At 39.3% G+C, this 144,179-nt stretch overlaps 5 protein-coding genes across 12 annotated transcripts; 2 read left to right on the forward strand and 3 right to left on the reverse strand.

Annotated features, from left to right (window-relative positions):
• Positions 1 to 21,761: 21,761 nt before the first annotated feature.
• On the reverse strand, positions 21,762 to 28,831 carry LOC104590203 (uncharacterized). 7 transcript variants are annotated; one of them, XM_010248769.2, is made up of 8 exons: positions 28,538 to 28,831; positions 28,247 to 28,386; positions 27,557 to 27,680; positions 27,381 to 27,467; positions 25,510 to 25,617; positions 23,998 to 24,264; positions 23,601 to 23,682; positions 21,762 to 22,729 (listed from the first exon to the last, which is right to left on the reverse strand). In XM_010248769.2, exons 1-8 carry the CDS (start codon positions 28,706 to 28,708, stop codon positions 21,930 to 21,932), a joined length of 1,779 nt encoding a protein of 592 aa, XP_010247071.1. In that variant the 5' UTR covers positions 28,709 to 28,831; the 3' UTR covers positions 21,762 to 21,929. The 7 variants fall into 7 exon arrangements, with proteins under 7 accessions (XP_010247071.1, XP_088752927.1, XP_010247072.1 ...); XM_088896801.1 differs by having other exon boundaries at positions 21,762 to 22,639; positions 27,557 to 27,665; positions 28,247 to 28,397; XM_010248770.2 differs by having other exon boundaries at positions 21,762 to 22,639; positions 28,247 to 28,397.
• Positions 28,832 to 38,589: 9,758 nt separating this feature from the next.
• LOC148803275 (uncharacterized) lies at positions 38,590 to 40,200 on the forward strand. Its single transcript, XM_088894823.1, has 3 exons — positions 38,590 to 39,149; positions 39,250 to 39,442; positions 39,975 to 40,200. Exons 1-3 carry the CDS (start codon positions 38,819 to 38,821, stop codon positions 40,198 to 40,200), a joined length of 750 nt encoding a protein of 249 aa, XP_088750949.1. The 5' UTR covers positions 38,590 to 38,818.
• A 1,742-nt stretch (positions 40,201 to 41,942) lies between these two features.
• On the forward strand, positions 41,943 to 44,424 carry LOC104590202 (uncharacterized). The gene is made up of 3 exons (XM_010248764.3): positions 41,943 to 42,100; positions 42,704 to 42,973; positions 44,184 to 44,424. The coding sequence occupies exons 1-3, from the start codon at positions 42,053 to 42,055 to the stop codon at positions 44,283 to 44,285; spliced, it is 420 nt and encodes a 139-aa protein (XP_010247066.2). The 5' UTR covers positions 41,943 to 42,052; the 3' UTR covers positions 44,286 to 44,424.
• A 6,632-nt stretch (positions 44,425 to 51,056) lies between these two features.
• Positions 51,057 to 52,966, reverse strand: LOC104590201 (Pentatricopeptide repeat (PPR) superfamily protein). The gene has a single exon (XM_010248763.3). The coding sequence runs from the start codon at positions 52,949 to 52,951 to the stop codon at positions 51,287 to 51,289; it is 1,665 nt and encodes a 554-aa protein (XP_010247065.2). The 5' UTR covers positions 52,952 to 52,966; the 3' UTR covers positions 51,057 to 51,286.
• Positions 52,967 to 56,580: 3,614 nt separating this feature from the next.
• Positions 56,581 to 115,667, reverse strand: LOC104590200 (reverse transcriptase-like protein). Of its 2 annotated transcripts, XM_010248762.3 has the most exons (13): positions 115,416 to 115,667; positions 115,176 to 115,278; positions 114,890 to 114,953; positions 114,699 to 114,800; positions 114,557 to 114,621; positions 110,841 to 110,939; positions 88,088 to 88,167; positions 87,784 to 88,000; positions 72,971 to 73,026; positions 71,162 to 71,290; positions 61,702 to 61,885; positions 60,678 to 60,765; positions 56,779 to 56,907 (listed from the first exon to the last, which is right to left on the reverse strand). In XM_010248762.3, the coding sequence occupies exons 1-12, from the start codon at positions 115,478 to 115,480 to the stop codon at positions 60,727 to 60,729; spliced, it is 1,203 nt and encodes a 400-aa protein (XP_010247064.1). In that variant the 5' UTR covers positions 115,481 to 115,667; the 3' UTR covers positions 56,779 to 56,907; positions 60,678 to 60,726. The 2 variants fall into 2 exon arrangements, with proteins under 2 accessions (XP_010247063.1, XP_010247064.1); XM_010248761.3 differs by lacking the exon at positions 60,678 to 60,765 and having other exon boundaries at positions 56,581 to 56,907.
• Between the last annotated feature and the right edge of the window lie 28,512 nt (positions 115,668 to 144,179).

Here is a 144,179-nt window from a genome sequence, read left to right on the forward strand (position 1 = left end):
CAAGGACACCTCCCCATACAATGGGAACGAGGCATATGCGGTCGATAGAAGACCCAAGAATAACATAGGAGCTGGACAAGGGCCATATCAGCGAGATAATGCCCAAGGGAAGAGAGACACACCACCACCTCCCCCCTTCCCCTGCACGAGGGAGGAAGTAATCATGATAATGAACAAGTTAGTCAAGGACAAGCATAGTGGGAGATGGTGCATTTACCACCAGGCACCACACCACAACCTAATGAACTGCTTCACTTGGAGAAGGTTGTTCATGCAGAAGGTAAAGTTGGATCAGTTCGTGAAGAAAGACCTAGCTCGTGTGGAAACCGACCCCCACCCAACCCATACCTAGGGAGGCAGCATCAACGTGGTTGGGGCATTCGGCTAGTACCAATCTGGCGCCCTGATAGAGAAACTAGAGAAGAGCGAAGAACTACAACAGTTCTTCACCAAGCATGGGGCCAACACAAAGACACAGAAGCTGACCATCAAAGCATTGGAAAAGGTATTCCAATACCCATTACAGCCTTATAGTTGTGACCTTAGCAGCATGGAGTTCATAGTGGACGGCATGTTAGCCGCTGACCCCCATCACAATAAACCCCTATACATCATGGCGAAAATATGAGGTTTCGATATGTGAAGATCGATGGTCGACCTAGAAAGTTCTGTCAATCTCATTTTTATCCACATGCTAGAATTAATGAATGTTTGGAAAGAGGATATCAAGGGATTGCCATTAGATGTAATAGACTTCAATGGAAACCCATCCATCACCGAAAGATCCATCGAGCTGCAAGTAGCGATTGGCCCATTCAGCATCGTGCAAGAATTCCAGGTAATCTCGGGAAGGACTTCTTATCACTCTCTTGGGGTGTCCATTGATACATGACTTGGCCCTTGTCCCTTGTCCCCTCGACATACCATCAGTGCATGAAAGCTAGATACTATGGGAGATCGATAAGGATCCCAACCACTAGGGCCCCATTCAACAAGTCTTAAAAACGCTTACAAGATGCCATCTACTTCACCTAGTTGGCAAATGATGGTAAGATGAGGATAGCCAAAGTCGAAGGAACAAAGCTGCCTCATCCACCAGAAAGCAAGCCTGCAGGAACCTCGAAACGTAAGAAGAGAAGCAGATGCGTCTGAATGACCGGGAGTGGTGGGAAGGATTATTACACCATCATCGAGAATGACGAAGGTGACAAACAATTGACAACCAAGAAGGTGATACTCAAGCTATGACATTACGATATACTTTATTTCGTGTAGCCTAATCGCAATATATGATAATAGCAAAGATCTTGTTTTTTTCAAAAGAAATGATAGCCTACACCTAATGTATGACTAGTTCTTCTCGATACCAAATACATGCTTATCTAGTCATTTCAGTTTTCTGGTAAGAATCATGAGTAATGTTTCAGCCAATACTATTTCACAACATTGTAAAATGACATCGCAGCAGTCTTACCATCACACAAAACCCCCACCGTTGGGCATGACACAAAGGTAAAATATTTAACTACAACCCTTTAAACACAAACAAATAATTAGAAGAACACTCAATAACACGAGCAACTTTAGGAGCCAAAAGAAGATACCTTGGAATACTGCGATGAACTTAGAGCGCCTCCGAGGTGCATGACAGATTCCAACGACATGGTTGGGGAACCATTAGAGGAGATCAACTTAGCAACTGACGGACCAAACAAAAGACCCTTATACATATCCGCAAAGCAAGTAGCCAAGAACAGAGAAAACCTCATTACACTCCTAAGAGGTAAGGAGGTATCCTTATCGCAAAAAACCTTAGAACCTGCATCTAGTCTAACCTACATTCTTTCGTAGAATTTCAAGATGTATTCACCTAGTCATATGACCAAATACCAGGTTAGATCTAGAGCTTGTCTGCCACTCCTTGTGTATAGATCCAAAATTCCGGCCAATGAAGCAGCCGTAGAGGATTTTTAAGCCGGAGATAACCCTAAAGATCAAAGAGGAAATAGAGTAGCTTTTGAAAGTGGGTTTTATCAAACCTATAGCACATCCTCACTGGCTAGCCAATGTAGTCCCGTGAAGAAGAAGAACAAATAACTGAGGTTAGTACCTTCCCACCTATCTCCTTGGCAATATTACAACACCCAAACACTAATTCCACCTTATCGCAGATGTTGCATCGACTTTAGGGATCTAAACAAGGCCTACCCAAAAGACAAGTTCCCTCTACCAAACATGAAGGTGTTGATAGACTCAACTGTTGGACATGAACTCTTCTCCTTTCTAGATGCTTAAAGCGGATACAATCAGATCTTCATGGATCCCGTAGACGCACCCCACATGGTCTTCAGTACACCCATAGGGAATTTTCACTAAAAGATAATGCCCTTTGGACTAAAAAACGCAGGAGCCACATACCAAAGAGTGATGACTAGTGTCTTCCATGATATGATCCACAAGGAAATCGAGTGCTATGTAGATGACATAGTAGTCAAAGCGAGGAAAAAGGAGGATCACTCCAAGGTTTTGAGGAAAGTGTTCACGAGATGCAAAGAGTTCAAACTAAGATTGAGCCCACTAAAATGTGCATTAGGGGTACAGTCAGGAAAGTTTCTAGGCTACCAAGTAGATCACATAGGGATACACCCAAACGAAAGCAAAGTTAAAGCCATCCTAGACCTCCCACCACTAGTAAATGAATCCCAACTAAAAACGTTCATAAGGAAAGTCTCATACTTAAGAAGGTTCATCCCTAGCCTCACGCACGTAGCTCTAACACTGATGAAACTAGTCAAAAAATCAGTTGAATTCAAATGGACCCAAGAGCATCAAGAAACCTTTGAGCAGTAAAAGACAACACTAGCTAGGGCACCGGTGATGTCACCGCCTAAAGACAATCGAGAATTCAGAATATACATCACAACAGGCACAGAAGCCATAGGATGCCTATTAGCACAAGAGGATGATAGCAAAGTGGAACTCCTTATTTATTATGCCAGTAGAACCCTCAAACCAGTGAAGAAGAATCGTTCCCACATGGAGCAACAGTGCCTAGCACTGGTCTTTGCTGCACAAAATTTTAGACACTACATCCTAGGGTAAAAGGTGTGGCTTATCGCACGGAATGACCCAATCAAGTTCTTCATGGAAAAACCTCCCATTTTCAGCAGACTTGTCAAATGGATGATGCAAATCAATAAGTATGCGATAGAGTACACATAGCCTAGAGCCATCAAGTGTCAGGCAATGGTAGATCTATTGGCCACATTTCCATCGAACACAAATTCTTTTATATCAGATGAGGTTCCTGGAGAGGCACAAATGGTCGCCCAAGCCAATGGAAGAGAGCGGGTCCTAACCTTTGAAGGAAGTAGCACAAGCACCTCGGCCAACGTTGGAGTAACCCTAACCTCGCCTAATGGACAAACCTCTGCCTACTCCTTCAAACTTCAGTTCCCCTGCTCTCACAACATAGTAGAATATGAAGCACTGGTCCTTGGTCTAATCAAAGCAATATAAGCTAACACAAAGAAGATAAAGGTAATTGGTGATGCTAAACTAGTGATCGAACAGCTAGATGGAAGCACGACAGTGAAAGAACTAACTATTCTACCATATAGGACCCTGATCCAGAAGCCAATCCACAACCTGGACGTAGACTACAAACATTATAATAGAGCTAAAAACAGGTTTGCTGACGCATTAGCTACCTTAGGGTCTAAGATGCAAGCTAGCATAAAGCCAATAGAGATCACTATCCAATCAGTCGACAAACAATCGATTTTTACCCTAAGAGATTGGGTGGAAGAGGAGCACAAAATAGCAAAGGATGATTGGAGATACGAAATAATATAGAAGCTAAAGAGCCAAGACGGAGTACTGTACAGGAAATCACACATAGGAAAACCTTTGCGATACTTGGCTAGTGATGAGATCGATGGAGTGATGGAAGCATCCCATAGTTCCAAACTCGCAGCTCATCAAGGGCAACTGGCATTACACAATCACATCCTACACTTAGGGTTCTACTGGCTGACCATGATAGAAGATACGCAGTGGCACGTGCATAGATGTCACAAGTGCCAAATCCACAGAGAAAGGACCCATAAGCTTGCCAACAGCTTTCACCTAGCCATCACACCCTGGCCATTCCACTCTTGGGGGTAGACCTAATAGGCAAGATACACCCACCCTCTAGAGGGTACTGTTTCATCATCATAGCCACAGATTATTTCACTAAATGGGTAGAAGCCATTCCCCCGCGATAAATCTGTGCAGTCAATATAGAAAACTTTCCGAGACAAAACATAGTCTACAGATACGGAGCAAGACTTTACTAGGAACATCCACAACAAGAAGTCTGTGACCTCTTAGGGCAGTATGATGCAAGACTAGGAACATCCACAACATATTACCCCTAGGGAAATGGCCAGGCAGAGGCCACAAACAAGACTTTACTAAGGATGTTAAGCAAAACAGTGGTCGATAATCAAAAGGATAGGGCAGATAAGTTGTTAGAAACCCTTTGGGCTTATCGCACATCTATCAAAAAGAATGCACAGGCAACACCCTACTCCTTATTCTACGGCCAAGAAGCAGTGCTCCCAACAGAGATAAAGGTTGTATCCGCTAGGATAGCTTTTGCGATGGGTAAGAAGATTAAGCCAGAGGACTTAGATTCACTACTTGCGGATAGACTTGAGGTAATCGACAAAGTTAGAGATGCAGCCTCGCAAAAGCGGAGCAAGTACAAATAAGCCCTAGCCAATAACTTCAATAAACACCTGAAGCCTAGGAATTTCAAAGAGGGGGATAAAGTACTGAAGATGGCTCTTAACATGCGGCAAGGCAAGTCTACGGGAAAGTTTGCACCAACATAGGAGAGGCTGTACTTAATAAAAGAAGCCCATAGTTCGAGCTACTATGTATTAAAAATTGTGGACATGGGCGAAGAGGATGAAACCATAAATGGTTATTGGTTGAAACCTTACATTGATTAACTCTGTGTTTCTGTAATCACACAAATACATGTACATGTTTTATGAATAAATCTATGATGTTTTACAAGACTCTTCATTGGTCACTCTTTTGCTCTACGATAAAGTCTATTTCCCTCTATAAAGAATACTGATTGCGATGAAGTTGTTTTCCTTTTCCACCCTTCAATTAGGATTACACACGTTGTACACTGTGAAAGTAGTAAAATGAATGGTACACTACAATTTGCTCCAATATGTGCCACATACTTGCTTGCATACATATCTTGTTTATAATTCTACAATCTGTCCTACTATGCTCTTAAAGCCTCGGCAACCCCGGACACTCTATTCCGCATGCTCCATGCGAAGGCCTCGGCAACCCCAGGCGCAGATCAAAGCCTCGGAAACCCCGGACACTCTATACCACATTCTCCATGCGAAGACCCTGGCAACCCCAGGTGCAAATCAAAGCCCCAGCAACCCCGAGCACTTTATGTCGCATGCTCCATGTGAAGGCCCAAGCAACACCAGGCATAGCTCAAAGCCCTAGCAACCTCGGGCACTCTATGCCACATGCTCCATGTGAAGGCCCTGGAAACCCTAGGCACTCTATTAAGCCCTGGCAACCCCAGGCACAAATAAAGCCCTAACAACCCCAAGCACAGGTAAAGCCCTGACACCTCAGGTGTAGACAAAGTCCTATAAAACCAGGTAAATCCCAAACACAATGCGCTCTATCCAAGTCCACACTACTGGAGGCTCGACCAGAAAACAGGCTCACGCTGTTCATCTCCCTTAATGATTTGCAACAAAGCGACAATACACTTGCACTTGATCATGATAAAACCCAACAGGAACTCGTTAACTAACACTTATTGATACATCCCTCTTGTGCAATAAGTACCTGCACAAAAGCAACATGCCGTGATTAAATTTTCTATATGTTCACATTACAACCATCACTCAACTACCTCAGTGCACTATGATAAACCCTACCATACCAGTACTGCGATGACAAGACACGCACGCTTCAATTGATAATTAGGAACACCCAGAATCTAAAAACTTTTTTTTCACACATTATATGACAAAGCTAAGAATGCACATCATTGAACTTTTCACTATCTACCAAAAATTATTATACAATATAATCACAGGAGAACCTCGGAATAGTCCATTACATTCTAACACAACCAATGGTCACTTAGCCCACTCTTCCTGTATTGTAGATATGGTGTCCAACACCTGGCTAGTTTCTTCAAATTTCTTCACATTTTTCAACTCCACCTTATAATCCTCAAGGATTTTCTCATGTTGCACACATTCCTCCATCAGACCCTTGAGCTTATCGGCAACTCTGGTGACGCTTGCCTCAACTACCTTATGGCACCCATGGATATCCTTCATAGAACGGAACACATTGACCAAACATCCAGAAGGCATGTTCTAGTACCATGACACGCTTCTCGATCTGTTCTATGAAGAAACCCATTGACAAAAAAGCTCGACAGGCCTCCAGCTAGCAAGTGAAGTCAGTCCAAGATAAATCCTCTATTGGGTGGGCCATCACATGACTCATTAGCGTGGCAATGGTGTTCAACGCACGCCCTACAACCTCTGGATGCAGCCTTCCTTCCGACAACCACTCAAGATGAATCGTGGTTGATGCGAACTGGGCAATTGCGCTACAAATGCTGTACTTCACACCTTTCCCTGAACTAGAACCGGATCTATCACTGGGAAGTGCAACAACAGGATGTCGTAATTATTACAGTATTCCAAAAGCTCCCGTCATATCTGGACCAACTACTCCTCGTATGTCAACTCCTTGAGAGGAAAAGTAATGTCAAGTTCCATGTCCCCAATGCCCGAGTGGTCCCAAGTCAGTAGACACCTCAGGTGCCATAGAATTGTTGACCTCAAGCCGCGGAGAAGCATCCCCAGAGGCTCCACCCATTGCAACAGGGAATTGAGACTCAACAAAAGTCTCACCCCCGATGTGTTGCCGTCTCTGACCCCACAGTCGGCTGACTGGCTTGGTGCACCCCTTGGACAACATCATCAGGGACGACATTGCTACCTCCAACATCCTCAGTTACTGTAGAACCAAAACTAGGGGCTGCATCACCCTCAATTCCTTAGCCAGATGCCTGAAGAAAGGCGTGTTTGGCACCTTGGAGGATACTCGGAGAAGGGCTCCTGTGATACAGTCACACATCAACAATCAGTTACAATGGCTCTGGCCACGGGTTAAATAGTAAACAAACAACAAAGAACAAAACATGCAACTAACACACTTCTTCCCCCGGTTCGGTGACCCCCGTGACATCCTCGTTGGACTGTGCCTCATCGCAATCCACCCGCTTCAAAACAAAATACTGTTAATTGTCAGCCACCATGGTAAGTAATAAGCATAACATTCCCAAGTAGACACAAGCGCTAAGTACTCACCAAACCTGCCCCGATAGGGGAGTCGACTGGGACCTCCATCATCTACTCCGGAAGAACTACCGAAACCTCCATGTCTACATGAGCCCACCATTCTCCGTAGACTGCAAAAACAGAAAGGAAAACAGCATTAGCACAGTTTTTTAACACAACCTAGAAAGGAAAAGTAGAGTGCAAGTTAAGAGAAACTTAATCATCACCCCCAAGACCTCGCTTGGGGCGAGGGGAAGCCTTCCTCTTCATTCGCCCGCTGGAGAAACGGACGATGGCACCCCTAGAGGAAGGCACCGTAACTGGCAACTCCACTGACCCCACGACCCAAGCAGTCCTGCCCACGGCAGCTGAGGCCAGGGACCCCTGGCCACCCTCACGAGCTTGTGATGAGGCCACAACCGAGGGCTCTAGTGCCTTGCTAGACAAAAAAGAGTGAGGCACCCTCGTAGACCTAGCCTTCTTCACTAGAAGGGGACGGCTACACTCCCCCTCATTGGAAGCCAGCTGTTTCCCAGCCTACTTGGCTGGTGACCTCCTCGGCGAATTGGGGCGAACAATAACTCCACCTCCCCTCCGGCTAGCAACATGACCTTCAGGAGGAGCTAGGCGTGACGAAGATGGGGGCTCATCCACAGTAGCTCCTGGAACCCCTTGAACAATGCGTAGAGATATGACAAGTGGAGAGATCTGGATACCTGCACCCTCCCATATGTAGCCACTAGAAACCGAGCGCACCCAGAGAAAGTACGGTTGTGACATAGGACCCAGGACACATCCTCAGTGCCAGACCTCCCATATGGAGATCTGGATGACCCATGCCATCATACCTAAACTGTCGGAGCACCCGATCTGGATGGTACACAAAGAGTTGTGCCTCACCCGAGCGATCAATATAGCCGATAACACGAGTCCACAAGATCAACCGCACCATACTCACAGCAACACTACCCATATCAAGAGCGCATTAGTTATCCTCCCCCCCCCCCCCCCCTCTGGAATAGGCACACAATACAAAATGGCATAGTGGCGCACTGCCTGGGCATATGGCCTCCACACAAAGTTGTCCAAAGAGGCCAACTTCATGCTAATTCACTCATTTTGAAACTCCAGTGCCTCTTAGCCTAAAGCCAGTGCTTTCCCCTACAGACCTTGAACACCTTCTCCTTCGACTCGTCACCATTAAGAGTAGCAATGTGCACACGAAGAGGATGCAAACTTCGTGGCATCACATTGAGCTCAAACACTCGCAAATGAACATCCAAAGGAAGGGTGCAAAAATATAGCTCACACGCCTCTTGTAGCTGGGGTCATTGAGTTGTTGCACGATGTCATCCAGCTGCTCGTATAAATACCCAAGAAACATGGATGCCAACGGAAGCTGATGCCCACTGGCAGCAAGGATAGCTAAAGGAATCAGGACGGTCCGGAGACCAAAGTCTGGTATCCCTAGGAACAGAAAATGGGAGGCCGCATAGAGGACATAGGTAGCAAGGTGGCATTTCGAGCCCCCACCTACCACCATGACGTCCCTCCTACCTCGACACTCGAACTAGTATGCCATCCAATGATCCAACAACATTTTCTTTGGGAAGTGGATTGGCCACCAATGCTTTCTAAGGAGGAACTTCTCCAAGAAGCTCCTCGCATAACTCCCTTAGTTCTGCAGGGACACATTCAATATGTTGCAAATGTTGTGCAAACATAGCACCCCCAACTGGCAATGCTAACAATGCTGCCACATCCTCAACTGTGATGGTATGTTCTCCAAATGGACCCATGAAGGTGTGGGTACGAGAACACCAATGACTCTGAAGCTGCCCAACATACTTGACACCTTCTCAACCCAGGAGACCTGTGTAGCAATCCACAAATCTAAGAAGCCTGGCATCTTGAAGCATGCGGCAATACATAGGGTTCTCAAGAATGTATTACGTCCAGGTAGTATAGCTAATGGGAGATTTTTGAACTATCGGTTCGGGGGCTCCTAACACTTATAGGACATAGACACATCCACAGTGTCGCAAAGACACATTAATTATGTGCCAGAAATGACATCAAAAGAGCCATCCTCACCCCAAGACACAAGCATAGAAGCCCAGAAACCCCTCCCACCATCAACGGCCAAGGCCGCCTCCCTCTCTACCAATAATGACGCAATATCCCTCATGAAGTCAGCGAAAAAGGAGTCTAATTTTCCCTAACAAGTAGCCATGAGGAAGATGAAATAGATACAAAACAGAGAATGGAAGGGGGTTCGAACAACAACTAAGGCACAAGACACCCCATAGAGGCAGAACACAGAAATGGACAATGAAACACGAGAAAATGAAAGACACCAGAACTGATTTTACGAATAAACCAAGGGTCACAACACACACGATGCAAACAACAGATGGATTTCCCTTCGAAAAGAAACCTAAGGTGCACAGAACTCAACAAGAGCAACGGAACTAGAACCCTGGGAAAACACAAATAGAATGTGAAAGGAAAACCATCTCGGTTCCCTTTCTCTGGTTATAGTGGCTTTCCCACACCCGCTTGCGCAGAAGACCAAACGGCGCCGGAGAAGACAAAAGGATGTCTGTACGACACCCAAAATGATGATTAGCAAGAAAGCAACCGTATAAATTTACCAAAACACCCTTAGAGAGGCGGGGCCAAAAGGGCGCATTAATTCAAAAGAAGAGCCACGTCAATAACTGCTACTGCATGCACATCGGATATCGAAATAACCCCACACATGCGACTGACCCACATTTATTATGGAATGAAAAATCAAGACAACAAACCACCTGCTATCAACTGGAAACATACATTGAAAAATCGATCCAACGAGTGCGAAGAGGGGGCTTTACCCCTACAAAGCCCAACAATAATGCCAGCTCCTCCCTTCCCTGCTAGAATAGCAGTTTGGGAAGGAAGGACAGCAAAAATAACATACCAATCAAAGAGGATGGTACTCATGAATGAAGCACGTCAACCTCCATGTTCCGCACCAATCACCCTTACACCCACATCTAGGTAGGGGCAACAATGCAAACAAATCTTCCCATTGAGAGAAACATCGCTCAATGTGCAATAGGTTCACCACGATAATGGTATCACATGGTTATGGCCGAATTCAAAAGCTTCAGCGCCATTTGCAATCAGGTCTTACGAACAAAACACAACGCAAGAACAATAAATTAATACAAGACACAGTAGCAAAAATAAACTTTAGCATCTCAGTAAATATCAGTTAAAATAATTATAGAATTACAGGTACATTTCTCACAAAGAGGCCCACTCCTCCCTCATTAATACTACATTTTCAAGCAGAGGCCTTCCAGCCTCGAAAGCCTTCAGCTCTCCCACCTGTTAGACAGTTTTGTATGCACTTAGCTTCAATTAGAATGATGTACTTTATGAGTTTATTGTAAATGAATAAAAGTGCATATTTGATTCATATTCCCTTGGTATGTTTCTGTGTAATACCCTTAAACTAGACACTTAATGAGACTCGTGTTAGTTTAGAATGTTCATAGCCAGTGGATCGGTCTGGGGAGACCTATCCTGACAAGGTTGACACTATGGTGCCACCAAGTCGGTTGGGGTGGCCCGTCTCAGCTGCCAGGGTGAGACCCTAGGCACATATAGTGTAGGATTAATTGAATCTTTGAACTGGACTAGATTTCCAGTATTGCCCTGGACCTTGGAGATTGATGGGCAAAACTGGAAAGTTACACCCGACCCCTAGACTCGATTATGATACTACACTAGGTGTCGGATTGGGCTGTCTTTGATGTACCACTCAGTGAGATCCTTAGCGGGGGTCAAAACCTGGGTATGTTGGGACAGTCTGAGAATTCATCTGAGTGGGTGATCATAGTGAAAGGATCAGCCCCTTTGTCGGACAAAGGTAATGATTGGGGATGCACTCTCACTGATGGAAACCAAGACTGCCGGCAGCTGATTTCAACCGTTGAGATTTGTTTTGCAAAATTTTATATGAGATATAAAAGTATATATATATATATATATATATATATATATATATATATATATATATTATGGTTTCTAAAATGTTTGCTAGAAGGTTTTAATTCTCGGGATCCATATAAGTAGAGAGTGCAACACTGTTCCTTGCAGCCGAGGGAGAGGTCCTCTCTTGTCGGGCAGTGTATGATCATTATGGGCTGAGAGGTTAAGTGTAAGACCATTGAAGATAATACCTGATGGGCTAATCTTGCATTTGCCTACAGTCCCTGGGTGTTACAAGGTGGCTTGGCCCAGGGACCACTTAGGGTAAGTGTTAGGCCCATAGAGCCCATTTGATGGGTTTCAGGGGGTGCGCTGTCCATAATAGTGTATTCGGTCAGGCCTTATAACAAAGGCTGGGTTGAACCCATGTGGCTAATGTGTAGATCAATGCTTGAGTCCCATGCCATACAAGGAAGCCCAATTGGGCAGTAGTTAGGAAGGTTAAGTGAGCACATAAGCTTAATGGGCCTAAAACCCATTTTGAACTGGGCTATTTTATTAGTTAATAATGGGGCAAATTCTGAGATGGATTAGCAGATAGGATAGGGTCTTGACCCTATCCACTCATAGAGTCTAGATCTGAATGTGATTCAGATCTAGAAACTTCCTAATGAGATTAGGAGAAAGCTAATCTAATCTGCAGATAAGATAAGGGTTTATCCCTATCACCTAAAAGGGGTCTTATCCAAATATGATTTGGATAAGCAGCTCCTAATTGGATTAGGAGCTGATCTTTTAGGTTAACAAAAGAAGGAGGGGGCGGCAGCCTTTAAGAGACACACAATCAGATTTTCTTCAGTGCTGAAATCACAAGAAGAGAGAATTCTGCACCCTGCGAATTCTTTCTTGCTGCCTCCCTGTTCTTGCCGCCTTGTTTTGCCAGTTCGATCTCCACTAGTGGGAGAAGTCAAGATTTGATCTTGACATCAGTTCTTGGAGGAAGAATTGATAAGAAGCTGTGCTCACGTGCCATCCTGGTGTTTCTTGCAAATGACAAAGTTCTTGGAGAAGAACATTGCTGATTCTGCTCCATCCTGCACTGCGCCATCTTCAGTGGGAGCAGATTTTGGATCCTTCCTTGGGCGTGAACACCTCCATTGGGAGATACTGTTTCTCCGTATCAGGTATAATCCTCTCCTACTCTTTTTGGTTCAGATCTGGTTCAGTTTATGGTTCAAGAATGATCATTGAAAATGTGATTTTCTAAATAGGGAATGCGGTTCCCAGTTGAAGGGAGAGAAATTTTTTGAAATTCACCCCCTTATTCCGCAATCTTTGGGCGTCCATGGGATGGATCTCTCATCCCTTCACCACCTCCGCTTCGTATTCCGCCACCAATTCATGCTATGACTGCACTTTGCCATAAAGGCCTCTAATTTCTCAGTAGCTTTAGAGAGCTTTGCTTTGGCCACCTTGATACGATAGCGCATGTCCCTTAGAGACCCGCCTATAAACCAATGGTGATTCTCTAAGACCGGCTTTGCATAATACATGCGCCAGCAAGAGAACACGTTCTTCAATACGCCCGACATGAAAACCGATAGCCAAAAAATAGTCATAGGTCTTCAACCATTGCGCAAAGACGAACCATGATAACAAATCAAAAGGGAGATTCATAATATCGCACATCATCGTCGCAAGCATATTCAACATAGAACCGACGATGATGGAAGGCAGTTCAAAGGGAGGCAACCAACCACCTCAAATAATAGCTACAAATTTAGCCATAGATTTTGTCACCGTAAACCTGTCGTGCGAACAAATGCCCTAGATGAGAATGTAGTCCATAGCCACATACCCTAAAAGGGCTACATTGTTCTCATCACAATATTTCACGAGCAACCCACGAACCAATGCGAGTTCCGAATTATTTGTTAATCTTTTAAGTGATGACTTTGCCGGAGACAATGTCGTAGAACCAATGGCATCGTTGATGTCCATCATTTACGGGACATTAGGAACCCTAGCCTCTCTTTGTGCATCATGTTGATCAAGGGCCATCACCGAACATAAAGTACGGGAAAAATATGATAAGCGCAATAAGAAGTCAAGAGCAAATAAGCAGGACGTAAACCAATGAGACACACCGCACCTTTGAAAGCGTAGCTCACTTCACATACCGATAACTACAACCCGATAGCAAGGAAGCTGAACAGGCACATTCAGACGGATCATCATGAAAAGTAGTCGAAAACAACTTATAGGACCACTCTCCAAAAAATGGGACACAACGACGCATTCATTTGGATATAATGACGCACGCACCACCGTCATTTAAACACTAAATACCCAAACGATGCATGTGGCATTCATCACACTAGGATAAACAAAATAATGATAATAGCCATAGCATGGTCATCACCCAATGCTTGTTCAAATTCCCATTAATAATGATCATGAAAAGCAGTCGAAAACAACTTATAGGACCACTCTCCAAAAAATGGGACACAACGACGCATTCATTTGGATATAATGACGCACACACCACCGTCATTTAAACACTAAATACCCAAACGATGCATGTGGCATTCATCACACTAGGATAAACAAAATAATGATCATAGCCATAGCATGGTCATCACCCAATGCTTGTTCAAATTCCCATTAATAATGATCATAGCCATAGCATGGTCATCACACTAGGATAAACAAAATAATGATCATGAAAAGCAGTCGAAAACAACTTATAGGACCACTCTCCAAAAAATGGAACACAACGACGCATTCATTTGGATATAATGACGCACACACCACCGTCATTTAAACACTAAATACCCAAACGATGCATGTGGCATTCATCACACTAGGATAAACAAAATAATGATCATAGCCATAGCATGGTCATCACCCAATGCTTGTTCAAATTCCCATTAATAACAAATGATAACAACAACCAAGTCATCCGTCATCATTCAATACCATGCAGCAAAAACAAATACCTACTGCTAAAAAAAAGCAACACCCATAACTATAATTCGTATTGTCTTTTGCTAATTTCCTTCTGTTAACAGCCAGGGGGGCTGGAACAAATAAATAGTGTATGACACTAACTACTGCCAAAAAGCAAATCACCAAAAGACAGGGGGGCTAACCCATAGATTATAATGAACTATCAAACGCGAATGGTGTGTCCAGAAGTGTGTCATTAACCATTTCGGAACACTAATTTCAATATTTATAAATTTTTTGATTCTCAAAATAACTACAAAACAAAGTTAGTGGTGAGAAAGGGATCGTATCCATAGGGAAGCGAGGGAAAAATTATTACGTACTTCAATCCAGACAAAATAACAAGATTTAAGATTGTAGAAACACAAAATTTAATTAACTAGACTATAATCCATTAAAATAAAATTCTAACAATGTTGAAAGTAAAAATTGCAAATAAATAAATAAATAACAAAAATAAAAAAATCTACAACTCGGTCAATGGTAACAATCTCCAGATCTATCCTTTGACCCTCAAACTCTTCGAGTTGGGCCTTCCGTTTGACCTGACTTAATTTCAGATCTGCAAAAAGGAAGATAAAAATTAAATTCGATAAAAATAAATTGCAAAAATAAAATAAAAATTGGAAATTAAAGAATAGAAAATAAAAACACGTGTAAAAAGTAAATCTAAAACTATGGGAAACTAGTTGGGATCTAGATCCAGAAGTGGCAGTAGTGGCTAGGCGAAGTGCAAGCAGGAACCCCTCCTCTTGCTTGGGCGTTCTCCTCTTCCTCTACCCTTAAACTTCTCAAGAATAGCCTTCCGTCTTACCTGGGGGCAGAATCCAACCTAAAAGATTGCCAGAATAAAAATAACATAAAAGAAAATAAAGAAAACGAAAGGGATGGTTGATCAAATCCAATGGCGGTAGTTGCAGATTGGCTGGACTGCTTGCAGGAACTCCTCCTGATAAGATCTGGGCATCATTTCTTTCTACAACCCCTAAACTCCTCAAGAAACCTTAGCCTTGTGAACTGGGTGAATTGACAACCCCTTCTCCAGGGCCCCTGGAGTCCTTTTTATAGAGAAGGGTGGACAAAACTAAGATTAGAGAGAAAGAGAGTGGCGGTAGCTGGGTTTTTGTAGAAATATGGGCACCCTAGGATTGAGAATGGAGGTTAGGATTATTCTAAGGTGATCCTAAGGATGAAAAGAAAAGAAGAGGGCGCCCAATATTATATAGGGCTGAGATTTGGGCGCCCGGAATGGAGGGAGAAGATTTGGGTGCCTAGAACTGGAGAAATGTGATTGGTTGGTGTGATGTGGCGCCCTAAGGTGATTGGTTGAGATTTAAGGAGTGAGGTGTAAGGATAGGATGCTGTTTAGGGAGATATGTAAAGGCATGAGGGGCTGCTAAGGCTTGGATGGTTGAGATTAGAGGTTAGGAGAGAGTGGAGGGTGGAGATCTAATAGCCTAGGGCGACTAGGGTTTGCTAGAAGTGAAAAGAATGAGTGGGGAGGCACCCTAGGGTTTTCTAAGGAGAGAGGAGTATGCTAATACAGTAGGAGGGGCACCTATTTGGGCTTGGCGGATAGGAGGTGCCCCCATGTGCCCAGTTTTTCACAGAAACACCCCCTCTCTCAGCTAGAATTCACACCAGCTTTCCAAAAACTATATTTTAACCTTGAAACTTTCCCAATTTTTCCAAGGATTTGCATAGGGACCCTCAGATGTCACAATATTGAATTTAACTGGGAAAATGGCACATTTAGCTATTCTAAGGCCTAAACTACCCCTGAAATGATGCCCTCAAGGCATCAAAATACAGAGTTATCAGCAAACACAAGGTACGTGGGATTTACACAAAGCTATAAAGCAGGAAAAACTCTAGACCCAATGCACACATGCGAACTTATTACAAAACCCGAAGACGAAAGGACAATGTGCTTATCGATAAGCTCCCACTTACCAATAAGTAGGGGAGCTAATGTAGGTATGTAACGCTCACTCAGACCCTCAGAGAATATCAAATATCAATATTAACACCACAAAGTACATCCGAAAAGCTCACAACCAACCCCTATGTTGTGATGAACTCGCAACACACCAGCATCCCTACGATGAACTCGAAAGACGTGTCGCAGTAATGGATCAATTTATTTTTCTACACTTTTTACTTTCAGCACTATTCAAATTTTATTTTAATGAATTTCAATTTAATTAGTTAAATTCTGTGTTTCTGCAACTCTCAATTGTGTTATCTTTTCCGGATTTAAGTTTGTAACGATTTTTCACTCGTTTCCTTGTGGATATGACCCGTTCTCACCATTTACTGTGTTTGTAATTGTTACGAGAAATGGAGAAATTTATAAATATTAAAACTGATGTTCTAAAATGATTAATGACACGCTTTCGGAAACACCATCGTGCTTGAGCGTAACATAAGCACCCAAATGTACGCATGTGATCATAAGTAGGGAGGCTTACCAAATAAAACTTCATATATATGGTGTTTTGCCTTGAAGAGGGATAGCAAGCAAATGATTGATAATGTAGGCTACAATGAAAACACACTCTCCCCAAATTAACTTTGGTAATACAGCATGAAATCGTAATGCCCGAGCAGCCTCCAAAAGGTGTTAGTGCTTTCTTTTAGTGACCCCGTTTTGCTGAGGGGAATCAAACACAGGTTGGTTCTCTGTAATATCATTTTGGTTATAAAAGTTAAGCATAGGACTCAAGAAAAAATAGATAAAATTGAGTGCGAATCATATTACAAAAACAAAAGGCTACAAGAAACAAATATGTTTCAAATTTGTGCTTCATGAGAAATACCCATGTTCTATGATATCGACTATGGTCAAGAAGAAACGTGTGCCTGAAACAGAGGCAACACAATAAAGCCCCCATATATCATAGTGTATCAAATCAAATGGTGCTTGAGCTCGAGACATGCTTATTGGGAAAGGGGTGTGAGTATGCTTTGCTTGTTTACATCCATGGCTAGTGAATTGAAAACCCATGATATAACCATGGAGTTGCATTTTATCCATGCTCTATCTTCAGCTGAAGAAGCATTTGGGTGAACCAACATAGCATCCACCAGGCAGAACCTGTTGTTTGCTCTTAATACATTGCCACGTTGGGTAGTTTTCTCCGATGAGGAGGCATGATACGAGGTAGAGTTATAGCAGTTGTTTCAACTTCAAGAAAACATGGGAATGGATTGTGCCAAGAATGAAGATATTGCAGCTTCAACAGCGTCGGAGACGGTGGACGACAATGTTGTAGTTTCACCGGGTGTCGGAGACAGAGAACATTTGACAAAGAGCACTCAATGAAGAGACACGGAGACACCCTGATCTGGTCAGGCTCTGATATCATGAAAATTGTGGTTCAGAATAAAGAAGCTTCAATGACACGTTGGTACAAATTGACCCACTTGGCCTAACTAAGATGACACGTCACTGGAGTTAATACAACAATCCTTATTCATAATAACCCCAAACAGCCAAACTGCCTATCTAGAACTTCCCAAGGAAGGATGGAAGTATTCCTTGGATGAGGAGAAGCCATCCATCTTCCAACTTCTGTAGCTGCACCTTTAAGAAGTTTTGGAGTGTAGAATGACAACCTCCTGCCAGAGTTGAACTTTCCACATCTTTCCCCGAAGCAAGCTCCCACTAGCAAATGACCGGCGGTTGGACTCATCCTGTCGATCCAGCCGTGAAGCAATATGGTCCAATTAAGTGCTCCATCATCTCTGCGGTCGAAGTTACCCCGAACTATAGTGGAACACCGTTCGAGGGTGACGGTTCGAAGCTGACCTTAGAAAAAAAAACAAATCCATTTTTCCATTATCATGGCTCTAACAACCTGTATGGGTGATTGATTCATTACAACGGAATATTCGAAATGGGCTGACGTGGCCAAGTCCTCGTTTCTAGACCTGACAATTGGGTTGGGTGGGTCAATAAACTTCGGGTTGATTTTGGGTCAGGTTGCATTTTGGGTTGGGTTATCAAATGTTAGACCCTAATTCTAAATGTTCGGGTTAGGGTTGACCCATGGGTCAGATCAATTCGGGTCATTCTAAAAAATAAATAAAAACTACATGAAAAATGTCAAAACTAAAGGATTTAATCTTAAAATTTCAAATATAAAATAAAAAAACTTGAACATTTAGCAATTTAAAGAATAAACGATAAAGAGTAAAGACTAAATAAATAAAAAGTGGAAACTTCTAACAATGCATAAACAGTTTCAATTAGACTTGACAATCGGGTTAGCGGGTTGACCTATCAACCAACCCAACCCAACCCAGTTTTTTTTCAGGCTGGGTTGGGTCGGGTTAGTGGGTTGAATCAACTTTTTGCCAGATCTACTTATATCGTATTATTCCAAACACCTACTATCACTAGCTAATATGATGATAAGCTTTTCACATTCAAAAAGATATCAAATCAGCCCCCCACAAGATTGCATCCCACAGCACATCCCCACTCTGTATTGGAAACATCTCCTGATGATAATACCAGAAATGATGATATCTCCAGATAATATCATCATCTGGAGATGTTTCCGATACACGGCAGGGATGTACTGTGGGACATTATGGGGTGCAGTCTTGAAAACAAAAAATAAGATTCCTGATTGCATCAGAGAATCTAATTAGTTAGTGTCCAATAGCACTTAACTCTTATCACTCTAAATGTCTGCCCTACCAAATTTTACCATTTCAGAGTGTGTTCGGATCAGCTAGCTACAAACCAGCCAAGCCAAGGGAGATGTTTTCAATGTGTGGCTACTGTGGCTGTTGGGAGCATGGTTTTCAAAATTGGACCGAACCGGATAGTGGGACCGGAAAAACTGTTGATTTTGATCAGCAAACTGGTGAATCGGCTAACCATTCGAACTGTTCAAACCATTCGATCCGTTCGAATGGTTTTAATTGTTTTTAAATTTTTTAATTTTTTGTCAAAATGGACCGACCATTCGGGTCAAACGTCAAACCTTTTGAACCGGTGACTGGACCCCTAACCGGTTCGGCCACTGGTTCGGTGTTAAAAACCATGGTTAGTAGCATTTTATTGGAAGCAGATTCCTACCTTTTCAGAGCATTTGTTGCCAATAAGGTTGTAGGCTTTGATCAAATTGTACCTACAACAATCATTTAGTCAAATTTAAACATTTAACTTCATTTTTTGTTTTCTTACCACTATACTTGTATTTCGCATGGACACGTATTTTGGGCGATTTGTTTGAAGTATGAATAAGATTAGTAGCAGTAAATTTAGATATAGTAAATATAAATAAAACTATTATTCAAAATATAAAAAAGGTTCAATAACATAATAAAAATAAGAAAATTATTTAAAAGTCTTTTATCATTTCTGACCATTTTCTTAATATTTTATTTTCTTTCATGAAATTTCTATTTATGTATATTTATTACTATACTAATTAATATTCTATTATTAATTATTTTAATAAATAAATCGTTATTATATATTTATTATTTTAATCATAATAATTATAATAAAATTAATTACTAAGCTATATTATCATAATTGTTTATTAATTAAATAAATCAACATTGTTTTTAATAAATATTTATTATAAATAAATAAATTATTTAATAATATCACCTACAAGATATTACTCTATTATGCCTTATCTTTTGCCTAAGGTTCAAAGTATCGATACTGGCCGGTAGGCCATATCGGCCAGTATTGGTCCCTTTTTTCGATTTAGTTCAGAAGAGTCGGTTTAAGTCGCAGATGCCCTCTAAACCAGGCCCTGCCCCGATAAACTCCTATTGGGACGTGCCAGGAAGGGCCCAATATAATACATATTGGCCGATAGATTTTTTTAAACCTTACTTTTGCCCATAGATTTTCTTATGTTAAGCTTTTTTTTTGTCAGCACTTCTGTTAGACTTTTAGATCCTATATAGCATTAGATACTACACATTTGAGCTCATTGCTCACCACCCATGCTCAAGAACATGTAAAGAAAAAAAAAAATAAGAGTGATCGGAGAAAATAAGAATATATGTCAAAGTTTTTTTTTTATCAGTAATGCAAGATAGAACTATGTTTATAACAAGACATAGAGAATAGATTTCTTTCGTAGCCATTGGAGTAAACTCAGTAGGAGGGAAAGAAGCGAAGGATAAATAGAAATTCTAATTTTCTAGGCAGCGTTTTAATCTAAAGCCAGGGCAATTAGGTCGAGAAAAATTGAAAAAATTCCCCCGTTAACTATTTTGACCATGGTCTCAAACCCATTGTTGATCTGGATGGTCGAACTGTTTGACTTGGGAATCAATTATCTATCCTGTTCCGTTTACCACTTGGTTCGAATTTTCTCAAAAGACCATTGAATCGATCAATGAACAATCAGCCCCTGAATTAGTCAATACAAGGTTCAAAATATTGATACAGTCCGATATGCGGGTTGGGATGTATCGAACTGTATTAAGGTTCATTTCTATTTTTTTAATATTATTTTTAATTTGGTTTAGAGAGATCAGTTTAAGGCCTGTCTACCTCCTGAACCAAGTCAGACCCCAGAAAACCCATTGTAAGGATATATCAAAAGACCACACACTGATATGATATGTATTGGCCGATATGGCCTCAGATGTATCGAAATTTTGATCCTTGAGTCAACACAACTGACTCAAATGGTTTAACCACTTAACAATTCAACTTGGACAAGGGTTCATGGTTTAATAACAAAAAATGTTTAAAACTTTTTAACAATTAAACCAACACACATGAGAGAGAGAGATGAGATTTGAGAGGGCTGTTACGTTGTTGGTGTCACTGCCCTTTGTCAGCATTATGTGTGTATGTATCTTATTCTAAACTTTGAATATCTAGGTAAGATGTAAAACCATGGTTTTTAAAAATGAACCGGTTAGGGGTCCGGTTATCAGTTTGAACGGTTGAACCATTTGACCCGAACAGCCGGCCCGTTTTGGCAAAAAAATAAAAAAATTAAAGATTTGAAAAACGGTCAAAACCATTCGAACGGTTAACTGGCCAGTTCAATGGTTTGCTGACCAAAATCAATGGTTTTGGAGGAAAACAGAACCGATCAAGTGACCGGTTCCCAGTTTTTCTGGTCTAACCGTTTGGTCCAGTACGATTTTGAAAACCATGTGTAAAACGCATGCTATTTATTTTACCGATCTATCATTTGAACCGTTGACCTACAAACCGGTGGGTGGCCAAAGGTCAGTTTGACCATTATTTTCTAAACGTACTGAATTTGTTAAGCATCATCCTTTAAGAACATCCTTTTTTATTTTTCTAATTTTTGTTTGAGCGAGTTGAACACTTAATCATATATATATACTCATGATCCAGTCACTCTCTAAATTGAAAACCACTATCAGGTCCAGAATCTCTATTGGACCAAGCTGAGGCATGCATGATGGAGTCCATCACTATTAGCTTAATATTCCAATTACAATAAGTAGAGTCTGTCACTATTTAACTGATAGCTGATAGCTCAATGATATAAACAAGTAGGAATTAATATCTGATTAAAGATGTCGTATTGCACCATTTATGTAATTGTCCATTGCAGCCAACTCCTCCTCCTTTGCCTGAATTGCCGCCTTAGCCTTATCACGCCTCATTTGGAGCACTGCGGCCACACGCTCTGCTTTCTCCACCTCCTTCTCTAGCACACTCAATCCTATCCTACCAATTTCTACACGCCTGGCCAAGCCCATGTAGTACTCCCAAGTCGAAGCCGTTTCATTCAGGCATTTTCTCAGCCACCTCACATCAAATTCCACCTTCTCTGCATCACAGAGCGTTGCGTTCCAAGCTAACAACTTCTGTTTATCAATCACTTTGGTTTTCTGCATGTCTTTCACCAGGGCACAGACATGGGCCATTGTGTATGATCTCAAGGGACCAGAACGCAACCTTCCTGGTGCCCCAATGTCTCCATGCTTTTCCAGGATCGCTTTGAGTGTGTCCTCAAGTGAAATGGAAATGTTATAACCCAGGATTTCTGTCTCTTCCTCACCTTGTGGCACTGGAATAGCTCGACTCTCCATGTCAGTTTTGAACTTCTCCAGTATGTTGTTATCTTCTGAGCCACAACGCATCTCTTCTGATGATGATGAAGCCAATTTCTCTGATGAGCTTGAGAACTCTCCTCCTTGTGAGTTCATTGAAGCTGTAAAGCCCACACCATCTTTATCAGCAGATTGAGGGGAGGAAGATCCAGACCTAGATTCCTCTTCAGAGAGTGAAGACAGCACATCTGTTAGCTCGGGAGATGGAGTGACGACCTCAGCAGCATTAGGAGAGGGTGGAGGTGCTTCTTCATCTAGACAAGTTACACATAACAAGGAGCTAGTGGTACATCCATACATTAAAATTCAAGAAACTAAGGTCACGTTTGGTTCGCAGGAATAAGGGTCTGGAATGGAATTGAAACTGGCCATTCTCGATTCTAACTGTATGATTGGATGGAATCGGAATCCCATTATTTCCATTCATGGTGAAATGGCATTCTCTCTCCCTTGAGAATGAAATCTCATTCCAGCTGAATCTGATTCTTATTCTAATTCCTATTTGAACCAAACAGACTATGAAAATAGACTATTCTGATTCCAATTCCAATTATGAAGCAACCGACCCTGAATTAATTGGGAACATCAGGATACATATAAGGAAGAGCTAGCCAGAAACCCGTAGTGGGTCATCAATGGGTCAACTCATTGACAATCATGGCAATAAAAATTTTAGAAAAATAAAAATGACATAAAAGACCGGTAACCTGGTAAGTGGGTCAAATGGATTAATGGTTTTACCATCCAGGTTGAGGCCTGCGAGATCATTCACCAAGTCAACAATTAAAATGGGTTAGAGGGTTAATCAAACAGGAATTGTGATTGGGTGACCAGGTCACTTCTGGTAGTGTTTCAGTGTTTCAGTCCTTAATTAGAACCAACTCCAAGAATGTTATATTCACAAATTAATAAATATATAGGAAAATCTATGATATGGGTATGGGAAGATCAGTCAAAACCCATCCATGAATTTTGATAAATATAACCTAATTGACTACCACATTTATGATTCCAGATTCAGAAAATTTTCAGATATCATATCTTTTCCATATCATAGTCGAACCCAAAAGATAAATAACAAGAAGATGTGATTCATGATAAGGATTCAAGTAAAAGAATAGGTACCATAGCTCAATAAATTGTCCCATATCAATTTCAAAGTCTCTTCAAGCATCTTGTTCACAAGTCCACTGTCTACTGCTTGGTCCTGAAATTTTTGAGAACGATATGTCAAAAAATTGGAGATGTTATTATATATCGGAAGATGATTTTGACAATATTCTAAAAATCATATTTTGCAAATTGGGTCATTTACGTTATGTTTGGTTTGAAGGAAAAGGTAGAGAAAGTAATGGAAAGTTCGAAATGTAGGAAAAAGAAGAGAAAGATAGGAAAAGTTATACAAAATTTGTAAAGATTTCCTTATCTTTCCCTAGTTTTTCCTTCAAACCAAACACAAGACAGAGAAAATAATTCTTTTGATCGTAGCAGTAATAGCTCTGTGAATTATAACAAAGCTCACCTGCAACAACTCAACTACTCTGGTCATTTCAATACTTATATCCCTTGAATCTTCCTTTGTTTGGCTCTTGCAATTAAACTTATATCCATCTTTTACTTTGAGTTTTATCAATGGATTGTTAAAAGATGTAGACTTGGTGTGCCAAGCTTCAATAATTTTGTATTGACGTCCAAACGATTGAAGATGGCATTGTGATATTCTCCCTTGAGCCTCTAGATCCTGAACTGCATATTTTATCAGATGCGTGAGCTCATGCTTCTCACTTTCCTGTATACACATACACTGGTTAGTATATAGAAATCTCAATCTCTTTCTCTCTCTCTTTCACACACACAGTTCAATAAATCAAATTTGATTCATTAGAACTAAGATTGGAATTGAATCTCATCTTTCAGATTTAATTATATTGGATTTGAATCAATTTTATATTTTAACCAAAAAATTGTTCAAAAAATACTATATATTTATTAATAAAATGAATTTAAGTATGATTTTAATGTTGTATATGATGAACAAATTAAATGACATGAAAATAACTTTATGAAATTAACTTGAGCCTATGACTCTTTAGTGAAACTATGACATAGAAACCAATTTTACTAATAGATGCAATATGGATTTTGATATATAAGCACATATATTTAAACTGAATATAATCAAATCAAATCTGATAGGGGTAATATCCATGTTGGAGACAAATATGACAAGATCGAATTCAAATTCATATTGGGATAAATGGAAACGACCTGCTGCCCTAACACACACAGCATGTGTGCATGGGTGAGTTGGGAGTTAGAAGATAAAAAGGAAAAGAGATTTTGTTTTAGGTATAAGAAAGGCAGAATCTGATAAACTAGCTAATTGTTGTCATGTTGTGTTTGGGTTTAGCAATAACTAAATTATCATAAAATAAGAAAACGAGCGGTATGAAATTTTTAAGGTATTTTTACAAAAGCATAGTGATGAGGGATAATTTGGCTCGTCCAATGATATAATGACATGTGGAGCAATGACTAGATGACATCTCAACATTCTTTGACACTTTAATTAGCAGTCCAAGTCACCTTGGACACCTCAGGTCACTTAGTTAAGACCGGGGCCCGAGCAGCTCGCCACACTCACCGACCTGCCGAGGTGCCACATAGCTACCTTCTAGAAGTGAGCCAGCTGTCTCTGATCTCCTCCTGATCACACCGCACGTCAATGGATCTTATCTCTATCCCGCCCGAATTGAACGAACCTGGATAAGCCTTATCAGCTTACACAGAGTCCATCTTCGGGTGCGGAACAGACTCCAGATTAGACGGGCCAGTGATCTCAGACACACTTCGTGAGGTCCACGACAGCTCGTCTATATAAAGATATCACATTCGGTCTCACAAGATACATGCAATTTAGCTCTCATTTACTAGCATTCTCAAGCTATTAACTTTGTACGATCTCCTACACTAACTTAAATATCAGAGTGCCCATTAAAATTACATCATATTTATGTTGTAGAAGGAAACTCACATTCAATACTGTCAATAATTTCCGTGTAGATAGCATCAATCTCAAGTCTAACTTCTTCCCATGACATGCTATATCATGTACAAGGTGGCGTGTTGGGTTTACTTCAATCTGCAAATAAAATAAGCTTAAATTATTTTATAAACTTGTTACGCCATGGGAAATCGCTGGACGCCCATGATGTTGTTTCAACAGAAGACATTATATTAACACTAAATTCAGTTATCAATGCTCTGGCACCAATCCAATACATTGAATTTAATTTAATTTATGAATTATTAATTATAAGAAAATACATAAAAAGTGATCAAACAACCTAGAAAATAGAAAAACCAGGGATGCGAAAATTGAAAAACGTACTATAGTGTGAATAGAAATAAAATATTAACAACTTAAGAATTTGTAATAACGAAAATAATTAAATGATTTCTAAAATTCTGAGGATCGATTTAATCATTATATAGCCATGTAGATGGATCTCAAGGTGTATTATTAAAAAATAAAATGATTCTCTAGGTAGAACTCAGATTGGCACCCCACACCAACCCTACAACACATGGGGAGATGTTCCCATGGTAGAATACCAACTGCATCCCTGGTCGTGGTCAATTTGCTATTTAAATTTTATTGTATTTTACACTTATTTTTTGATTTTTTAATCACTAAATTAGTATAATTTATTGTTATTTAATTAATATATATTGTTATCTACTTCGCCTTTTCCAATTAATCGACACCGACATCATTGTTATTTTCATTTACTGTAATTATTAATTTAATTTTTTTTTTTACATTATCTATTCATCAAATATTAATAATTTACCAAAAATTTATTTACAAGTACTTAATTTAAGTAATTTTTTACCAAAAAATATTGATCATTAATTGTGGTAAACCATTTTGAGTAAATTTCATAATTTTTTAATATAAAATTAATTAAAATGTCATAAATTATCACTAAATTATTGTTGTTTAATTTTTAAAAGTAATTTAAATATATTTTTTTGGGCGTTTTGGAAAGTTATAAATTTAATAGAAATTAATAATTCTCAAAATTTATCAAATAAAAATTGTGACATTATTGGAAAATTATTAATTCAACAGAAATTCTTAATTTACTTTTTGTGTAATTTATTTATTTAAAAAGTATTAGTTTAGTGAAAATTAAACCAATAACTAAGTATATCAAATTGTTTACAAAAAAACTAATAACTTGTGATGATAATTTTGCAAAGTTAATCTTTGTTAGGCCTGTCAATGATACCTGGGAATTCGTTTATCTTAGATTCGAATGTTACAATCCAGATCCGATCAATAATCGTATCAGATTCAGATTTAGCCCCATCCAATCTGAATATATTATAATATTTATTAATTTTAATATATAAAATATTATATATATATATATAATAAAATTAGTATTTTATATTTATATTAATTTATTATATATAAAAGCTGAAAAATAAATAATTTTTTTATTTTTCTAGTATTTTAGAAAATTCAAAGCGGAGTCAGATTAAACCCGACTCCGGTCCAAGTCCATTGGGATTCGAATTCAAATTCTATCAAAGTTGAATGTAGGTTTTTAGTAATTGGATCAGATGTGGATTTTGCTGCATCCGATCCGAGTCTGATCCGATTACAACCCTAATCTTGGTGACATTGGCAACTTTGGTAATTAATCGTGATATATTATTTTTGCTAAATTTTCTAATTAATTTTAAACTATTGTTATTTAATTAATTATTGAAGAATATCAGAAATTATCAATAATTATTGTTATTTAATATTTTAAAATTAACAAAACTTACTATAATTTACTGTTATTTTCTATCACATAACAAAAAATAGAACACAAAGAAGCATAAACTTGCCTTCTGTCCTGGTTCCCATTCTCCGTCAACTTCGTTCAAACTACATGTACACGACAAAGTTACATTCGGCTGAGATTTGTCATTAACCTACAAGTTTGATCACAACAGCAAAACAAACTAAATCAACAAGAATATAGAATTTACAGTACAGAGGTTGTAATAAGCCATGAAAATACCTTAAAATGGTAATACTCGTATTCTTTATCAACATCAACTACTCCAATCTTCTGGACCACATTACTTGCAATGGCGTTCATAAATGAACTTGGAACATTGGCGTTAAACCTGCACACTTGATATCTAAATTTTTGTTTCTTGAGTCTAAATTAGTTGGGAATTTCCTGCATTATACAAATTTTCATTCCCTGATTAAGCATATATGATATTTGTTTTAATTTGTTCGACATTCTATACTCATGAGAGTTTGTCAAAGTTTCAGTGCCAACTGTGGGAGCGAGCCAGCTAGTACAAGACAAATTCACGCCAGTACTAGCAGAGGAGACCGAATCAGCCCCCCACAATGTCCCACTGCACATCTTCGCCGTGTATTGGGAATATTTCCCGATGATGACATATATTATTATTGAGACGTTGTGGGGGGCTGATTTGAATTATTTGTATATACCTTGAATGAAAAAGTAGGGAAAGACAAAGAAACTTATACAAAATGGCCGTTTACAAAATGACATTCTCCCATTTGAGGAAATGGCTATTCCTATCCTGCTGATTTTCATTTCTGTCTGAACCAAACAAAATATAGGAATGATTAAGATTCCAGAGCATTGTTATTCCGATTCGGGCTACCAAGCAAACGGACGGACCCTAAATACAGAAAATACAAGCAAAGGAACAGTAGACTATATTACCTATAATCAGTTTTGTAACCAAATCTGGCCATAAATAGAGGAGTTGCTACTTGTCCAGATTCTTCTTCATTGCGGATGTTTTGGAAACATGTAAGTAGGTCTGGCAGTATCTTCCTTGCTATAGACACCCATGGGCTTGTCTGAGAGCTCCCTGTGGCCTCATCGATTAATTATTTTCTATCAAACCATAATATCGATTTCCAGAATTGAATTGATCGATCTATTACTAGCTAGCTAGTCGATAACCATCTGCTCAAGAAATTCATCGAAAACTGGTTTCAGCCAACATACCTGAATCAGAAGGTTGATCATCCTCTGCCAAACCAATTGACCATCTTCTATGTTCTGCGCCTTCTGCGTACGTAATGATTCCCTCTCCCCGAGACCATCTATCTTTCTTCCTATCTGGACTACAGCCAGAGGAACTCGGACCCCTGTTTCCCTGAGAAAACAGTTCATCATCTTCCGTATATCTCTTGTGTGGAGGGACGTATGCCATGAAAGACAACTGCAACGTAACGTGACTCAATAAGATTTCAATGCCTTGTGCTGAAAAATGATGGTGGAGGAGTCTTACAAGCGAAGGAAGAATTAAAACAATAATATCATGTACATGTAGTCCATGGCTTTGGAAAAAATATCTTTATTCAGACATTCAGACCCCACCACAAAACCCAAATTAGTAAAGTAGTTGAAGACCCAAATGGGTTTCATGGTATTACGCCGGGTTAAGAAAAGCCCGACCCAGATGTTTAGGAAACGGGTAGGTTGGTTGGTTCAGTCAGTTTGGCACTTGTCACTTCATCAAGTCAATAATTGCCAAACCATCAAAGGAGAACACTAAGTAGGGGTTTACATGCAAGACCACTCGCAATAGGACACGTATAAGTGAAAGTCGGATCCAACACCCATTTAATTTTACTCGATATCCATATAATACCAGAGTTGGATCACTTAAAAGGTTTTTGATTCTTAAATGGGTTGGATATAGATGAGGTGACTAGGATCTCCCTATATATAAAATGAAAATTGCTTGGGATCCGATCCGATCCGAGTCCAGTCAAAAACCTGGATTAACTGGATCCACTCTCATCTAATCCCACATCTCATTTCCCACATGTTAGCAGTACTAGCACCAGTCGCCCATGAACTGTATTGGAGAAAGGAAAAGTAGATTCTGCCCAACTTTATTAATAATTGAAAAAGAAACTAGAGAAATTATAAAGCTAAAGTCAAATAAAAGGAAAAAGCAACGGCATTAAACCATATATGAGAAAGTAACCTGAAGGAGCTCATGCGTGTAAGGACTCTAAGCAACATAGCACAAGATCTCTCTCCATTTGGTTTTTAAAATTAGGGGTCGCCACGAGGTGAGTTTTTATGAGTTATTCGAGCTCGATTCATGAAAAGCTAGGCTAAATCGAGCTTTGAGTCGAATTCGAACCCGATTTATGAAAATCTCGGCTCAAATTAAGCTCAATTTAAACCGAGCTTTGAGTCGAATTTGAACCCGATTCATGAAAATCTCGGCTCAAATTAAGCTCGATTTAAACCAAGTTTTGAGTCGAATTCGAATCCGATTCATGAAAAGCTCAACTCAAAGATCGATTTAAACTAAGTTTTGAGTCAAATTCGAGTCTGATTCATGAAAAGCTCGGCTCAAAGCTCGATTTAAACCGATCTTTGAGTCGAATTCGAGCCCGATATATAGGCTCGTTTGCTAATCGAATCGAGCTTGAGCCTAGCGAAGCTCGGCTCATGAGGCTTGCAAGCCTAGTATTAAATAAATAATTATTTTTTATGTATAATAGTAAAAAATTTTATTATACATACATACATATAATAAATAATTTTATTATATATATAATAATATTTTTATTTTTTATGTATAATAGTAAATAATTTTTATCATTCTTATTTTATTGTATGTAAAATAAAAACAATTTTTTAATTATTTTGTGTATATATAATATTAAATAATTTTTATAATTCTTAATTTTTTGTCTAAAAAAAATTTATACATATTTTTTTATTTTTCAAAAAAAAAATTTATACATATAATTTTTATTTTTCAAAAAAAAAACTTGGTTTATAGTCAAGCTTGAGCCAAGCTCGAACTTGCAAGCTATGAACCGCGCTGACTTGAATTGAGCTTGAGCTCGAGCCTGATACTATTCCTGCAAGCTGAGCTCAAATAGCCAAGTATTCGGCTCGGCTCGAATCCACTCCTACTCAAAATGCATAAAAAATTAAAATCAACAACCACATGCTTGGTATGAGAATGATAGATCAGATTGGCAGTTAGATAAGTAGCACCAATGTTATCACTATGAAGTATATTGGTGGAGAGGAAAGTGAAACCCGAAGATCTCGAAACAAGGACTATAACCAAATAAGCTCGGCAGCACCATCTACTAGTGATCTGAACCCAAACTCGGTACTAGAGTGCATAATGGTATCTTGCTTACATGAGGCCCAAGAAAAGATGTTTGGACCAAGTTCTGTGTTATTTCCATTTTTCAAAAGAGTTGTGAATTGATCACTCTTTACTTGATGCCATACTTCACTCTTCATGGAAGATGTAAAACATGTGAGCTACGATAGAGTGGGGCAGAGGGTGCCTGGTGGGAAGAAAAGAGCATGGTCGTTGAGTGTCATCTTGCGATCGTGTAATCATGGAATGAGTATGTTGAGATGGGGTGCGAGAAGTTTGTATGATCTCTGAAATGAATTTGGAACATGGAGAAAGGCGATTTTAAGAGGATGTAGCAGAATGTTCACTAGAAGAGGCTGAGTTAGTTGGAGAAGATGCAACATCCATTGAACTAGTAATTGGTAACTGATCATGAGATTAAAAACTAGGACCATCTTCTGGTCAACTAGAGTGTGAAGTGAGGTGTAGCCTCAGCAAGTCGTGGAGGAGAGCCAAAATTACGAAAGAACATGCACGGTGATGGCATGGTAGTAATAGTAGGAGGTAGGGGTGACTATGGGTCGGTTCGGTTTGGTTTTATGGTAGAACCTAGAACCTACCCTGTAGGGGTCGATTCTAAGTTTTTGGAACCAGAATCTATCCTGTGAAGACCGTTTCCATGGTCGGTTATGGCCTTGACGGTTCTGGGGTCGGTTTCAGGGTCTACCTGTGGAACCTGATCTTTGTTTTGTTTACTCTCCCTCGTAAAAAAAAAATGAAACATGTCCTTTAAAAAGTTGATTTTCAATAATGATAATATAAAATTTAAAACTATATTATGTTTATTGATTAAATTGAATAACTTAATATGTAGATTACTGTAATATATTAACATATGGTTCAAAATTTATCATATTATAATTTAAATTTTATAAATATTACCTTTTACATTATTTATTATACACATTCAAAGATTAAAATGAAAACAAATGATTAAAATACTTGAGTACTCCACCAGTGATGAAAGTTTTGATAGCCTTTATGTTGTTGTCCATTACAAAGTTTCAATATTTCAAGAAAAAGGAGTTGGGTAGCCCATCCAACCTAAGAGCCTTGGATGGGGCCTTTTGGAATAAGGCCTGCTCAATTTCCTCAATAGAGACTAGTTGTTCAAGAATGGTTCTCTGTGCTATTCAACTGGCCCTATGGGGGATTTTGGCGTACACCAAAATACCGAAAAAGAAAAAAAAAAACTCTAATTGTATATTGTTAGTATAAATTCTAGTATGCATGTGGCTCACAATTAATAGTTTGCTATAATCAATCTAGATTTATTGTAAAATAGATTTTTTTTTCTTTTGTTCTAGATTATAGTTAGAAGGAACGAAAATGTGTAGTAGTAATTAACCCAAAACAATTCTTTTCATGTATCATGAAGTTCACTTGCAAGCAAGGTTCAAAATTTAGACATAATATGGTATGACAGGCCAAATAACAAATGCTTTAGGTTTTGAACAGTTTTAGGGGTAGGTAGGCCTAAAATGGATCCTTTGAAGCAATATTTGAAAGGATAAAAAGGAAAATCTAAAATAAAGTTGTTAGCTAGGTATCAAAACACTCAATATGCCTATTAGAATGTACCGAGTGTACTAGATACTTTGAAGGTATTATAACACTCAATATACCTAAAATGTATTCTCTAAAGAAATTTTGAAAAAAAAAACTAAAGAAAAGGTGTTAGCTAGGTGTGAGCTCCAGGAAACTCATGACTAGCTCAAAAATATGGAGTCGCCACCCATTTTTTTTTTTATGAATGGGAGCCTTATAGAGCTTGAGAATGCTTCTAAGGTCTCTCATTTGTTTCTCCTCTCTCCCTAGTCCCCCTAGAGCTTGACTTGGGTCTCTATTTATATATAAAAGAAGGGGAAAAACTCTGAATCTCACCCAATCAGAGAACCTGGGCTTCAAGACAACTTTTTTAAGAAAATGGACAAAGATTTTCAAAGAGAATAGATGTTCAGTCAAGTTTTCCCTTTTGGTCATAGATTTTTCTTGATTTTCATGGGTTTTGTGCACCCAATGGGAGCTTGGGGCATGCTTGTAATTGCAGTCTCGTTTTGTGCATCTAAAAGGTTTGACATTAGCCTCCACCCTCTTGAGGTCTCAGGTTGGGACAATTGGTGTAGCATTTAATCTGGCATGTAGAAATAAAATCATTATAGTTTAACATTCAAATGAATAAATTAGGCGATGGAATTTGACGTACAAGGTTTTTTGGGTCTTTGAACAAGATGGCAAGGTTTGATTGGTCAAATAGGGTTAATATGGAGATTTATGGCTGACAAGTTTGAATTAATGAGATTTGCTGAAATAAAATCTTTATTTTATTTAATGAAGGGTTAAATGAGGGAATTTTGGGATGAAATTTGATGAGTAGGCACTTTTGAAAGTCTTGAATATGATGGGAGTGATGGATCTTTAGTTATAGGTGTGGGTTGAAGAATTTGATTCAGGTCTAGATTTTAGCCTATGGTTTATCAATCAACGAGAAGACTTAAAATGGAATCTCACTTTTTAACGATCAAATGGAGGAGTTTGGTCATGAAATTTGATGCTCTGTATTTTTAAACATAATAGGATGGACTGATTGGTCAAATAGGGTCAGGATGATAGAGATATATGGCTAACAAGTTCAGATTAACGAAATTTGCTAAAATAAAATCTTTGCTTAATGATGGGTCAAACGAGGGGATTTTGGGATGAAATTTGGTGGGTAAGCATTTTTAAATGCCTCGAATCTAATGGAAAGAATGAATTTGTGATCAAAGATGTAGATTGTAGGATTTGGTTCAAATCAAGGTTTAGGCTTATGGATCACCAATCAATGAAAATGTCCAAAATGGAATCTTGTTTTTAGGAGGACATGGAGGAATTTAAGGTTAAATTTAATGGGTTGCTTATTTTGAGGATTTTGGACTTGGGATATGACTTTTTGTGTAGTTTAATTATAAATGTCAAATCATAATTTTATTGAATGGTTAAACATGAGAGTTTTGAGTTGAGATTTAACGTATGGAAACAAATTAAAGTAAGGAGGAAAGTGGATGGTTCTGATCTATGAAAGAAATGGTTGATCTTGGTTTTATTGCTCTAGTCATTCAAAACCATTGAAATGGAATCTTGGTATTTTCAAGGTTGATCGTTGTATATTTGAGTTGGGATTTGGGGGTTGAACGTATCTTAATGTCTTGGGTCAATGAATGTGTTGGATTTGGATTTGGTGGAGTCAAGGTTTGAATGTTGCGTAAATCGGGACCATTAGAGATGAGGTTGGCATGATGACGTGCATCTAAAATTTAGTTTCCTAAGTCTAGTAATCATGTTTAATCAAATATTCGATGTTGATTTCAATGTTCTCATTTGTCGTGTGGATTACATCAGAATAGGGAATTTTGGGTTTAGGCAAATCTTAGGTTAGTTTGACTTTGTTTTTCAGTTTTGGGGTCTAAAATGAGGGTACAAAGAGGTAGGGAGAAGGGGGACCGATCAAAAATTGGGTATTGACACCAGGTATTGAAATACCCAATATGCATGTTTGTGTGTATCGGGTGTATCAGATACTTGGGACCTTGCTGAGAAGGACAACAACAACACGGTGCTAATGAAAAGGATCCTTTAATGACACTGTGTGGTAGGGTTGTCAATAGGTCAAGAAGACATGATAGAATAATTATGGCCGACCTAATTATATAGGTTCTACATTTGCATTATATGTCTCGATTATAGCTATCAATTTTAATCATCTTATTAGATTTGCTCCTCAAAGAGAGTGCCTCACGCAAACCTCACAACGCATCGTAGTCGTGCATTAATAACATCTCTTCTAATTGATGTCATCCTTCATGGGAAGATGTTCCCAATGCACAATGTGATGCATTGTGAGGTTGGTGTGAGGCACACTTCGTGAGGAGCAAATTCAAATTCAATCAGGTTATTTAGTTTCCATTAGTAATTGGGTTGATTTTGGGTCTAGGCCTACCATGACCTAGAATCAAGTTATGCACATTTATTTATTGGGTTGGGACTAGGTCTACCTTGACCAGACCATACCCAACTTAGCCTGGATTTCCTAAATTAAGATTTTGTATTCTAAGTTGTTCTGAGAATTCATAAAAAATGCATGGACTAATGCATGAATATGGATTTAGGCTCATACAATATGTCCACACACTGTCCTCACAACACTTGCAGCCTTGCATGAGGACCAATTGTATGAGTAAGAAAGCTGGACTTCAAAAAAGTAAAAGATAAGGGTATTCATGGATAGGTTCGGTTCGATTTAGGGTATTTGGCCAACCGAACTAACCTGGTCAAGTTGGGGAGTTAGTCACCTAAAACTGATCGACCAATGATGAAAACTAACCAATTTGGGTTGTATCAGTTTGGGTTAGTTTTTGGTTTGGCCAGTCAGTTAAAAAATTTTAAATTTAAAAATTAAATGCAGAAGTTAGATTTAAATTAAATAATTGTAATAGTATTATTAAAAATTAAATTTAAAAAATTAAAAATTACAATATAAAATATTTTAAACTTTGAAATATGGGAATTTTCTCACTTTTCCATACTAAAAATATAAAATATTAATACATATCCATGGTTAGGTCAATTTGGTTTTGGTCAGTTTACAAATGGTCAAATCGAAACTGACCCGACCTCTAAGGTTAGCATAAAAACTAAACTAAAACCAACTAAGATAATTAGAAAATTGACCAACTCGAGTTGGATTGGGTCGGGTTGGCCGATTTCATTGGTTTGATGAACAACCCTAGTAAAATATCATTCAAAATCACCCGTGTGAATTTTGATGAATTCTTATTGGTTAACATACAACTTAATACAAAACCTTAAGTGTTGGAAATCCAAGCTCAACTCGTTGACATTTGATGATACTCAATTGTGCATTTGGAACATCCATGAATAAAAATTTACAATTATGGAAATGTTCTAGATGCATGACTGAAACATGCTGTGAGGTTGGTATGATGTGTGCTCTATGAGGAACAAATCCGAACTCATGAGGTTGGGGTAGAGGAGGGGGCATCTAAAAACACTATGGTCAGTAGCACTCCATTTACTATATATTGAGAAATCTTATCACTTAACTTGTGGTGTGACAATTGACAATGTATTTTTTGTATGGCTACGTGAAGTCTGGATCTGCTCCTCACACCAATCTCACGTACAATGCTTCCCAGCTGCACATCGGGAACATCTCCTATAGTTTATGTTGTTATTCATAGGGAGATGTTCCCAATACATGGTGGGATAGGGCTGTGAGGTGCTCTCTGTGAGGAGGAAATCCCAATTCAGCTATGTGAGGATTTCATAGATCATTGTGTTCCTTAGAATAGCAAATACAAAGTTTCTCAATGAAATCTCCACTTCCTCAAACATTTCTAGTTTACCAACTTATCTTTTTAAAGCCAAATTGTTGGATTTATATGTTTTGGATGAAAGATTCAAAATACATAAATTTTGAACTCCCTCTCTTATGTTAAAGTTGTGTTTAATTTGTCTTTTATGTTTTTCGTCGTTATTTCTTGTCATAGCCTCTTGAAGTATGTAAAATCACCTTATCCCACATTGTTTGGAAAAAGAGGTAAAATTCAGCTTATAAGTTAACTTGCTATCCGTATGGGTAAGGACTCATAGGAGGAGATTACAATATGCATTCTATTCACAAGCTTGTGAAGGGTTGGGGGTGATTTTCACACACGCACAAGCCGGGCTGGGGTGTGGGTTGTTTCATATTGGAAACCAATTTGCAAAGACCCGGTTGCATCGTACGGGGAAATGCGATTTTAAGGAGAGTGACCAAGTGGCATGACTCAATTCATTTCATGGTTCATAGTCAACATTAAAGGAAATTTCACACCACCGTCGCACTTCAGATTATCATTTTGCAACTTTAGAAGTGATTTCACACCACTTCTGCACTTTGGTGTGTAATTTCCACATCAACTCTTAATAGTTGTAGAGTTTTGCACTATTTTACGGGTTTGGAAAACACAAAAACAATAAGTTCCATTCTCCCTACTTTTTACTATATATTCAACAATCTTAAAATGCATTTACATGAAACCTATCTATGCTACCCCTATCATGAAAAATTGGCTACTATCAACAGCTCTAGATTTCTCCAAGATTGAACCATCCAATGAAACCAACTTTAAGCATTGGAGACAATGCCTTATTTTATTTTTAGAACAAATAGGGGTTGCCTATACTTTAGTTGAACCAAACCCATCAAATATGGAAGAACCAGCCTGTTTTGTTAATGCTAAACATTGGTTTACAGCTGATCATCTATGCTAGAACCACATCTGGAACTGCCTATCTAATGAACTTTATACAATGTCTATAGCTCAGATAATTTTGCTTATGAAATTTGGAATACTTTAGACAAAAAGTATGCTATGGAAGATGTCAGAAATAAGAAATATGTTTTTATAAATTTCTTGTATTTCATTAGGAAGGAACATATGGACGTGTTTGTTCAAATTGATGAGTTTTAGGTGCATGTAGGGGATTTAGCAAAGAAATGTATGATACTTCTCGATGAATTTGTTGTTGGTTCTCTCATATAGAAGTTATCACACATGAAATGATTTTAAAACAAATATGAAGCATAAAAAAAGGACATTACAGTGGATCAAGTAGTAGTCTAAATCAAAATAGAATAAAAAGAAAGATCAGATAGAGAAAAAAACTGATTTTCAAGACCAAATTGATGAAGGAAATGACCGCAAAATTCAAAAAGTACTTGAATGTTAAAAATGACAAAAATTTTAAAAATAACAACAGAAAAGGAAGTGTTATATATGGCAAACCCGAGCACTATATAAATGAATGTCATCACCGGAAGGACTTTGAGAAATCAAAGGTCAACCTAACTGATAAGGCAAAAATTATTGTAACAATGGTAACTGAAGCAAACTTAATTAAGTAAATTAAGGAGTGGGTGCTAGACTTTGTTTTCAAGTCATATTTAATTCATTTTAATTTGTCAATAATGTATAATTTAGCAACGGTTTTCAATATCTAAATTTGATCCAATTCCTGATAATTTAAATCTGAATATCAACACTCAAATTTTGATCTAGGTATACATCCGATTCAATCTGATCTAGGGTTAGGGCTTGGTTCCATTGAAAATTAATAAATTTTCAACCCAAGGTGCATCTCTAGCAAGAATCGAGGCCAAGCCTGGACACACACACACAAAAAAAAAAAAAAAGGCTAGGCTAGGATTGCCACCCCATTACAATAAATGGCCCAATTTAATGGTTCCATACTATTCAATTCTTAACTCACAAGGAAGGAGGTCTGATCACATAAAGCATACTTTTGATTAAGAATCTTTTTCTTGGATACATTTTGGTCAGGCCAGGATAGGAAGAAGGTGGGAGTCCCTCATGTCTCGAGTCTCAACACTTTTCCCCATTGTACCTCTTGTACGGAAAATTAAAAAAAAAAAAAAAACAAGAATACACCTTACAAATTTACAATTGCTTTTTGAGGAACTAAAAATTCTAATCCATATATCCTCCTAGTATTTTAAGCTTTTGCTTTTGCTTTCCATCTTGACTTCTACTTTTGCTTTTGACTTGTGTCTGTACTGTTTCTTTTTTTTTTTTTTCTTTTAATTACTTGTAGAATGGAGTCGTAGCTCTTCTACTTTTATTTTGCTTAGCATGAGCAAAAAGTGTTGTGTTGGGCTCAAATCCGAATAAATTACTCCAAAAAGAGACAATTCATTGATGGGGATTAGTGAAGAACAACAGCTGTTTAACAAGTTAGGAGCTTCATGCTGGAGACCTTGAATTGTCCACCCGATCCATATTTAAAGATGGGTTATTGCCTTGTGTGTGTGTCTGTGTGTTAAAAGCTTTTAATTTTGAGAAGGGATATGGTTGGAGTTTGATTCTTCCAAAATATCATAAATCATTAAATCTTTATTCTCTTTTGATCAGGGGGATTAGGGAGTCCAAGTTTATTTATATTTTAACTTAAAGAGTCCATACATGATCTTCATTCCATGAAATTAGCTTTCTTCCTTGTTCTGTAATATTTGATCTTAGATACTTGCAGTTATCCTCATGGCATACATCCCTCCACATAGAAGACAGATAAACGGTGCAGAGAAAATATCACCTACTCCCTATCCTTGCTTTCCTGGTCAATTTAGAAGAAGTTCGACTACTCCAACATCAACCAGCTGCTTCTGCTCTAATTCAGAGAGAAGGAATAACTCCCAACACCCTTTGCGTGGTAAAAATATTCCTTATGGAAACGACCCAATCTGTAAATGGTTGATGGTTGGTCCGACAGATCTCACTTTACTTGAGATGAAGCCAATTTCCCATGAATTTGTTGAGGGGATATATGGAGAAAAACCACTGGTTCTGACTTGTGCCCACCCAACAACAGGTACGTACTTCAACCAAGCTGCATGCATGTTCTTGCCTGAATTTGTTTCTTCCTTTTGAGAAAGACTATCTATATACTTTAATTGTAATCGTTCACTTAGTTGCTTCCCTACAAGTTGTAGTTAACAACACAGGGAGCACTGGAACAAGCCCATGGGTGTATCTGGCAGAGAAGCTACAACCAGACCTTGTAAAATCTTTCCAAAACGTATGCAAGGAAATTGATGAGTTCCAAGAATCTGAAGAAATAAAGCCTACATTTCGGGTCAGATTTGGAAAAATCGTCTTTCGTGGGTAATATATTCATTTTCATTTCACCATATTTTCTGTACTTTTGTTTTTTATCAAAATACCCTTTTTCTTCTTTCTGATGAAAAGGTAGAAAATATACTATTCTTCAAAATATAATATTATCCAAGCTTCCTTTCTCACGCTTAGCTTATTGATGCATCCCATTATGTTGTAGTTAGTAAGGTTTAAAAGTATCGATACAGGTCGATATGCCGGTAGGGCGTATCAGTACTTTTTTTTAGGTTTTATTTATTTTTTTCGAAACTGATTCAGAATGATCGGTTTAAGGCTCAACTATCTTTTGAACCAGTGTCTGATCCGATAAACCCTGGAAAGGCATATCGAGAAGCCATCGAAATAAACCCTGGAAAGGCGTATCGAGAAGCCATTGACATAATACGTATTGATACTTTGAACCTTGGTTGTTAGGGAGCTTTATGCTCTAGATATATAGCATCTTTATTTATATGTATATATATAGAATAGGATGGAGGACATTAATTTTCTAATTTACCATCTACAATATGTAATGCAGGGGACGGTCTAATATGTTGGACTCTATCAAAAATAGTTTGGCTGATGAAAGTCCATCGAATGAAGATTTGCAGAGATGGTTTCATGCAGATATTCCTAGTTCGTACATGGAATTCATTTTAAGTTACATTGTCCCAAAAACTGGACTAGCTTTTGAAACTGAAAATGAATATTACCATGTAAAGGTATTTATTAAGTTTACGGCCGCCACCTCTGTTGGCACCTGATTTAGTGATTTTCACTTTTTATCTTGTATAATTGTGACACATTCTTGTTTCTTGAAGTTATTAGACAAATCCGATTCAAAGACAGTTATTTCATGTAAATGTTGGGCAACTGAAGCTGATGGAGAATTGGAACTCCAAGAGGCAAGTTTTTTTTTTTTTTTTTTTTGTTTCCCACAACTAATATGTGGGGTTTTATATTGTTTTCATACTTCCTTTTATTATATAATAGTAAGTGTGCATGTGCTTTGTACGTGGCAATCTTGATGATGATAATGATAGTAATAATGTATCCAAAATTTTTTATAAAATTTATGTATTTTTTTTATTTTTTGTTTTTTTATGCAAAATTCAAATTTGATTACATAAACACCTTATCTAAATATGTCATCATGGGATTGAGTTGTGAAATTTCAAGTATCATTGGCAAGCCTACTACTTGTTAGACAATTCTTTTTGTAATGTTTTATCTTTTTGGTGTATCTTTTTTTGTTCATTTATAAGAAAAATGTAAAATTTAAATAAAGATGAAGAGTAGTAGTTCAATTTACAATTTAAACCTTACAATTAAATAGGGATTAAATTCAAAAATAAGTATTTTAGTCAAAAGAAAGTTCCACAATCTTATTTACATTTTTAATAGTAGTGTAAATATATAGTTATATATGTGTTCAATATTTTCTATAATTCTTTTGTATTTCCATGTGTAAAAATAATTCTGATATGTCACACTTATTTTTTATTTAATATGATAAATATATGATATTATACATGTGCCTGAATGGTTTTTTTGCAAAACTTATGTATTTTTATTTTTTATTAATTTTTATTATTTATTTATGAAATTAAAGGTTGACACATTTGACCGAAAATTTGAACTATTGATCTTTGCTAAACAGTAAAATATTTTCATTTTTTGTCAGTTCTGAATTATGTATTTTATTTTCAATATCAATAAAAATAGTTCTTGTTTATTATACTTAATTTTTTTAATTTGGTTAACAAAAATATCATAAATGTATCTAATTTTTCTATATTTTTATAATTTTTTGTATTCATTTCTATTTTAAAAATTTTATTACCTAACTATGACTATATAAGTTGACCAATTTGACTCGAATGGTTGAATTGATTAACCAACTCTTGGATAAACAATGATTTTGTTTTTAAATCAGTTTTAAAATATATGGGTTTATATTGTTAAAACTATTGACATAGATGTAATTAGTAGCATTTATTAGTGAAACATAATTTAAATATATGATTTAATAAGAGAAAATTGGAATTAATACTATAAGACTTATTGAGATGGAAAGTAATAATTGAACTTACATTTTCAACTCTTACAATTAGAGATTGATTAAATACACAAATAAAGAAATAAAAAGTAATTTTAGTCCAAAAAATCTTTCACTTTGCACCCATACTTTTTATATATAGTATATATAAAACTAGTATTTTAAGCTTTTTTTTTCTCTATGATAAACCCAATCAGGTAGTAATGGGTGCCTAAAATCATCAATCCAAATCTCAAAACTTGATCTTCAATTGATTTCTAGCAGTTGGTTTCAAATCTTTTAGCTTTAATATTTTGATTATATTAAAATATTGCTAACGACATAGAATCGATGGTCTTGGCAATAGATTATTGATATGGTAGTTTGTGAATTATTGGTATAATTTAGTGAACTTAATTATTGAAGTCATTATTATTGTTGAATGGAAGGGGTTAAATAGCTTAAAACTTTTCTTAGCTTATTTTGTCGTATATTATCTTTAATTGGTATTGCAGATAGAACTATGCCAACTACGTCATCTCGTAGTAGACATATCATGCCTCGAAAAGAATCTAGACATGAGGATGATGGTATCTTCTAGAAAGAGAGCCTTGATGTCATTGACTGTGAGTTTTCTTCTACCATATACATCAATTATTAGGATATATTTGACATTTATTACATTATAAATGTAGTTCCTTATAAGAAACTCACTATCACAAATCTAGTGCATATATTTTAGAGAATATATAGTAAGAGCATTTATGAAAAAGCTAAAAATACTTTTTGGGGAATTCCTTAGTTTTCCAATTTCTTAATTTCTTCCCTATGATAAAGTTTAATCTAAAAAATAAGGTTTTTAAAATCAAATCGGACAATGAACCGGTCAGGGGTTCGATTTCCAGGTCAAATAGTATGACCGTTTGAATCGAACGAACGGCCTGTTCTGACAAAAAATAAAAATCGTCAAAACTGTTGGACGATTCGACCGCCCGGATCAGCAGTTTGTTGACCAAATCAATGGTTTTTGGTGAAATAACGGTTCTGGGTGAAATGGACCTATTCCCGGTTTTTCCGATTCAACCGTCTGGCCCTGTCTGATTTTGAAAACCATGCTATCAAATGCTTCTTATTACATAAACTAGCTAGAAAATACTTTTTATTTTTCTTTTTCTAATATATAAAGAGAAAAAATGGGAATACTTTGACTATTATCAATTTGCTTTCAGGAAGATCAAAAGAATAGCTTGGGAAATTTAATAAGGTCGGCAGTTATAGATCCAAATGTAAAGGGAGTCCTAAGATGGCCTGTAGAAGATTCTTTTGAAGATAAATACAAGGTTATTGCAGTTTATCACTCAAAATGCAAGTCTTTTAAAAATTCATTGTTGAGGCTCAAAATACATGATGGAGATCAGTTTGATTTTACATCATCAACTGGGATGGATGCAAGGAACATCACTCTCGAGATGGCAGGAGTTGTTGATGAGATATTGCAGGTGAGTTTTATTATTTAGTGCTCTTGTAATAAGTTTTCTCATATTATATTTTTGTATTTATTACCTAAAACAATTAATTAGTATTAGTATAGAAAAATGTATTTGTATTCTTAAATATTTAATTTTTCATTATATTGGTTATATTCTTATGCATTAAAGATCAACTTATTAGCAAACAAAAAGCTACATATTCCATATAAAAGGTGAAGTAAATAGAAGATCTAGTACTGAAGTGTTTATATTAAGAAAAAAAAATCTTTATATATGATTGTAGCAAAAAATTAATTAGAAATCATGGTTTTAAAATGAAACTTAGAAGAATAGAATATGATGCTATTAAATAGGATTTGTTTGAATTGATATTAAAAAAAAACCATTGGCTTGTTATACTTACCAAGTATTTTAAACGAATTCCTTGAGAATAATAAAGAATAACCATCTAGTAAAGATTTTCCTACATTTCCCTTCCTTTTCCTTCAAACCAAACACAGCCTTCAGACGTTCTTTAAACCATAAAATCATTTTAACTTTTAGTAACTTAAATTTATATGGAAAAAGAGTCCCTTCCAACCCCCCATTGATTTATACAAATCATGATGCTATTAAATAGTGCATTGAATTTATACAAATTTTCGATCCACATCCACATCCACCCAAACCAAATCTTCTCCATTAAGGAATGGCCAATTGACTAGGTCAAGTTATATCCAAAACATATCCTAATATGTCTCTTAAAATTATCTTTTTGATAGTTTTTGTATTTTTAATACTTCAAATCTTGTCTATAGGTAAAAATTATAAAGGACAATTTAATATTTTCATAACAAATTCAATGAATTAGGCTACTATATTTTTATTAATAAAGAAACTTTTATTAATTTAAACCAAAGATTAGCATAATATGCTAGAATATCCAACAAACCGAAAAATCATAAGAGATTTACAAAAAAACTATTATCGACTCCTATTTGATTAGAAGTATCAACAATTCCATTTAATTTGTTGTTTTTCTTATCCAAGGTATGATAGCTGCACTTTACCCAAAACATGACTAACTTTGAGTACCTTCCACTTCAAATTGCTGGAAGCCTGATTGCTTTGTAATTCTCAGGACTTGTAGCAAATTAATTCATTGGAATGTTTCTATTCTTAACATTCTAAAACTAAAAGATTAACAGATTAATTCGTTTCTAAACAATTTTGTTTTCAGGGTCAGAAGATAGGGATGTGCGCTGCAACTGAGATGTTTCAAGATACTCTAAAACTGATATGGGACAACTTCTTGAGTTGTTATGACTTATCTTTCACTTAAATCCCCATTATGAATATTCTCTTTTTTCTTTCTTTGTAAGCATGCAGCTGAGATGCTTCCAGTTCCAGATACTCTTGAATTGATGTGGAATATATTCTTGAGTTATTAATTGTAACTTATAATTAAATTTCCATTGATAGGGATGTGACGTGAGACCACCGGCTTTCTTTGCACCAACTACTTATTATCCGCTAATTTTAACACAATCATATCTTCCTTTTATGTTGTATCTAATATTTGAAAAGGGAGTTATGTGTTAGAATTTAGTTAATTAATGCTTGCCAAAGAATATCAACTTCCATGTAAGCTTCAAAGTATCGGTTGATACGTATCATTCCGGGAGTTTCCCGATATGTTCTTACAGAGGATGTATCATGGTTCTAATTGATTCAGGGGTGGAGGACCTAATCACCCCCTTTTAGAGTGCTTTCATTACCAACCAGCAAATCACAGATAACATTCTCATTGCCCATGGAGCCATGCATTTCATGAAGAAATCAAAGACAAAGAAGAATTATTTGGCTGTCAAGTTGGATATGTCTAAACTAAAGCATATGACAGATTTGATTGGGCTTTCCTTGACAAGGTTATGAGCCAAACGGGCTTTGATGATAAATAGAGAAACTGGATCAGGCAATGCTTGTCTACAGTCTCTATTCAGGTTCTTGTTAATGGATCCCCATCCAGAGTGTTTCATCCCTCTAAGGGCATACGTCAAGGCGACCCTCTCTCACCTTCTTTCTTCTAGTAGCGAAAGTGCTTTCTGCAAACATTTCTGATATGCAGAGTCAAGGTAAAATCTCAGGGGTCAGGATTGCTAGAAATACCCCTTTCATTTCTCATCTTTTATTCACAAATGACAGCTATGTGTTTCTAAGAGCAAGTATGAGAGATTGTGATGAGATCTCTCGATTTCTCAAATTATATGAGAAAGCGTCTTGGTGGATGATCAACCATCATAAATCTAAGGTCTTCTTTAGCTTTAGGGGTGGCAACGAGCCGAGCTTTTCACGACCTGCTCGAGTTCGGCTTGGTTGGATTTCAACCAAGCTTCAAGCCAAGTTCGAGCCTAATAGAGCTCGGCTCATGAAGCTCTCTCTCTCTCTCTCTCTCTCTCTCTCTCTCTCTCTCTCTATATATATATATATATATATAAGAAAATTATAGAAAATAATGTATATAATAAAAATATTGTAATTCTTAGTTTTTTAAATATCAAATAAAAATATTTTTTATTTTTATAAAATATTTTTCCTCAAATCGAGCTCGAGCTTATAAGTTTTTTGCTCGAACCGAACTCGAACTCAATGTTCTAGCTCGAGCCTTATACAACCTTGGTGAGCCGAAATCGAACCTCATACTATTCGACTCGGCTCGGCTCGAATCCACCCCTATTTAGCCCTAAAACTCCCACTCAGATTCAAAGATGTATTGTTATCTAGAATACTGAAGGTAAGGAGAATCAACATCCCAGGGGTATATTTAGGCCTTCCCTCTTTGATAGGAAGATCGAAGTCTCGAAAAGAGTAGAGGATTGGAAAGAAAAGTTTCTCAGCTTAACTGGGAAGGAAATTGTTTTGAAGTCAGTCAAGTGCTCTCCCTGTTTATACTATGTCTTGTTTTCAATTGCCTATCTCCCTTTGCAAGGACATCGTGAAGGTACAGAGGAATTTCTAGTGGGGGAGTGATTCCTTTGGAAAAAAAGATTCATTGGGTTAAGTGGCATGAAGTCTGTAAAAGCAAAAGAGAAGGGGGAATGGGTTTCAGGGAGCCTAGTTGCTTCAGTCGGGCATTGTTAGACAAGCATGGAAGTTAGACAAAAACCCAGAATCCTTATGGAGGCGAAATGCAAAAATGGCTCTTCCTGGGGTTGGTCCAGTCTGATTAAAGGCAAGGAGGCATTAATCACCAGAGTCTGTTAAAGGCAGCCTCTAGGTTTTTGTTTCTTACTATTGCTTGGCTTACCTGGTTAAACTGTAACAATATTGTTCATGGTTTATTAATGCTCATGCTTCTCACAAGATTTTTAAAATCGAAACGGACAACGAACCGTTTAGGGGTCTGGTTTCTAGGTCGAACGATCCGGCTGTTCGAACCGAATGAACAACCCGTTTTAATAAAAGAATTAAAAAAATGGTCAAAAACCAAATGACAATTCTGAGGTAAAACGGAACCAATCAAGTAACCGGTTCCTGGTTTATCCGATCCAGACTGTCCGGTCCGGTCCGATTTTGAAAACCATAGCTTCTCATATAATTTGGAATGCCCACAAATTATGCCAAAAGAGGAAGGAAGCAAAGATTTTGGCGTCATCGTCAAGGCATGTGATGTCATCTGACCGAAACTTTGATAGTATGCTAGAGGTCCTTCAACTAAGGTTTTTGTTGATGGTGCTTTGAAGCGTGATGTCGTCTGGCTATGAAGCAGTTTTTGTTGATCAGTATAGCACTATTTCAGTTGCGTTTGCGGTTCAACATATTCCAAGATCTGCTGTTTTCTCTGAATTTTTTGTGGTTCTTATGGCGGTGAGAATAGCAAGGAATTTGAACTTCCTTTCGTTGGTTATTTTGTCAAACAGCATTGAAGTTGTCAATGTTCTTTTGGGTCGAAGTCCAGGGGCGAAACTGGAACTCAGGACTCTGGTTCGAGATATTCGAACAAAGACAGGAAATGATGGATTCATTGTCTTCATATTCCCAGAACCCAAAATCGAGCAACCCATTTCCTGGCAAGTGGCCAATGCCCCTTCTCTGGGTTGTGGACCACTCTGGGTTGTGCCTTTCCTACTGAAACTTCTATCCTCTGAATTATGTAATTCAAACCTGATTGTTGTTGCTCCTTTAATTTAAAGTTCTATTTACCAAAAAAAAAAGAAAAAAAAAGAACAGTGCAGCACCACACTAATAACGGCCTAAACCCAAAAGCTGTGGCTTTTTAATTTTTTGGGTTGGGTTGAACCTAACCCTTAGGTATATCCCAAACCTAGTCCAAGAACCCCCTATTTGCTAATATTGTTCATTCATTCATTGCAATAAAATATCTTTTTAAAAGGTAATAAAAGTTATAAAATCATTATTTTTTTATGTAAAAAATAAGAATTTCATATCCTAACATAGACTTGTTCGGACTTGCCTCGAGGGATATGGTACAAAGGCGACTCATAGAATCAAGAATGCAATATGTTTTACATCACATTAGCTACTTGAAGCAATGCAATTAAGGAGGAAAAGAGATTGTGGGTTTTAAATACTTAAAAATGCTTTATATGTTTGCTTTTATTTTTAAATTTTCATTTGAATACGCTTCACATGTTATGTTTATGTATTTCAATTTTAAATAATAGGTTTTTTAAAACGTTTTTTATAAATTTAAGTTTATATTTTTTATTACATTATGTTTAATATTTTTTGAATTTTTTTGCATTTTTTTAAATTATTTGATATTTTTTTGAATTTTCTAACTTTTTTTTAGCTTCTTTTTTTTAATTTTGCGCCTTTCTTAAAACGGCATGCGCCTCGCCTTGCGCCTTGCGCCTTGCTTTTAAAACATTTTACCCAAAAGACATTTTGATAGTTGACAAAGAAAAATTAGATGACACCTGAAAGGCGTTTGCCTCTTTTCACATGCCACTTAATAATAGTTAACGATTTTCGACTAAAGGAGTTCAAGTATTAAATTAGCACGTTTTGATTTTTTTTTTTTTTTTGGATCGATAACAAGAAGCATTTCATTAGTAAGCGATTAAAATATGAGGGGAGATAAAATATCTTTACTCCCCTAGGGATTAGCACATTTTGATTTTTTTTTTTTTTTGGATCGATAACAGGAAGCATTTCATTAGTAAGCGATTAAAATATGAGGGGAGATAAAATATCTTAGCTCCCCTAGGGATTAGCACGTTTTGAAATTCAAGTACCTAAGTGAGACTAGGCCCAATATACAGGGTACTAATATGCAATTTTCCCTTTTTTTTACTTTTTACTTTGAAATTTTCATGACGGGTCGTTTTAAGACCACTTATCATTTAAAAGTATCACTTTTTGAAAATGCGGTGTATCAACATACCACCGGTCATGTCAAAATTTTGAACCATGGCTAAATTTTGTTGGAAATAGTTTTGGTAACCAAGGGCCCTCAAGGTTGGAGGGGTGTTTAGGGACAAAGATGGTAGTAAAATAGCCAGTATTTAGAAAATCAGACTGGACCGGCCAGTTGGACCGATTGAACCATGACCTGAGGCCCTAGCCAGTTTGGTCACACCCCAAGAACCATAATGTCTAAAATCCAGTGAAATAAGAGACTTAAACCTTGGTCATTTGCTTTAAAACTTAAAGAATTTGCCATCCATCCATCATGTTTTTTTATATTAAAAGTTATAAAATATATTATACATAGTATTTACAGAACCCATAAGATATATACATATATACCATGTCATCACGGTTCAATCTCTACTTTGACCCTGGTTGAAACTCTGACCCATGAACCTCTCCCTTCTCCAGTTCTTTGAGCATTGATAATAACCCTATTCTTCGGTCCTGTTGGCCTAGGAGATTCTACAAGAGCTGAAGTACTAATTGTAATGTATAGAGTTCAAAAGGCAAAAGAAATGAACCTAAAGAGGCTGGGAAGGGAACTCTCAAGTGATGGTTGGATAGATGAAGGATGAGAAGAAGACCGTTTAGACTCGTAGAGATGCCATTAAGAAGATTAAATGGCTAGCAAGGAAAATGACAATAAAAACTCAATGAGTACCAAGGGCTGCCAAATAGGGGACAATTGTATTGGACTCAACTGTAATTTTTTTTTATTGCGGAGAGGTAGGTAAATCTACCTCTCTCCTCGGGATCCTCATTGTACATGTTTCTCTGTTTATGTTAATGAAATGAAATTCTGTTAGTATTTTATCGATAGGATAATATTTTATTAGAGCCAAATAAGAAAGTTACAATAGGGTGGGAAGGTTCTTTCCCCCAAACACAATTTTACAGCTTTGCCCAAAACAATTGATGTCTCAAAACCCTTTGTTTAGCTAGAGTATCTGCCATCCCATTGCTGTTCTTCTCACCCATTTAAAATTACCATTCAACTCCCTTGCAATGCTCTCAATCTCCCTCAATGTATGACTATAGATCCAAGGGATTTGGGTGCTACACCTTGTCTAAGAGATGACCACCTGAGAGTCCCCTTCCACTTCCAAATTAAGGAATCCAAAGCGCTTGGCAAATTTTAGTCCATGTAGAAGTCCAAATAGTTCTCTTGTCGGTGCATCACCATTTTCTAGAAGCCCTGAATACAAAGCTATCACCTTTTTTTTATGAATAATACAAAGCTATCACCTTTCCTCTTGAGTGTCTGAAGACACCTGCTAACCCAGACACATCCTGGTTTAGCAATGAAACCTCCATCAAAATTAAGCTTCACAAAGTTGGTTGCTGGGGGTCTCCAATCCATAAAGATGTTTTTTCTTTTTCTTGAGCTGATAAGGCCACTTCCTTCCAAGTTCTCAGAATGTCTTCCAAAGTTTTCACCCAGTGAGTAGTTTTTAACTTTATTGTTTCTATGATGTCCACCTCTGACCTTTTTTCATTGAAGATCCTTCCATTTCTTTCTCGCCAAAAGTCCATACCATAGAGGCCCTTGCTGTTATCCATAGCAATCTTCCTCTTTGTTTTGGCTGCCTCATGAAGTTTGGATCAAAGAGGCCCGCCACCTCCTGTGGATGAGGCCACTGCAACCAAAAAGAGAACAAAGATGCTCCCAAATACAAAGCACAAAAGGACAGAATGAAAAGAATGGGAAACAGTTTCACCATTGCATTTACAGAGGATGCACAAGTGAGGGGAAAGGCACTTATTTGGCCTTCTTTTCTACAGAACATCACAGCTGTTGACCTTTCCAAGGAAGACCCCAACAAAAGGCCTGAATTTTAGGAGGGATCGGCTTACTCCAAATTTCCTTCACCAGGATATTTACCCCATATGAAATTCTGTTAATCATAAACCAACAAAAGGCCTGAATTTTCTGCCTCTCCTCTCTTTTCCCTGGCCAATCTAGACTACTGAAATGGTCTATATTTGTTCATATGTTATTCTTCCTCGTCTTCTTTTCATCTTATTAAGTGGTTATTTGGTTAATAGCTTTTTTTTATGGATAATCAACAGAAATGCAATGCAATATAAAATGGTTAAATGCATTTCTGTCATGGATTGAAAAGTTGAATGTGTTTTGTCATATTAAAAAAAAAAAAAAAAAAAAAAAAAAAAAAAAAAAAACTGATATATTTAGATGATTAAAAAAAGTACGACTCCATTAACGGACCTAAAACTCCAGCAATGAGAATAGGAGTACATGAGGAACTGAGGAAGCAGCCCTTTGGGCTGGATAACCATGAAATTGAAACAGAGGCAAGCCCAGTACTAAATGATTTAAGAGACCTTCGAGAAGCCTCTTACTTCATCATTTCTCCCATTCTGGAGGATATTAGGACTCTCATACTCAGGTTTAAAAGTGATAATTCTAATGATCATATTTTGTTTGATCAAACTCTAATGATCATATTAGAGCACAGAAAATGCATGACAAGAATACAACTTTCGGTTATGGATCTTATCCAACCCCATGGCTAGCCACAAGACTAGCATGGATATTTTATATTCCACCTCTTGTTGATGCAATCTTTTGTGGACTACCAAAGTGCTCCAAGGACATGTGCATTATACCACACGAGGAAATAATTGATATCCCGGTCTTCATCAGGCTAAGAGTTGTAATATAGCCAAAATCTGATTGTAATTTAATCCAAAAAAAACGGAGCAGCTAATTCTAAATTTGGGGCTCCAATAAGAACAAGTGAATCATATCTTATGAGAATACATATTGAAAATTCATCATACCTAAGTAATATGACAGCAAAAAATCTATCTGTAATTTGACAACATACCGGTAAAAATGGAGCCGGAGCGGTTCCTTCTTCTGAAACATAGCAAGTATTCTTTTCACTACAGTGGACGAGTAACAAATCCCCTATCTACCATCTTCTCTACTAGTTCTTCATGCTTCTTTATTTGTCCTGCCTTCCTTAATTGCTGCAGCACCATCTCGTAGACTGGAAGGGACGGCTTCAAGCACTTCTCCTCAATCATCTCCCTAAAGAATTTGTAAGCTTGGTTCCAATGCCCAATCCCACAAAACAATGAGATCAATATCCTGTAAGTATTCACGTTAGGTTCAACCTCATTTTCATCCATTTCTTTCTTCAACTTAATAACCATGTCTCTGGATTTTGAGTCTGCAAACATTCGCATCAAGACATTGTAAGTCACCGTATTGGGCTTGCAATTCAACTCCTTCATCCTAGCATACATCCTGTGAGCTGCATTCACATCCTTCAGCTTGAAAATGCACCTGAAGATTGGATTGAATGTGGATGCATTGGGGCTACACCCCTTCTTCACCATCTGGTTGAGCACCTTAACAGCTTCCTCAAGATTCTCATCCCGACAGTGACTCTCAATGAGGAAGTTGTAGGTGATGGTATCAGGTGGACAAGAGAGTCTCTTCATCTGGTTATACACCTGCAGGACCTTCTCAGTCCGCCCCGCCTTGACATGAATTCGCATCAAGTTATTGAAAGTAATGGAGTTGGGTTCGCATCCCTTATCAAGCATTTCTGCGAAAACATCGTGGGCTCGAGTGATTTGCCCACATCGACACAACGCATCAATCACAATGCTGTAAGTGTACACATTGGGCTGGATTCCAGCCTCCTTCATCTCTCGAAACACTCTCTCAGCTTCCGAAATGTTGCCTGCCCGACACCAACCATGGACCAAGCTCGTATATATGACAACGTCAGGCTCAAATTTATGCTTCAAGCTGTCAAAGAAGGACTGAGCTTCAGATGCCCTTCTTTTCTTACAGAGAATACTGATGACTACAGAGAACGCAATTCTATCAGGCTTGCACCCATAATCATCCATCCGATTAAATGCGTGAACGGCCTCAGCAGCCAAGCCAGCACGTACATATCTCCGGACAAGGATGGAGAAGGTTTCAATAGGAATTTCGACATTTCGGGACTTCATGGCATCAATCAGGTGCCAAGCGAGATCGAACTGCCGGACCTTTCCAGCGAGATCAATCATCTCGTTATATGGTTCGGAGGAGTGTTGGAATTCAGGTCTATTGGTGGCCCAGTTGAAGAAAGATAGGATTTGAAGGAAGGGTATGCCATGGCGTACACCGCCGCATTTCTCGATGACATGAGCTACGATGGCAGGGGAAACGAAATCAATGGAGGGGATTCTGGAAAAAGAAGGGGTGAGCTCGGAGAAGGTAAAAGTAGGGTTTCGTGGGACAGGAATAGGGTCAGGGTTAGGATTTTTGCGGTGGTGTTCCTTGATTAGGGCAGAAAGCTTATCTGCTAGGAGAGTTTCAGTAGGTGAAAGCTTGATGGTGTTAGGGTTTTCGCTCTCATCTTCGTCTCCTCGAAGATTGCATTCTATGGCCGAAGAAGAAGAGGTACAGTAGTAGTGTGCGAAGCTAAGTCGGGAGAGAGACTGTGTTGAGAGTGTCAGACTCAAACGAAGTTTTGGTTTGATGAAACTAGCCATGGAGTCTGCTCTGCTCGCTATCGGAGGGAAGCGAGACTGGTGATTAAGCATTTAAGCTTATCAATGGGTCGGGATCTGGTAACCGGAATCGACCCGCTAAGGACATGCGATCGAATTAGACCCGATAGGGTTCACATATGCCCCCCACATAGTTGCCCCCCAAAAGCGTCTCATACATTCTTTGCGCGCCGCGTGTCCTCAGGCACGCGCACTAAGATGACTCGTGCGGACCTCAATTTGACGTCCGTTTGCAAAAAGGATCTAATCCCTTACTCTGGGTATTCTTCTCCCATTCTGCTGCCGAACTGAAACCTTGGTGCCCCCTTTCATAGCCCACCGGAGATTAACTCTTTCGAGTTCCGCCGGTCGACGCTGACTACCATACCAGTACCAGCTAAGTATTCTGTAACTCATTTTCTATCTTTTTTTTTTTTTTAATGTTTTTTCTCATTCATCTTTTAACATCCTCAAATCTGAAACCTGCCGGAGTCGGAGCCTATTTCTCGTTGAATCTGAGGTCAAAGGGAGTCCTGCTTTTCAAAAGAAGCAGGACGTTTTTGAGCGAGATGGAACTAACGGAAGTGTTTGCAAACGGACGTCAAATGGAGTCCGCACGAGCCATCTTAGTGCGCGTGCCCAAGGACACACGGCGCGCATAGAATGTGTGGGACATTTTTGGGGGGCAACTATGTGGACCCAAATCGATAATAAATATTGGGGAAAATTTTGGATTAGTACTTGTATTTTGGGTCTAATGTCACTTTGGTCCTCGAACTTTAAAATACAATAATTCAATATCCGAACTTTAAAAACATGACAATCCAATACATGCTATTAATTAACTGTTATCCAATTGCCAAGTGGTATTTAAAAAAGACACAAATAATCTTCAAAGGTTATCTAATTTTCTTTATCAACCATCCAAACATGACAAAAAATTGATAGTATAATCTTAATTAAAAGTTCTTCATCAAGATTGTATGTCTACAAGGATAAAATTGATATAAAATACTTAACTTTTTAATATGTAAATAATTTAAATTTTAACAATCTTTTCATTAAGATAATATCATTAAAATCAACTTTTTTATTGCTATTCATATAACAAAATTATATGTTAAGTATAATGAGATCTATTGGGTCAGATACTCGGATCCGATTATTTCAACTTTTAACCGGCTATTTCTAGGTTTATGTTTTGTCCCGATTAAATAATCGATTTGGGACTGGTACAGGCTGTTCCAAACCAGGCACGGCCCATTGACAGCCCTAGTCCCAAGTGGAGAAGCCTTTGTTGGGTGTCAAATGGATATAGCTATTTTGAAATCAGATGCATGGTTGAAGCTAGACCGTACAAGAATTATGGCACCGTTTCACAGTCCGGTTTGCAATTTTATTCCAGGTCAGGTTTGGATGAATGGGACCGGATCGGGTGTGTTGAACCGAAAACCATTCTGAACCCGACCCCTTGAGGTCTTGTGGCAAAGTAGGGTCATGATTTTGCCCGTTTTTGTTTTAGTTAAATCACAGGCTGCTACCCTGTTTTAGGTTATTACTCCTTTTCTTTGCTTTTTCGAAAAGACCCCATAAACCTTTGGATATCAGCACTTTACCCCTTACTAATGGAATTAATTTTGAAGTAAATTTACAAAATTGCCAACGCAGTTTTGTCAAATAAGAAACAAAGTTCCTCGTCAAGATTTTAAAAACATGTCCATTCTCATCATTTGATTGCTTTGGCTATCAACCATCGACCATAGTATCTAGTCGCTGAGTGATACCACCTTATTATAAAATGCCAGTCTTTGATTTACTCTTTTTTTTTTTGGGTGGATGGCACAATTTAATATGTAAACCTGACGTGATTGAATCCGAAGTGACTCTTTAGAGGTGTAAAATGGACCATGCCAGCCCATGACCAATGGGCCCGGCACCGCCCGCCCAGCCCACATTACACCTCTTGTAACTTTATATGTTATTTGTATTCTTTTTTCAATTTTACTATGGTATTTTTCCAATTTCATTGTTTTTTTTTTTCAAACTCATTTAATCATTTTATTGTATAATTGATTATTCATATGAAATAAAAATTTAAGATTTTTATTTTCAATTTGTTCTTGTCTTGTTTCAATTTTATTATAATTTTTTTTTTACTTTTCATTATTTTTTTCAATGCTTATCCAAAATTTTTAAAAAAAAACCATGCTGGCTCACAGCCCTGCCCAACTAGGCTCAAACTCAGCCCGGCCCTTGTCCTATAGGGCCTCGGCCATGGACCAGGCCGGGCCTCCCATTTGGGGGAATTTGTGCCATGCAGGCACAGCCCGCTAGGCACAATGGCCAGCCCAACACAGCCTGCTACAGTGCTGGTGGCGACAAAAACAGGTCATGCTGGCTAGGGATGGATTCGAGCCGAGCCGAGCCGAATAATACCATGCTTGAGCTCGGCTCAAGACTATTCTACAAGGCTCGAGTTCGGCTCGAGTCAAAAGTTCATAAGCTCGAGCTCGACTTGTCTCAGCTCGTTTTATATTTTATAAAAATATTTTATTATATATTTTATAAGTATTTTATTATAAAAATATTTAGAAAAAATATTTTATAAAAATAAAAATCATATATAAAAAAAAATATTTTATATTTAAAAATTAAGAATTATAATAATTAATAATTATAATATTTTTATTATATATTCAAACCAGCTCGCGAGACTCACGAGCTCGTAGTCTCGAGCTCGGCTCGTTTAATAATCGAGCTATTGAATTGGACTCGAGCTCGAGCTCAAACTTAATTAAAACCGAACCAAACCGAGTTCGAATAACTCGTGAAAAGCTCAGCTCGTTGCCACCCCTAATGCTGGCCCAGCCAGCTCACATTACACCACACTCGGTTTATGTCCTCCCTAAGTTATGGAGGTCAAAGCTTGATAGACGATGTATTTATTTTTTGTTTTATATGCCTTCATTGTTGAAATCCTGTAATCATTGACCATCTGACCCTGTTTTTCAACCTCTAGGTGAAATTTTAGGGCCATTTTTTTTTAAATACCTGGCATATTTATCAAAACACCCCTATTCAGGTGCTTCAGGCGTACGCCGCAAACACCTTTTTGCATGAGATGTATGCCTCTAATACACCCATGCACCTCATGCACACCTCATGTAAAATGGAAGAAAGGAAGAAGAGAAAGAAAGAATAGAAATGGAAAAGACAGGAAAAAAAAAAAAAAAGTAAAGAAAGGAGAACTCCTTATTCCTCCACTTGAGGAGGTTCACACCACCTAGTGCTCGAGCAGTAAGAAAAACATTTCCCATTGGAGACTATCCCCTACATATTTCAACCAAGACAATTTCTGAAGAGTTTAATCAGATAACAGTCTGGCCTCCTTCAACCGAATTTATCTTTTATCAAATAATAGAAACTTGACCTCCAACCGAATTTTACAGTAATCTAATTGGTAATATCTTCTTGACTAGTGGTTCTCATCATCAATCAATATCTTCCTTCTAATACAGATTTATGGAGTACCTCAGCACCATAAACCTCCATGAAATTCTATCTTATTCACAAAATCTTTCCAAACACACACTAGAAAGAAGAAACTTATTGTTCTGCATCTGACATTTTAGGGTTGTAGTTCTGACAGGCCATAAGGAAAAAGATAAAAGGTTCTACAGGAGGGATCAATAATCATGTATAATGACAAAAGGGCATTTAAGCTCTCACATACTTTCGGTTTGCAAAGAATTACATGAAAGACATTCTCATTGAGAATGCCAAAGCTACCTAGTATTTTCTGTAAACATTTTTTTTTCATTTTTGCAGAAGGAGATCAAAGGGGGAAATTTGACTTGCTTATTATATGACATAATATAAGTTGGTAACAGAATGTGTACAAATATTTACTGAGGTTCTGAACGCATTTGTTGAGCAATTATCTCTTCAATGTTGTCCACAAAACTTGAAAGATTCTGCCGTGTTTGTACATTCAAGGAGTTCACCAGTTCCTAATTTTTAAAAAGAAAAAAAGAACAAACATGGTTACTAATAAACAGATTAACAGCATGTAAATAAAATAACGGGTTTTCTCAAGTCTAAAAGAAGCAACTATGTGCAAATCATTTCCAGTCTACACTGTCTACATGGTTGGGACTGCTTCTCGTAACTACAAAAAAAGGGCCTCTAACATGACAAGTGGAACTACATAAAAACAAACCTGGTTACAAGATCTAAATTTCTATCTCTGTAGTAAGTTTCTATTAGAGCTGTTCACAGAATGTCGAAAACTGACCAAACCGACCAGACCGACCCAACTCGACCCGATGTGGCCGGTTTTTAACTTAATTTGGTTGGTTTCGGTTTAGAAATATGCATAACCTGACTGATTGGTTCGGTTGCGCATTATAACTTTATAAACCGACCCGAACCAGCCATATGAATGATGCTTGCATGTTCTAGTTTAATCTTTGCAAAAAAAGCAAGAAGGTGGAAGTGTGAAGTCAAACCTGAGTCTTTGGCCTAGCTCTCAGATATAGTACAAGTCTGGATTTTTAATGCTAATAAGACAGTAGTAAGAAGTCTAATCTGAGCCTTAGGCCTAGCTCTCAGGTCTAATCTGAGCCTTGCAAGCGACAGCATCAAGTTAGACTAAGTGCTTGATGGCTTCCAGACGAGGTTTCGGTTGAAACCGAACAAACCGACTTATCGGTAGTTTTTATTGCAAGTTGGTTTTTTATTTCTCTGGGTCGATTTTGGTTGATTTAGTAGTCAACCCGACATAGTCGGTTCGGTTGAAAAAACTATGTATAACCAAACCGAACCGACCCATGTACAGCCCTAGTTTCTATCCAACATTTTGTTGCCACATAACAAAAGGAAAGATAACTCTCTCACATTTGAATACAAATTGAAGGATCATGGTTCAACTATGTTTTGAGAAACCAAATTAATAGGTAATATGTTATACAGTTGATAGCTGATATGGACAACGGCACTTTAAACATCGCAAACCAAAAAGGTTCCCTATTAGATGAACAGACTGGACTGCAAAAGGTATGCATCAAAACAAGTGTGAGTTTAGATAGTTAGAAACAGAAGAAAGAGAGGAGAAACAAGAAAACAAAGAACCAGATGACATCACATTTACTTGAACAGCATAGTTATGTCGACTATTGATGTAGGACCAGCACAGTTCTAGTCCAAAAAGGTTCCCTATTAGATGAACAGACTGGACTGCAAAAGGTATGCATCAAAACAAGTGTGAATTTAGATAGTTAGAAACAGAAGAAAGAGAGGAGAAACAAGAAAACAAAGAACCAGATGACATCACATTTACTTGAACAGCATAGTTATGTCGACTATTGATGTAGGACCAGCACAGTTCTAGTCCTTAGAGAATGTTAAAACGGTCTTCTTGATCAGAGTTTTATGGTCATTAATGGATGCAATGGCTTCTTAAAGGAATAAGAGAGAAAATAGGGAGAGAAAGAAGAGAGAAGATACCTAGAATCACTCACAGGGTGCCTAGAATCACTCTAGGGCATGGGAATCACTCACCATAGCTAGCATAATCTAAAGAAAACTCAATATGATTCATTGCCTTTGTGCAAAACATCCATACATATTTATACACTCTAAACCCATAATAATCCTAGGAGTCAAACTGTTAGACTCATAATAGTCTTAGGAGTCAAACTGTTAGACCTAGTAATCCTTGTAGACTCAAACTATGCTGTCATATCCTATTTCAACTCAAAGAAGACTTAATAACTCTAATCCTACTTATGCAATGACTGAAATTTTAAACATAAACAAACTATAACTAGAAAAGTTAAACCTTATCATTGGACCCCACAGAAAATTGCAAAAATGACAAAAATACCTTTGGTGTTCAATTCAGTCCAAATCCCAAGTACCATAACTATGCCATATTAGGACCTGTTGTAAGGCCTTCTTTCTAGAATACGTCTGCAAGGGTGCTGATCGATTCCTATCATCTCTCCCTGGCTTGAAAGAACTCGACCCTGGCGAGTTAAAAGCATGGTACCTTTCATAAAGATCTGGGTTGAGATGATGAAAGTTTTCAGCAGTAATCCAAGAACCCTCAGACATAAGCTTGCCTTTCTACTTGACAAGGAATTTCCGATACCCTCCTGTAGCAATAGATATTATTTCCTCATCTAAAACATCCTCTGGAATATCATTTGGAGCTGCAATATGTGGCAATTTAGGTATAGGAGTCTTAAAAGAATCCACATGTCCATGGTAAGGAGTCAAGTCCTCAACATTGAAGATAGGACTAATTCCCATGTCATCTGGCAACTCTAGAACATAGCCATTAGAACTTATCTTCTTGAAGATTTTGTAAGCACCAACACTCTTTGAGTGGAGCTTCTTGTAAACACCTTTAGGAAGACGTTCTGGCCGTATACGTACCATAGCCATGTCTCCCTCTTGATAATTTACCAACTGTCGATGAATATCAGCTCTAGGCTTGTATAAATCATTGCTCAATGCAATATTTTTCTTAACATCATCATGTATCTCTCTTATGTTCCTAGCAAATACTTCTGCTTCAATGTTAGTACGTGTATCTAGTGGTAAGGTAACTAAGTCAATTGGCCGCTTAGGCTGAATACCAGTCACCACTTCAAATGGACTTCTTCCTATGGATCTATTTACTAAGTTGTTATAAGCAAACTCAGCCATTGGAAGCACTAGATCCCATCTAGAAGTATGATCACCAACTAGACACCATAAAAGATCTCCTAAGCTTCTATTTACTACCTCAATCTGACCATCTGTTTGAGGGTCTAAATCTCCATTGAAATCAGAAACATCCACCTTTACCCTCTTGGTTATATCATCTGCATTACCACCATGTTCAGCTTGTTCCATCATCTCATCAAATAGATTTGTGAGCAGTGCTTCTTAATCAATCCCTTGATGGGTATTTCGGGTTCGATTAGCTTGTGCAGGTGGTACCCTTGGGCAGTTTGCAGCTCTTTGTCATCCTCTAAGATTAACAGATCCTTCATCTTCACCATTATCATCTTCATGGACAGCTCCATTGTTTCGTCCTCCATCCCTTTCATTGATTAGAGGTGTTTCTTGCTGGACTTCTTCTTTATCTTCTTGAAGTTCTTTTACTTGTGCTTCGAGGGTTTCAACTCTCTTGCAAAGGGTAGAAATCAATGAATCTCTTTGTGTATTAGTCAATCGACCCTTGTACTTCTTGCCACTACGTGTAGCCATGATGATAACAGCCTATAACCTTGGCTCTAATACCGAACTGATGTAGGACCAGCTCAGTTCTAGTCCTCAGAGAATGTTGAATGGTCTTCCTGATCAGTCTTATGGTTGTTAATGGCTGTAATGGCTTCTTAAAGGAATAAGAGAAAATAGGGAGAGAAAGATGAGAGAAAATACCTGGAATCACTCTAGGGCATGGGAATCAATCACCATTGCTAGCATATGCTGAAGAAAACTCAATATGATGCATGTAAAATGTCCATACATATTTATACACTCTAAACTCATAATAATCCTAGGAGTCAAACTGTTAAACTAATAATAGTCTTAGGAGTCAAACTGTTAGACTCAATAATCCTACTAGGACTCAAACTAAGCAGTCATCCTATTTCAATTCAAAGAAGACTCAATAACTATAATCCAACTTATGCAATGACTCTGAAATTTTTAAACATAAACAAACTAACTAGACAAATTAAACCCTATCATTGGACCCCACAGAAAATTGAAAAAATGACAAAAATACCCTTGGTGTTCAATTCAGTCCAAATTCCAAGTACCATCACCATGCCATATCAGGACCTATTGAAGTCTTCAAGGGTGCTGATCAGTTCCTATCAACAGTATACCGCAATCAGTCTTAAACTTCAAAGAGAAAAAGCAAGTGAGAAGCGAACTTAGTTGCCAATTTGCAATTCTGATACCAAGTTATGAAGGTTCTAAGGTTGAAAGAGATGAAAAACAAGAAGAGAAGGGAGAAATAAGAAAGAACTAGAGAAGAATGTGAGATCCATGCCTTGATCTAGTCATTTCATTAGAACCAATGTTGAGAGAACCGGACCAGGCATAGAACTGGATTAGGGAGAGGTTCACAGGTCAGAGTTTTAACCAGGGTCAAACCAGAGGTCAAACCATGATGATGTGGCATATATGTATATATACTACAGGTCATGTAAATACTATATATAATACATTTTACAATTTTTAATATAATTAGATATTGTGGATGGATGGCAAAATCCTAAATTTTTAAAGCAAATGACCAGGGTTCATGTTCCTTAATTTACATTTTCTTTAAAATACGTGTGCAATAAAGTAATATATACAATAAAGAATCATTAAATAACACAAGTAAAGAGGTAGACTAGTGGTAATTAAGCAGTATATGAAAATAAGAGGTCATGGGTTCAAATCTTGTCAAACATGTTTTAAAATTTCAATTATTTAATGGCCCGGGCGATTTCATTAAATTGGGATCAATTCACCAATTTTCACCAGGTTTTTAGCAAACACAGTTATTGGGGTGTGACCAAACCAGTCAAGGCCCCAAGTCACGATTTAACTGGTCTGGTTGGCTGGTCCGGTCCAGCTTCTTAAACACTGACTAGAACACACATAATGAAAGCTGAAATTACAAGAATGCCCCCATATAGATTATATTCTAGTAGCCTTTGATAATACTGTGAAACACTCCCAATAACTTTCATATGCATCTGAAATTAGGACCAAATCCAACATGTATTTTATATTTAGAGACCAACAGAACTCACCTCAACCTTACAAAGAAAGCGTAACGAAATTTCCTTCGAATGATTTTCTGAGCTCTTGAGAGACATAAGCTTTAAAGCAGAATTTGTTACTGGCCAGCCTTGAGATACCTTGATGAAAGCATCAATTCCCCCAACCATATGAGCTGTTATAGTCTCATCACGGTCCGAATATTCAAAAGAGTGTCTGCATTTGTAGAAGATCTATCATGTTTAAGAATACTGAAAATGCAACAAAAGTACAAAAGCACAATATACTGAAAAGAAAGCATTGATGGATCAGAAGTACTAATGGGACTAGGAAAAGAGGATATGTCTTCCATTAATAGAGAATACATTGGTTTGCATGCAAATACAGCAGTTTCTAACCATTTTAACTAACATTTTCTTCTTTTATTTATTTATTTTTGCTAAAAGAAATAGAAAATAATCCAGAGTGTAGAGAGACTGGGCCGAATGGGCCCTAGCCCATTATTGTCATTTTTTATCAATAACAGAATTTCATTAGAATTATAATAAATAGGTACAACAATCCATAGAGAGTTAAAAGGCTTAACTCTCTACAAGAGAGTAAAATAACATTATTGTCTTGTTATTAGTGCTTCTCAGTTGTTTTGTTTGATAATGGGCTTTTCTTTATGGGCCTGTTAATCTTTTTTATGTTTTTTAAGTATGTTTATGAGCTGGCTGCCCACTTAAGGGCAGACTTGTAATTTGCTCAGTTTTAGTGAGATTAATAAAAGTTAAGAGAGGTAGAAGAGGAGACCATCAAACTCTCTTCTCCATCTTCTACCTCTTCTTTCTTGTTGTCTTCTTCTTTTTCTTCTTTGCTAATCTGAGATTATTTTACAATTTTTTATTGGACTGAATCACATCGTTGTATCAGATCAAGGCTTCTTTCCTTCTTTTTGTTTTCTTTCTTTTTCCCATACACCATTCAATTAGAAGAGTGTATGGAGACTGGAGAGTTAAGTTGCAGATTGTTCAAAGAACTTTTATGCCTAGTTGGTAGAGGACTTGGAGAGTCAGAATCTAGCTCTAGATTGCCAAGAAAGTGAGGCTGCTGATTTTTGCCCAAAACCCTATACGACTAGAGAGTTTCCAGTTACAATTTAAACAAACAATTTGGGTGTGGCACTCAAGGCACTGGAGGTTCTTTTTGATCTCTAGAAGTGGGCGGTTGCGGTTGGAAGAAGTCTGGGAAGCTCTAGTAGGAGCAGTTGCTTCTTCTCTCTTTCTCCTCGGAAGCCAGGTATAGTGAAACCCTAGATTTGGGACTTTCAGGTAGACTGATCTCAGTTAGGTCTATAAAAATTGAAAACCTTGTTTTTGGATTTTCATTTGGTCAATAGAGTAATCTGGAATTGAGATGAAGCAAGTTCCGGTGTCCAGGGTTGGTCCAATAGATTCCATTTTGACTAACTGGCTACAATTAAACTAGATGGAACAAATTACTTGGCCTAGACACAATATACAAGGATTTATGTTTGTAAAGAGGTAAACTAGGGTATCTCACGGCCAGTAAGGACAAACTGGCAAAAACTAACCTCACATAAGTCAGCATTACCTCTAGATGACTTCAGCCAAAGAGATTTGGGCTAGTGTCACAGAAACATATTCTCAGAAGTTGAATGCTGTTAAGAGCCTATAAGTTGAAGAATGATGTGAACAATCTGAGACAGGGGGAGAAGAGTGTAGTTATTTACTACTCTATGTTGAAGTCACTGTGGCAAGAGATTGATGTTATGGAGATAATTGTATGGGAGAGCACCTAGGATGCAGAGACATTCAGGAAACTAGTGGAAAAAAACAAGGTATTTGAGTTTCTTACAGGACACACCCTGAGTTTGACATTACAAGACAAAATATTCTAGCCAAAGATGAAGTAACCCATGCTCAAGCATATTCTATGTTTGACATTACAAGACGAAATTTTCTGGCCAAAGATGGAGTAACCCTTTCTCAAGCATATCCTATGGTAAGTAATGAAGAGTAGGCACAAGTACAGTTATAGGGGCCATGTTCAAAGCATTTTGCACATGTTGGATTAAAGCCAAAGGGATCGAATGAGAAGAAAGAGATGATATGTGAATACTACAAGAAACCGACACATACTAAGGACACTATTGGAAACATCATCCCAATCTTCTCCTAGAAAGGATTCTATAGTGAGAATGGGCCGAATGGGCCGAATGGGCCTTAGAGATTATTTCTTTTAAGTTATGTTTTTTAAGTCATGTTCTTTTAGTTATGGGCCTCTTTTGTTTTCTTTTAATTATTCCTTTAGTGCTGACCACCCCATTAAGGGCATCCAAGGAATTGTACTCAGTTTGGAATTAAGAGAATAAAAGACATCTTGGGGGGCTAGAGAGAGTATTGAACTCTTCTCTTCTCTCTTCCCTTCTCTTCTTCTTCCAAACTACTGTTGAAACCTCTCTTCTTCTTCCTTTTTTATATTTTCTAAATTATTGCAAGTGCATTTCACAACTTGGTATCAGAGCAGGTTTTCACCTTCAACATCTTTCTCCCTTCTTTGCCCATACACAATGTCTATGGAGAACTGGTCGGTTGATCAATCAATAGAGGCAGCCCAATTAGGATGATTTTTGGAAAGCTTCTATGGAGATTTTCATCCTTAGTTGAAGCCCAAGGCAGGTTCTTGGAGATTTTTCCCAAAACCCTAGATAATTGGAGAAACTTTATTACAGGTCGTAGTGACATTTTGAAGTTGGTTCTTGGGGATCATAGGGAAGCCTTTTGATTTCTTTTGAGGGCAGTTTGGGTTGGATAGAGTTCTGGAACTTCTGGTAGGAGGCTAGGAGCGGTTGAAGTTTCCCTCCTCCCATTCTGTGGGGTCCTGTAACCTTGCTTTTTGGGAGGTTAAAAAGTTGTTCTTTGATTGGAATAGCAAATCTAGCCTAGTAGAGCCCAATTTTGATTTTTGTTTGCATATATTCACTCAATGGAGCAAACTGAAGGAGAAACCAAATATCCCACAAATTTTGGGTTTGGACATGGGGTGTCAATAAAGAATATTTTTGGGGCAATGACCACTGAAGTTGAATGGGACCAATTATTTAACCTGGTCTCAGTCCATTAAGATCCATGTGTGTAGTTAAGGGAAATGGGGTTACATTACTAGGAGCAAGAAGAAACCAGCAGAGGATGACCCTACCTATGAAAGGTGAATGCAAGAAAACTACACAATAGTGGGTTGGTTAGTGAATCTATGCAACCACGCATTAGTCAACACTACCTGTGGATGGAAATTGCAAAACAAGTCTGGGATAGTGTCACAGAGACTTATTCCCAAAAACTTAATGTTGCTAGGGCCAACAAATTGAATAATGATGTGAATAATCTAAGACAAGGGGAAAAGCCCTTATCCATCTACTTCTCCATGCTGAAATCGCTTTGGCAGGAGATTGATCTAATGGAGAGTGTTGTTTGGGGTTGTACAAAGTATGCAAAAACACATAAGAAATTTGTGAAGAGAAACCAGGTCTTTGAGTTCCTCACCAGACTCAACCCAGAGTATGATATTGTGAGGCAGAATGTTTTGGCAAAGGATGAGGTGACTTTGTCTCAGGCTTATGCTATGGTGAGCAGTGAGGAGCGCAAAAGAAAAGTTCAGTCTGTAGAGCCACAGGTTAATCACTACGCCAATGTTGGGATGAAGCCGAAGGTCAACACTGGAAAAAAAGATGTTATTTGTGCAAGAAGCCTAAACACACTAAAGACACCTATTGGAAGCTGAATCCAGAGCTCGTTCCTACCAGACTCAAGAAAGAAAATTGTGGGAAAAGGTTTGAGAATGGAAAAGGTGAAAATGCAAATGTAGCCAGGATTGAGAATGAGAAGCATGGTCGAATAATCAGTCACTTGGAGCCCATTGCTACAGTATCATTAGAGACCGTTCCTTCCTTTACATATGCACACTCAGGTATTTGTGCCACTACAAATCAAGCTTCCGTCTCAAGTAGTCATAAAATCCCTTGGATAATTGATTATGGTGCCTCTGACCATATGACCAATGTTTCACATTTATTCACCTCTTACCAACTCCTTTCTGGCCAAGACAAGATATCCCTTGCTAATGGCTCCCTTGCCCCTATCACAAGAAAGGGAGACATTAAGACCTCACATGCCCTTACCGTATCATTTGTTCTCCACGTAAAACATAATACCAATTAGATTTTAGTTAATAATTTAACTAAATCCCTGAATTGCAGTGTGACCTTTTTCCCTTCATATTCTGTTTTTCAGGACATGAAATCTTAGAAGGTGATTGGGAGTGGCCATGAGGCAAATGGGATCTATTTGTTAGAGATGCCTGAGCAGAGCCAAGTACAACCTCAGAGAACTGCGTTTATTTTAGAGTCCACTAGTCGCATTATGTTATGTCGTAGTCGTTTGGGTCATTTGTCTTTTTCTTCAATGAGTCAATTGTTTAAAGAGTTATTTAAAAGAATAAGTTTGTCGAGTCTACATTATAAGTCTTGTGAGTTCTCAAAGCAATGTAAACACACTTATACTTCCAAGTAATAAAAGATCGACTATTCCTTTTAATGTTGTTCACTTTGATGTGTGGGGGCCTTACATTTATCTTGTATGGGTGGTTATAGATATTTCATCCTGTTTATTGATGACTTTTCACGACATACCTGGATTTACCTATGCGCTCTCATGCTGAAGTGCCTAAGCTTGTGCAACAGTTCCATGAATATATATATATACTCACTCAATTTGATACCCGCATCAAAATATTCTGACTAGACAATGCTAAGGAATATTTTGTGAAGGACCTTATCTTCTATCTTGAGAAATTTGGGCTTGTCCATCAGAGTTCTTGTGCCCGTACTCAACAACAAAATGTAGTGGAGAGGAAAAACAAACATATTGTGGAAGTCACAATATGACCAACAACAAAATGTGTCCATCAACGTAATCTACCCATGTTCCTGTGAAGTTTTGGGGTGATGCAATTTTAACAGATACCTATCTTATTAATCGTATGCCTTCTCGAGTCTTGGGATTAAAGTCTCCTTTTGGAGTCCTCTTTCCTGGTGTTGAGATTTTCCCCATTCCTCTATGGGTTTTTGGTTGCACTGGCTATGTCCACATTCCTAGTTCCAAGAGACATAAATTTAAACCCAATGCTCAAAAGTGTATCTTCCTTGGTTATGCCTCCACATAGAAAGCGTATTGTTGTTTTGATCTTATTAGGGGTACCTGGTTCGTTTCCATGGGTGCCATCTTTGCAGAGTCGATCCATTTTTATAGTCATCCTTTTGAGGAGAGATCTCTTGAATTGTTTTCTCCATCCCTTCCATTGCCAACTCCAATTGAGTCTTGTGTCGAGCCCTCCACAGTTACCCCCATTCCCGTGGAGGGATCCTCTCCTTTAAGGTCTTTCATTCCTACTCCTACTAGTTCTCCAGTTTTTACCACTTATCCTATTTTACAGAGGTAGTACTAGAGGCAAAGGCCAAGGCAAACACAGGTTGATCCCACACCTCCAGTTGAGTCTCAAGTGCTTCCAATTACTAAAGAGATGACATATCCGACATCTCCACCACCAGCATCTTTGTTTCCAGACCTTGACCTACCCATTGCTTTGAGAAAAGGTAACAGAAATATACAGCTCATTGCATTTCCAAGCATCTTTCCCAAAGCTTGTTGTCCACATCCTACTATTCCTTTCTAGACTCTATTTCCTCTTAACCCATCCCAAGGTCAGTGTCAGAAGCCTTAGCCAAACCAGAGTGGAGGGATGCTATGAGGACTGAAACGGAAGCACTTCATAAAAATAATACCTAGGACATTGTTGACTTGCCAACTGGGAAAGAACCTGTTGGGTGCAAGTGGGTTTTCACTATCAAGTATCATGTAGATGGGCCAATCGAGAGATATAAGGCTCATCTTGTTGCTAAGGGATATACCCAAGTATATGGAATAAATTACATTGAGACTCTCTCTAGTTGCTAAAATGACTTTTGTGAGAGTATTTTATCCTTAGTAATGAGATGTGATTGACATCTTTATTAATTTGATGTTAAGAATGCATTCTTGAATGGTAATCTCATTGAAGAGGCATATACATCCCTTCCTCCTGGTATGTATGGTAAAGAGATGCAAGGTAAGGTGTGTAGATTAAAGAAGTCACTTTATGGCCTGAAACAATCTCCACATACTTGGTTTGACAGGTTCAGGGCTGCTCTTGTTCAATTTGGCTACACTCAGACTCAATAAAATCATGTCCTCTTTGTTAAGAGGAGAAATACTCTTATTACATTTCTTATTGTTTGTGTGGATGATATTGTGGTTACTAGCAGTGATACAAAAAAAGTTGATGCTCTCAAAAAATTCCTCAATTCTGAACTTGAGATTAAAGACTCAAGAAGGTATTTTTCTTAGCATTGAGGTTGCTAGGTCCAAAGAAGGTATTTTTATTTCTTAGAGGAAGTATGTGTTGGATCTTACTAAGAGTGGAAAATTTTGTGCTAAACCTGCCTCCACCCCTATTGATGTGAATCATAAACTCTTAACTAATGATGGAGAGCTTTTAACTGACAGGGGAGTATTTCAAAGACTAATGGGGAATCTTCTTTATCTATGTATGACTCATCCAAACATTTCATACGTTGCGAGTGTCATCAACCAGTTCATGCATGCTCCTAGAGACACATGGTTGCTACAAAAAGGGTAATATGCTATCTTAAGAGAACCTCCGAGAAGGGTATATTATTTGCTAAACATGGCCACATGAAGGTAGAAGCATATACAAATGCTGATTGGGTAGGTAATGTGGTTGATAAAAGATCCACATCAGGCTATTGACAGCCGGAAATATTGTTTCCTGAAGAAGTAAAATGTAATTAGTGGTTGCTAGGTCTTCAGCTGAGCTAAAGTATAGAACTATGGCCCATGAGATTTCTGAGTTGTTATGGCTTAGATCTTTCCTTGATGAGATGGGTGTTTCATGTGATAAGCCACTAATGTTGTATTGTGATAACCAAGTTGCTATTAAGATTGCTCACAACCCGGTTCAGCATGATAGAACTAAGCAAGGTAGACAGACACTTTATATGGGAGAGAGTGGCTTCATGAGGGGTGTGGCTTCCTTTAATTGCGTCAAAAGAACAACTAGCAGATTTTCTAAGGGAGTTCCAAAAGAAAAACTTTAGCATTATGTAAGCAAGCTGGGCATGATTGGCATCTATGCTCAGCTTAAGGGGGAGTGTAGTGAGAATGGGCCGAATAGGCCTTAGTGATTTATTTCTTTTAAGCTATGTTCCTTTAGTTATGGACCTCCTATGTTTTCTTTTAATTATTTCTTTAGTGTTGGCTGCCCCATTAAGGGAATCCAAGGAATTGTATTCAGTTTGGAATTAAGAGAATAAAACACATCTTGGGGGGGCTAGAGAGAGTATCGAACTCTTCTCTTCTCTCTTCCCTTCTCTTCTTCTTCCACAAACTACTACTGAAACCTCTCTTCTTCCTTTCCTCTTACTTTTTTATATTATCTGAATTATTGCAGGTGTATTTCATATTAGGGCAAATGTTTATATGAGATTTGCCCTAATATGCAAGCCTCATATAAGAAAGAAGAGATGTTGGCTGAGAAAGCCAGGAGACCTATTGTCGGCTAAGAAAGAAAAAAAGAAAGAAGAAGGAAGGAGAGGAGGGAAGAAAGAAGAGGAGGAGGATGATTCGATGCTCACCGACGACGGCGACGGCAAGACGGTGACAACAGATGTAGATCTGAGATCTGAGTTCTTGGATCTCAGATCGCTCAGATCTCAGATCTCAGATCTGAGTTCTCGAATCTCAGATCTCATATCTGAGATCGATTTCTCTAAAACACTTGTAGTCTTCTTCTTCTTCTCGGATCCCAGATCTGAGTTCGTGTCTCAGACTGGATCTCAGATCTTAGTTCTCCTCTCTGCAACTTTATATTGCAAACCGCTGGCCGGGTCAAATGAGTCGACAGTTCGACCGCTCGGGTCAGCAGTTTTCTGACGAAGTCAACAGTTTTTTACTTGACCCAAGAATGGGTTAGGGGTTAAACGGAACCGGTTGCTTGGACGGTTTCCAGGCCGAACAGTCCGACTGTCTGGTCAACGACGGTTCAAAAACATTGCTTTTATCTATTAGTAACTTGACTAAATCAAAGAATTGTAGTGTAACCTTATTCCTTACTCATTGTGTTTTTCAAGACCGGAAATCTTAGAGGACGATTGGAAGTGACCATGAGGCAAACGAAATATACTTGTTTAATACACCTGATAAAAGTCTTGAGCCACCTAATGGAGTAGCTTTGGAGTCAATTTCATCAGAATCAATTGATAGAGTCATGTTATGGCATCTAAGATTTGGCCATTTGTCTTTTTTCTGCTTTGAGTCATATGATATTGAAATTTTAAACCTTGGAACCACTATTTGTTGTAACGGTAAAACCTTGGGCTTTCTTTTTTCTTCATGGGGTTACACAATAGGGGCCAACTCATCCCCCTATCCATAACCCGCCCCCCCCCAACCCTAGTGACAACAGTGGGATTTCGTCCCAAGTCTCCACTCCATCTACCCAGAGACCTTACCAATTCAGTTAGCATTGTCTATGGCCTGTTAAGTTTTTAAATATGAGTTCAAGAATGAGAATGGCCATTTTATGTAAAAACATGTCAAAGTTTAGGTGTATATTTAGTCCACCCCTCCCAAGACCCCAGATGGCTGGAACCAACAATGTGTAATGGCCTTCTATTGTTGTATAGTTGTCCATCTAGAAGACAAAGATCCTTTTGCAATTATGTGATTAGAGTAATCTTCTTATGGATTGTCCTCTTGCTCTAAAATACTTCTCATCTTGTAAGAGAAAGGAATTTGTTTGTAACTGCTTTGCTGCTACTTTGGGATATAAAGGGAGGTAAATTGTAAAGTTTTGTTGGAGGATTTAGTGCATTTGTTCATCACTATACTTAAACTTTTGAATAAATATTTAATTTGCCTTGCAAAAATAATAATCATTTGGTTTCTTTCTTTCGAAATAATAAGCGTTTGGGGATATAGATAGTGTTCTTGTGGCATGGGCTTTTAGAAATTGCAATGTAATGGATTAGGTTATTTGGATCAAAAGAAATCAATCAAAAAGTTCTCTTCAATAAATTAAATCTACCCCATTTAAGAATAAACATAAGAAGTTGAGAATTAAAACTAAAAATAGCAATATTACTCATCCAGGGTTCAAATCTTGGAAACAGCCTCTCTGTGTATATGCAGGGATAAGGCTGTGTACATCTATCCCACCCAGACCCCACATTGCGGGAGCCTCATGCACTGGGCTGCCATTATACTCATCCAGTGTTTTCATGATTTAAAAAAAAAAAAAAAAAAAAAAAAAAAAAAAAAAGAGGGATAGGAACTTGGAACAAAATAGAATATTTGTAAAACATAAAAATCAAACCTTGATTTGTTTGCAACCTTCACTAGTGACTGCCTTAGAGTGCATAAAAGAATTCTATCCTGCACTTTTCTTACAAACCACTCCAAGGAAGATCTTAACTTTGGAGTTGATAATGATGGAAAGAACTCCCTGGAAGAAGTACAAGGGTTACATCATATTGAGATTAAAGGAAACCCAATCAATTATATGTTGTTGGTGATTGTTCCATCCAAGTGATAAGTCTTTAGTTCATCAAAGTGCAGCATATCACATTTCCCAAGATTATGTGTGTTTTTCTAACCTTCTATCCACATATGAATTCATAACTGTTTGTGTTTCAATTCATATGCATATGGCTTCCATTGGCTTAATAAATAGAAATAAAAATATCAAATTCAAACATAAGTAATCAAAAATTTTAGCACAAATTGCACCAAGAGAGATACAATGCAAGTTTGCAACTATTTTTCAATCTTCCCTCAAAGAAAGTTTTGGCACATGATTTTAAGCTTCAACATCACAAAAACTTGGACATGTCTAAGGGGCACATGCATGATGAACATGCAACTCTCGGAACTCTTAACATGAAATACAACCTATATAAATTCTTGTGATTCATCAGCAAGCAATCTCTCAATAAATGCACAGCATGAATTCACACATACTGTACAACTGATCAGCACCACCTGTCATCATATGCACAACCCCCTCATACATACTATACATATTTGGAACAAACTAATACCATGTGCACTTAAATTGGTGTGAAATATTCTGGAGTAACACCAAGCCCATAATACTGATTATATTAGTTTCCACCGACCAAATAAATCAGTCCAACACATATGTCTTAGTCATATGCCATGAATGAGTATGAAACTACGAATGTGAATAGTGTATAAAACAAGTCAATGTACAAATTCCATGTAATTCCTCATTCAACATTCATGCAGGACACACCATCTTCAAAAGCCAACCCATTAAGCATCTCCTAGCAATTTTTTTTAAATTGCATGTGTTGGGTTAATTTCATCATTAGATGATGTACTTTATGTCATCGTTTCTGGCTAATTATCAATCCAGTAACCTAATGAAATAATAACAAATTTACATAAACAAAAAAATATTAAATACATAAAATGAATAAACAATAAAAATATCCGCTAGGCCACAAATAAAAGACATAAAATTCCAACATTTAGTTTACCAACAAAATTAGAATTGTATTAATATCAAAGAAGCATTTAGCAGGCTTCCAGCATAAGAGACACTTTATAGTAGACCACCCCAAGGTTCAAAATATCAATACACCTGATACGCCGGTAGAGGCGTATTGGGCAGTATCGATAGCTTTTTTTCATTTTTTTAGTTTTTTTCAAATTTGGTTCAGAGGGGTCGGTTTAAGGTCCGTCCACCCCCTAAACCGGTCGTAACCCTGATACACCCTCTATAGGGACGTATCGGGAAGCTCCCGATACGATACGTATTGGTTGATACGGCCCGATATGTATCGATACTTTGAACCTTGGACCACCCCCTACACCCAAAACAAAAAGGGGCAATTATGCCAAAAAAAATCCAAATATATCACTAGAAGCTCAAAAATATAAAATATAAAATATAAATAAGAAAAAGAACATTTAACCCACAATTTTTCCAGAAGCAAGAGAAGAAGGATGAAACTTACATTTAAGTTTTTCTATCAATAACAGAAATATAGTTAGTATGCTTCAATGAATAACATGTTCACAATTTAAATTCTACAGAATCAGAAGTCTCAAACTTTCAATCTGAGAGTTAAATTTGCAAATAATTCCAACATAAACATACCAAAAAGATTTTGCAGCATCAACAATCTCGCCTATGAATACATCACTTGGAAAAATCTGAAAATGTAAAAACATTGATTAAGAAATGGTCCAGATAAAAAGTAAAGCCAATATGAAATAAAATATTGAAATAAAAATCTTCATTATTTATTTGGCCCTAACATGTATTTGTTTGGGCTTTCCTCAAGGGGCTTGGTTGGGGGTCTGGGGCTCTACCCCAACCATGCTACAAAAAACACACAAAACCGCAAGATTTAACAAAGATGCACCCAACCAATGCCACCTTGTCACCTAGGCAATGCCTAAATGCCTTGAAAATGATAGTTTATAACTAAAGCAGAACAACATAAATACCCCTAGTGGACAGAAATAAGTATCAAATACTCCCATTCAAACTAAGCATATATATTTATCATGCCCAACTTGCCAAGATTACATTCCAACTTAGGATTAACTACTCCCTTAGTGAGAGCATTAGACAACTGCATTTTTTATTTGGCAAATGGTAACAAATTTCTCCAAAAACAACCCTCACTAGCTAAAATGCTGATTAGCTTTTATACTAAGTTACCTTGATACAGAAAAGACATGACTGGAAACAGTATTAGATTTGAAACTTACACTAAAAGTTAAAGTATCCAAGATGACACAGCACTCTTTTACAGGTATCCAGTTATCATAGCTTCTATATGCTTTGTTCTATCATGTTGACAAGATTGCGAGCTATATTTAATGCAACTTTATAATCACAATGCAGCATCTTCAAATGTGATCACAAGTTCCCTAACAAAAGATTGTGCAACCATAAAATCTCTAAGACACACCAGTGCCATCGATTTATAAATTTATACTCAACCACTATACTAGACCAAACCACCATTAACTGCTTCATGCTCCTTCAAGAGAAAAGATTTCCCCCAACAAAAGTACAATAGCTATATTTACACCTATTATCAATAAAACCAGCTCCATCTTCATTAATACATGTTTCTATCTTCATATGCCAGATTAGCATATAGAACTCCCTTCCTTGGAGTCACTTTCAAGTACATTGTTAGGAACCTGCCTAACACAGGGCTCTTCGAGGGAGCCAACCTCCTGAATGAGAGAGAGAGAGAGAGAATGAGAGAGGGGTTGTATGAGCTGAATGACTTGTTTCTCATATCTTTGATTATTTGTACCGTTTTTATAGAGCTTCCCTCAGTTACATTCTTTAATTTCTTTTTCTGTTACAGTGGTTGTGCCAGTTGTAGAAAGTTGTCTTCAACAATTGCAAGTTGCTGGTCAGTTGGCTGGGTTATTATACAAGGAAGCTGACGTGGCCTTCTCTTGTAAAACTGACTAACCATTTTCTGTTGTTCTGTTCCAGCAATCCTAACAATCCCTCCCTCCTTTAGAGAGACCTTGCCCCCAAAGTCTAAAGTGGGAAAATTTTTTTGCAGATCCAGGTAAGGTTCCCAGGTGGTGCCCTCCTCTGGAAGAGTAAACCATACAACTAGTGCTTCTGGGATGACCCTACCGCCACGGGGCACCAACCTGAAGTCTATGATGTGGACTGGCTCAGTCCGTAATTGTCCATCATCTGAAAATGTGGGTAATGTAGCACTTGTAATGGCTCCTGGCCTAGGCCATTTCTTCAATAAAGAGATGAAATACAGGATGTGATCTTGATGTCATAGGGAGGTCCAGTTTATATGCTGTAGAGAACATTGATGTGGGCCCCACAGCTGTGGTCCCACGCTATCCGTAGGGTAGAATGTATCTAGTCACAGCTGTGGTCAATTTATTATTCTGTTATTCTAGTTGTCATTTACTTTTCAGTTTTATATTGTTATGTGTTATGATGTAAACACCAAGGGCAGATGTGTCCTTTCATGTAACTAGCATAACATATAAATATTAACTTAAAAGTGGCGGTGGCAGAATTTTGAGATTCTGTTCTTCTCTTCAAACCTGTGTTCTACTGTTCTCTCATCACTCTTTCTCCTCCTTCACTTTCTCTTCTCTTCGAACCTGAAGTTTCTTAGTGATCAAGACTGATAGCAGTCTTGATCAACTACATGGTATCAGAGCCAAATTAGGGTTTCTCATGTGAGCCTAATACCAGTCGATCACATGAGAATCTCCTAGGACAGGGAGATGAAAAGGAGGAGTTCGCAGACTGATTCTTGGAGATCGCCAGAAGTGCTAGCAGCTATTGGAAACTTGTTAGGGTTGCAGAGTGTTGGTGGTCAGGAAGGATCATAGAAGACTAGGGTTCGGGTAACCCTAGAAGGCAGCGAACAATTTTTCCTTGTAAGTTATTTACTTTCTAAGAAGTTATATCAGAGAAGATAGGTTGGACCTATCTGGAGGGGAAGGCCGAACCACTCTAGGGTTTTCTCTATTCGATTCACTAGGGTTTTACAGCAAACCCTAGGCCGAACTGTCTCAACTGTGTTTCTCTCTACTCTAGGGTTTGAAAGTGATCTTGCAGCAAGCCCTAGTGTTTGACTGAACCGTGTGGTTTATATATACAGTTTCTAGGGTTTCTTATTAACCCTACTGCAAATCTATATACACAGTACTGATTGGATTGTGCAACTGAATTGTTCACTTTAAGGACTGATTAAAACCCTAACTCTCCCAAGCATATCAGACCTATTTTAAGCTGTTTTTCAGAGTCCTAAGGGGTTAGAGCTCTACGGACAGCTACTGTTCTGTTGGCTAGTTGGTTTCAGTTCAGATTTATCTCAGTTTGTGCACATACACTGTGAAGACAGATCAGGCCCATACTGTTTTTTGATTGTGATTGGTAGTCCAAGTGCTGTTTTGAGACTTGACAGAAATGGAGTTTAAAAATCAGGCAGAAGGCAGCCTCGGGAACATCAGTTATGGTAGTGTTTCTGAGATGGGTGGTCAGATTACGACCGTAAAGTTTGATGGATCAAACTATTTGGAATGGGCCCAATAGGGTACCTCTTGAGAGAGATGAAAGAACCTCCCAAGGGAGACCCGACATATACCAAGTGGATTCAAGAAAACTACTTGGTTATGACATGGCTGTGTAATTCCATGCAGCCTCATATTAGTCGGAATTATTTGTGGGCAAAGACAGCTAAGGAGATAATAGGATGTTATGAAAGAAACTTATTCCCAACCCCTTAATGTTGCCAGAGCATATGAATTGAAATGTGAAGTGAAAAATCTTAAACAAGGAGAGAGACCGGTTTCAGTATATTTCTCTACCTTGCAGTCCCTGTGACGTGAGATTGATCACTTAGAGACTCTTGAGTGGGAGAGTCCCATAGATGCATAGATATATAGAAAGCAGGTTGAGACAAACCGGGTATTTGAGTTTCTGGCAGGCCTAAATTCAGAGTATGATATTGTACGGCAACAGATTTTGACTAGAGACAGTGTGACTCTCTCTCAGGCATACTCATTTGTACACAGTGAAGAGACCAGAAGGAAGGTTATGATGCAACCGCAGCCCCCCACACCAGCCTTTCTAGCGGTCACACCCAAATCAGGGGGTGATTCAGAGAAGGACAGGAGGAAGGAAGACAAGAAGGATGTGGTGTGTGAACATTGTAAGAAGCCCAAAACATACAAAAGAAACATATTGGAAACTGCACCCTCACTTGGTTCCTGCGAAGTTGACAAGCAAGAAGGGCACTGCTCATGTAGCAGTGAACACTGATTCAACATCCTCATCTGGCACAAAAGGAACATCTTTAGAGACCTTAGCTGCAGTTCGAGCTGCCCTAATGCAGTTAGAAAAGGAAGTTGGGAATTCAGTTCAGCCACTGTAGTCTTCATCAGCCTTTGCCACATCTACCTTCGCACATTCAGGTACTCGAGCTTCAGCCTATCATGCCTCAGCTCCAGGTATTACTGAACCTTGTTGGGTAATAGACAAAGGTGCATCTGATCACATGACTAGCTTGCCTTCACTGTTTACTACTTACCACTTGTCTTCTGGTAGGGATAAAGTATCTATTGCAGATGGCTCCCTTGTTCCAATTTCTGGAAAGGGTGACATCAAGTTATCAGATACTATTTCCCTGTCATCTGTCTTGCATATTCCTAAGCCTGATACTAACCTTCTTTCAGTCAGTAGTATTACTAAGCATATGAACTGCTCAGTAACCTTCTTTCCTGATCGATGCGTTTTTCAGGACCTAGAGACGAAGAAGGTGATTGGGACTAACCGTGAGACGAATGGGATCTATCTGCTAGGGGAGAGGTTCCGTCAGGGAGAGTCAGTTGAGAAGATGTCTTTTGTTTCTCAGAGTGTGAGTCCGGTTATGCTTTGGCATAACCGATTAGGTCATTTGTCTTTTCGGTCTTTACAAAGTCTGTTTCTTGCTTTATTTGAGTCTATTGAGTTGTCTCAATTACAGTGTGAAAGTTGTGAATTTGCTAAGCATTGTAGAAAGCCTTATTTATTGAGTAATAAAAGGAGTGATAATTCTTTTGATATTGTGCATACTGACGTTTGGGGGCCTTATCATATCCCTTCCATGGGTGGGTACAAATATTTCTTGTTATTTGTTGATGACCACACCCGTTTTTCTAGGGTTTATCTCATGCGTTCACGAGATGAAGTACCTTCCCTGACCCAAAATTTTCACCAAATGATCCTAACCCAGTTTGATGCCAAGATCAAAGTTCTCAGATCTGATAACGCAAAGGAATACTTTGCTAAATCATTGACATCTTATCTTCTTCATCATGGGGTTATCCACCAGAGCTCTTGCCCTCATACACCTCAGCAGAATGGAGTTGCCGAGAGGAAGAATAGGCACATTTTGGAAGTAGCTAGAAGTCTCATGTTTACTTCCAATGTTCCTATCCGCTTCTGGGGAGATGCTATCCTCACGGCGGTATACCATATTAATCGGGTTCCTTCCAAGGTCCTTGATATGAGATCTCCTTTTTCCCTCCTACACCCACGTGAGCACTTGTTTTCTATTCCCCTTAAGACATTCGGTTGTACCTGTTTTGTTCAGCTTCTCGGACCCCATCACTCCAAGTTCGAACCCAAAGCCTCCAAATGCATCTTCCTTGGTTATGCACAAACTCAAAAGGGTTATTGCTGCTATGATCCTGTCTCAGGGAGGAAGTTTGTCTCCATGGATGTCACTTTCTTTGAGGGGACACCCTACTATCCTCGGGTTTCCCCTCAGGGGGAGAGCAGTGAGAGTGGGGCAGTTCCTTTACCTATTCCATTGGGTGATGAGGGTTGCAATGGTTTGAGTCCTTGTCTTCAGGGGGAGAGCAGTGAGAGTGGGGCAGTTCCTTTACCTATTCCATTGGGTGATGAGGGCTGCAATGGTGAGGGTAGTCAGAGGGATCAGGAGTTGAGGGAGAGCTGCGATGGTGAGGGTGGTCAGAGGGATCAGGAGTTGAAGGTCTATCACAGGCGGTGCAGGCAAGTTGATTCTGATCATCAGCAGTCCAGGCCAGCACAATCTCATCTGCAGCTCCAGGTCCAGGTACTACAGTCCCAACCATTTCACCTTCTACAGATGATCTTGACCTTCCGATTGCAGTCCGTAAAGGGAAACGACATTGTACCACATCTACAACCCACTGTATTTCCCATTTTTTATCCTATTATCGCCTATCTCCTACCTACAGGTGCTACCTTAGTTCCATTTCCAATGTCCCTATTGCAAGAACAGTGCAAGAAGCCCTATCCGTCCCGGAATGGAAAGATGCAATGCAAGCTGAGATGGATGCCCTGTTGAAAAACAACACCTGGGAGGTAGTTGATCTGCCCAAAGGAAAGAAACCAATTGGATACAGATGGATATTTACGGTGAAGCATAATGCAGATGGATCTATTGAGAGGTATAAAGCTCGGTTAGTTGCAAGAGGGTTTACACAGACTTATGGCATAGATTACTTGGAGACCTTTGCACCGGTAGCAAAGATGACCAATATTCGAGTCCTATTATCCCTTGCAGCAAGTCACACTTGGCCTTTATACCAAATGGACGTGAAAAATGCCTTTCTGAATGGAGATCTGCAAGAAGAAGTTTACATGCATTGGCCTCCTAGATTCTATGATGCAGAGATAGGTAAGAAGGTCCGCCAGCTCAACAAGGCTTTGTATGGTTTGAAACAGTCACCTAGGGCTTGGTTCGATAGATTCAGACTAGCCCTTGTGAAGTTTGGTTATGTACAGGCCCAGTCAGATCATACCCTATTCATCAAGAGGGTGGAGTCCTCCTTGACACTATTGGCAGTATATGTTGATGATATTGTGGTCACAGAGAATGATAGCCATGAGATTGAGTCCCTTAAACAGCTCATTCATCAAGAATTTGAGGTGAAAGACCTTGGTGCACTCCGGTATTTTTTGGGTACTGAGGTTGCTAGATCCAAACAGGGGATCTTTATCTCTCAGAGGAAATATGTCCAAGACCTGTTGGCAGAAACTGAAAAGTTAGGTGTTAAGCCTGCATATACACCAATTGAACAGAACCACAGGATTAGTGCCGAGAGTGGGGAACTTCTTGAAGACAAAGTTATGTTCCAGCAATTGGTAGGAAAGCTCCTATATCTCTGCCTCACTCGGCCAGATATTACTTATGTTGTTAGTGTTGTCAGCCAGTACATGCATTCTCCTAGAACCACACATCTTCTTGCGGCAGAAAGAATCTTAGCCTACTTGAAGAGATGCCCGGGTAGGGGTATACTGTTCAAGAACAACAACCACATGAAGGTGGAGGTCTATACAGATGCTGATTGGGCTGGGAGTATTGATGACAGAAGGTCTACCTCAAGATATTGTGCCCTTGTGGGAGAAAATCTTGTCTCCTGGAGAAGTAAGAAACAAAGTGTTGTCTCCCAGTCAAGTGCTGAAGCAGAATACAGGTCCATGGCCAACGGAGTGGCTGAAATCCTATGGATAAGATCTCTACTTGAGGAGTTGGGTATTGAGTATGAGAAGCCCCTGATGTTGTATTGTGATAATCAAGCAACCATTAATATAGCACATAATCCAGTACAGTATGACAGAACCAAACACATTGAAGTTGACCGACATTTTGTACGAGAGAGGGTCTCATCTCAAGAAGTATGCCTCCCTTACATCACATCCAGTATGCAACTAGTAGACATCCTCACTAAAGCCGTATCAAGAAAGAAGCTAGAAGCGGATCTATCCAAGTTGGGAATGATGAACATTTACTCCCAACTTGAGGGGGAGTGTAGAGAACATTGATGTGGGCCCCACAGCTGTGGTCCCACTCTGTCCGTAGGGTAGAATGTATCTAGTCACAGCTGTGGTCAATTTATTATTCTGTTATTCTAGTTGTTATTTACTTTTCAGTTTTATATTGTTATGTGTTATGATGTAAACACCAAGGGCAGATGTGTCCTTTCATGTAACTAGCATAACATATAAATATTAACTTAAAGTGGCGGCGGCAGAATTTTGAGATTCTGTTCTTCTCCTCAAACCTGTGTTCTACTGTTCTCTCATCACTCTTTCTCCTCCTTCTTCTTCACTTTCTCTTCTCTTCGAACCTGAAGTTTCTTAGTGATCAAGACTGATAGCAGTCATGATCAACTACATATGCCACAGGCCCTATCCTCTCGAGGATTTCAAATGGTCCAAAATAGCATGGTCTGAGTTTATTCCATCTCTGGCCTGCTACTGAAATCTGTCTGAAAGGATGCAATTTAAGGAACACCCAATCACCCACTGCATAGTGGAGTAGTGGACATCCTTGTGATGTTTATTGTAAGTGCAGTTCATCCATTGCTGTGCTTCTAGGAGATGATTTCTCAGCTCTCTTAACCCCTCATCTCACTGTACTAACTGTTCTTCCAGGGCTGCCACTGTAGTAATCACCTTTTCATAAGGAAGTAGAGGGGGAGGGTCCCAACCATATAGAGCTCAGAAGGGAGTCATCTCGGCAGCACTATGGAAAGTGGTGTTGTACCACCACTCAGCCCAATGGATCCACTTGACCCATTGCCTTGGTCAATCTCCTGCGAAGCATCATAGGTAGGTTACGAGGCTCCGATTAACCACCTCTGTCTATCCATCAGATTGGGAGTGGTAGCTAGTTGACTTGAAGAGTTTTACACCATGTAGTCGAAAAAGTTCAGCCCAGAAGCGGCTCATGAAAATAGGATCTTTGTAAGATGCAATTGAGCTGGGAAGCCCATGAAGGCGTACTATTTCCCAAAGAAACAATTCAGCCACTGATATTGCTGTAAATGGATGTGATAGGGGTAGAAAGTGACTGTATTTAGTCAATCAATCCGCCAACACAAGAATAACAGTCTTACCAGCAGAAACGGGCAACCCGTTGATGAAGTCCATTGATATATCATCCCAAACTTGAGCTGGGATTGGAAGTGGTTGCAAGAGGCCTGCTGGTGTTGTAGTAGCTGCCTTATTTTGTTGACATACTATACATTCAGCTATGAAATTTTGAATAGAGGCACACGTGCCTTTCCAATGAAATTGTGTGGCAATGCATTTCTGAGTTCGTAGAACACCAGAGTGACCACCTGTAGGCAAGGCATGAAAGAGTTCAAGGAGCTGTTGGAGGTGTGCAGAGTCTTCTGGGATTTCCAGGCAGAACTTGAAAAGTAGTATACTATCTTTGATGGCATACCCTGGATACTGTAATGGATTTGCCGGTATCTGAGCAAACTAATTGCTACAACTTAGCATGGGATGGGCTTCACTCCGAAGCTGATCCATGAGTGGAGAGGTCAAGGATGACACGAGCAGCTGATATGACTGTGGGTGTCATAAGAGGGCATTGGCAACGCGATTAGCATAACCAATTTTGTACTCGATTGTGTAGTCGTACCCCAGTAATTTTGACACCTATCGTTGTTGTTGAGGTGATAGAACAGCGTGTTCCAACAGGAATTTCAAACTTTGATTGTCGGTTCGAATAACAAACCGTCTGCCAAGCAAGTAGGACCGCCAACGCTGCACTGCTAGGACCACCGCAATTAGTTCCCGTTCATAGACTGATTTGGCCCATTTCTATGATGTCAAAGCCTTGCTGGAAAAGGCTAATGGTCGGCGTTGGCCTTATTGCATGAGGACAGCTCTAACTCCTTGACTGGACGCATCATATTCAATGGTAAAATCTTTTGTGAAATCAGGTAATGCTAATGTTAGTGGTGTCAAAACTGTATGTTTCAATTTCTGAAAGGCTTGTTGGGCCTGGGCTGACCAATGGAAGGCATCCCGTTTCATTAATTGGGTCAAGGGAGCAGCAATTATGCCATAGTTTTTTATGAAGCGGCGATAATAACCTGTCAGGCCCAAGAAGGCCCTCAATTCTTTCACATTTTTTGGGTTGTGGCCAGCCCATTATACTAGAGATCTTATCTGGGTCTGCAGCTACAGTTCCATTTTCTACAACATGTCCCAGGTAATATACTTGAGATTGTCCAAAGGAAACCTTGGACTCTTTAGCAAACAGCTAGCGGGCCTTAAGTGTCGCAAGGGTAATCTGTGGATGGTTCAGATGCTCCTCCCAGTTGGGGTTGTATACCAATATGCCATCAAAGAATACAAGAATGAACTTATGTAGATATGGCCGAAATATGCTGTTCATTAAGGCTTGAAATGTTATTGGAGCATTGGTCAACCCAAATGACATGACCAAGAATTCGTAGTGGCCATGAACCCCAACAAGTTACAAAGGAGGAAGCTTGTTGCTATACAGATGCTCCAAATACACACCAAATTTAGCTAGGCCATCCGCAGTATGATTGTGTTCCCTAGGAATCCAAACTAAGTTAACATTCAAACCATCCAAAGAATCCCAAGCTTCAGTCAGATTGCGATACTGTCTCCAAGGGCCCCCTTTTTTGTCTCTTAACCATTTTATCATATTTGCTGAATCACCTGCAATGATCAAATTCTGAATTCCCAAATTCTTTATTATCCTGATTCCGGTTAGAGAAGCCATCGCTTCAGCCTTTGTGGAGTCAGCCCAACCAATTGGACCACTAAAAGTCTAGCAGATATTGCCCCTTTCGTCCCTTACTGTACCACCAATACCTGCAAGGCCTCGTAGTGGCCATTGTGTGTCCTAAAAGTTGTTTTGTGGGTACCCTCTGCATGTACCCTTATTTGGTAATACCCGGCCCGTAAGTCTAGCTTTGAGAATATGGTAGCCCGACTGAGTTCATTCAGTAGTTCATCAATGACCAGTATTTGGAATCGGTCCTTGATGGTAATATTGTTAAGGGCCCTATAATCAATGCATAATTGCCGAGTCCCATCCCTCTTTTTGACTAATAATACTAGTGAGGAGAATAGACTATGGCTGGGTTGTATTATTCTTTTCTCAAGCGTATCTTGAACTTGCTTCTCAATTTCAAATGAAAATAAGAGTATCAGTAGGGTCTTACATTGGTTGGAGTAGCTCCTAGCATGAGAGGGATGCAATGGTCATGCTCCCAAGGTGGTGGAAGCTCCTGGGGTTCTCTGAACACATTGTCATATTGCTGAAGGAGTTGTTGTAGACGACTGTGATAGTCTCCAGGCCCGTTGGTATTGTTGTTAACTAAGAACAGACTAGCCTAGTTTGAATCAATGTGCATGAATATGAGCTGATCAGGATCTCCAGCTTGTTTTGTTAACGTTGCAAGACTGATGGGTCATGGGCCTTTGCATGTTTGTCCTTGTAAATGGACTGTTGTATCACCCGATGTGAAGTCCATGGTGAGGCAAGCCCAGTCACAGACTGTGAGGCCTAATTGCCTTAACCACTGGATACCTAACACCACATCTGTTCCACTGAGATTAAGGGGATAAAGGTCCACTAAAAATTAGTGACCCTGAACTTTCAATGGTAAGCCCAGGCATATACTGTTGCAAGATAGGCTATTACCATTGGCTACATGCACCATAAAGGCTGTTGCTAGTTGAACAGGGAGTCCTAGCTTATCCACCAGAATCTGAGTTATGAAATTAAAGGAATTGTCATTGTCTATAAGAATTGATATGTGGCATCCTTGGATTAACCCCGCCACTCTCATTGTCTGTGGAGACGCAAGTCCTTGAGGGTGTGTAAAGATATTTCTAGTGTTCCTGTTGGATGTATTTCCCAACAGGGCTCTTTGTTTATCTACTTCCAATTGGGGAACCCCTGGCTCATGCATAAACTAACCAATAACACTACCAACACAGGAAATATCCAGCCATGTTGAGCACAAATAAAGTAATCTACCAATCAGCATTTGATAATTGATAATGCTCCCTATCTTTTAGAAATTATCCACAAATAGCAATCAACTTGTGGTTTTTGGTCAATAGGATTGTCAGTTACATGCTCCAATTTTCCAAGTATCCTTCAAAAGATCAAGAATATACTTCCTCCAAGAGATAAAATACAACTTTTCAATTTAGCAACTTCAAAACCCAATAAGTATTTCAAGTCTTTGAGTCTTTATATTGAAATTAACAACCAAAACTTTTTTAATTGTGCAATCCTTTGGAGGATTATTCTCTATAACCACAATATCATCAACATACACAATTAAAGCAGTTAGTAATGCACCACCCTTCCTGATGAAAAGGATGTAGTCTACCTACAACTGGAAAAATTCAAACCTCTAAATTTCATCCCTAAACCAATCAAACCAAACTCTTGGTAAACATTTTCATCCATAAACCAATTTCATCAACCTATACACCTTCCCTTGATATAAAGAAATATAAAACCCAGTAGTGATAATATATAAACCTCTTCCTAAGGGCCACTATTTAGAAAAGCATTTTATATGTCAAGTTAAAATAAAAGCTAAGAATAACTAAACACAAGAGATAGTAACACCCTGATAGAATTTCTTCTTTGAAACAAGAGCAGGCCTCTCCTGTTTACACCAAACCTGTTCTTTACTTTACAGTAGGTCAACAAGCTCTAAACTATAGCTCTTTAAGTGCATTCATCTCTTGTTCCATCACCTCCTACTCAAGCTAGCATTCTTTGGAATAGGCATTGGTAAAATAAAAGCAAAGAAAGAACAATATTGATATAGAACAATGTAGGGTCCTACAATTTTAGATCTGTAGTGGCCTCTGGGGGTGATAAAAGAAGAATTGAATGATTAATGATGAAGAATAGAGATGGGGAAGCAAGTAGTTATCCTGCTGTCCACCAAAGAATGAGGAAGAGATTAAAAAGGAGAACTCCTGTTGTTATAGCAAAAGTAATGACATAGGCCACTAAGAAAAAAATAAGATAAAAATTCATGCCAACAACCAGAATTCACTAAACCAAACTTTATTTCATCAAATCAACTCTTATTTTTTTCAAGACCAATCAAAAAGCCTCTTATCTTTTCAATTACAATAACTCTATTTATAGACTCACCATAAGAACTTGGATGTCCCTTTACAAATTCCAATTTGGACTAGGAAACTGACTGAACTGTTTCTAGTTAATTTAAAACTAAGACAAACCCATAGGTAACTCATAGATACACTCAATTTATAGACTCACCATAAGAACTTGGATGTCCCTTTACAAATTCCAATTTGGACTAGGAAACTGACTGAACTGTTTCTAATTAATTTAAAACTAAGACAAACCCATAGGTAACTCATAGATACACTCTATTTATAGACTCACCATAAGAACTTGGATGTCCCTTTACAAATTAATTTAAAACTTGGATGTCCCTTTACAAATTAATTTAAAACTTCGATGTCCAAATTCCAATTTGGACTAGGAAACTGACTGAACTGTTTCTAATTAATTTAAAACTAAGACAAACCCATAGGTAACTCATAGATACACTCAAAAAAGGAGTCTGACTCCTAAGCAACTTCAATAACACCCTACCATCCTACTAAAAACCAACTTAATGTAAAGAAACCAGAAACCACTAAAAATAGTAAATCATGTTTTTACTATAAATATTAGGTCCGATAAGGCAAAAATTACCATAAATAGTGATGGCAATACTTTTTGGGGGTTCCAATGGACCAGTCAAAGGACACAAACTCAACCAAGGCCTTTGTGATTACAATTCATACAAGGCCAAGCTTATTTAATAGTCATAATAATAAATGTTTGCCTATTAAAAAAAATCATACAAGGCCAGAGTCGCTATCAAATACCCTATGAGAATTGACAAAGATATGACCAATGCTATTAGATATAACAAAAGCATTCCCCAGACCAATGGAAACTAGTCTATCACCTTAACAAAATAAAGCAAACCTTCGAAGCTTTGTCAGTCCAAATCTGATGTCGTACTTGAGCAATGACTTTTTCTGGTAAATGGTTGAGCAAGATCGAGTATGGAAAAGCATCTTTTTTACAGCAACAACTCTATGATTTTAGTTGTTTTGGATGATGGGTTGGAGATTTTCTTTAAAGAAAGTGCATTAACTATCAAAAGAAAGCAATATAATACAAGAAACTACAAGCAACTGGGACAAAAATAGAATAATTCCACCATCTTTTTGTTTTTTTATCAATAACAGAACCAATTTCATTAATTGAGAAGGGGAAACATGGGTACAAGAACAACAAGGGGAGAGATAAACTCTCTTAACCCTCCCCAAAGAAAGAAGCTATTACAAAACAGCCCAAAACAAACTATCCCTTCCCACCCCTTGTTTAGAAAGAGTGTCAGCAAATACATTGGCATCCCTTCTCACCCATTTGAAGTTCACCTCCATCCCCTGAATCAATCTCAAAACTTTTCTCTTTTCAAAGATATCGAACCACCATCCCTCCTCTTCACCTTGGAGCCACTCAACCACAAGATTCAAGTCACCCTCAATGATAAGCTTCCTAACATTCAGCTCTCTAGCCCTTTGGACACCTTCCACCACCACCATAATCTCCGCTCTCAAAGAATCACCAATTCCAATCGGCCCAGAATAAATAGCAATGATTTTCCCTTCCTCATCTCTGAAGGTACCTCTGATTCCAGATAGACCTGGATTACCTTCACTGTTACTGTCAAAATTAAACTTGACGAAACCTCAGGATGGGGGGGGACCAAATAGGCCTAGTAACCTCCCTAAGAGGAGAAGAACCAGCCACCTCACTCCATTTTTCTCAATAAATCATCTGCAACAATATTCTTGAAGAGATCCAGTGTCTTCACCCAATGGACAACTCTGATAAGAATGGCTTCAACAATAGCATCTCGGCTTCTTGCTTTGTCAAGAAAGATTCTGTGATTCCTTTCTTCCCAAATTGTCCAACAAAACTGCTACCGTCCATCTTTTTTTAAATGTAATCTAGAATTGTATGCCCCATAACTCAAATGCCAGGCAGATAAAATCCACAATAAGCCTAGAAAGCACTGCCCAACCCAATCTAGAACTACCAGGAGACCACACTCACTCCCAAAGGACTCACAAACTCACCCTGTTACATCTCCCCCTCCCTGTCCCTGATAACTCTTCCCTTTACTCTAAAACTTTGCCTAGTGGTGGGATGAGGCTGTATAACCTTACCTTTTATACACTGTTCTATATATTCCCCATGTAGACACCCTTCTTTCCATACTGATACATTTCTATCACCTTTTCTCAAGAGAAAATTGAACATAGAATTTCAGGTTTTCAACAACATTTAAGATATATGGATAGGTTCCTTTAGATGAACTGCTACTTTGCTAAGATAACCAATGACTATATACTTTAGGGTTTCTAAACTATAGTAGGGAGAACCCTAGAACTAGCACTATTTTTAATAGTTAATTTTTCATTGAAATGTCATGTTGTTTACCTTTTGTTCTCTTGAGTCTTGAACAAGGCATATGTAAGAAAAGTTCTTCATAAGTTTTATAATTTTGAGCTTCACATACCTCTACATTCTTTAGCTCCATGCTCCCATCCATAACCTCTATTAACAATTCATGATCCAGCACAGATGGCTCAGTGATATCTTCCACCTTTTGTTGGCACCTTAAAACCTCAGTAGCTGGAAGAAATATCCTAATTGACAACCTAATACAGTTCCCTTCAAATTCAATGACTTTTACTCCTGTCAATGCATCCTCAATTTGTTCAATAGCTTCAACCCTAAATACAAGAAAAACGAAATATCTCGATGAAACCATGAATACAGAACATTGAAAAATCACGAAGATCCATAAAGGGAAAACTTACCTTCTAAAAATATAATCAAGATCCTTCAAAGAACTTAAAGTAACTTTGCTCTTCTCAATCTGATGATCAAGTTCCAAAATCTGCAAGGTATAAAGTAACAGCATGCATGGAGACAACATAAACTAACAGCTCTGATAAGTTATTTATAAATTAAAAGCATGTGTACCCAAAACATGAAGATGGTAAGATAGAGCACTATAGGACAACCTTTACTGATTTACCTAGAAAAGCACAATATCAAAGAATAGAACTTGTAGCTTGAAATACCAAGTAATATTAACGTCAATACTTTGCATAAAATTTCAAATTATAACTAAAAAAAAAAATCAACAATGGATGCATCACTTAATTCTACCTTATAAATTAGATATATTAAAAGTATCATGTGGCAATTGCAAGAACATTTTATGTATTCCATATTGGCACCCTCATTGGTGTTTGGCACCAATGTGTCATAAGTGATCCGTTTCACCAACTTGCCACATTAGGAAAAAAACAGAAGCGCTCCTTAATCATGTTTGGCAAGTTGTTTTTTGGAAAAAAATGCTACAATGTATTGATCAAAAAAAATGCTACAATGATTAGCTTTTTCATTCATGATAGGAGCATAGTTTTAAAGGTGCCAAGGCAAAGCTAGGCAACAGAGGAACACCTCGTCACCTAGTTGCCTAGGCAATGAATTTTTTAAAATAAAAAATATAAATCCTAGGATAATTCCCCAGGTTTCATAGTAGTAAGCAGTAATCTTTAACTAATAATTACCATAATGCTCATGAAATAAGTATAAGCCCCATATCAAAAAGATAGAAAATAAACATATTTATGAGAAGAAAAATAAGAAAGGAAAGAAAGCATACAAAACATAAGGGTTGAGCCCTTGTTTTGGTCCTAGAAAACATACAAAACATATGCCAATTGGATAAAATCTTCAAGTTATTTCTTACTTATGAATTCAGGTTTTAAAGTCTTAAAGGGCTCAAGACTATGTCATTGACTTATGTGCCAATTGAACCAAACAAATAAGAAAATAATAAAAAAGAAATTAGTATAAGACTAATAATATAAATACTATAAACCCATAATATGAATAGTTTAGAGTAATAGCATCTATTGTATTACTATTAACAACATAAAATAAAAATATAAAAATTTTATGTGGTGTCTTACATATAAATATGTAGGCATTTGGGTGAGGTGACCTTCCAAGAGTGCCTTATCGCCTAGGTGCCCACCTAGGTATCACCTTGATAACTATGTAGAGGAGGAGTTTTTTGAAACATCAAATTGACATTTCTTGAATCACCTTGGTGACCCTGAATCACCAAATTGATGTGGCACATTGAAATTTGAAATACCTGACAACCTTTCTAACATGTCATACAGTTGTCATAAATCATAATGAAAATATTATTAAAATAAAGCCAAAGTACTTTAAACATCCAGTCAGCATGCATCCCCACCAACGTGGTTTTTTGTGTTTTTCATAAAAACAGGGATTGGTGTTCCCGATTCTTGGTGAAACAGAACCTTGTGAAACAAATTGGTGCCAAACACCATGCTAAAGTTTCTCGCATTCTCAGGTTCTGATCATCATGTTCAAAGGAACAATATAGGTGGGATTTTGCACCAACCCTCTCTCTAATTAAAAGTAGTATAGAGAAGAAAATGGACATGTTGTTTAATCCTTTGCAAGGTGCTTAAGGAAAAATGCTCAGGAGTATTTACATCTACTATGGGTTGGCTTGGGAAGCCTGGACTTCTTTTCTCCTTGTCTGGCACAGCATAGAATTAGAAGGAGACGGAGCATCTTCAACTTTTCATGGCCAAGTGGAACTTCTGACCAGAAGTAGAATCCATACCAGAGCACAACTCCAAAGTGCCCTTTGCTGTTTTTTTTTTTTTTTTTGACAGATAACAAAGACTTTTATTAAAAGATATTAATAAAGAAAGATACAAGAGGAGGGGTAAAAACTCTTAACCCTCCCAAGAAAGTAGTTCAGATTACAATGTTGCATACAAAAACTTAACTCTTCCCACCCCTTGTTTGGCCAATGAATCTGCCAAGGAATTGGCGCACCTCTTAAGCCATTGAAACTTGACTTCCATATTTTGTATGAAATGTCTAACTTTCTTCTTTTCATGCAGAAACTTCCGCAGACTAGAATCATCCTTCATTAACCAGTTGATAGCCAACTTAGAATCACCTTCCACTATCAGATTTCTGATATTTAACTCTTGAGCTCTTTTTAACCCTTCCAAAACAGCCAATATTTCAGCTCTAAGAGAGTCCCCCCATCCAATAGAACCAGAATACAATGTGATAATTCAACCTTCATCATCCCCGAAAGCTCCCCCTATACCCGACAGACCTGGATTTCCTTCACTACTACCATCAAAGTTTAGTTTAGTGAACCCTGAAGCTGGAGGGGACCAAACTGGGTAATATACATTCTTCCTTGGAACTGACCAAGCCACTTCTTTCCACTTCCTGATGATATCTCCATCTGAATAGTTTTCAAAAATTTGCAAAGTCTTAACCCAATGAATCACCCTTATAAAAATTAGTTCAATGATTACACCCTTATTTCTTTCTTTCCCATGAAAAGTCCATTAGTTCTTTCCTCCTAGACTGTCCGACATACAGCTGCTCTTACACACCTCCACAGAATTTTCCCTCTCTTCTTCAGCCCCCTAGAAGTAGTAGAAATGGAATAGGCTTTGTACATCACCATTCTTCTTACAAAGGATGCACCAGTGTGGGGATAAACACCAATTAGGCCATTTTATTTGAAGTAAGTCACAAGTGTTACACTTTTCGAGGAAAACTTCCCAACAAAATGCACTAATTCTGGGAGGAATTGGTCTACCCCCGACTTCCAAAACTGGAAAAGGGATTCCAAAGACAGGTGGGGAATGAGCCAGTTCTTTGAAGAAAGAGGAACATGAGAAGACACCCGAAGGAGAAGGAGCCCAAACCCTACTATCCCCCTCAAGGAATTTTAGCAAGCCAGCAATGAGGTTCAATTCCGGGTCTCTAAGGGCCCTTCTAAAACCCAAATTCCAATCAATGATTGAATTAGAAGTGGTCAAAAAAGTGGAGACTGGCTCATTTTTAAAACGTGATAAAGAAGAATACAAAGAAGGGAAGAGCTCTTTTAGTGGAGGGCTTCCCACCCAAACATGATCCCAAAATTTCACGAGGTTACTGGAGCACATATCATACCTGATTAGAGGAACGAAAGAAGTATGGCATGAATTGATGTCCAAGGAGAAGCTCTCGTAGCCCTGGCTGAAACTCCAGAGTCCCAGCCATCTACCGCTTGCCCATGACTTAAGACAATTTGAGCCCATAATTTATCCCTTTCCAAAGTCAACCTCCAAAGCCATTTTCCAAGTAGAGCTTCATTCTTTTTCTACAAATTGCCTAAAGCAAGCCCACCATCACTTTTGGTTTTGGTAACTACATCCCACCTGACCCTATGATCTTTTTTCTCCTCTCCTGGTTCCCATAAGAAGTCTCTCATTAACTTTTCCAAAATCCCACATATTCCTTCAGGCATTTTAAACATCGACAAAAAGTACACAGGCAGATTTGCCAATATAGACTTAATCAGAGTTATTCTGCCTCCCATGGATAGGTAATTTTTCTTCCAAGATGCTAACCTCTTAGTGAATCCCTCAATCTCCGAGTTCCATAAATTCTTTTTATTTGGGTTATCCCCTAGTGGCAGCCCCAAATAGATCAATGGCCATTGATCTATCTCACAACCCAAAGTTCGGGCTCTATCCACCACCTCACTTTCACTCAAATTAATGCCAATCATGCAGCTCTTGTCTAAATTCCCTTTAAGATTAGTCACCTGTTCAAATACATTGATCACTTGCTTTATCACCCAACATACCCCCTCCCCACCACAGAAAAGAACTGTGTCATCAACAAACTGTAGATGTGTTACTGGAACCCTATTCCTCCCTACCCTCCAGCCTTTCACCAAGTTTCTAGAGTCTGCCCTCTCAATGAGTTTTCCTAGGACTTCAGGGATTAGAGTAAAAAGGAAAGGAGAAAGGGGGTCTCCTTGCCTGATGCCCCTGGTAGCCTGGAAACGATATACCACCCTATCATTCACTAAAATGGAATAGTGGCAAGTCCTAATACATCCTTTCACCCACTTGCACCACTTCTGCCCGAATCCAAAAGACTCTAAGACTTCCAATAGAAATGACCAATCCACCAAGTCATATGCCTTTTGAAATTTTCCACACTCTCGTTTGCAATTAGGATTTGATCCACAATTTGTCTATTCTTCACAAAGGCACCCTGATTTGGGGAAATTATTAAGGGTAGTGCTGAGGGAAGATTTGGCACTCCAACGATATTGTGACACATGGCACCTCAGAACAACTAGGTGACACCCGGAACCACTTTTGCAACAACTTGCCTTAGCCAATTTGATGGTGTCCCACCTGGCGGCCTGGCACAAGCACGGCCAGGAACAGGCGCGGCCCGGCACAAGCGCGGCCAAGCAAGGCGCGGCCTGGCACAGGCACGACCTGGCATAGGTGCGACCCGACGGCCTGGCCCTGGCGCAAGCTTGTCATGGTCTGACACAGGCTTAGCTTTGCCTACGCTTGGCAGGCTTACGTTCAGGGACACCATCATCATTTTCGCCTGTAAGATTTTTTGGACAAGTGATGTCATCTTCAAGCAAACCACCAAAAGCTTAACGTACTCTTTGAGGATGGGTGGTCGACCTCCTTGGGTGCCTAACCTTGGCACTCCTAGACCATCATCCCTTGTAGGGCGGCCCTGGTTAATGGCTAGCATGGCTACCAAGGTTCCTCATGGGCGCACACATGCTCATGGGGACAGTGCATGGACCGGCACTGCTCTACCGACACTCAAGGGAGGCTTGGCATGCGGGCCTAGCTCAAGCATGACCCTTCACCACACCAACCCCTTGACCAAGCTGATCGAGCTACCCCATTGCCCCTAGTGCACGGGTGTGTTCCGGCTCAAGCGGTTGCCTCCCATCATGGCACACAGGTGCCCTCATCATCGGCATATAGGAGACCCTTCAAATCGATGCCAAGTCACCTCTTCGGCGCACAGTCGCCTCACATCATGGTCGTCCCCCTTTAGCACATAGGTGGAACCTCCCATGGACCGGCCTGAGCCAGCCGAGTGCCCCGACCATGCGACTTGAGGTCATGATCCAGTGCTACTGACCTTGGTGGAGCCATCTCATCAGGCAACTTCTAGCCTCCAAGGACACAAAGACTTATCCTTGCCTACGTTGGCCTGGACGTTGCACGGGTTTCTTCCGCTGTAGAACTACCCCCGTCACAAACTGGCAGGGTGGCACAGGCACGAGATGGCAGCCTGGCACTGGCGTGACCCGGCGTGACCTGGCCTTGGTGCGACCTGGCAGCCTGGCACAAACGCCGACCTGGCGACGTGCTCACCGACAAATTCGGCATGCATATCCTAACACTCCCACGATCCTTGGAAGTTGGCCCACGTGTCGAACAATCCGGAGGGTGGTCAACGTACATGGTGGTTACCTCCAAGAATCTCGAACCACTTAGACAACCTCGCAGAAATCTCGGATATGGTGCGTTAAGCCCACACCAAACAATGCCTATATAAAAGCACCAACCCCAATGGCAAGGGAGAGAATAGGCAAGTAAGCAAATTCTAGCTTTCAAACTTTGTGGTTTTTAGCCCGCAGTCTACTATGAGAGTATTGACTTAAGCATCGGACCGACCTCGCCGGGTTTGTTAGACAGTTGTATGCCCTTAGCTTCAATCAAAATTCAGTACATTATGAATTTATTGTAAATGAATAAAGTACTCATTTGATTCATGTTCTTGTGGTGTGTTTCTGTGTGATACCCTTAAACTGGACACTTAATGAGACTTGTGTTACTTTAGAATGTTCACAGCCATTAGTAAGTCTGGAGAGATTTATCCTGCCAAGGATGACATTGATGTGTGGCCAACTATTGGGGTGGCTTGTCTCAGCTACCAAGGTGAAACCCGAAGCACATGCAGTGTAGGATTAATAGAACCTCTGAACCGGACCAGATTTCCAGTATTGCCCTGGACCTTGAGATAGATGGGCAAAACTGGAAAATTACACCTGACCCCTAGACTCGATTACGATACTACACTAGGTGTTGGATTGGGCTGTCTTTGATGTACGAATCAGTGAGATCCTTAGCGGGGGTCAAAACCTGGGTATGTTGGGACAATCCGAGAATTCATCTAAGTGGTGATCATAGTGACAGGATCAGCCCCTTTGTCGGACAAAGGTAATAATCGGAGATGCACTCTCTCTGATGGAAACCAAGACTGCCGGCAGCCGATTTCAATTGTTGAGATTTTGTTTTGCAAAATATATTTATATATAAAGATATATATATGTTATGGTTTCGAAATGATTTGCAAAAGGTTTTAATTCCCGGGATCCATGTAAGCGGAGAGTGCAACACTGCTCCTTGCAGTCGAGGGAGAGGTCCTCCCTTGTCGGGCAATGTTTGATCATTATGGGCTGAGAGGTTAAGTATAAGACCATTAAGGATAATACCTGATGGGCTAATCTTGCATTTGCCCACAGTCCCTGGGTGTTACAAGGTGGCTTGGCCCAAGGACCACTTAGGGTAAGTGTTGGGCCCATAGAGCCCAGAAGATGAGTTTCAAGGGGTGCATTGTCCATAACAGTGTATTCGGCCAGGCCTTGTAACAAAGGCTGGGCTAAACCCATGTGGCTGATGTGTAGATCAATGTTTGGGTCCCACGCCATACAAGGAAGCCCAACTGGGCAGCAGTTTGGAAGGCTAAGTGAGTACATAACCTTTAATGGGCCTTAAGCCCATTTTGAACTGGGCTGATTCGATCAGTCAATTAAAAGGGGCGAATTCTAATATGGATCAGCTGATAGGATTGGGCCTAGACCCTATCCACTTAGAGAGTCCAAGATCTAAATGAGATTTAGATCTGGAAGCCTCCTAATTAGATTAGGAGATGGCTGATCTGATCTGCATATAAGATAAGGGTTATCCCTTATCACTTAAATGGACTTCTAATCCAAATATGATTTTGATTAGCAACTCCTAATGGGATTAGGAGCTGATCCCTTTAAGATTATGAAAGAAAGAAGGGGTCGATACAGTTAGTGATTGATGTTCAATTCTCTTCAGAGCTGAAGATCATAAGAAAAGAGATTTCTGCACCCTGCGAATTCCCTCTTGCCGTCGCCATCACCTTCAATTCGATCTCCAGTTCTTGGGAGAAATCAAGATCTGATCTTGATTCCAATCTTTTGGGAAAAGATTGGTTGGAGCTGTACTCACCAGCCATCCAGTTGATTCTTGCAAAGGGTCAAGTTCTTTTGGAAGAACATTGCTGATTCTGCTCCATCCTACACTGCGCCATCTTCAATGGGAGCAGATTTTGGATCCTTCCTTGGGCATGAACACCTCCATTGGGAGATATTGTTTCTCCGTATCAGGCACATCCTCCCTCCTACTTCTCTTGGTTCAAATCTGATTTGGTTCATGGTTCAAGATTGATCCTTGAAAATTTGTTTTCTAAAATAGGGAATTCGATTCCCTACAAAGATGGGAGAAATTTTTTTTTGAAATTCGCCCAGTCCATTCCGCAAGACTTGGGCGTCCATGTGATGGATATCCCATCCCTTCAGTGGTATTAGAGCCAGGTTCAAATCTTGAATCAATTTAATTCAGATCTGAACCTGCGCAAATGGGCAGAAGGTGTTCTACCCGATTTACACAGATATGGATTTTGGAAAATTTGTTCCCAAAATTAATGGGCGAATAATCTGAAATTAATTTTATATAAATTTGATTATCGTTTAGAATAGTTCTTTATGATTTTCTTGATTTATGGGCTGTTCGTACAAGAGGAGATCGAATTCTTGGTTTGCACAGGGAACCTGCAAGATTTGCAGTTTCTTGATTTATTCATTACATTTGGTCTGTAAATATTTTTTTTATTTTTTAGACTCAATGTATTAGGTATTCGATCTGATGTAAATATAATAGAAATTAGGTTTTCTATTTATTTTATTTTTGGATCGAAGATGGCGGCGCAAGGAAGGAGATTTCGCAGATGGGACATTCGCTACCTGCGATTTGCAATTTGTGAAACTGCATTCTGTGATCTAACCTCTGTTTTACAGGATGGATTGTACGAACAGCCCTGGATTGACTGATTCTTGTTTTCTTTTATCAATTCTTTAATTTCAGATTATTTTCTTGAATTAAAGATTTAATTAAAAATCAAACCCTAGACTCATTCGAACCAAGATTGGTTCAAATTGTTTGGACCGAATCTAGGGTTCGATTAAGGTTGTATATCAGCCCTAATTTTTGCTCAAATGGGCCTAAGGATTGATAACTAATTGGATATTTAATTCGGCCCAACCTGTAAGGCCCAGTTTTAAATTGTTAAAACTGCCAAAAGCCCACTTCAAAAGAACAAGCTATATGGGCCGAACTGGGTAACCCTAATTCAGCCCATATACCTAGATGATATTAATTGTTAATATTATGGATTAAAATGGGCTTCAAATGGGCTTTTACAGATAATTAATTGATTGAATCAATTCCTCCCTGCATGTGATGTATGGATGTGTGATGTGCTACGTTCATGGGCCATAAGTGCTTGGCCCATGCAGATTCGATAGTGGCTCTTGCGCACACCATGGCTGAATGCACATCATTGCCATGGTGTCCCTTTTGGTCATTGGATGACCTCCCTCAATGGTGGGCCCCGCACCTCCTGAAGAGGTTACGTGCGGAACCCTAGCCGATTTAAGCCCACCGAACTCTGGCTTTATGAAAGTCAGTGGGAGCCACTTTGGTTTGACCTAAAATAAACTAGGGCGTAATTCTTGTTTCCTCCAGTAAATATGAGTGCACGTGATAGGGAGATTCATGTGATGAACTCTCTAAAGGCCTTCCATCATTAGCATGAGGATGGGTCCTTCAGTAATGAGGAAACGCACTAGAAAATGAGCTATCCATTTGCTGTTGGGCTTGTCTAAGTGTTTCATAAGATGATAGGGGCGTCATAGACCGATGTGGGAGGAGCTTCACCAGAAAATGGGAACTCTCTCACAGTACCTTGGCGTTCACAAATATGATGGGTGAGCACTCACTGGACAGAAAGGTTTACCTGAAAATGGCTCTGAACCTTATCTGATAGAGCCAAAGGGAAAACTCATATGATGAGTGGATATGATCCTTCACAGAAAAGTGGTCGGGTTTTGCAGCTGAAACAGTTGGCTCCATGCACCCTACGTGGTTTCCCACATTTTCAGAGACAAATCACTGTCTCCGTCCCTGAGCAGGAGGGAAAACTCAGAGATGAACAAATGGGAATGGAACATAGATTAAAATCCATGTCTATGATTTGAACATGAATCAAATAAGCTTGTGGACTGATATTTGTTGTTTTATCAGAAAATGGCAAACAGACAATTTGCAAAGCTTCTTGACGACAACAAGCTTAAGGGCCCAAACTATGTCGACTGGTACCGTAACCTAATGCTGGTTTTAACATCTGAAAAATTGGACAAGGTAGTCAAGTCTCCTGCCCCGGAACGTCCGGGTGATAGGGCTTCTGAAGCCCGTAGGAGAGAATTCCAAGATTGGGAGGATAAAAACTCCCTAGCCCGCTGCTATGTCGTTGCTTCTTTGGACAATTCAATACAGAGGCAGTTCGATCAGATCGAAGTCGCTAAGGACATATTGGACAGTCTGAAAACAATGTACGAAGTGCAAAACCGTTCTACTCGGCAGAAGGTCTTGAAAATGTTCATGACCGCTCAGATGTCCAAGGGACAGAAAGTTCACGACCATTGTCTTCGGATGATGGGATACATTAACGAGCTGGAAGCCCTTGGATCCGGGCTAGATCTTGGCACTCAAGTAGATGCCATTCTGAACTCCTTGCCCTCTTCCTTCAATGGGTTCATATTAAACTACAATATGAACAAGCTGAATGTCAGCGTCCAATAGCTGAGCAATATGTTGCAAAGGGCCGAGGACTTACTTAATAAGGATGAGCCTGTGGTGATGCTTGTTGAAGCTAACAAAACAGGCAAAAAAAGAGGAAGGCAAAGAAGCCTCAGAAGAAGACTACCAAGCCCAAGAAGCAGAAGAAGGACAGGACAGCAGATGCATGTCACTTCTGCAAACAAACCGGCCACTGGAAGAGGAACTGTCCTCAGTACCTGGAATCCAAGAAAGGTAATTTCGAATCTTGTGTCATAGAAACTAACTTATTGGTGGCTTCTACGTCCTGGTGTATTGACTCTGGGGCTTCAACTCATGCGTGTAACTCACTGCAAGGGTTCAAGGTAAGCAAAATGCTGAATGATGGAGAAGTGATGCTCTACTTGGGGACTTCTGCAAACGTTGCAGCTACGGCAATAGGCACCGTAGAATTAAAATTTAGAGAAGGAAATATTGTACTTAAAGATTGTCTTTTTGTGCAAAATCTAAGAAGAAACTTGATTTCTGTCTCAAAACTGTGTGCGGATGGATATTCTGTCTTTTTCAGTAATACGATTACTATCAAAAGAAACAATAAATTCATCGCATATGGGGAACTGGAGAACGGTCTCTATGTTCTACATCCTTCTCTAGAAACTAACATAGCCGAAACTACGTCAGCCGAAATCCCCAAGAAAAGAGCACGTGATACAGTTAATCCTACATGCCTGTGGCATTACCGACTTGGCCATATCAGTATTGACCGAATCACAAGACTGGTAAAGGATGGTCCTTTGGATTTTCTAACTGTAGAAGATCTTCCCACTTGTCAAGTTCTTTTGGAAGAACATTGCTGATTCTGCTCCATCCTGCACTGCGCCATCTTCAGTGGGAGCAGATTTTGGATCCTTCCTTGGGCGTGAACACCTCCATTGGGAGATATTGTTTCTCCGTATCAGGTACATCCTCCCTCCTACTTCTCTTGGTTCAGATCAGATTTGGTTCATGGTTCAAGATTGATCCTTGAAAATTTGTTTTTTAAAATAGGGAATTCGATTCCCTGCAAAGATGGGTGAAATTTTTTTTTGAAATTCGCCCAGTCCATTCCGTAAGACTTGGGCATCCATGTGGTGGATATCCCATCCCTTCAGGGTTAGCCACCCCGGGTCCTCTAACATTTGGTTCTTTGCAGGTCTCTAAAAGAGCAACAAAGCTCATCAATCCAGCTTGGCACCTCACAGGTAGTTCGGCACCTGGTCAGCCCAGCACCTCACAGGCAGCTCGCACCTGGTCAGCCCGGCACCTCATAGGCAGCTCGGCACTACAGCTCGCCACCTAGCCTACCCAACTCGACGCAGCTCGGCAGCCAAAGTTCTCTACTTCGGCCCGAGTCATCGGCCACTTGGAATCAGACCAAATGACGAGGTACTTAGCCAAAAAATCGATACTGCACCAAAAATCGATTCATCAATTGGCACCGTCTGTGGGAATCACTACAAAAAACTAAGTTCTCATCCTCCAAAAGGCTAAATGCTCTTCTTCCAGAAAGTTAAGTTCACCTTTTAGAAACTAAAAGCTCTCACTTTCTAGTTTCCATTTTTTATGAACTCAAAGACTATGCAGCAAGTTGATGACCAACAAACCTAGCAGCTCTACCAACTTTATTTCAAGTCAGATAAAACCTCATCAATCCTCTTCGCGAGGTACCCTCTACAAAGATGAGCTCTACGTAGGCGGCCAACAGACTACATGGACGCCCTTGCTGGTCGAGCCTTCCAAGGCTCCCGTGCGAGCTGGTGACCTAAAGTCAGTAGTGCTGCCCCCCGTAAGTCGAGCTCCTAGTAGCTTCTTGTAGGAGTGGGTAACTGATGTCACTAACGAGGCTGATGCAGCGCAGTCGTAGCTCTAAGGCGCCGACTTGGCGGCCCAAACGCGGCCTGGCAGCCTGGCACATATGCCGACTTGGTGACCTGGCCCAGGCGCAACCTTGTCACGGGGGTAGTTCTACAGCGGAAGAAACCCGTGCAGCGTCCAAGCCAAGGCAGGCCAGGACAAGCCTTTGTGTGCTGAGAGGCTAGGAGTTGCCCGATGAGATGGCTCCACCAAGGTCAGTAGCACTGGATCACGACCTCAAGTCGCATGGCCGGGGCACTCAGCTGGCTCTGGCCGGTCCATGGGAGGCGCCACTTGCGTGCTAAAGGGGGACGGCCATGATGTGAGGCAACTATGCGCCAAAGAGGTGACTTGGCACCAATGTGAGGGGTCTCCTGTATGCCGATGATGAGGGCACCTGTGTGCCAATGATGAGAGGCAACCGCTTGGGCCGGAACACACCCGTGCGCTAGGGGCAACAGGATAGCTCATTCAGCTTGGGCAAGGGGCTGGCGTGGTGAAGGGTCATGCTTGAGATAGGCCCGCATGCCAAGCCTCCCTTGAGTGTCAACAGGGCAGTGTCGGTCCATGCACTATCCCCATGAGCATGTGTGCGCCCATGAGGAACCCTGGTAGCCATGCTAGCCATTAACCAGGGCCACCACACAAGGGATGGTGGTCTAGGAGTGCCAAGGTTAGGCACCCAAGGAGGTCGACCACCCCTCCTCAAAGAGTACGTTAAGCTTTTGGTGGTCTGCCTGAAGATGACATCACTTGTCCCAAAAATCTTACAGGCAAAATGACGATGGTGTCCCTCAACATAAGCCTGCCAAGCGTAGGCAAGGCTAAGCATGTATCAGACCGTGACACGCTCCCCCACTCAATCCATTGTCGACTCGACAATGGGTCTTCATGTGAATGGGCGTCTGTGTCCCGCGCCATCCACTTCTCTGCCAGTTCCAGGGCTCGTCTGGCGAACCCGGGTCTTGCCTATGTTGGTGTCCATTTATGGGGACGGAACCATTTCACCATGCCGGCCTGCCTGGACTTCACCCCCTGTGTTGAGGCTAATCAAACCGCACAATGGCTATGTCGTTGAACTGTGTAAAAGAAGGGCCCTCAAAGAAATTGTGTGTGCTTCGCGGAGGTCCGCCCCATGTATCATCTTACCTCAAGGCTCGACCATCTTCTTGGTATCTTTTCGGTGGTGCTACCGAACACGATGTGATAGGTCTACTCCTACTGTTGGCGATGTGTGTTGGGTGTACCCTTTCACCATGCTGGCCTGCAAACTTCACCTCGTCGTGTGCGAGTTACTCAAACCTAGTCCATGGCTTATGCTCTCTTGGCCCTCGAAACTACACTTCACCTTTTTTTTTTTATCAATAACACTTTCATTAATTCATCAGTAGATTATTTACAAGTGGAAAACAAACACACTTATCTTCCAAGAGTCACAAAGAACTTCAAGAAATGAAAAAAGAAAATACAAAGATACAAAGACACTAACGTTACAGCTTAGCCCAAAACAAAGAATCCCTTTTTGCCGAAACTACACTTCACCTTGCCGGTTCGGGCTACATCTTCGCTCTGAGGGGGCCCCAATGTGTTGTTGCCTCAAGGAGATCTGACCGCAATGTGTGCGAGTGTGGCAACTTTTACCCATGATGTTGCCGAACATGCACTCGCTTTGTGATGAGCGTCGCTGCTGCGAACATTCCACCTGATGATGCTGAGCATGTCCTGATACCTTACCGATGCAGGACCGCCATGCTCCAACGGCTAGTGTACCCACATTCCTATCATTCCAATATTGTGGCTTCAACCGAGGACCCAATCTGTGCAAAACTGCCACATCAGTGATATTCCTTGACCAACCGTCGACACCAACCAATTTCGGATTGCTGTCCCCGCCTTAGTAGTGCCTCAAACAAAGCTACGGAACAATGGCTCATCCGTTATGAAACCAAGATGTAGGCGCATCGCCCACAACTCACTAAAATGAATAGCAACTGATGTCCGTGAGGAAGCATGGCACTCCCCCACTCAAACCGCCACAATATGCCTTCCATGAAAAGGCTCACGCGTCTGCCCCCGCATGAGCACAGCAACCAATGCGTCTGCCCCCGCAAGGGAAGCTGTTTTGGGGTCATTGGAATGGGGACACGAAAGAAGGGCCTCTTGCCAAGCCTGATGTGCAATCTTGCTTGAAACCGAGTGGAAGTGCCTAGGGACTGCACCCCACGATGTGATGCTTGTCGTGATAACCGCTTCAACTGGCTTTGGGCTAATCTGCTTGACACCAACTGCGGCAGCAATTAGCTAGCTCGCTCTGATACCAACTGTCACGGGGGTAGTTCTACAGCGGAAGAAATCCGTGCAGCATCCAGGCCAAGGTGAGAGGATAGGAGTTGCCCGATGAGATGGCTCCACCAAGGTCAGTAGCACTGGATCATGACCTCAAGTCGCATGGCCGGGGCACTCGGCTGACTCTGGCCGGTCCATGGGAGGCGCCACTTACGTGCTAAAGGGGGACAGCCATGATGTGAGGCAACTGTGCGCCAAAGAGGTGACTTGGCACCGATGTGAGGGGTCTCCTGTATGCCGATAGATGATGAGGGCAGCTGTGTGCCAATGATGAGAGGCAACCGATTGGGTCGGAAAACACCCGTGCGCTAGGGGCAACGGGATAGCTCATTCAGCTTGAGCAAGGGGCTGGCGTGGTGAAGGGTCATGCTTGAGCCAGGCCCGCATGCCAAGCCTCCCTTGAGTGTCGATAGCGCAGTGCCGATCCATGCACTGTCCCCATGAGCATGTGTGCGCCCATGAGGAACCCTGGTAACCATGCTAGCCATTAACCAGGGCCGCCTCGCAAGGGATGATACTCTAGGAGTGCCAAGGTTAGGCACCCAAGGAGGTCAACCACCCCTCCTCAAAGAATACGTTAAGCTTTTGGTGGTCTGCCTGAAGATGACATCACTTGTCCCAAAAATCTTACAGGCAAAAATGACGATGGTGTCCCTTAACGTAAGCCTGCCAAGCGTAGGCAAGGCTAAGCCTGTGTCAGACCGTGACAACCTGGCGGCCTGGCTCGGGCGCGATCTGGCGGCCAGGCACGGGCTCGACCTGACGGCCTAGCCCAAGCGCCGACCAAGCGGCCTAGCACAGGCGCCAACTTGGCGGCCTAGCCCAGGCACAAACTGGCGAACTGATAAAAGACTTCCTCACCATATAAGACCCAATCGCCTCTTCGTCATGGGCAAAATCAAGGAGCGGACTACGAGTCACTCCTAGAGCCTAAGAGCTAAAATACCACATAAGACCATGTCGCTTCTTCGGCATGGGCAAAACCAAAGATCAAGGAGAGTAGGACTACAAGTCGCTCCCAGAGCCTAAGGGCTAAAATACCACATAAGACCCAGTCACCTTTTCGGCATGGGCAAGATCAAGGAGAGTGTACTACGAGTCACTCCCAAAGCCTAAGGGCCAAAATACCGAACTAGCGAAGACCTCCTCACCATATAAGACCCAGTCGCCTCTTCGGCATGGACAAAATCAAGGAGCGGACTGCAAGTCGCTCCCAAAGCCTAAGGAATTGAATCGATGCTTACGAGCTCATCGAATTATTCATTCCGGGCAAAAAGGAAAAATCTACTCCCTTCGTCGAGTTACTTTCGGCTCGGGAGTGGGGGGCAAATGATGAGGGCGGATTTGGCCCTCCAATGATATTGTGACACATGGCACCTCAGAACAACTAGGTGACACCCGGAACCACTTTGGCAACAACTTGTCTTAGCCAAGTTGATGGTGTCCCACCTGGCGGGCGGCCTGGCACAGGCGCGACCTGGCAGCCTAGCCCTGGTGCGACCTGGCCCTGGCGCGAGCTGGCAACCTGGCACAAGCACGAGCTGGCGGCCTGGCACTAGCGCGACCTGGCCTTGGCGCGAGCTGGTAGCCTGGCACAAGCGCCGTCCTGGCGACCTGTGAGACATGCTCACCGACAAATTCGGCATGCATATCCTAACACTCCCACGATCCTTGGAAGTTGGCCCATGTGCCGAACGATCCGGAGGGTGGTCAACGTGCATGGCGGTTACCTCCAGGAATCTCAAACCACTTAGACGACCTCGCAGAAATCTCGAATATGGTGCGTGAAGCCCATGCCAAACAATGCATATATAAAGGCACCAACCCCAATGGCAAGGGAGAGAGTAGGCAAGTAAGCAAATTCTAGCTCTCATACTTTGTGATTTTTAGCTCGCAGTCTACTATGAGAGTACTGACTTAAGCATCAGAGCAACCTTGCCGGGTTAGCCACCCCGGGTCCTCTGACATTTGGTTCCTTGCAGGTCTCTAAAAGAGCAACGAAGCTCATCAATCCAGCTTAGCACCTCACAGGCAGTTCGGCACCTGGTCAGCCCAGCACCTCACAGGCAGCTCGGCACCTGGTCAGCCCGGCACTTCATAGGCAGCTCGGCACTACAGTCATCTCGCCACCTAGCCTACCCAGCAGCTCGGCAGCCAAAGTTCTCCACTTCGGCCTGAGTCATCGGCCACTTGGAAGCAGACCAAATGACGAGGTACTTAGCCAAAAAATCGATACTTCACCAAAAATCGATTCATCAGGTAGCACCTCTCTAATCCTTCGAGATAGCACCTTAGCAATGATTTTATAAAGGTTGTGTACCAAACTAATGGGTCCAAACTTTTTGGGGTGACAAGCATCTCCCTTTTTTGGAATCAGAGCCAGGAAGGTGGAGTTTAGACTTGGATTAATCACCCCTCTTTCAAAGAATTCAGGAAACACTTTTTGAATATCCTCCTACAGAACCTCCCAGTAGTCTTGATAAAAAGCCATTGTAAGGCAATCAGAACCAAGTGCTTTAGATCTATTCATTGAAAATATGGCTACCCTTATTTCTTCCAATTCAAAGCTTCTCTCCAACCACACCCTAGATTCTTCTGGGAGTCTTGGCCACTCCAAACCCTCAATCTGTAATCTGCTAGACATAGGCCTTCTAAAGATTGATTTAAAATGGTCCACAAAAGCCCCTTCAATCTCTTCCTGCTGAGTGAATATTGCATGATTAATCACTAGCTTGGAGATCGAGTTCTTCTTCCTCCTGCCATTGGCTATAGCATGAAAAAATTTTGTGTTTCTATCACCCTCCTTTACCCACTAATGTCTGGGCTTCTGTCTCCAGCTAATTTCTTCTTTGAAGAGGACATCCTCCAGGTTTTTCCTAAGCTCCTTGTCCCTTTCCCCAAACAAACCTTGTTCTTCTTTTGCATCTAACTCCTCAATCTGATTCATTAACTGTTGTTTTCTTTCCTCAAGCCTCCCAAATTGAAGAATATTCCATTCTTTGATTTTGTTTTTCAACTCTTTAAGCTTCCATTTCATACCCTCCCAATTGGCCCTTGGGTTACTTGCTACCCACCATTCTTTCACTTTCTCCTTAAAGCCTGGATGCAATAGCCACATATTCTCAAATCTAAATGGGATAGGTCCTCTATTCCTAGGCTCCACCTTACTAATCAAAACTAGCCAATGATCAGAGGTGACTCTAGGCAGTGTCCTTGACATCAAATCTCCCCAATGTTCTTCCCAATCAGCAGTAAAAAGAAATCTGTCTAATTTTGAACAGATTGGATCAGCTTGGAGATTAGACCATGTAAAACGATAGTGCGACAGATTCAGTTCTTTGAGCTCAAACACATTAATAAACTCATTGAAATTCCTCATACTTGTAGTATTTCTTTGCCGCACCTTATTACACTCCTCAATGAATCTAATTACATTAAAATCCCCTCCTAAGCACCAAGGACCTTCCCATAATCCTCTTATATCTCCTAGCTCTTCCCACAACTCATTCATCTGCCTGTACCCATTGGGGCCATATACATTAGTTATCACCCACCTGTTTGAATTTGACAAGGACTGAAAATTTTCCAACCAATTCTTCAACTCCTTTGACAACTTCATTTTTCCACAAGGTCACTATTCCTCCAAAAGATCCCCATGAGGGGCTCATTGCCCAACTTATACCATTTGCTCTCCATACACTTCTAGCCCACCTACTATTAAATGTCATGAGCTTAGATTCCTGAATTAGGAGTATATCTGGATTTTCTTTTCTTAGTAGCTCCTTTATTAACACCCTCTTTCTTACATTCCCCAAACCTCACAATCTTCATATTGCCTTCTTAGTTTGTCCCTAATCTCCTTTCTTCCTATCTTCCTCCTTTCCTTCCCCTTCCCTTTCTTTCACCGACTTTTTTATCCCCTCCACATCTAGCTTCAGCATTTCAACTTCACTCGTCTTTCTTTTTCTCACCTTCCCTTCTTCTTTTCTATTCTTCAAGTATGTTTTCAGCTCATTCGGATTCTTTATTTCACAACCCAATTTTCCCACAAATTCAGCCAACGACTCTTCTTTTGCTTCTTCCTTTTCAAACTCCTCTAGTTCCTTCTCTTTTGTCCCCTCATTCTTTCTATATCCCACCACTTCTCCAATAATTTCATACCCTCTGCCCGCACTCTCACTTTTCTTCTTTTTTTTCTTTATGGCTTCCTTTGTCAATACATTAAGCTCTTCCACTATCATGCTCCACACTTTCTCCCTTCTATGCTCTTTCTCTTGTGCCTCAACTTCATCATGGGCAAACTGCAAGGAAGCAACTGTAGAACCTGAAGTACAAACAGCAAGACCAGAGCTAGAGTTAGTACCAAAACCCAAAGGCACTGACATACCTGGAACTGAGTTTGAAGTAGATTCGACAAGGGCCTGGACTTCACAATTCACACCCATAATAGATTTTTGTAAGGAACTTTTGAAGAGATGGGAGATCCATCATATAGATGGCCGAACCCTGCAAGGAGGTTGGGCAAATTTTCAAAAATTTCTTTGCTCCCATCCGGGAATCATATTCCCAATTTAGAAAACTGCATTTTCAAGGTTCGTTCTTGTAATCAAAACAGACCAAATCTGAAACCAAGATTAGGGAGAAGTATACCTGATACGAAATCCACGTAAAAATGCTCCTCCCAACACAGGTGTTCACACCCAAAGAGTGTACCAAATCCTCCCTCCACTAAAGATGACACAGCTTAGGATGAGGCAGGATCAACAGGTAGTTCTTCACCAAGAACCTCTGATTCTTCAGCAAGAATCGAATGGGGTAGTGAGCATAACTTTAGAATTGTTTCTTCAAGGAAGAAACAATATCAAGATCTAACCTTGATCAGTTCCAAGAAAATGGAGATCGAACAAGGTAGGGCGGCAAGAGCAAGGAGAGAAAGAACTGAAGGCATAAACATTCAAACTATGTTTTCTATGTTTTTTTTCCAGGTCCACCCTGCTCTTTATATATAGCCTTAAAGAGATGATCTCCTAATCTGATTAGGAGTTTCTTGATCAAAATCTTTATTTGGATTTGAACTCTTTATGTGATAAGGATAATCCCTTATCTTATCTGTAGATCAAGATCAGCAATTCCTAATCAAATTAGGAGTTCCTTGATCCAAATCTCTATTTGGATCTGGACTCTTTAAGTGGATAAGAGTTATCCTCTTATCCTTATCTGCTGATCCATACCCAGATTCGCCCCTATTTAATTAATCCAATTAACCCAGTTCGAAATGGGCTTTAGGCCCATTAAGATTTCAAGCTCACTTCCTTTTAATGTTGGCTAGCTTGGCTCTCTTTGTATGGCGTGGGACCATATCATTGATCTACACATCAGCCACATGTGTTCAGCCTAGCCTCTGTTACAAGGCCTGGCCGAATTCACTGCTGAATACAGTGAACCCCTGAGTCCATCACCATGGGCTCTTAATGGGCCCAACATTTACACTAAATGGTCCTTGGGTCCAGCCATCTTATGAAGGCCCAAAAACTGTGGGCAGATGCAAGATTAGCCCATCAAGTATAACCCTCAATGGTCTTACACTTAACCCCTCAACCCTTAATGATCAAACACTACCCGAATTCCAGGGCAACACTGGAATTTGGTTCGGTTTAGGTTTCAAGAAAACCCACACTGCATGTACCTCAAGTCTCACCCTGGCAACTGAGACAAACCACCCCAACCAACTTGGCGGTACATTAGTGTCAGCCTTGGCAGGATAAATCTCCCAGATCTATCCAACGACTGTGAAAATTCTAAACTAACACGAGTCTCATATTTGTCCAGTTTAAGGGTATTACACAGAAACACACCACAATAACATGAATTAAATATGTACTTTATTCATTTACAATAAATGTCTTAATGTACATCAAGCTGATTGGAGCTAAGAGCATACACTATCTAACAACTTCCTGAGCCTGATTCACACTCACAACTACTTCCATCGCTCTGTCGTTTATCCCCCTCTGCGATACCTCTATTCGAAGTTTGAAGATTGACTGATATTATCTTACCAATTCCTTGTTCATCGTTCAATTTCGGACTTGGTGTTCCTCTTTCCTATACACAGTTTTCCCCTTTATCCACCAAAGTGTGCTCTGCTTCTCTCAGCATTCCACCATTATTAGGAGGTTTTAGAGTAGAAGTTAATTCATTATGTTCCCCAATGAACAGTTCGACAGCTGCAATAAGCAAGTCCTCCACTTCCTCTTTCTCCTACATATCTTCCCCAAAACTGTCACTCTCTGTCCCTGAATCTGGTTCATAGTCATCATTTGAGGATTCGCAATGAACCCAGCCAACGTCCTCCTCTTCGTACTCCTCTCTCCAGCCTCCAGAATACGGTCTTCTTTCCTTGGTTCGCTACTTCAGATTTAGAGACTAGGACCCAATGTAAGTTTAACTTCGCCTCAATTCCGTTACTTCAACTGATTCGTGAATCCTTCTTTTGTTGTTTCTGTGAGGACGATGATAGAGCTTCCAAATGGTCTCCAGTCGCACCCAAGTGGACCCAACTCACATGACCTTTTAAAGTGTCACATGAGTCGAGTAAGACAAATGATCATCTCTCCCTTGGACCTTGTTTGACCCACTAGGAGACCAATTGGGTCAAACCGGTAACTAAACATAAATTTCTCTCCTTTGGGTGGGCCCAGACCTTGGTCCGACCGGGTTGTCCTTTTGATTACCTCTGCGAATGATTGGTGCTCTGTTTTTTTCGGTTCAAAAGGATCTAAATTTTTTCTTTAAATGGCCGACTGTTGGGTTCTGACCGTTTAACTTCCAAAGTGGGGGAGTCTTCATTTCCGATAACGCTTTCCTTCCCAATTCTGCTCGCGTGTCCATCTTTCCTCCCCTATTCTTCGCCAAGTGTAACCCACCTTGCCACGTCACCATCATCTTCAAGCTTCGACCTTCCATACCAGAGTGACACTACCACTTCCTATGCAATCCAGATTTTGTACCAGTAGCCATCAGCACAGAGGTTGAGAGATCTTGGAACAGCTTCAGGTTTCACACCGGCGACCTTCAAGTTCACTGCTCTCAAGTCTGCCGTCTTGAACAATAGGAGAGCACCACCCATGGCTGTCACTATTTTTTGGAGAGTGGTTTTTTGCCATAAATCAAAAGGCAAACCCAGAAGCTTCAACTTCAAACTCCCATCGCCATTTGTTACTGCATTAGCCAAAGGGCACCAGTTCTCTATTGTTACAGTACCCTCACTTGTTTCTACGGTTTTGAAGTCCATTATCTCCTTCCCCCCATCCAATTACAACTTTTCTGCCACTGAAAGGGATTAATATCACAGTTTGGCGAGTCCCAAGCTTGGATGTCACCTCCTCTAGTATCCTTTTTGGTCGTTTACTTCTTTCTTTGCCGACAGGATTAATCTTCGCTCCCAACTTCCTTTCTCCCCCTCCAATGAGATCCTTGGTTCTGGTGTTGTAAGAGACACCACCATTGAGTCTGTATTTTCATCATTTTCTTCTAAACCCAACCTCTCTAATTTTTTCCTTCTCTCTGTCATTTCTTCCTTTCCTAGTACTGCTGTCATTTTTTCTGGTACCCTTACCACTTCATTCTTTCTCTCAGCCATTCTCCGGTGAAGTTCGTTTGCTATCATACTCCAACCTTGCAGACTGTTGCCTTCTGGTATGATGATCCTTTGTTTTTTTTCTTTGCTCAAAACTTTCTTCCAAAACAATGAACCATCCATTGGAGTTTCTCCTTCTCTCAGCGAAATATTCCCTCCTAACTGCCTAAAGGTACTATTCCAGGGCCTACACCAACTTACATGTACTGCTCCGTCCAGGAAGCTCTGAAACCATGATACAGCTTCACCCACTAACAGTATCGTTCCTCTTCTTCCTTCCCTTATCTTTATCGTAAGCTTCTTCTGGTATACAATTTCTTCCATCAAGAACTCTTTTCTCTCTGCTGTAATCACTCTTCTCCATTTTCCAACCACTGAGAATCCTTCGTTCTTCTCCATCTTCAGCATCTTGAACCGAGGAATTTTCCAGCAGACGAGCTCTCACCAGACCTCCTCATTGAACTGATTTGGTTGAGAATTTCTGGGGCACTTTGGGGGCATCCTCAAAGTTCTCCAAGGTGCTAGTGCCCTTTGCTGGTTTTCACAGAAAGAACATGGGAGGACTAACAACATTGACTATCTATTCTGTTTGATTATGAGCTGATCACAGAGTGAAGTTTAAAGGTAAAACAAATGCATTCATGGAGTGGAGTTGTCGACCAAAACAAACTAATGTTGTTTATGTAGCTCTAGTTGGGTACTTGGGTATAGTTGCTCATGTTTATAATGAATTACTGTTGTTTATCTATATATCTATATATATGGATATATAGATATAGATAAAGATATATAAATATATATATATATATGCATATTATTCATAAAGAAATAAAAGAAAAAATGCAGAAGTGGAACCTCAAAGTTACAGTTTTCATGTGCACTTTTCAAGCACTCTTGGTATTCTTCAGATATGGAGATTTCACCACATGCACCCGTATGTAGTTTGTCGATGCCCTACAAGAAAAGCACAAGTTGTCAAGTACGTAAATGCAATTTGTCAATATTCAAGAATAAAATTTACACAAATACAAAGAAGAGACATACCAAGCAGGTTAAGAAGAAAAACAAAATGTTATCACACTAATGTTCAAAAAATAGTAACAGGATGGAGATGTTACCAAATGCTTCTTCAAACTTCATTTAGAAAACTTGTAGTTTGCTAGTCCTGATTCCCCAATAATCAGTGGCTACTGCCAGCTCTAAGAAAGACATTTCTGTGAGATTTTTTTTACATTTTCTATTATTTTCCTCAGACATGGATTGAAAATAATTTCTCTAAAAAACATCCTGTTACTTTCTTTGTCTAGTGCTGCATACATCATCCAATCTTTTCCAAAACATAATGTTCAACTATTAAGATTTTTTTATCTGTAACAAATAAGTTATATTAATTTTCAAAAGAGAATTCTTTGAATACAAGTAGAGCCAATCACCCCTTATGAGAATCTTAGGCTGACCTCAACCGTATAAGCCCCTTGATATATTTGTATTACATGTTCCCCAAGTGCAATTGTCTTCTTTGCATTATTTTTAAGATTATTCATAAAAAAAAAAAAAAAAAAACATCAAATTGGCTTTTGAAAATAACAATAGGTATGCAAAACTCTCTTTTTTTTATCAATAACTTTGAAAAGATTTCATTAAGTAGAAAACTTTAGGATATAACAAGAAGTTGTGAAAGAAATCAGGTTTAGTAAGCTGACCCAGGACAGAATTACAAATGTGCCCAAAACATATGTGTTCTTTGAACCCCTTGATTTGCTAAACTATCTGCCAAACTGTTGGCAGATCTCCTAACCCATCCCACCTGGATTGACATGTTCCTTGACATCCATTTTGGAAATCATTCTTCAACTGCCATGTCACCCCTTCCCCTTTCCGCAACCATTTTATCACAGTTTTTGAGTCTCCCTCGATGATCAGTCTATTAATACCCAACTCTTTAGCCTTCTCAACCCCATATGCTGCAGCTAGAAACTCTGCCCTTGCCACATCACCGTCCTCCACAGGACCAGAGTACAAAGCAATAATGAGTCCATTTTCATCTCTAATGGCCCCCCCAATGCCTGTAGGGCCTGGGTTACCCACACAACTCCCATCAAAGTTCAGCTTCTTCCAACCATCTAATGGAGGAGACCATGCCTCAAAAAGCTGTTGTCTCGTAGATGAGGAGGCAGCAATAAGTCCCCAAACCCTGAAAAAGTCTTCGACCTTAAAAGCTGAAAACAACTTCAAGCTTTTTACCCAATGTGCCACCCTCAATGTTATTGTTTCGACTAAAGCTTCCTTGTATTTTTTTCCTTCAAATATTTTATCATTTCTTTCCTCCCAAACGGTCCAAAGTATTGCTGCTCTAGTACACCTCCATAGAATCCTACCCCTCCTTTTCATGCCACTGATACCATTAGGGCTGAATAAACCTTCCACCCTATTAGGAGAAGACCACCTGCACCCAAAAAGGGAAGTAAACCAATTCCAAATAAAACTGACAAAGGGGCAAGATATTAGAAGGTGGAAAGCAGTCTCACCACTCAACTTACACAGGACACATCAGTTGGGGGACAAGCACCAATTTGGTCTTTTCCTTTGAAGTACATCAAAGGTATTAATACAAACATGAAATACTTCCCAACAAAAAGTACTCATTTTAGGGGGAGTAGGAGGGAACCAAATTTCTTTGACTGGGAAAGGAATAGAAGATTGTGTGGCAACCAACGAATGTAGAAGGGATTTACAAGACAACGACCTGTCAAAATGAGGACCCCAAATCCTAGAATCTAAACCACCTTCTCCCAAGAATACTGAATTCAACAATCCTAACAGCTCGGACACTACAAAAAGTTCAGACTCTCTAAGGTTCCTGTTAAAGCCAAACTTCCAATTCAACCCTGGAAGGTGAGATGGTTGACTTAGGAAATCTGAAATAGGCTTACCCTTGAACCTGGACAGATCACAAAGATAAGGAAATTGCTCACCCAAAGGAGTATCCCCAATCCACACATCCTCCCAAAATCTGATTTTACTACCAGAAGACAAGTCGTATCTGATATGATTTAGGAAGGTAGGGAAAACATCAAGGATGGCCTTCCAGGGAGCAGCCAAGGTAGCTCCCATCCGTTGCTCGACATGCCATGAATGCTTGCAACCACTTTGTGCCATAATTTCTCATTTTCATTTGGAAACTTCCAAAGCCATTTGCAAAGCAAAGCCTGATTCTTCAGCCTAACATTACCTATTTCCAAACCCCCTTCCACCTTCAACTTCCTCACCTTTTCCCATCTAACCAAATGATCCTTCTTTTTTTCCCCTGGCTCCCAAAGAAAATCCCTCATGATTTTTGCCCTTGGCATCCTAAACACTGACATGTAGTACACTGGAAGATTTCCTTTTGTTTCAATACCATTGCTACATTTTAAGGAGTGTTTTGATGTTATATTGCATTTTTCCTTTGTGTATTTTGAGTGGTTGGACTTTTTTCAGTTCCTTATAACTTCTTCACTACATAGGAATTAGGAAGTAGGCTTGCACTTTTTATCCTTTATTTACCTTTCTTAACAAGCTTTCTATCAGTCAAAATGAAGCCATTTAAAGGAACTAGACTAAGATGGTTTGACCTAGTGCAAAGAAATTAAATGAATTGTCTTTCTTTGTTTGGGCAGCTTATCTGAATAAGATTCTAACAAGGAATGATCTGTTGAATAGGGAAGTGGTGGTGGACAGAGTGAATTGTGAGTTGTGTGAAGAACATGAAGAATCAACTGACGACATCTTTATTCACTGCAAGTTCGCCAACAATGTTTGTTCCAAATTTATGAAATTATTTGCCACCAAAGGGTAATTTCCTGCTTCAGGTGAGGACTTTCTAAAGGGGTAGAGATTGGAAGGTTTGAGCAAAAAAGGAAGAATCATATGGATCAAACACTGTTCCAGCAGAAGCTTTTTTTCATGATTTGGCAAGAGAGAGTATAGACATAATAGTCAAATTGGGCCCGTTATATTACTTTATGTTTTCTTTTCTTGTTAGGCCTACATAAGTGAGCCTTATTAGATTAAGTTTTAAGTTGTCACATGCTTGTTTTAGTTTTAAGTTGTCACATGCTTCAACCAGAACATGAAAGCACTCACATCCTCAGCTCTTCTTACGATCCTAGCCACTGTCTTGGTCTTGAGGTTTAGCACTAATCAGTATAAGAGATGAACGCAATTATTTTGGATGAAATCTAGAGATAACATTTGCAGGTTGTTTTTTCATACAGATGTTGTTGGTTTTATTACAAAATTAGTTTCATAGGTTTTATTTTCTTACATGGCCTTTTTATTTACTTTGTGAATGAAACCAGTTCCTGTAAGAATTTATGAGTCTCTCTGGAAAGCCTTGCTCGACAATACCAGTATTGTGTTGTACCAAATTATCAAGATGTTGCATTGCACTAATGCCGTAATTCCCACTACGATGTCCACATAATCCATGTCCATTCAGAACAATATAATCACTCCTCAAGAGTCTCCTATTACATTAGATCTTACTCATATACCAAAAAACTTTGCAGTAACTTCTCTTTAGTACTAACCTGCGACTCAATGACCTCCAATGAATCATTCAAACCTTCAAGATCACTCTCAAATCGAGCAGAATCTAGCGACATGAAGACAGCAAATTAGAACAAGATAGAACACAAACGAAAATTAACAACAACACTACAACCATCCTACCTTCCATATAAGTTCTTGTGAGATCCTCAATTTCTTCAGATATTTTCACATTTTCAGCCTCGACCATCTTTAGTTTCTCTTTCATGTGTTCCAAATACGCCTCTAAATCGACAAATGAAACAAAAAAATGTCAGAATAAGCTACAAAAATGGTAGGAAAATGAAAAGGAAAGTACAGAGAGAGATGCATACCCAAATCATCTGGCCCTAAGCAGCTCAAATCCGAAAACTCTGACGTAATTTGCTTGATTTTGCTCTAAGGAACAAAAAGTAAAACATTAAAAGAGAAATAAGTCAAGTTATCGACAGAAGACCAGACACGTTAAAAAAATAAAACCCAGAAAAGTTTAAAAAAAAAAAAGTAAATAAATAAACAGGAAAGTTGTCGACAGAAGACCAGATACGTTCATTGTGAAAAAAAAAATGTTAAAAAAAAAAAAAAAAAAAACAGAAAAGAAACAGGTAACTGAAGGTTCACCTCGAGATGGATAACACATTCTTCTAGTAATTTCTCGGAGTCCAACGGAGATGTTTCAGAGAAATCATCCGAACGTCTGTAATTTGAGAGCTCTCTAACTCGACTGAACGAATGAATAAATCAAAACCAGATAAGAAATTAAGCGATAAAGGTTGAAGTAGTGCACGAAACTTCAAAATGAAAAAATAAAGAAATTGAAAAATAAATGAAGATCAAAGAGAATGTAATTTAACACCAGACCTACGGAAAGTCTCGAAATCAAGAGGTCGTTCCGAGGATTGAAGGGTTTCTACTCGCTCCTCCATCCCTCCCTCTCTTTTCCCGCCCTTCTCATCCGAGACTGAACTCGGTGTTTAAGTTCCAAAATCCAATTCAAAATGAAGCAGCACACGGTGACACTATGACAGTGACGAGCTATGCACGTTTTTTATCGAGGAGAAACCAGCTACTTGAATTAGAGTAGCGTTGCGCTAAAACCGTGAAATCATGACCTTCGAAGCATCGCTGTGCCCCATTTTAATCACTTCACGTGAGCCAAATTAACACATTGACGGTTGTGATTCACGGTTTTAGTCCAGTGCTGCTCCATTACAAGTAGCTGATTTTTTAGCGTTTGTGCGATATCTGGCCTAGCTAAATGGGTTCTTAGGCTCCGTTTGGTTTGTGGGAAGATTTGGGTGGGATGGGAAAAGATTGGATCGGATGGGATGGAAAAATGTAAAAATTTATATTTGCACTGTTTAGTTTTATATATGGGAAAATAATAAGAAAACATAGTTACGAGCTGGTTCTTCGCCAGATTCATGTAAACTGAAGAAGAGAGCTCCATGACTGCAACAGCGATCGGAGAGAGAGAGAGAGAGAGAGGAGTGTCTAGAAATCAAATCACTAGAAAGGGAGGAAGACGGGAAGAATAGGAAGAAGAAGGTGAGGGAGAAGAGAGAAGAGGAAGATGGAGGGAGAGATAGAGAACTCCATGACTTAAGCTCCGAAGAGGTCCTCCGGCACCGAGAGCCCCCCTCTCTGCCGATGCTAAATCGACCACCGCACAATGGTCCCACCATGTTTATCACTCTAAATATGCTTCTTCGCACTTTCTCTGTAACAGAGGATGAACTTGGGATCTGAAGTAAAGCAAGTAGGGTTGAGAAAGCAACAGCCATCAGAGACAAAGAGGGAAAATAAGGGAATGAGAGAGAGATAGGAGTGGGGAGACGGAAATAATAGGAAGAAGGTGAGGGAGACGAGTAGGGGTGGCTTCAAGCCAAGCTTAGCCGAATAGTACCAGGTTCGAGCTCGGCTCGAGACTGTTCTACAAGGCTCAGTTTGAGCCAAAACCTTGAGCTCGAGCTCGATTTTGAGAAAAAATATTTTATAAAAATAAAAATTATATATAAAGTATTTTTTTATTTGATATTTAAAAATTAAGAATTATAATAATTATAATTATAATATTTTTATTGTATATATTATTTTCTATAATTTTATATATGTACACGAGGAAGGCATTGGTTCTCTCCCTCCTCTATTCGTCGTCGCTGGTTTGTTTTTCTCGGCCCATCCCTCCTCTGTTCGTCATCGATGGTAAGTGGTAACAATGGTTTCTCGAGTTTTTCCACCGGGGTCGCACTAAAGCAGTGCGACCCCGATTCCACGATTTCAGGATCTGGCATCCCACATTTTTCTCATCCCATCCCTCTATTTCCCTCAAAACAAATAAGAAAAAAGGGAATGTTAAAGGTATGGATAAACTATATAAGGTTTGTAAAGGTTTTCTTTCCTTTCCCTACTTTTTCCTTCAAGCCAAACACAACCTTATAGCTTAGGCATGGGCCCTGCCCAACCTAGGTTGCAAGCCTGAAAGATAAGGCTATGCTAGGGTGATCCAAGCCAAATTTGGACCTACATCTTTTATATTTAAAATATTACATATATATAATATTTTATACTAAATAGCATGTAATATCCATATAAATTCATTTTATACATTATATAATATATATTATAAGTGTGACATTTGTAAGTGTTGTAGTATGGCTAGGTGTGGTGGTTTCCTTGAAGGGCGAAGAAAGGTCACAGGGTGTTTGGTAGTAGAGGTTAACAGAGTTGTCAGAGTTCATAGGATTTTGTCACGATTACACCTTATTCCCCCCCCCCCCCTTTTATAAGGGAAAACTCTGATGCCTTCAAGAGAAGGAGTCAAAAGAGGTTTGATTCCTACTTGGAAAGGGAATCCTTGATTTGATGTCAGTTGCCATGAGGACACTACTAAGGGTTTTCCACGTGTCGGGTGAGATCTTCATAGAATGAAGTTTCATTTTCGTCAGAGGATTCTCATGACACATGTGCGCTACTTTCCCTTATGGGTCTCCTATATTGACGTATAACGCATGACATCAAAGCTAGTCTAACATGCTCACTTAATTGCTTCATCATCTGATGGATGTCTCATTGCGAGTAACTTTGACTTGTTGCGAATGCATAGTGATTCTTAAGTCTATCGCATGTCCACGATGGCTTTGAGCTCATCACAAGCCTATGGTGAGTTATGGGTTCATCACAGGCCCCTGATGACTTCTGTATCACCATAGGTGTTTATGTGGTTTTGGTTTGATACCCTCATCATGATATATGGTTCCGTCATTGATCACAAAGAATGGTCGCTTGTAGAATCAACCTCTCCCCTATCCCTAAAGAGCAGCCCAACAACCTCGAAGGTGCCAATACAGAGATTGGATACCAGGTCGTTCAAGAGATTGCCGATCAAGCAGATATTGAGATTGGAGACTAGGTTGTTCAAGAGACTACCGATCGAGCAGGTATTGAGACTTGAACCATTCAACTTGGACAGTCAAATTGCTGACTAGAAACAGGTGGCTAGGACGGTTCCATTTCCGAGTCGGCTTTTAAAACCTTGTCCTAAGCAATGTATGACTATGGAACTTGTTCATGGTTTCCTTCTAGGTGCGGAGTGGCTATTTTCATGTGTTTATGGGGATCCCCATCATTGTCAAAGAGGGGCTTTGTGGGAGTTGTTTGATGGCATTATTGAAAATTACAAAGGGCCATGGTTATGTGTTGGTCTATTTAACGCTACAGCTAATGCTAAAGAAAAGAGTGGTGATCATTCAGGTGTTGGATATAGTAGCTACCCTTTGGCTGTAGTGCAAAATAGATGTCATCTTATTGATATCGAGTTTCATGGTAGGAGGTATACTTGGTCTAACAATCTTAATATTTGCTTGATCGATAGTCCCTTGACGACATGGTCTCCAATCTTCTTGTTGGCGCCTTCGAGGTTGCCGGCATGCTCTTCGAGGGCAGGGGAGATGTTGATTCTACGAGCAACCATTTTTCGTAAACAAGGATGGAACCAGAGATCACGACGAAGGTATCAAACCAAAACCACATAAACACCTATGGCAACATGGAAGCCACCGGGGGCCTACGATGAACCCATAACTCACCGCATGCTTGCAATGAGCTTGACATTGCGGACCTGCGGTGGATTTAAGAACCACCATGCATTCGCAACAAGCCAAAGTAACTCACGATGAGACATCCAACAAATGACAGAGCAATTAAGTAAACACATCAGACTAGCTCTAACGTCATATGCGTTATGTCAATACATGAGACCAGTAAGATGAAGTAGCGCACATGTGTCATGAGAATCCTCGGACGAAAGGAAACTTCATCTTATGAAGATCTCACCCGACACATGGCGAACCCCTAGTAGTGTCCTCATGGCAACCAATACCGAATCAATGATTCCCTTTCCAAGTATGAATCAAACTCCTTTTGGCTCCTTCTCTTTAGGGCCTCGGAGTCTCCCCTTGTGGGGGGAGGGGGGGGGGGAATAAGTTGTAATATCGAAATGATCCTATCAACTCTAACAACTCCATTAACCTCTACTACCCAACACCTCGCCATCTTTCTTTACCCTTGAGGGAGACCACCACACCTACCCTTACCACAACACTTACGACATTATAATATTTATATAACATAAAATACAATATAATATAATGTAATATAATATAGTATATTATAATATAATATAATACAATACAATACAATATAATATACGTATATATATATATATTATAAAATACATATATTTAAATATATACATGTCGAGCTAGCTTGAAGTATTAATCTCAAGCCCAACCTTGAAAATTGCGAGTCCAAAACCTAGGCCAAAGCTCAAAATTTTTGGGTCAGGTTAAAATGGTCACCCCCTATTCTTATGGCCTATTTGTGAGGGCGGATCTAAATATTCACTATTTTTAGTTGCTTTGAAGCGCTTCTAATAAGTTATTTCAAAGAGGTTGAGTGCCCATTTGGAAGGGCTTTCACATGGCTGGCTACTAGCATTGCAAGGTAGGCCCCTACATGGAAAGCCTCAAGCCATGTTTGGTAAAAAATCAGGAAAGTCAAAAGAATATATTATATTCATGAGTCGAAAAATTAACATTTTAATGAGTTTATTTCTAGTAGCTTCTTTGAAGTAACTTAATCAGTGCTAAAGTCCTCCCAAATGGGCTTTGAACTTCAAATAAGGATCACAAGCAATTTGGCTCCCTAGATTTTTTCACCAACATAGTTTATAGGTTGTTTAGAGTTTGGATTTGGTCCTCGTACGACCATCCTCAAAGTCCCTTGCAATTAGGCATTGAGAATATTTCCCCAAAAAAAAAGGCATACAAGTATGGAGATATTCCCAATGCATAGTTACAAAAAGTTGTAAGGGTGGTTCTACGAGGACCAAATCAGATCTCGGCTATTCATAAGGAGTGGGGCCCACCTCAGAAACAAGATTACATTGCACTTCAATTAGGGATGCTTTCGTAACTGAACTTAAACTTTCAATTAGGAAAATATTCAATTTTAAGTAGAACCAAATCATCTAGTTAATCAATTTGATTGATTAGTATTGGATAGCTAATTTTTGCTCCCATAGTGGTGAAGGGATGAGAGATCCATCGTATGGACGCCCAAATCTTGCGGAATTAGGTGGGCAAATTTCAAAAATTTTTCTCTCCCTTCAACTGGGAATCACATTCCCTATTTAGAAAATCATATTTTCAATGATCAATCTTGAACCATAAATTGAACCAGATCTGAACAAAAGCAGTAGGAGAGGATTATATCTGATACGGAGAAATAGTATCTCCCAACGAAGGTGTTCACGCCCAAAGAAGGATCCAAAGATAGTTCCCACTGAAGATGGCGCACTGAAGGATGGAGCAGAATCAGCAATGTTTTTCTCTAAGAACCTAGTCCTTCGCAAGAAATATTAGGATGGCACATGAGCACAGCTTCCTATTAGTCTCTTCACAAGGAACTGATATCAAGATCAAATCTTGATTTCTCCCACTGAAAAGGAGGTCAAACTGGCAGGTGAGGCGGCGGCAAGAGAGTATTTTCGCAAGTATGCTTAATTCTCTCTTCTGTGATTTCAGCTCTAAAGACTTGCAGTGATCTGACGATCTTGTGATGATCTAAAGGTTGCCGCCCCTTCCTTCTTTTGTAACCTTAAAAGATCAGCTCCTAATCCCATTAGGAGTTGCTGATCCAAATCATATTTGGATTAGACATCCCTTTAGGTGATAAGGATAAACCCTTATCTTATCTGTTGATTAGATCCGCCTTCTCTTAATCTCATTAGGAGGTTTCCAATTCTAAATCACATTCAGATCTGGACTCTCTGAGTGGATAGGGTTAAGACCCTATCCTATCTGCTAATCCATCCCAGAATTCGCCCCATATTTTACTACTTAAATTAGCCCAGTTCGAAATGGGCTTTAGGCCCCAATAAAGTTATGTGCTCACTTAGCCTTCCTAACTGTTGCCCAGTTGGGCTTCCTTGTATGGCATGGGACCCAAGCATTGATCTACACATCAGCCACATGGGTTCAGCCCAACCTCTGTTACATGGCCTGGGCGAATACACTGTTATGGACAGTACACCTCCTGAAACCCATCAAGTGGACTCTATGGGCCCAACACTTACCCTAAGTGGTCCCTGGGTCAAGCCACTTTGTAACACCCAGGGACTGTGGGAAGATGCAAGATTAGCCCATCAGGTATTACCCTCTATGGTCTTACACTCAACCTCTTAGCCCATAATGATCAAATACTGCCCGACAAGAGAGGACCTCTCCCTCGGCTGCAAGGAACAGTGCTGCACCCTCTGCTTATATAGATTCCGAGAATTAAAACCTTTTGCAAACATTTTAGAAACCATAATGTATATATACTTTTATATCTCATATAAAATATATTTTGCAAGACAAATCTCAACAATTTAAATCAGATGCCGATAGTCTTGGTTTCCATCAGAGAGAGTGCATCCACGATCATTACCTTTGTCCGACAAAGGGGCTGATCCTATCACTATAATCACCCACTCAGATGAATTCTCAGACTGTCCCAACATACCCAGGTTTTGACCCCCGCTAAGGATCTCACTGATTGGTATATCAAAGACAGCCCAATCCGACACCTAGTGCAGTATCATAATCGAGTCTAGGGGTCGGGTGTAACTTTCCAGTTTTGCCCATTAATCTCCAAGGTCCAAGGCAATACTGGAGATCTGGTTCGGTTCAAAGATCCAATTGATCCTACACTGTATGTGCTTAGGGACTCACCCTGGCAGCTGAGACAGGCCACTCCAACCGACTTGGTGGCACACCAGTGTCAGCCTTATCAGGATAGGTCTCCCCAGACCAACCCACTGGCTGTGAACATTTCTAAACTAACACGAGTCTCATTAAGTGTCCAGTTTAAGGGTATTACACAGAAACATACCAAGGGAACATGAATCAAATATGTACTTTTATTCATTTACAATAACTCATAATGTACATCATTCTGATTGAAGCTAAGGGCATACAAAAACTGTCCAACAAGTGGGGCTTTTTTTTCTTTGTAATTATGCTAATGGTTTTTGTGTATCACCACTGGTGACAATGAGTTGAATACTACAATGAGTAAATGTGATTGTGATGATGGTGGGGTTGATGTTATTGAAGAGTTACATGGCGCAAACCATGATGAAAAGTGGGATCGTTGTCTCAATGGCAAATTGTTTGGTGATAGGCATGTTAATCCTATTGTTGTGCGTATTGCTTTCTCACGGTCATGGAATCTTAGGAGGCCCAACTACTATGGAATCTACACTAGAGGGTTACTTCATGCTTTTCTTTCAACACGAAGTGGATATTCGGTCTATTCTTGATAGAGGGCCTTGGACAACAACAGGTCAACTATTTGTACATGGACACTTTTAGATGAGATGGATTTTACAATAATTGCTTTCACTATTCAAGTTCATGGCCTTCCTATGGATTTTCAAATATAGAGTATTAGAGATTAGGTGATATCTCGGGTTGGGCGTACTGTTTCTAACTCTTGCTTTGATTTGCAACTGTGTTGGGTTAGCCATGTGCTAGCCCATGTTGAAGTTGATTTAACAAAACCACTTTAACAGAAGGTGTATGTTATTCAACCAGGTGGTTATCCCTTATGGGCTTCTATTAGATATGAAAGGCTGCCTTTGTTTTGTTATTTTTGTGGACATGTTGGATATGATGTAAAGTGATACAAAAGTCACAAGAAACAGAGTACAATTTGCACAGAAGAAACAAACTTGTTGAAGAAAGGATCCATTTCATTCATTATCTACTTGTCGAATGACGACATATATAAATACATATATAATGAGGTCAATACAGTTGCGATGAGATCTTAGAATAGGCCATGCGGTGAATGTCTTTGGGTTGCCAACCTAACTTTTTTGGGATATTTGAACTTTCTTTAATAGAATCATGTTCTGTTAACACCCCCCGGTCAAGTTGGGCATGAAGGGAACAAATGCCTAACTTGCTGAGTGGATAATGGAATCTATCAATCCTTAAGGCTTTGGTAAACAAGTCAGCTAGTTGTTCCTCTATTGAAAGGTGAGAGATTTTGATTGTCTTGGTTTGAACATGTTTATGCAAGAAGTGACAATCAATTGCTATATGCTTCATCATTTCGTGAAAAAACTGGATTTGTTGCTATATGAAGAGTTGCTTGATTGTCGCAATGAAACAATAAAGGTTGAGTGATAAAAATGTTGGGATCAACAAGGAGGTGTTTGAGCCAGAGCAATTCTGCAGTGGTTGAAGCCATTGCACAATATTCTGTCTTGGATAATGAATGAGATACAATGTTCTATTTCTTTGTCTTCCAAGATATACGTGAATTACCAACAAAGATCACATATACCCCATTGTGGATCGTCGAGATATTGGACAACTACCCCATTCAACATTACAATAGAATTGAACAATAAAGTCATTTGATGAAGGTAAGAAAAGACCTTTGTCTGGAGAGGTAGACAGATATCTAAGGACGTGTAAGGCTGCAATCATGTGAGCTTCATTTGGGTGTTGCATATGTTGACGGAGGGCATGGACAAAGTAGCAAAGTTCTAGTCGTGTGATGGTTAAATACACCAATTGGCTAATGAGATGGCTGAAATGACTGGGGTCCAGAAGTAAGGGACTCTACTCGTCAAACCGTAGTTGTTGTTCCACTGAAAATGATGTTGGGTGATAAGCGATCATGTCAGCTTCATGTAGTATGTCAAGTAGGTACTTTCGTTGATGTAAAAAAATTCCAAATGAAGAACGTTGAACCTCAATCCTCAAGAAATAAGTGAGTGGTCCCAAATCTTTGAGATAGAAACACTTGTGTAGGTATTGGTTTAGATCATCAATTTGATCAATATTATAGTCAGTGATGATCAAATCATCGACGTAAACAAGGACGGCAATGTATGAAACTGAATTAGAGGAGAAGAAGAGTGAGTAATTATTTAATGACTGAGTGAGCCCATACTGTTTGAGGGCATTAAAAAAAATTTCAAACAACTATCGAGAGGCTTGCCATAGACCATAAAGGGATTTATTTAGTTTACACACTCTGTTGTCTCCTGGATTAGAAAGTCGTGGTTGAATTTCCATGTAGACTTCCTCATGTAAATAACCATTCAAAAAAGAATTGTTAACATCAAGTTGGGGAAGGGTCCATTTTTGACTCGCAACAACTGACAAAAGGCACTTGACTGTAACTAGTTTGCCACTGGTGCATGTGTCATGGAAGTCTAGACCCTCAACCTGAGTGTTCCCCTTAGCCACAAGTAGACATGGTCATGGGTCGGGTGGTCTGATGGGCCGGCCCGGCCCACGGACGGGCTTGAACATGTTTATAGGCCAGGGGGCTTAAACTCGGGCCAAAAAGCCTGGCCCACAATAAATTTGAGCCGGGCTCGGGTTTTGTCAAAATAGCTCGACCCGACCTAAAATTAGACTTAAAATGGGTTATGTGATTATGTCCGTTTGAATAAATTTTTTGATTTAAGAATGTAAAACTGTGTTTTAAAATGTAAAAGAAAGGGGAAAAAACCATCTTGTAGGCCCATTGTTCATTTAAATAGGAAAAAAACCATCTGAATTTTTAATTCTAATTTGAATATGGAAAATTGTAATTTTTTTATTAGATCAGGCTTCGGGCTCTGGCCCTAGTTATAGGCCCGTTGGTCGGGCCGGGCTCGGGCCGGGCTCGGTCATAGCGTATTTCCATTAATGATAAGTAAAAGCCTAGCCCGGCCCATGAACAGGTCTAGCCACAAGGCTTGCCTTATAACGTTCAATTGTTCAATCAGCTCGATACTTGATTTTGTACACCCATCGTGCACCGATGGCTCGTTTTCCTAATTGAAGTTCAACAAGAGTCCATGTGTTCTTTTTATTCGATGCTGAAAGTTCATCTTCCATAGCTTGTCGCCACCGTGGATCAAGAACTGCTTGATTATATGTGCGTGGCTCAATTGGGGTGTCCATGTGATGAAGGAAGTTGGTTGAGTACCCAGAGAATTGACAATCATAATCCCTTAAGTATGCCAGAGTTTTTCATTGTCGATAAGGGCGAATCATGGTAACTATGCCATGGTTAGGATAAACCAGATTGGGTTGGACTGAGTTGAGCTGAGTCGGGCTGGGCTAAACTGTCTGCTCACCATGTGGAAGGCAATCAATATTGTCAATAGTGGGTATTGGTATAACCGACCTTGAATTGGTGAAAGATGTTGATTCATTCAGAATGAATGGGAAATGATTTTCATAGAAGACAACATCGCATGAGGTGAAGATTTTTCGGGTATCCAAATCAATTTTTTTGTAAAACTTTTGTCCAAATGGATATCCGATAAACACTACTTTGATTGCACGGGTAATAAACTTGTCGTGAGTACAACTGTGGTTTTTGACATAAACCGAGCAACCGAATATGCGAAGATGATCGTACGTCGGTGGTCGATTAAACAACAATTCAAAAGGTGTCTTGCCACCAAGTACTAGAGTTGGGAGATGATTGATCAAATATGTCATTGTTGTCACACACTCTCCTCAAAAGGAAAGAGGAATCCTACCTAGAAGTGAAGTGCTTGAGCTATCTTAAGCAAATGTTTGTATTTGCGTTCGACCACGCCCTTTTGTTGTGGTGTGTCGTCGTGAGAATGTTGATGGACTATTCTTTGCTGTAACAAGAAGCTCTTCATGGGATGTGGAAAAAATTTCAATCCATTATCCGTTCACATGATTCATACAGAATATTGAAATTTTGTTTTGACCATATTGTAGAACTGAGAAAAACAGTAAAGAACTTGAGTTTTGCTGTGCATTAAGTACAACAAAGTGCTACAGGAAAAGTCATCTACTATGATGAGAAAGTATTGTGCGCTACTATGAGGAGTAGAATAACTGCCCTAAATGTAACATAAACTAGATGGAATAGTTCCGTTGCTCAAGAGCTGCTCATGGGAAATGACATACACGATTGCTTTGCTTGATGACAAGTGTCACATGGTAATCCCGTAGGAAGAATGGAAATGCAGGAACTAATGAAAGAGAATGTCGAGAAGCATGACCCAGGCACTTGTGCCACATATCAGTAGTAACTTCACTATGAGTAGTCAAAGCAGAGGAACATGGAGCGTAAAAAATGAAGTGGTAGATTCTGTTTGGTGCCTCATCCATACCAATCACTTTCCTCGACACTGGGTCATGAATCATACAAGTAGTTGGCAAGAAAATGGTAGTGCATCGCAATTGATCAATTAATTTGTTAATGGAGATCAAATTGCAATGGAAACCAGATAAATGGAGAAATTCATGAAGAGTAATATTGGGGGTCGACATAACCGCCCCTTGATGTATAGCTTGCAAAACCACTCCATTAGGTAAGCAAACTGGCTTACGTTGGGCCAATACTTTATAAACAATAAGGAATTTTATACCAAAGACCATATGATCTGAAACTCTGCTATCCAATATCCAAGAAGGTTGGTTGGGAAAGGTAACAAGAGCCTTACCAGAGGCATTGGCTGTGACGTTATCTGATGAGAGCCATATGCCGATTGTATTGTTCCAAGCTCAATAGTATGAGAGATGCTTCATCATTCTGTGTATTGATTGAAGCAAATGCAACTTTTGTTCCCTTGCCTTGTGCTTGTGTTTTACTGTTGTTCCAGTTCGGTGCGTATTCAACAAGTTCAAAGCAATGATCTCATGTATGCTCAGGTTTCTTGCAGTGCTCACACTTCACCTTAGGCTTGGTCTAGGTATTAGACACCAAACAATTCTTGGAAAAATTTGCTAAGAGTGTTGCTCTTGCATCAAGATCTGTATTAATTGGTGCAAGGTGTTTTTCTTCTTGCACTACTAGAGCGTATGCCCTATTGATGTTTGGCAAAGGATCTGATCCAATAATATTGGATCTAACATTGTTGAAGACCATTGCTATGTCCCACGAGAAACTGATGCAACTTCTTGTCTTCTCGTATGGCCACAAATTGTTTAGCTGCTCTGCAAGTGCACTCAAGCACAGGAGCCAACGTTTAGAGATTGTCCCATAAGGCCTTCAATTTGGTGAAGTAGGATACTACCGAAAGACATCCTTGCTATAATGTTGCAAGATTGTTCTTGAGCTGGTAGGTTCTTGGCGCATTCTTCTACGAGAACCTCTCTTCAAGATCTTTCCAGATTTCACTGGCCGTGTCTGTGTAGACAACACTATCATGGAGTTCACGAGCCAATGAATTGAAAATCCAAGAAATCACCATCGAATTGCATTTGATCCAAAGCAATTTTTGTGATGATCCTACATTGGGGTTTGGCAGTGAACCATCAACCAAGAAGTACTTGTTTTTGGCTCTTTAGGCATTTCTCATCGTACGCTCCCAAGTTAGGCAATTATCTCTATTGAGTGGGCAAGATACCAATAGAGTCCCTAGATTATACAAGGTATGCAAGAAATAGGGTTAATCGTGATTCAACTACATCGCAAAAAAGGTAGACAGAAGAACAAAATACAGAAGCCCATAATGACTCTGATACCATGTAAGATGATACCAAACACACAAGAAACAAAGCACAATTTGCACAGAAAAAAAAATTTAATTTGTTGAAGAAAGGATCCATCTTATTCATTATCTACTTGTTGAATGACGACCTATATAAATATATATGCGATGAGGTCAATACAGCTGCTGCAATGAGATCTTAGAAAAGATTACATAGTGAATGTCTTTGGGTTGCCATCTTGGCTTTCCAGAACATTCGAACGTTCTTTTATAGAATCTTGTTCTGTTAACACATGATGAGAAACATTGTATTTTCTGTGTTGAGATGGAGGTGAAAAGGCAGGGGTTTGTGGGTTCCCTTCCATATGGTGTGTGGCTTCAGGTAGATGTGTCTTCCTGATATAATCATTCTCAAAGGCCAGGTGGATATGACTATGTGAAGGAGAGTGGTCATCAGCATATAGAGGCAAGAGGTTTTGGCAGAGATCCTCCAATTTTGGCTTCAACAAAGGTGGTTATCGGAGGAGAGGGTGGTGGAATAGTTACCGGCGATGGTTGTGTTGGTTCTCTGATGTTGCATGGGGAGCATATCGTAGAGGTTACACTAGTTACTCAATCTGTTAATAAGCATATTATGTGTGATCCTTTAGTGGGCCCTGATGAGGGATTAATTAATTCTATCCAAAGGGAGAAGGGTAAAATGGTGATTAAGGCAAACAAATTTACTAAAAAACATAAGATTTCTTATTTATATTCAATTCATTGTCTTGGTGTGTCATTGGGTAGTAAACTATAATTAGACTTGGGTGAGAAGCGAGCAAAGAATCTAGCACTAATCTTGGGCTTCACAATACAAATGAAGTAACTTTGGGGGTTGGCCCACAACAACCCTAGGTGGAGCAATGAAAGTTGCCGCCTGGAACTGTAGAGGTATAGGGTGCCCCTCTATAGTTCAGGAGCTGAGAGCGCTTTGTATGGAGGTTCTACGTAGCCTTGATTTTTGATTTCCATTGCATTTACCTCCAGGATGGGTGGAAAGGTAGTCAGTGGTTGGCTTAGAGGAGAGGTATTAATGTCGAAGTGTGTATCCTAAGCTAGTGTTTCTGAATCATTCTTGACTCGAACGGCCAGACTGTTTGACCCGAAAACCATCCAAACAACCGTTTCACCCTTACTGTTGATTTGGTTAAAGAACCGCTGACCTGGGTGGTCAAACCATCCACCCATTCGACTTGGACAGTGGTTCGTGATTTGAAAAGGAGGCATAGGAGATTGAAGAATAACCTCTGAGAAAAGAAGGATCTCAGCTCTGAGATCGTCCTAGAGAGAGAGATCGCATCATAGAGAAATCATATCAACAATCTAATATCTCAGTTCTCAATCACAGATCTGAGATCTGTTCAGATCTAAGAGAGATTCGTCTACTCGATGCTCGGAGCCTTGGATGTTGTTTTGCTGTTGCCACTGTCATTGCCATCGCCAATGAACGTCGGGTGATCCTCCTCCAACTTTTTTTTCCTCCTTCCTTCCTTTATTTTTCTCTAATTCCTTTATTTTTTTTTCCTTCCTCTCTCCCTCTCTCTCCACCCTTTCTCTCTTTCCTTTCTTTCTCAAACGAATGCCAACAGCCATATATGACTCTTTCTCTTAACAAAAGACTAAACCGCCTGAACCGTTCAACTCAAACGGTTGAACCACTAACCCAAAAATAGTGGCCAGAACGGTTATATTTCTGGGTTGGTTTTTAAAACATTGTCTTAAGCAATGTATGACTATAGGACTTGTTCATGGTTTCCCTTCGGGTGTAGAGTAGCTATTTTTGGATGTTTATCGGGATCCCTTTAGGTTGTTTGATGGCATTATTGTAAATTATAAAGGGCCATGGTTATGTGTTGGTCTTTTTAATGCTATGGATAAAGCTGAAGAAAAGAGCGGTGGTCATTCAGGTGTTGGATATAGTAGTTACCCTTTGGTTGTAGTGCAAGATAGATGTCATCTTATTGATACCGAGTTTCTTGGTAGGAGGTATACTTGGTTTAACAATCGTCTTGGTGCATCTAATATTGTTGAATACTTGGACAGGGCATTGGTCAATGTGCAATGGTGTGACTTATTCCCTTTAGGTTGTTGTGCATCATCTCCTAGCTACACAGTTTGATTATTGCTCATTGTTACTTGTTTTAGATTGAGATGTTCAACTAAAATTTTCACAGCTCAATTTTAAAGCCATATGGCTTCATGATCAATGGTGTGAGGAGGTAGTGCAATAGGAAGGGCATAAGACTGTTGAACATGGTGACATAGCATGGAGAATTTAGTTGGTGCGGCATTCTCTTGGCAAATGGAACTTGATTGTTTTTGGTAACAATTTTTACCTAAATGAAGGCAATAAGAGTTGAGAATGATGAGGCTTACTAATTATACCTTACAAAGGTTGCAAAATATGCACACATCCTTGGAGGAGCATCAAGCTAATGAAGAGCTATTCTAGAAGCAATGGTCACGGGAGACTTGGCTACAGGTGGGACACCAATACTAGATAACTCCACTGTCCATTATAGGTGTCACAATACTATTGATGGCATCTGACAATAAGATGGTTTTTGGTGTTATGATAGGAACGAGATAAAGAGTTTGTTTACTTCACATTTTGAGGATTTGTTTCAAAGCTCATCTCCATCAGTGTCACCTAAATTGCTCGCTCTCATCCATCCTATTATCTCGCAAATGATAATGTTGCATTGTTGCACCTACCCACATTGGAGGTGATTGAAATTGCTTGAATGCAAACAGGCCCATATATGGCTTTAGGCCCAAATGATAGGGGTGTCAACGGTATTCAAAAATTCAATTTTGAATATCTAATCAGTTGAATTCGGATTTGACCTAATTCAGTTTGATAAATATCTAAATTTGACTGATTATTTAATTGTTATATATACATATATAATAATTAAATTATATAAATAATTTATATACTTTATATAAATAAAATAATTGTTTGTATATTTATTAATTACCTAAAATAATTAATTGGCCGACTTTGAATCTAAACGAATATTCGAATATTAAATCGAATTCAAATTCAAATTTGATTCGTTTACAGCCCTACCATATGGTATGTCAACCCCTTTTCTTCAACCTTTTTAGACTACCATGTACTGATATTCATGCATGGCTGTTGTCTTTATTTAATGGGGCTCCACTATCACCTGAAATTGCTAGAACTACAAATTTCTTAATCCCCAAAACAACCCATCCCGAACCTGTACTTGATTTTAGGCTCGTTAGCCTATGTAACGTTGTCTACAAACTATTCTCTAAAATTTTGGCCAACATGCTACGACCTCTCTTACATTAGGTTCTTTCGCCTTGGCAAACAACATTTGTGTTTGGAAAACAAATTGTAGAAAATGTGTTGGTTGCATATGAAGTTATCAATTATATCTAGAAGAAAAAAGGCAAAACTAGAGAATTTTTCCTCAAAGTGGATATGTCGAAGGCATATGACTGCGTTGAGTGGTGTTTTTTGTATAATGTCTGGCTGAAATTGGGTTTTCATGAGCAATGGGTTGATTTAATCAAAACTTATATATCTACCCCATTTTTTTTTTACATTTCAGTTAATGGTGAGCACTCCACAACTTTTCTTCCTCAACAAGGACTATGCCAAGAAGACCCACTTTCACCATACTTGTTTACTATAGGCATGAATGTTTTACCACTATTGCTTAGTAATTTGTTAGATGAGAAGAAATTGTCTAGTAGTTGTTTATCTTGGTTATCTCGCTATCTCCCATATGATGTTTACAGATGATTTGATGGTATTTGGGAAGACTACAATTGCTGAACTATCTACTATTTGGAATGCTATTCAGCTATTTGGCTTGAGTTCAGGCCAAGAGGTGAATTATGCAAAATCTAGCCTTTCCATAGGCAATAACATTCACCACTAAATTCGTAATATGTTCATATGGTTTATTCTTGTCAAGTGCATTTCTCGTAAAGAGAAATACCTTAGTGTGCTTCTGTTTATTAGGCAGAGTAAGAAGATAGTATTTTCATCTATAATGTAGTGAGTGAAAGGTTGTCTATAGGGGTGGAAGGCAAGTACTCTCTCTATGGCTAGAAGAATCACACTAATCAAACATATGTTGACTGCAATTCCTACATACACTATGTCTGTTTTTCGACCCCCAAATGTTGTTTGTGATGAAGTAGAGACAATTTCTATGGGGATCCTCTTCATCCAACTCCCATAGGGGTACTATTGCATGGGAGAGAGTATGTTTATCAAAGGTGGCTGGTGGTCTTGGTATTGGATTCATGAAGTACTTTAATGATGCCCTTTTGGTGAAAGTTGGTTGGCATATAGAACTCTATTGGGGTGACTATTCTTACAGAGAAACACTTTCCTTATTAATGTTCTATGGATGCTTTGGTGAAACAAGGCGATTGTTAGGTTTGGAAAGGTATTTGTCATGCACGTGAGGTGTTATGCAAGGAGTGAATTCAAAAGATAGGTGGAGGCCACACAATTCGTATATGGGGAGACCTATGACTTCCTGATTTGTCCTCATTCTATGCTCCAATGCCTAGTTATTCTGTTCTGGATAATATTGCCCGGGTTAGTGATTTGTTTGATGATTCGAGAAATTGGAACTTATCCTTGCTTAATTCCTACTTTGATGAAGATATGGTGAAGTTGATTCTCCAATATCCAATCCCATAATAAAATAATTTGAATGATGGATGGCTATGGCTGCATGATTGTTATGTTGTTTTTAGTGTCAAATGAGCATACAAGTCTCTTACCTCTATTTATCAATTAGACATTACTACTACATTTTGGAGAAAGTTATGGAGACTTAAATTATATCCACGTATCCATATTTTTCTTTCAAAGTTGTTATGACATGGTCTTGTGACTTGAGATAAACTACTTGTCTCATTTTTTTTTATAGATTTTGTCCTTTAATAGTGCTGAAATTGAAACTTCTAAGCCCATGTTATTGGGTTGTTCACTGGCTTAGGCTTTCTAGTATGGCTCTTCCTATGGAGTGAAGCTTACAGACGAGGAATACCAATATAGTTTTCTGTTGGTAACTACAATATTATGGAAGCTTTGGAGTACACAAAATAGTTTTATATTTCAACAAGTGCTTGGATCTCTTAGAGATGGTTTTGCAAGCTGCCCATTTGTTTTGTTTCGACTAGCATAAGGCCCATTGTTAGCAAGGTGTAGCTATTGTTTATAATATTATTGATGTTGAGCCTACCCAATTTAAAGTGTTCCTTTCCTAGCTGATGATCATAGTATCATGCATGTTATTGTCTATGTTGGTGCATGAGTGAGACAAAGAAATTCTATAGCTAGCTACATGGGTTATACTGGATAGTAGAAAAATGTTTCTTACTATTGGTGTGTCTCCCTTCATTCCCACGATGTTGAGGTGTTTCAGGCAACGTAACTATCGTCTCTAAGTCTCTTCATCATATGACTGGGTATAATTCTAGTACTATCTCTTCTCTTTGATAATTTCGTCTTGCTCATTGTCTAGCCAAGTGATTATTATTTACACTTTGTCATTTGTTGGTAAATTTGCTTACCCCACCGCCTTGCATCTACTTATTGTGAGGTTGGCTCTGACTGTAGATGGAATGTTGGACCACCTATTGTACTTATCAAAGTTCAAAACTAAAAAAAATAAATCCGTGTGTGTCTAAGTACCGATATGGCTCTGTCGATACACAAAACCATATCGATATTTTGAACATTAGTACTTTTCTATAGCCAATGTTTTTTATTGTAATTTTCATGAAAACATAATAAAAAACACTCTTTTTTTTCTAAATAAAAAAAAAACAACCGATATTTTTGTCACCAATAAATAAATATCTACAATAATATCTTAACAATATTTATCTAAATACAGTCAAATATGACTAAACCCCAAAACAAATAATTATTAGAAAAAACACATCAATCTTCAATACTCATAACTTGTAATAAATCAAGCACATATAATTGGAAGTGGGTATTTATAACATATATTATAAATAGGGAAAATTCCTGATCAGTACCTTGTACTTTGGCTTGAGTGGCAAATTGGTCCCCCAACTTTAAAATGAGACAATTCAGTACTCGAACTTTCAAAATGTGGCAATCCAATACCTACCGTTAACCAGTCCACTAATCAGCCGTTAAGTGACATTTGAAAAGTCAAAAAGGTCCTCTAATTCTCTTTATCAACCATCCAAGCATTGACAATAAAATTTACAGTTCCAAATTCTAGATTCTTCTAACTAGTCACCAACTTTTTTTAATAGAAGAGACTAGGATTTGGGACTGTTCAGTTTTTTGTCAATGTTTGGATGGTTGATAAAGAGAACTACATGGCATTTGAAGGGTATTTTTGACTTTTCAAATATCACTTAACGCCTGATTAACGGACTTGTTAACAACAAGTACTAGATTGTCACATTTTGAAAGTTCGTGTACTGGGTTGTCAGATTGTAAAGTTCGGGGACCAAATTGTTACTCGAGCCAAAGTATAGGGTACTAATCGGGAATTTTGATTTATGAATTTATTGACTAGTTCCACTATGTTTTTTTAGATTAATTAAAACTAAATCTTTGAAAACTCAGACCAAAACTAAACCGATTGGTTCGGTTACTTGAAATTTTTGGTCATGGATTGCTGGCTTTGGGTCAAATATATTGTTTTCAAATTTTGATGAACACCCCTAACTTCAGACCGCCCAAATAGGTACTACTTATATATACACTCACACATATATAACATATATGTTTGTAATTTATGAAAAAAAAACATAGTTTTTGGTAGGGCAGTTAATGGGTCTTGTAGAATTTGACAACCTGAATAGAACCAATTCAATTATGTGTTTGTGTATGCATTATGTGTTACGATTATAATTGGGTTGGAGTCAATTTTGGTTGTTTAAAACCCATTAATTGTACTTTATCAAGCAAAAAAAAAAGGAACACATTAATTGTATGTATGATTATGTACCTTGGCATATTACTAAATAGCTGTAGTTCATTTCCTATTTTCTCTTTCATCATAAAAAAATCTATTTTTCTTATGATATACTTGTAATACTAATGTTGAAATATGTCAATTTATCAAATAAGTACATTTGTTATAGAAAACATTTTAAAAAATCTATTGGTTCAAAGTATTGATACTTTCAATATGTAAAACACTATTAAGTGTTTTTATTTGACCAAAATTCTATTTTTTTTTTCATTACCTTTTGACAACCATCTTATTAAAAGAATTTTTGTCATGTTAAAAAAAGTACAATTTATTAACTTCCTTTAAAAAGTGTATAAGCACCCCAAGATATCATATTTTGAATCTTGAGTGTATTTGTTAATTGTAGTCGGATTTTGTTGGACCAAACCCGATAGTCTGAATTATATACCCTATAAGGTAGGTTTTAGGTGGTGATACACATATAAGGTGTTTGGTACCAAAGTTGTTTCTCCAAAGTGTTTTGCATTTGAGCACCATGTAGGTGTTTAGTTCATTGCCTCAAAATTTCTTGTAAGATTTGAGTGTTGTTAAGCCGCTTAAAGTAACATTGGATGCATCAAGTTCTATGATAAACACTTTTGGAGAAAACATATTGCAATGGGACAATATTTTCTCCTTTTAGCCTATTAGTGTAACAACACGTGTACAAGTAAAATATCAAGACATAAGTTAACATAATATAATTAAATTTAACTTTTACGACATGCACTAAACCAAGGCAAATATCATCTTTATAATAGTATAGATGTGGATCCTAGGGGTATCAATGGTAATCGAAAGTCTGATTTCAAATTCGAGATTCCACATAATCGAATTTGGATAATTCAAATATTGTAATCAATCGAACTCGGATGTGACTTGATTCGATTCGATAAATATCTGAGTTTGACCGATTATTTAATTATTATATATAATATAAAAGATTTAAATGTTTCATATAATTTATATATGTAATAATTAAATTATATAAATAACTTATTTATTTATATGCTCTATATAAATAAAATATTTACTTCATATAGTTATTAATTACCTAAAATGACTAATTGGTTGAATTCAAACTGAATCGAATATTTGAATATTTAAACAAATTCGAATATAATTTTCAATATACGTTGGTTATCAAAATTTCTAATGAGATTCAAATTCGGATAATACCTAACTTGAGTTGAATTCGATCCGTTTACACCCCTAGTTGTGCCAATGGCCGGTTGGTATTAAGGCTTAATTTGGAGAGAGTGTAAAAGCAAATATGTAGTGTAAATGCAAGTTTAGACTTTTACATATTTGTATTTGTACTCTTTCCAAAATGAGCTTAAAAGTAATGTAAAATATGCACAAAACCTATATTTACTTTGCAAGATTCTATGGTGTGGTTGTTATTGGTAAAAATAATAGTGAGATATGGAAAAATTATGAATTAAAAAAGAATACAGTTTGCAAAAAATGTCATATCACATCCACCCATCTTTATGCTTTTTTCCCTTTTAGTGACTTCTTTAGTCTTTTAGATTACCACTTATTCTTCTCTCTAAACTCTCCTAATCCTAGGCTAACTAGCACTTCTACACTGCTTATTAAAACAATAATTTTGACAAATAAAGATGGGAAAAGGGCACATTTTTGCTTTCTGCATTTTTATATTTGCATCCATAGCAAATTCAGTCCAAACTTTCAAAACAACTTATGGCATCAACTAAATCCACTCATAAGTCCTTGCTTAAGGCTGCAAATGGATCAAATCGAATTCGGTAAGGGGTATGTCTAGTTTAATTCGATAAGAATCCATTGGATTCTTATGATTACAATTCAAATTCAAATTTGAAGATCTTATTGGATATCTAATTCGATTTGGATTGTTGTAAAAAAATAACATATTATATTGTTAATGTATAGGGTAAAATACTTGAACTACCCTATGTTTTAGCAAATGGATTAAAGCTTACCCTACTGTTTGAATAATCACTTAAAGTACCCTTAAATTTTCTTACAAATGACAAAATCCTCCCCTACCATTAGCATGCCATTACAATCCGTTTGCATGTAATGTCACTTGCTTTATATAATTTTTCTTAATTCCAAAACTACTCTTTTGTTATTGATTTTTCCTTTCATTGTCCTTCAAATTTTCAAAATAAAATCCAATGACAATTCCTCTTTTTTTATCTCCCCACCTCTTTGTTGTTGCAACCTATGGTGGGAAATTTTTTGATGTGCTATTACTGATCGAGAAGGACTTCTTCAGCCTATGATTGTTATAGCCAAAGCCGAATGTGCCACCAAATCATATAAACCAAAATACATGACCTTGGAAGGAATGACAAGAGTATAATCAAGGAATGAACTTTACAAATGGTGGAAATACTTTGGTTGCTTTTTCTTTTCCTTTTCTTTTCTTTTAGAAACTTGAATCTTATCTTTTACAAGCCTTACACGATCCATCTCACTACCCTTTATTAGGAATAGTGTTTCTGAATCCTCACTTTACAAAGCCAAAATGATTCCTTGAGGTTTTTGCAAGTCTTTCCTTTTATATGTTGATTGACTCAACATCAATGGATTTTGTTGAATTAGAGGCAATGAAAGGCCTTCAATGGTCTTGGAATTCACAACCACCTTCGAAATCCAGGTCTTTGCACTGGTAATCCCTTTGAGTATGATATATACTCCATTGATGGAAGTCAACAAGCTTCCATTACTTCCATATGATCCTCTACTATGTTGTTTTTGTGACAGTATTTTGAAACCTTACACACATGTTGATTATTAGTCGTGGCTCTAGGTTTGCTCCGTTTGTTACCAAAACAACCTATTTCCTCGTTATTATGTTGGTATTGGTGAGAACAATATTCCTATAGACTTTTTTCAGATTTTTAACACCATTAAGTATCACCACGAGTAGAAAATCTATATACACTTTGCATGTTATGTTTATGTATTTTAAATTTAGATAATAGGTTTTTAAAACATTTATTTTTTGATAGAATTTTTAAAACATTTATTTTAAAATTTAAGTTTATATTTTTTATTAATATTATGTTTAATATTTTTTATTTTTTTCTTAATTTTTTGAATTTATTTGGCATTTTTTTTTGTATTTTTACACCTTGCTTTGAAAAGGTTTGTGCCTCCAGCACACATTGCCCCTTGTGCTTTTAAAACACTATACCCAATATCTATAGATAGAGGAATGAAATGTTGGGAGAACTTGGTGATATTAGGGGTCTTTGGGAGGGTCATTGGGAAGAAGTTGGTCAATTTTATAAGATATACTCAAGAAACAAACAACCCTAGGTAGAGAATTATCATAAGCATGAGGAAGTTCAACTAGTTTGTTAGATGTTTTGAGCTTAAGGAATCTAGAACCCACCTGGCTACAAGGGAAATTTACTTGGTCCAATCTACAAAGTAGCCCTATTTGCTCTAGGATAGATATATAGATTCCTTTTTATTGTGGACTAGGACTCTAGGAGAAATATTGGAATGGCTTGTCATCTAGATCACTGCCTAGACTTGCCTTTGATCATTGGCCTATTTTACTAAAAGAAAAGAAGATCCAAAGGGGGAGTGCCAACACCTTTTAGGTTTGAAAATACATTACTTTGTCATCCAACACTTATTCAAAAAGTAGAGGAGTGGTGGAGGGAGGGACAACCTACCATATAATGGAAAGGGATGAGGGACAACCTACCAACATGATGTAGGACCAGCTCAGTTCTAGTCCTTAGAGAATGTTGAATGGTCTTCTTGGATCAGAATTTTATGGCTGTTGATGGCTGTAATGGCTTCTTGAAGGAATAAGAGAGAAAATAGGGAGAGAAAGAAGAGAAAAAATACCCGGAATCATTCACAGGGTGCTTAAAATCACTCTAGGGCATGGGAATCACTCACCATAGCTAGCATAAGCTGAAGAAAACTCAATAAACTTCATTGCCTTTTGTGTAAAACGTCCATACATATTTATAGACTCTAAACTCATAAATATCCTAGGAGTCAAATTGTTAGACTCATAATAGTCTTACGTGTCAAATTGTTAGACTCATAATAGTCTTACGAGTCAAACTGTTAGACTCAATAATCCCAGTAGGACTCAAACTAAGCTGTTTTATCCTTTTTCAAATCAAAGAAGACTTAATAACTCCAATCCTACTTATGCAATGACTCTGAAATTTTAAACATAATCAAACTATAAAGAGACAATCAAAACCTATTATTGGACCCTACAAAAAAATTGTAAAATGGCAAAAATCCCTTTGGTGTTCAATTCAGTCCAAATCCCAAGTACCATTACTATGCCATATTAGGACCTGTTGTAAGGCCTTTCTTTCTAGAATGAGTCTTCAAGGGTGCTGATCAATTTCTATCACAACATTATGTGAAGTACAAGAGATAGTTTCCACAACATATTACCATTTCACTTCCATGGGTAGCAACATGAACTTTTACTGGAATTGACATATTCCATAGTGAACTACTAGGACTATAAGGAGTATAATGGATAATATCATAACAAGGGTGACAATATTGGAGATATGCGGAGTAACAGTATTATTGCTCGTGGGTGCGATCATATCGGCACTAATGCACCTGAACAATATTATTGCCCACCTAACCTACATGATTACCACTTTGAGCTAGTTCAATATTCATTTCAAACATGAAGTTAAATGCTAGTTTTTTTTTGTGCTTATTTGGTTGATCTATTGCACCCACTTACATTTTCTTTGAGTTTAAATTTTGCTTTAACTCATTCTATGATGAAGTTTTGAATGATAAGGTTTACTTGACAATTTCAGAATGTATTCTTTTGTCTATAACCTTAGTTTCTTAGCTTTGTTTAATGATTTGGAAAAAGATAATAATTTAAAAAGGTGGGTTTATGCTTTGTTTATCATTTAATAAAATATCTTTCTATATTTTGCGTATTTGACAATGTTTTATTTAATCAACTGCATACTTTACAATGTTTCCACAATGTCTATAATTTTTAAAATATTTTCATATAATATTTCCGACATTTCTGACATGTTTCCTATATTTGGATTTTGGACAACCGACATTTCCACTAGCATTGACATTTTAAACCTTGTGTAATGGGCTTTGTTTGTTGATGAAAGGGTTTTGTGTAATTGATGATAAATAAGGATAGAGAAAGCAAGTAGACAGCTTGCTGTCCACCAAGTAATGAACAAGAGATTAGAAAGAAATAAAAGAACTCTTGTTGATAGAGTAAAGATCAAAAAAGATAAATCATTTAGAAGTAGGTGAGGGAAAGAAAAGAGAAAAATTCTTGGAAACATCCAGAATTCACTAAAAGCCAAACTTTATTTCATCAAATCAACTGTCATTGTTGCCAATCACAATGACTCTATTTATGGACTTACCACAAGAACTTGGATGATCCTTTAAAAACTCCAATTTGGACTAGAGAGCTGACCCAAAACAACTTTTAATTGCTTTAGAACTCAGACAAACCCATAGACAACCCACAGGGACACTCAAATAAGGACTCTTCTTAACTCTTAAACAACTCCAGTAACACCTAACTAGTCCTACTAAAACTAACTTAGGGTTTGTTTGGTTCACAATTGGAATCGGAATTGAAATTCCTCAGAACTGGAACCAGAATAGTCTATTTCCATAGTCTGTTTTGGTTCTGATAGTAATCGGAATGTGAATTGGAATAAGCTGGAATGGGATTTCATTCCCAATGGAGGGGGAGGGAACGACCACTTCCTTAAATGGGAGAATGCCATTCCATGGTTTCCACCAAGAGTAGATATGGGATTCCAATTCCGCCCAACCAAACAGTTGGAATTGGAATGGTCCATTCTGATTCTGATTGACTGATTCTAGACCCCTATTCCAGTGAACCAAACCGGCCATTAATGTAAAGAAACTAGAAAGTACTAACAAAGTAAATGATGATTTTACTACAAATAGTAGTTATGAGAATTTCTGCAACTAGTAAGTTGAAAATTGCCATAAATGGAAATTTTGATTTTACTAATAACACTAAATTTGTAAAGTTGAAAAAAATACTCAAAAAATATCAATAGTCCAATTTCTGAACACCCAAAAATTCTGAAATCAGATAGTTATGGGGATTCTTAAGACACCTATAACTAGAAAATGAAGTTGCTGCAAATCTCTTTTCCGCAAGAGAGCTTGTAGAAGCAATTAATGGCGATGCATGCACCAATCCCTCTTCTGTTGAGCAGCACATTGATGCTTTAACAAATTTTGGGAAGTTCTTGGATATCTCTTTCCCATGCAGAAAGAAGATGCATGTGTTTTGTTTCCAGTTAAGGTGTCAAAAGATCAGGAGGCTTGTTCGCTCTCAAAACCCCAGTTGAGTGAGGAGGAAGACCAAGAGACTATGTTCAACTCTGAATCCGATTGGTTTCTTGATAGTTTGGACTCCTTTGGTTGTAAGAAAGGCGGAAAAATTGGCAGATCTTTATGGTGTTGTGGCATCCAAACCTCAAAGCAGAGGCGCCAATAGTACTTGGAGTAGGGGAAGGGGGCAAAGGTAGGAAGGTGGTGGTTTAATTCTTTTATTGGTGTGGCCGGTAGGTAAGGGTGTCAATGGACTGGTTTAGTTCAAAATCAATTTGGACAGATTGGATGGACCAACAAGACATATTTCATTGGACCAATCCAGTCCAAAATATTTATTAGATTGGATTGGACCTGGTCCATCTGTAATAAATTTATATTGGATTGGGTTGGATTAAGCCAATATCTGGTCCATTGATATAAAATAAGAATATAGGTGTTAATGGACCGGTTTGGGTTGAAACCAATCTAAATTAAAATGAATTTGAACAGATTGGACAGTCCGGACATTGAATTGGACTAGTCCAAAATGGTCCAAGACATTCATTGGTTTGGATTGGACCTGGTCCATTTGTAATGGACTCACATTGGACTGGACTGAATTGGATCAAATCCAGTCTAATTGACACTCCTACTGGTAGGGTGGTCTACTAGAATGCATGAGAGCTAGTAAGCAATAATTGCACGTACCTCTACCCCCGAAGGGTTGGGGTCTTTATATACTAGAGTCCTCGTGGGTTTTTCGGATCATTTTTTGGGTTCTCGCCATGATGAGGCCCATTACCGAAGGGTTGGGGTCTTTATATATCTGCGACTCATTCCTCGCCACAAATTCTGCGATTGAGCTTTCCCGAGGTCACGTCGGAGTCTTCCAGCTCGGTTTTCTTTCCATTTCCCACTTTGTTCCTTGTTTTCGGTGAGTCTCCCTTCTTTAGCTTTTACCCTATTTTCCAATTATGTCGAGTTCTAGCGTAGACAGACTTGTAGATTGTGTTAGCGAGGAGGGTGCCATTGTTCTTGCCGGGGAAGTCAGCCCACGGCAGGGTGCCTCCCCTCTTCGGTCTGTAGAGGGAACCTCTGACCCCGAAGTTCGGCTGCCTCGGCTCAGGGAGATCGAAGCCCAGGAAGAGGGTCCGTCCTCCAGGTCAGAGGCCCCAACTTCCTCTCGAGGTCGGAAGCCTGATGACTTCGGGCCTCCAAACTATCTCCGGACAGGTTGCTGTACATGGTGTCTCAGTATTGCTTTCTTGATAACTTAGTCTTCAGTCTTTCACTAGGTCAGTACCCTTGGGATCACGACCACAGTGAGGTCGTTGTTTTTGAGGAGTAGCTCGCGGCAGGGCTACGCTTCCCTCTTCATCCCTTTCTGATAGAAGTTGTTAGGTTCTATAACATCACCATCGATCAGCTTCATCCGAACTCTACTCGGAACATAGTTGGTACCATTTCCTTGTTCCATGCCTATAACCAACCCTTATCCCTTGATATCTTTTGCTCGATCTGCGTGATCAAGCAAAACTCGGCCTGTTTGCGCGGGGACATACGACAGAGCTATTACATCTCCCCCAGGCCTGGATTCAAAATCCTGTCCGGTTGCCCGAACAAGGTTTCGGCCTAGAAAAGACCCTCATCGTCTGTAACCCAGAGGGGTGGTCTTTCCCAACTCACTGGAGGGTGGCTACCTAGGACCCTGGGGTGATCTAGGACGCGGAGACCAGGGCGGTGATTAACTCTTGGAGGGACCTCGGCCTCGAGATGAAGAGTTTCTTGGCCAAGGAGGCGCTGGTTTGAGCCCTCCTGGTAGGTTTCTTTTCAAATACTTGCTTCAAAGCACCCTTTAAGTTTTCGGACTAACTGTTTGTTTTTTGCAATTACGATGCCAGAGGTTGATGCAGGAAGCCTTCTGATGAGCTCCCGAAAGAGGAAGAAACGAAAGGCTGCAAAGAGGCTCCGTCGGGAGGAGACTTCGACATCTAAAGCAGCTGAGGCCCGGGTTGCTGAGCCGATCTCCACCGAACTCCCAAGGGAGGAGGCCCAACCCACGAACCCTGAGGTGGTGGCGATGGAGGACTGCGAGGAGGAGGCCCATCCTTAGGAGCCGGAGGATACACCTGCGCCAGAAGGGCCCGCTGACGAGCCAGAGCTCGCTCCTGCTACTGAGGGGGAGAGCATTACGAACCATGTGTATGCGGTGCAGAAGAGCCGGGACACTATCTTTCTGAACGAGGTCGCATGTTGGGCTAAGATGCTCTCGAGGCGGCTTCTAGGATAGGCCTCGAGTCACTGCATGGTGGTAAGTGTTCTACCTTCGGCTTCGCCTCTTTTTTTTTTACTGACCTCGATTTTCCTTTGATAGGTTAATTCCGCCCTTCACGCATTGGCTTGCCAGTCCATGATCCAGTCAAAGCAGGCTCGGGACGTCAAGGTGGAGGTGCGAAAGCTCCATCGCGACCTGGATCTAGCCCGGGGTGAGGTACTTCGGGCGAAGAAGGGAGCTGAGTGCTAGAAGCAGTTGATTCTAGACCAGGAGGAGCGGATCTCCTCGCTGACCAAGGAGAATTCCAAGCTCAAGGAACATATTTCTGCGCTGGCCACGAAGGAAGAGGAGCTGATCACGAAGACAACTGAGGAGAAAGCGTGGTTTCAACGAGAAATCGAGAACCTTGAAGCCCTGGTCCAAGAGCGAACTCAAACCTTGAGACCGCCATCGAGGAGGCACGGTCAGAGGAGAGAGCTAAGACCGTTGAAAGCTTCAAGGAATCCTCGGAATTCAACGCTCTTCAGGTCGAGTACGGTTCGAGCTCCTACCGCTCTGGGTTCAAACTGTGCAGATATCTGGTCAGGCAGAAGTTCCCAGGTCTTGACCTCAGTGCTTTTACAATGGCGGGCTTGGCTCCAAAGTTTGCAAATGCGCTGAACGAGGATCCTGACTCATCAGAGGAGGAAAGCGATGACGAGGTCGAAGTACTGGACCCCTCAGACGTGGCTGGCAGTCCTCCTGCTTAAGAATCTTCTCTTCCTTTTTTGTGTTTTTTTTCCGAATCATGAATGTGCACCCCAAAGCTTTTGAGCTCGGGTCACAAATGAAGTCTTCTGTACTTACAAACACTTTGTCAATGAAATATATCTTTTTTGACTAATCTCTGCGTAAAAATACTCTAAGTGTGAGTGACTTCCGATCTAGGCAACAAA

This window comes from Nelumbo nucifera, chromosome 1, assembly GCF_055504915.1.
Source record: "Nelumbo nucifera cultivar China Antique chromosome 1, China Antique-T2T, whole genome shotgun sequence".
Classification (NCBI taxonomy): Eukaryota; Viridiplantae; Streptophyta; class Magnoliopsida; order Proteales; family Nelumbonaceae; genus Nelumbo; species Nelumbo nucifera.

Coding starts and splice junctions, on each gene's coding strand:
- LOC104590203 (XM_010248767.2), bottom strand. CDS start 28,745: ATGGCATACGTCCCTCCACACAAGAGATATACGGAAGATGATGAACTG. Junction 28,398..28,537: donor TGATCAACCTTCTGATTCAG/GTATGTTGGCTG, acceptor ATGAGGCCACAG/GGAGCTCTCAGACAAGCCCA. Junction 22,730..23,600: donor GGACAATTTATTGAGCTATG/GTACCTATTCTT, acceptor TAACTTGTCTAG/ATGAAGAAGCACCTCCACCC.
- LOC104590200 (XM_010248761.3), bottom strand. CDS start 115,480: ATGGAGGAGCGAGTAGAAACCCTTCAATCCTCGGAACGACCTCTTGAT. Junction 114,622..114,698: donor CACAAGAACTTATATGGAAG/GTAGGATGGTTG, acceptor TCATGTCGCTAG/ATTCTGCTCGATTTGAGAGT. Junction 56,908..61,701: donor GCTTTCTTTGTAAGGTTGAG/GTGAGTTCTGTT, acceptor TTTAAAAATTAG/GAACTGGTGAACTCCTTGAA.
- LOC148803275 (XM_088894823.1), top strand. CDS start 38,819: ATGGCATACATCCCTCCACATAGAAGACAGATAAACGGTGCAGAGAAA. Junction 39,150..39,249: donor TTGTGCCCACCCAACAACAG/GTACGTACTTCA, acceptor TCGTTCACTTAG/TTGCTTCCCTACAAGTTGTA. Junction 39,443..39,974: donor GGAAAAATCGTCTTTCGTGG/GTAATATATTCA, acceptor TATGTAATGCAG/GGGACGGTCTAATATGTTGG.
- LOC104590202 (XM_010248764.3), top strand. CDS start 42,053: ATGAGGATGATGGTATCTTCTAGAAAGAGAGCCTTGATGTCATTGACT. Junction 42,101..42,703: donor GAGCCTTGATGTCATTGACT/GTGAGTTTTCTT, acceptor ATTTGCTTTCAG/GAAGATCAAAAGAATAGCTT. Junction 42,974..44,183: donor TTGTTGATGAGATATTGCAG/GTGAGTTTTATT, acceptor TTTTGTTTTCAG/GGTCAGAAGATAGGGATGTG.
- LOC104590201 (XM_010248763.3), bottom strand. CDS start 52,951: ATGCTTAATCACCAGTCTCGCTTCCCTCCGATAGCGAGCAGAGCAGAC.